Genomic DNA, 121,896 nt, shown 5'->3' with positions numbered 1-121,896 from the left:
AGCCCTAAGAGTGAACTACCCCAAATAGCCAAAAAAAGACTCAGCACTGGGGGTGTGCAGCAGCTAAGGGGTTAACAACATTTATGTAGCGCTCTATCCTGAGGGGAGTCCTGATGCTGCTTCCACCCACCCAGTGTGTGTTGCAGGTAACCACCTGTTATATCCCCCAACCGTCTCCAGCTCTCTCAGGATTCACCTGCAGCAAGAGGCAGGTGAGGTGCGGGGCAGAGGTTGATCCTCTCTCGACTCAAAGGCCCCGCGCCCCCACAACCCACCCCTCATATGTGTCCTAGACCCGTGGTCCGCTTGAAGGACTGTGATTCTGAGGCTGGGCCTGAAGATTCTCGGAGGTTCCCACACTGTCGCCCATTCATCCCATTCAGAGGGTACAATAGAAGCATGTCACAGCAGAGGCCTCTGGCTCCAGGAAATCCGACCCTCCCCTGGGTTAATCTGCAGCCGCCATCTGGGGAGCAGCCTGTGGCAGCGGTGAGGCCTCAATGCGCCGGTCCGGTCAGGAGCCGAGAACTGGGACAGGACCCCGCTCTTTACCCCACACCAGGCAAGATGGCGCCTTTCAGCACCGAGAGGAAATTAGAAGAGCGCGAGGAGAACGACATTAGAAAGGTAAGAGTCTGGACATTAATATTTAAAAAGCATAGTTAGTTTTTTCGTATATACAAAAAGTACACGTTTAAAATGAACTTCCAATATATTTTATCAACAGTGGCTCTATTTATTGATCTTTTAATATCACCCTAGTTCTAAATTAACATTATTTAATTGAGCTGTTTATCACACTGAAGTAACTATAAGTTTTGCTATGACCTTTTATCGACTTTAGACACCTTTATACGTTTGTTTCAATACAATAACAAATCCATATTTTGTCTTTGCAGCTGAGGAAGCCAGCGGTGGAGAAGCTGAGGAGAGATCGCATCAACAGCAGCATCGACCAGCTCAGGATGTTACTGCAGAGAGAGTTTGATGGACATGAACTTCCGCCCAAAGCAGAGAAAGCGGATATCCTGGAAATGGCCGTGACGTACCTGGCCCGGCGCGTGCAGACACCGGCACCAGGTGAGAGGCAGTACTTTGAAGGGCTAAAACTTCAGTGGGTGTTCTCTGCAGTTTTGTGTTTGTCTGGGTGTGGGGGTGGCTAGGGTTAGACAGTGCAGAGACGTAACTGGTAATAGTCGCATCGAGATGGTACTCGGGGCAAGCTTATTATGACTTTTAAATATGTCAATTTCCAGCGCCATTTAACTTAAACTCGTGGGTTTTTTTTTTATTTCAAAAGAATTTTATTATTTTAAAGGAGTAAATGAGGACATAAGATACAAGCAAAAGTGATACAATTGATAGCAGACAAGGATACACAATATAATAGAATGAAATTAAATAAAAAGAGATACACCATTAGCAAACATTATTCCGCAGATATCATATAAATAAAATAATTAAGGAAGAAAACATTGATAACCTGCAGAAGTAATTATCAATAGTATCACCATCAGATATCAAAATAGGGATAAGAGGAAGAAAGAAAGGAAGGAAGAAAAGACAGAGAAAGTAGGAAAGAGATGAAGAAAGAGAAAGAAAGACAGGGAGGAGTGAAAGAAGAGGAGAGGATTTCCAAAGAATTCATCCAACACACAAGACAACAGCAAACAGATAGCATTAACCAGACAAATCAAAAGGATATTGATCCACCAACCCCTCCGAGGCCAAGTCCATATACGTATCTAAGGCTTTCCAAACACCAGCAGATATAGAAGGGGAGAGATGAGCATGATCAACTGACGTATGAGCACTTCGTAAGAAGGAAACCCTAGCCCACCAAGTATGGTAGGAGACAGAAGAGAAGGATTTCCACTCCATGAGAATAACTTTGACTGCAACAGTCAATAACAGATCCAACAATTGTAATTCCATGGAGTCTAAAGGCAAAAGGACCTGGGCCGCCAGCGGACCTAATATAATTAATGGAAAAGAGAGTTGAAACTCAATGTTAAAGATAATCCTGAGGTGTTTGTGTATTAAATTCCAAAAGGGTTGGAGAAGGGAACAATCAAAGAACATATGCTGAAAATCACCAGGTAAAAGCCTACAACTCCAACATAGATTATCCTCTTTGAGCTTCAACGAATACAAACAAATGGGAATCCAATGAAGAAGATTAATAGAGAAAAACTTAGACTGCATTAACCCCTTCAGTGCCCATGACGAGCTGGACTCGTCATGGAGCACAGTCGCGCTGTGCCCATGACGAGTCCAGCTCGTCATGGGACCCACCCTTGGGGGAAGCGCTGGCGCTCCCCCCGTGATTCCGCGATCTTTATTTTTTTTGCTTGGGAGGCAGGGGAAGACCTTCCCCTGCCTCCCCCCGCCCCCCCCGTCCGCGTCATCAATGACGTCAGCGCGGGAGCCGCGCTGACGTCACCGGAGGCTTCCCCTTTGCTCTCCGAGGCGCTGGAAGCCATTTGCTTCCTGCGCGTCGGAGAGTAAAGGTCAGTTTTGGGGCTGGGGAGGGGGTATCAGTGGATGTGTGCGGTAGGTAGGGTGGGGGCACAATGTTGGGGGGGTGTAAGTGGGTTTTTGTAAACTCTGCTTTGTTTTTGCTCTTTGATCGTCAAAGCGCAGGCGATTTTATGAGAATTTCGAAAAAAAAAAAACCGCTCGTTTTCGTTTCTTTGTCTGTTTCACCTGGGGGGTGCTGCTAGCGTGGGATGGGGGTGGGGGGCGTAATAAAGTCAGTACTAGGGGTTCCAAAGTGGCCAGATTGATTTTATTTGCTTATAAAAACACCAGCATCCGAGTTTGCCAGTGCAGTGTGACTTTCGTTTTTTTGTCTTCCTTTGAACTGTATTGTTGTACCAAGGGGGGGCGAAAGAAAGTGAGACAGGGGTTGCAAAGTGGCCAGATTGATTTTATTTGCTTCCAAGTACACCAGCATCAGAGTTTGCCAGTGATGTGCTTTTTTCGTTTTTTTGTCTTCCTTTGAACTGTATTGTTGTTCCCAGGGGGCAAAGTAAAGTTAGACAGAGGGATTGCAAAGTGGCCAGATTGATTTCATTTGCATCCAAGCACACCAGCATCAGAGTTTGCCAGTGCAGTGCGACTTTCGTTTTCTCAGCCTAACTTTGAACAGTATTCTTGTTCCCTGGGTGGGCGAAATAAAGTAAGACAGAGGGGTTGCCAAGTGGCCAGATTATTTTTATTTGGATCCAAGTACACCAGCATCAGAGTTTGCCAGTGATGTGCTTCTTTCGTTTTTTTGTCTTCTTTTGAACAGTGTTGTTGTTTCCAGGGGGGGCGAAATAAAGTTAGACTGAGGGATTGCAAAGTGGCCAGATTGATTTTATTTGCATCCAAGTACACCAGCATCAGAGTTTGCCAGTGATGTGCTTCTTTCGTTTTTTTGTCTTCCTTTGAACAGTGTTGTTGTTCCCAGGGGGGGCGAAAGAAAGTTAGACTGAGGGATTGCAAAGTGGCCAGATTGATTTTATTTACATCCAAGCACACCAGCATCAGAGTTTGCCAGTGCAGTGCGTCTTTAGTTTTTTCGCCTAACTTTGACCAGTATTGTTGTTCCCAGGGGGGGCGAAATAAAGTTAGACAGAGGGATTGCAAAGTGGCCAGAATGATTTTATTTGCATCCATGCACACCAGCATCAGAGTTTGCCAGTGCAGTGCGTCTTTAGTTTTCTTGCCTAACTTTGAACAGTATTGTTGTTCCCAGGGGGGGTGAAATAAAGTTAGACAGAGGGATTGCAAAGTGGCCAGATTGATTTTATTTGCATCCAAGCACACCAGCATCAGAGTTTGCCAGTGCAGTGCGTCTTTAGTTTTCTCGCCTAACTTTGAACAGTATTGTTGTTCCCAGGGGGGGCGAAATAAAGTTAGACAGAGGGATTGCAAAGTGGCCAGATTGCTTTTATTTGCATCCAAGCACACCAGCATCAGAGTTTGCCAGTGCAGTGCGTCTTTAGTTTTCTCGCCTAACTTTGAACAGTATTGTTGTTCCCAGGGGGGGGCGAAATAAAGTTAGACAGAGGGATTGCAAAGTGGCCAGATTGATTTTATTTGCATCCAAGCACACCAGCATCAGAGTTTGCCAGTGCAGTGCGTCTTTAGTTTTCTCGCCCAGCTTTGAACAGTATTGTTGTTCCCAGGGGGGGCGAAATAAAGTTAGACAGAGGGATTGCAAAGTGGCCAGATTGATTTTATTTGCATCCAAGCACACCAGCATCAGAGTTTGCCAGTGCAGTGCGTCTTTAGTTTTCTCGCCTAACTTTGAACAGTATTGTTGTTCCCAGGGGGGGCGAAATAAAGTTAGACAGAGGGATTGCAAAGTGGCCAGATTGATTTTATTTGCATCCAAGCACACCAGCATCAGAGTTTGCCAGTGCAGTGCGTCTTTAGTTTTCTCGCCCGGCTTTGAACAGTATTGTTGTTCCCAGGGGGGGCGAAATAAAGTTAGACAGAGGGATTGCAAAGTGGCCAGATTGATTTTATTTGCATCCAAGCACACCAGCATCAGAGTTTGCCAGTGCAGTGCGTCTTTAGTTTTCTCGCCTAACTTTGAACAGTATTTTTGTTTCCAGGGGGGGTGAAATAAAGTTAGACAGAGGGATTGCAAAGTGCCCAGATTGATTTTATTTGCATCCAAGCACACCAGCATCTGAGTTTGCCAGTGCAGTGCGTCTTTAGTTTTTTCGCCTAACTTTGAACAGTATTGTTGTTCCCAGGGGGGGGCGAAATAAAGTTAGACAGAGGGATTGCAAAGTGGCCAGATTGATTTTATTTGCATCCAAGCACACCAGCATCAGATTTTGCCAGTGCAGTGCGTCTTTAGTTTTTTCGCCTAACTTTGAACAGTATTGTTGTTCCCAGGGGGGGCGAAATAAAGTTAGACAGAGGGATTGCAAAGTGGCCAGATTGATTTTATTTGCATCCAAGCACACCAGCATCAGAGTTTGCCAGTGCAGTGCGTCTTTAGTTTTCTCGCCTAACTTTGAACAGTATTGTTGTTCCCAGGGGGGGCGAAATAAAGTTAGACAGAGGGATTGCAAAGTGGCCAGATTGATTTTATTTGCATCCAAGCACACCAGCATCAGAGTTTGCCAGTGCAGTGCGTCTTTAGTTTTCTCGCCTAACTTTGAACAGTATTGTTGTTCCCAGGGGGGGCGAAATAAAGTTAGACAGAGGGATTGCAAAGTGGCCAGATTGATTTTATTTGCATCCAAGCACACCAGCATCTGAGTTTGCCAGTGCAGTGCGTCTTTAGTTTTTTCGCCTAACTTTGAACAGTATTGTTGTTCCCAGGGGGGGCGAAATAAAGTTAGACAGAGGGATTGCAAAGTGGCTAGATTGATTTTATTTGCATCCAAGCACACCAGCATCAGAGTTTGCCAGTGCAGTGCGTCTTTAGTTTTCTCGCCTAACTTTGAACAGTATTGTTGTTCCCAGGGGGGGCGAAATAAAGTTAGACAGAGGGATTGCAAAGTGGCCAGATTGATTTTATTTGCATCCAAGCACACCAGCATCAGAGTTTGCCAGTGCAGTGCGTCTTTAGTTTTTTTGCCTAACTTTGAACAGTATTGTTGTTCCCAGGGGGGGCGAAATAAAGTTAGACAGAGGGATTGCAAAGTGGCCAGATTGATTTTATTTGCATCCAAGCACACCAGCATCAGAGTTTGCCAGTGCAGTGCATCTTTAGTTTTCTCGCCTAACTTTGACCAGTATTGTTGTTCCCTGGGGGGGCGAAATAAAGTTAGACAGAGGGATTGCAAAGTGGCCAGATTGATTTTATTTGCACCAAAGCACACCAGCATCAGAGTTTGCCAGTGCAGTGCGTCTTTAGTTTTTTCGCCTAACTTTGAACAGTATTGTTGTTCCCAGGGGGGGGCGAAATAAAGTTAGACAGAGGGATTGCAAAGTGGCCAGATTGATTTTATTTGCATCCAAGCACACCAGCATCAGAGTTTGCCAGTGCAGTGCGTCTTTAGTTTTCTCGCCTAACTTTGAACAGTATTGTTGTTCCCGGGGGGGCGAAATAAAGTTAGACAGAGGGATTGCAAATTGGCCAGATTGATTTTATTTGCATCCAAGCACACCAGCATCAGAGTTTGCCAGTGCAGTGCGTCTTTAGTTTTCTCGCCTAACTTTGAACAGTATTGTTGTTCCCAGGGGGGGCGAAATAAAGTTAGACAGAGGGATTGCAAAGTGGCCAGATTGATTTTATTTGCACCCAAGCACACCAGCATCAGAGTTTGCCAGTGCAGTGCGTCTTTAGTTTTCTCGCCTAACTTTGAACAGTATTGTTGTTCCCAGGGGGGGCGAAATAAAGTTAGACAGAGGGATTGCAAAGTGGCCAGATTGATTTTATTTGCACCCAAGCACACCAGCATCAGAGTTTGCCAGTGCAGTGCGTCTTTAGTTTTCTCGCCCGGCTTTGAACAGTATTGTTGTTCCCAGGGGGGGCGAAATAAAGTTAGACAGAGGGATTGCAAAGTGGCCAGATTGATTTTATTTGCATCCAAGCACACCAGCATCAGAGTTTGCCAGTGCAGTGCGTCTTTAGTTTTCTCGCCTAACTTTGAACAGTATTTTTGTTTCCAGGGGGGGCGAAATAAAGTTAGACAGAGGGATTGCAAAGTGCCCAGATTGATTTTATTTGCATCCAAGCACACCAGCATCTGAGTTTGCCAGTGCAGTGCGTCTTTAGTTTTTTCGCCTAACTTTGAACAGTATTGTTGTTCCCAGGGGGGGGCGAAATAAAGTTAGACAGAGGGATTGCAAAGTGGCCAGATTGATTTTATTTGCATCCAAGCACACCAGCATCAGATTTTGCCAGTGCAGTGCGTCTTTAGTTTTTTCGCCTAACTTTGAACAGTATTGTTGTTCCCAGGGGGGGCGAAATAAAGTTAGACAGAGGGATTGCAAAGTGGCCAGATTGATTTTATTTGCATCCAAGCACACCAGCATCAGAGTTTGCCAGTGCAGTGCGTCTTTAGTTTTCTCGCCTAACTTTGAACAGTATTGTTGTTCCCAGGGGGGGCGAAATAAAGTTAGACAGAGGGATTGCAAAGTGGCCAGATTGATTTTATTTGCATCCAAGCACACCAGCATCAGAGTTTGCCAGTGCAGTGCGTCTTTAGTTTTCTCGCCTAACTTTGAACAGTATTGTTGTTCCCAGGGGGGGCGAAAAAAAGTTAGACAGAGGGATTGCAAAGTGGCCAGATTGATTTTATTTGCATCCAAGCACACCAGCATCTGAGTTTGCCAGTGCAGTGCGTCTTTAGTTTTTTCGCCTAACTTTGAACAGTATTGTTGTTCCCAGGGGGGGCGAAATAAAGTTAGACAGAGGGATTGCAAAGTGGCCAGATTGATTTTATTTGCATCCAAGCACACCAGCATCAGAGTTTGCCAGTGCAGTGTGTCTTTAGTTTTCTCGCCTAACTTTGAACAGTATTGTTGTTCCCAGGGGGGGCGAAATAAAGTTAGACAGAGGGATTGCAAAGTGGCCAGATTGATTTTATTTGCATCCAAGCACACCAGCATCAGAGTTTGCCAGTGCAGTGCGTCTTTAGTTTTTTTGCCTAACTTTGAACAGTATTGTTGTTCCCAGGGGGGGCGAAATAAAGTTAGACAGAGGGATTGCAAAGTGGCCAGATTGATTTTATTTGCATCCAAGCACACCAGCATCAGAGTTTGCCAGTGCAGTGCGTCTTTAGTTTTCTCGCCTAACTTTGACCAGTATTGTTGTTCCCTGGGGGGGCGAAATAAAGTTAGACAGAGGGATTGCAAAGTGGCCAGATTGATTTTATTTGCACCAAAGCACACCAGCATCAGAGTTTGCCAGTGCAGTGCGTCTTTAGTTTTTTCGCCTAACTTTGAACAGTATTGTTGTTCCCAGGGGGGGGCGAAATAAAGTTAGACAGAGGGATTGCAAAGTGGCCAGATTGATTTTATTTGCATCCAAGCACACCAGCATCAGAGTTTGCCAGTGCAGTGCGTCTTTAGTTTTCTCGCCTAACTTTGAACAGTATTGTTGTTCCCAGGGGGGGGCGAAATAAAGTTAGACAGAGGGATTGCAAAGTGGCCAGATTGATTTTATTTGCATCCAAGCACACCAGCATCAGAGTTTGCCAGTGCAGTGCGTCTTTAGTTTTCTCGCCTAACTTTGAACAGTATTGTTGTTCCCAGGGGGGGCGAAATAAAGTTAGACAGAGGGATTGCAAAGTGGCCAGATTGATTTTATTTGCATCCAAGCACACCAGCATCAGAGTTTGCCAGTGCAGTGCGTCTTTAGTTTTCTCGCCTAACTTTGACCAGTATTGTTGTTCCCTGGGGGGGCGAAATAAAGTTAGACAGAGGGATTGCAAAGTGGCCAGATTGATTTTATTTGCACCAAAGCACACCAGCATCAGAGTTTGCCAGTGCAGTGCGTCTTTAGTTTTCTCGCCTAACTTTGACCAGTATTGTTGTTTCCTGGGGGGGCGAAATAAAGTTAGACAGAGGGATTGCAAAGTGGCCAGATTGATTTTATTTGCACCAAAGCACACCAGCATCAGAGTTTGCCAGTGCAGTGCGTCTTTAGTTTTCTCGCCTAACTTTGACCAGTATTGTTGTTCCCTGGGGGGGCGAAATAAAGTTAGACAGAGGGATTGCAAAGTGGCCAGATTTATTTTATTTTTACCAAAGCACACCAGCATCAGAGTTTGCCAGTGCAGTGCGTCTTTAGTTTTTTCGCCTAACTTTGAACAGTATTGTTGTTCCCAGGGTGGGGCGAAATAAAGTTAGACAGAGGGATTGCAAAGTGGCCAGATTGATTTTATTTGCATCCAAGCACACCAGCATCAGAGTTTGCCAGTGCAGTGCGTCTTTAGTTTTCTCGCCTAACTTTGAACAGTATTGTTGTTCCCAGGGGGGGCGAAATAAAGTTAGACAGAGGGATTGCAAAGTGGCCAGATTGATTTTATTTGCATCCAAGCACACCAGCATCAGAGTTTGCCAGTGCAGTGCGTCTTTAGTTTTCTCGCCTAACTTTGAACAGTATTGTTGTTCCCAGGGGGGGCGAAATAAAGTTAGACAGAGGGATTGCAAAGTGGCCAGATTGATTTTATTTGCATCCAAGCACACCAGCACCAGTGCAGTGCGTCTTTAGTTTTCTCGCCTAACTTTGAACAGTATTGTTGTTCCCAGGGGGGGCGAAATAAAGTTAGACAGAGGGATTGCAAAGTGGCCAGATTGATTTTATTTGCATCCAAGCACACCAGCATCAGAGTTTGCCAGTGCAGTGCGTCTTCAGTTTTCTCGCCTAACTTTGAACAGTATTGTTGTTCCCAGGGGGGGCGAAATAAAGTTAGACAGAGGGATTGCAAAGTTGCCAGATTGATTTTATTTGCATCCAAGCACACCAGCATCAGAGTTTGCCAGTGCAGTGCGTCTTTAGTTTTCTCGCCTAACTTTGAACAGTATTGTTGTTCCCAGGGGGGGCGAAATAAAGTTAGACAGAGGGATTGCAAAGTGGCCAGATTGATTTTATTTGCATCCAAGCACACCAGCATCAGAGTTTGCCAGTGCAGTGCGTCTTTAGTTTTCTCGCCTAACTTTGAACAGTATTGTTGTTCCCAGGGGGGGCGAAGTAAAGTTAGACAGAGGGATTGCAAAGTGGCCAGATTGATTTTATTTGCATCCAAGCACACCAGCATCAGAGTTTGCCAGTGCAGTGCGTCTTTAGTTTTTTCGCCTAACTTTGAACAGTATTGTTGTTCCCGGGGGGGCGAAATAAAGTAAGACTGAGGGGTTGCCAAGTTGCCAGATTGTTTTTATTTGCATCCAAGTACACCAGCTTCAGAGTTTGCCAGTGTATTGCTACTTTCGTTTTCTCATCTAACTTTGAACAGCATTGTTGTTTTCAGGGGGGGGCGAAATAATGTAAGACAGAGGGGTTGCAAAGTGGCCAGATTGATTTCATTTGCATCCAAGTACACCAGCGTCAGAGTTTGCCAGTGTTTTGCTACTTTTGTTTTCTCGTCTTCCTTTGAACAGCATTGTTGTTTCTAGGGTGGGAGAGGTTACCATTTCTGTACGTACTGCAATACCTGGTTGATGGGTGAATTGGAAAACACAATGTGCACCATGGTTCTGTGTTTATGGATGTGGTCTACCATACTGCTTATGTTTTGTAAGGATGTAAGCAATGGACAGTGAAACGTTTCCCTTCAGGGCCCTCTAGTCATGTCCATAACTCTTCCGGTGCAACCACTCGCTGATTTCTGAATAGGTAGTGAGAGATCGTTTAGGTAACCATGTTGTTTCTGCTTACATTTCACATGCTTGGCATTCTCTAGGAGTTTTTTTTTTTGTCTGCGTATTACTCTTATCAAGTGCATAATTTGAATTGTGCCACATCCAAGTGTTTGGCACAATTAGGTTATAGCTGAAGGCAGTGCGAGTTTCTCTCAGTGGGCAAGTATGGCGTTCAGTGGGGATGTGGCACTATGGCCGGAGCTGTTGAATTTGGAAATGGGGAACCGGGTTCAGCATTCATGACCAGTCCACCACACCACTGTACTGAGGGAGCGCATTCCCATGCTACACCGTAGAAGGCCCCAATGGACCTTAGAAGGCTTGATGTCTTAGCACAAGCAGGTGTAATGTAGTGGTGTCAACTTACAAAGAGTATAAAGTACAAGTAGAGGTATAAAAGTGCAATAAATGGCAGACACGCAAAACACAGGAACACACTGGGTAGGCACTTCTACGGGCATGGAGAACAGAATTTCCTATAATGTAAAGACTTACTTCACACAATGGAGAGGGTGTGAATTAAGTTTGGAAGTGTCTTTGCAGGAGGAGAAATTTGAGGTTAGTTTTGAAGGACTGGGAAGAGGGAGGGGGTGGTCCGGAGCTGAGGCTCAGTTCCAGAATCTTGCCGCGTTGCTTGTAAAGGATTGGGCCATCAATCTTTCCTTTTTGAAAGTGGGAGGGTCAAGCAATACATTTTGCGCAGTACGTGATGGTCTAGAGCATTATATGCATATGTTACAATAAAGTTTTTTTTCCTCTTTTTTTTCTAGACTAAAGCTTTTCAACGGTGGCTGTTCTGCAGTTTTGTGTAGTTGCATTGTGTTGGTAAGAATTTTGTTGTTGTTGTATTTACACCAAATGAGTAATAATATAATGTCCGAATGAATTTTTTTGTAAGTGATGTCATAATGGCGGCATATTTAGTTAGTGGTTTGAGCATGAAAATCTTTGCGATGTGTTTTGCATAGTCTTATGTGTAATTGTTTTTCTCTTTCTTTTTTAGTGGGATATTGTTGATCCATACTGTGTCTGTACAGAGTAGGTGGTGGTGAGTAGTTTTGCTGCCTCTGGCAAGTGAGTGGTATTGTTTTGGAGTATATTTGAGTTTTTGATAAAGGTGCTTTTTGCTTATTACTTATTTTACAAAGAGTTTGTTGTTGTTGACAAGTTACATTTATTAGTAAGCAATATGGCTAGCCGTAGAATGACTGCTCAGCAGGTGGTTGGTATGCTTCTTGAATCTTCCTCTGATCATGATTATGAGACTGACAGTGCGTCTGAGGGAGAGGAGGGAGGGGAAGATTCTGGCAGTGAGTTTTCACTCAACATGGAATCATCGGATGATGAAGGTACTCTCAGTGCAGATGAAGGTACTCTTGGTGTGGATGAAGCAACTCTCAGTGCGGATGAAGTGCCTGTCTTAGAGGAGGAAACTGCTGTGCCGATGGTGCAAGAGGCATCTGGATTGCAGTCTGAGGCTGCTAGGCTTCCTACTGGAAGTGCTGGACTTTGGGTTTATCCAAACATGGTGCAGCCGGTGTTGCCTGCCTTTAGTGGTGTTGCAGGGTGTACAGTGAATTGTGAAAACTTTTTGCCTATTCAGTTTTTTCAGTTGTTTATGGATGATGTATTTTTGGGTGAGATTGTTGAGCAGACGAATTTGTATGCTGAACAGTTTTTGAGGATCAACAGCGACAAACTTAGGCCCCAGTCTAGAGCTACCCGGTGGACTCCCACATATCTGGAAGAGATTAAGAAGTTTTTGGGTTTGACTTTATTGATGGGTGTGGTAAGGAAGCCAACCTTGGCTTCATATTGGTCTACTAGCCCCTTGTTGGCAACTGCCATATTTCCTGCAGTTATGACTCGTAATCGGTATTTACTTTTGCTACGTATGCTGCATTTTGTTGATAATTCAATGGCGTTGCCACGAGATCACCCTGACTGTGACCGTCTTTTTAAGATTCGGCCCGTTCTTGATCACTTTGTGGATCGGTTTTCTTAGATCTATACTCCAGGGAAAGAAATATCTATTGATGAGTCTTTGGTCTTGTTCAAGGGCCGTTTGGTTTTTAGGCAGTACATCCCTAGCAAGAGGGCACGCTATGGAATTAAGCTGTATATGTTGTCTGAGAGTAGGACAGGATATGTATTTAATTTTCGTGTGTATACTGGTAGAGATTCTGCCATTGACCCCCCAGGATGTCCGTCCACTTTTGGAGTTGCAGAGAAAATTGTGTGGGATCTTGCTAGGAGACTGTTTAACAGAGGCCACCATTTGTACCTTGATAACTTCTATACTGCTGTGCAATTATTTAAGGAATTGTATAAAGTGGACACTTTTGCATGTGGCACAATCCGCTCTAACCGTAAAGCTTATCCGAAAGAGCTTGTTTGCAAAAAACTTCAGAGGGGGCAGTGCAGTTCCTTGCGTAGTGATGAACTACTAGCTGTGAAATTTGTGGACAGGAGGGATGTGTACATGCTGTCTACCATCCATGATGAGAGTACTTCACCTGTGGCTGTTTGGGGTCAGGTTGCTGAAGTGCGCAAACCTGTGTGCATTCTAGACTACAATAAGCACATGGGTGGTGTTGACAGAGTAGATCAGAGGTTGGAACCTTACTCTGCTATTCGTAAGGCTTATGTTTGGTATAAGAAGTTGGCCATCCATTTCTTCGAATTAGCAATGTTCAATGCTTTTATTGTGTTCAAGGAGTGTTCTCCTGCGTCAAAGTTGACATTTATTCAGTTTCAGCACTCTGTGATAGCTAGCCTTGTTGTTGTGGAACAGGCAAGTGTTCCTAGATTTGGAGTGGTGGAGGATGTGGTTCGATTGAAAGATCGCCACTTTCCTGATTTCATCCCTCCCACACCGGCAAAAGATTTTCCCACTAGGAGATGTAGAGTCTGTTGGCGAAGAGATAAGCGGAAGGAGACTCGTATGTACTGCTCCGACTGTCCATCTAAACCTGGGCTGTGTGTCCCTGCTTGTTTTAGAGCGTACCATACCCAAAAGAAGTTTTGGGAGCAATCATGAGTGGTAAAGTTAACTGATTGGTTTGTTTTCTTTGGAAAATGTGATTCTGTTTCAAGGTTGGCTTTAGTGCAATGTGTTAAGTTTCTGATTTTGTGTTTGTAGATTTTTATGTATTTGTGATTTGTTTGTGTTTTTATTTTTGGCTAAAAAAATCCTAAATGTGTTGGCAGTGTGTGTGGACTGGCACTTCTTTGGCGGTGTACGTGAAATGGTGCTTGGCTGTTGGCGTGCGTGGCCTGGTGCTTGGCTGGCGGTGTGTGTGGACTGGTGCTTGGCCGGCGGTGTGCGTGGACTGGTGCTTGGCTGGCGGTGTGCGTGGACTGGTGCTTGGCTGGCGGTGTGCGTGGACTGGTGCTTGGCTGGCGGTGTGCGTGGACTGGTGCTTGGCTGGCGGTGTGCGTGGACTGGTGCTTGGCTGGCGGTGTGCGTGGACTGGTGCTTGGCTGGCGGTGTGCGTGGACTGGTGTTTAGCTGGCGGTGTGCGTGAACTGGTGCTCGGCTAGCGGTGTGCGTGGACTGGCGCTCGGCTGGCTGTGTGAGTAGTGACTTGCTGCTGGTCACTACACACACTGCTAGCTGAGTGCCACTCCACGCAATCCATCTACTTGTGTAGTCTCTGTTTCAGGAATGTGGGCGTGTGAAAGTGATGGGCCCTTGAATGGCGCTGTGTGCTGGTGGGAGTTTTGTTATGTGATGGGCCCGCGGCTGGCGGTATGAATGGTTTTGTATGTCTCACGCGTATGAAAGGTGTATGAATGGCCTGTAAAGAGGTTGGTGCCTTGTTGTGGCTTTACAGCTCACGAGCTGTGAGTCAATGGTTCAGTTTCTCGCCCTTTCAATTATTAACAGTGCATTTCATTGTTGTGAAATCACTTGCTAATACAATTGTATATTCTAAACCATCACTCACTCTCGTGCCAAATCCAACCAGTATGTGTGTGTGCTTGAGGATTAGATGGCTGTGCAGTAATATTTGCCTTTCTGAAGCAGGGTGTACCTTGTCCCTTTTGTGAATTTTGTAATGTGTTTTTTTTGTACCTGGTGGTGTGAATGGTCTTGTGTGTATCACGTATGAAAGATGTGTGAATGGCCTGTAAAGCGGTTGGTGCCTTGCCGTGGCTTTACAGCTCACGAGCTGCGAGTCATTGGTTCAGTTTTTTCTCCATTGAATTATTGACAGTGCATTTCATTTTTGTGAAATCTCTTGTTAATAAAATTTAATATACTGAACCATCACTCGCCCTCGTGCCAAATCCAACCAGTATGTGTGTGTGTTTGAGGAATAGGTGGCTGTGCAGGATTCTTTGTCTTTTTAGTTTCTCTGCCAAAGTGTATGTTCCATGTAAAAATAACCCACCGACTGTAGATATTGTGGTAAACCCATGGGAGTTCATGGTGATGTCTCTCTTGTGAATTTCAAAAAGGTTTTTTATCCTCAATGTCCTGCAAACCTCAAAATATCGATCACATTGTCCATGCAATATTGTTCCAAAATTCTCACGTTGTAGAAACAATGTCGAAACTTTCTTGTTTTGCAAGGGGGTCAACTGTCTTTTTGGCCCGTGCTCGGCGGCCATCTAGGGAAACCTACCAAACCCACCATTTCTGAAAACTAGACACCCGGCGGCTTCCAGGGAGGTATGGCTTGCGTGGATCCCCCAACGTTTCCTTACCCAGAATCCCCTGCAAACCTCAATTTTTGCTGAAAAAATCACTTTTTTCACACATTTTGGGGTGGGAAAGTAGTGGCATCACCGGGCTCACACAAATTTACCACCACCCAGCGTTCCCCCAGGTCTCCCGGTAAAAATGGTGCCTCACTTGTGTAGGAGGCCCAAGTACCCGCCGCAGGCAAGGGCCCAAAACGCAGTGAGGCGACATCAAAATGGCCTGTCGCAAAACCACCTGGTTTTGCAAGGGGGGTCACTTGGGTTTTTGGCCCGGTGCTCGGCGGCCATCTAGGGAAACCAACCAAACCCACACATTTCTGAAAACTAGACACCCGGCGGCTTCCAGGGAGGTATGGCTTGCGTGGATCCCCCAACGTTTCCTTACCCAGAATCCCCTGCAAACCTCAATTTTTGCAGAAAAAATCACTTTTTTCACACATTTTGGGGTGGGAAAGTAGTGGCATCACCGGGCTCACACAAATTTACCACCACCCAGCGTTCCCCCAGGTCTCCCGGTAAAAATGGTGCCTCACTTGTGTGGGAGGCCCAAGTACCCGCCGCAGGCAAGGGCCCAAAACGCAGTGAGGCGACATCAAAAGGGCCTGTCGCAAAACCACCTGGTTTTGCAAGGGGGGTCACTTGGGTTTTTGGCCCGGTGCTCGGCGGCCATCTAGGGAAACCTACCACACCCACACATTTCTGAAAACTAGACACCCGGCGGCTTCCAGGGAGGTATGGCTTGCGTGGATCCCACAACGTTTCCTTACCCAGAATCCCCTGCAAACCTCAATTTTTGCAGAAAAAATCACTTTTTTCACACATTTTGGGGTGGGAAAGTAGTGGCATCACCGGGCTCACACAAATTTACCACCACCCAGCGTTCCCCCAGGTCTCCCGGTAAAAATGGTGCCTCACTTGTGTGGGAGGCCCAAGTACCCGCCGCAGGCAAGGGCCCAAAACGCAGTGAGGCGACATCAAAAGGGCCTGTCGCAAAACCACCTGGTTTTGCAAGGGGGGTCACTTGGGTTTTTGGCCCGGTGCTCGGCGGCCATCTAGGGAAACCTACCAAACCCACACATTTCTGAAAACTAGACACCCGGCGGCTTCCAGGGAGGTATGGCTTGCGTGGATCCCCCAACGTTTCCTTACCCAGAATCCCCTGCAAACCTCAATTTTTGCTGGAAAAATCACTTTTTTCACACATTTTGGGGTGGGAAAGTAGTGGCATCACCGGGCTCACACAAATTGACCACCACCCAGCGTTCCCCCAGGTCTCCCGGTAAAAATGGTGCCTCACTTGTGTGGGAGGCCCAAGTACCCGCCGCAGGCAAGGGCCCAAAACGCAGTGAGGCAACATCAAAATGGCCTGTCGCAAAACCACCTGGTTTTGCAAGGGGGGTCACTTGGGATTTTGGCCCGGTGCTCGGCGGCCATCTAGGGAAACCTACCAAACCCACGCATTTCTGAAAACTAGACACCCGGCGGCTTCCAGGGAGGTATGGCTTGCGTGGATCCCCCAACGTTTCCTTACCCAGAATCCCCTGCTAACCTCAATTTTTGCTGAAAAAATCACTTTTTTCACACATTTTGGGGTGGGAAAGTAGTGGCATCACCGAGCTCACACAAATTTACCACCACCCAGCGTTCCCCCAGGTCTCCCGGTAAAAATGGTGCCTCACTTGTGTGGGAGGCCCAAGTACCCGCCGCAGGCAAGGGCCCAAAACGCAGTGAGGCGACATCAAAATGGCCTGTCGCAAAACCACCTGGTTTTGCAAGGGGGGTCACTTGGGTTTTTGGCCCGGTGCTCGGCGGCCATCTAGGGAAACCTACCAAACCCACGCATTTCTGAAAACTAGACACCCGGCGGCTTCCAGGGAGGTATGGCTTGCATGGATCCCCCAACGTTTCCTTACCCAGAATCCCCTGCTAACCTCAATTTTTGCTGAAAAAATCACTTTTTTCACACATTTTGGGGTGGGAAAGTAGTGGCATCACCGGGCTCACACAAATTTACCACCACCCAACGTTCCCCCAGGTCTCCCGCTAAAAATGGTGCCTCACTTGTGTGGGAGGCCCAAGTACCCGCCGCAGGCAAGGGCCCAAAACGCAGTGAGGCGACATCAAAATGGCCTGTCGCAAAACCACCTGGTTTTGCAAGGGGGGTCACTTGGGTTTTTGGCCCGGTGCTCGGCGGCCATCTAGGGAAACCTACCAAACCCACGCATTTCTGAAAACTAGACACCCGGCGGCTTCCAGGGAGGTATGGCTTGCGTGGATCCCCCAACGTTTCCTTACCCAGAATCCCCTGCAAACCTCAATTTTTGCTCAAAAAATCCCTTTTTTCACACATTTTGGGGTGGGAAAGTAGTGGCATCACCGGGCTCACACAAATTTACCACCACCCAGCGTTCCCCCAGGTCTCCCGGTAAAAATGGTGCCTCACTTGTGTGGGAGGCCCAAGTACCCGCCGCAGGCAAGGGCCCAAAACGCAGTGAGGCGACATCAAAATGGCCTGTCGCAAAACCACCTGGTTTTGCAAGGGGGGTCACTTGGGTTTTTGGCCCGGTGCTCGGCGGCCATCTAGGGAAACCTACCAAACCCACGCATTTCTGAAAACTAGACACCCGGCGGCTTCCAGGGAGGTATGGCTTGCGTGGATCCCCCAATGTTTCCTTACCCAGAATCCCCTGCAAACCTCAATTTTTGCTGAAAAAATCACTTTTTTCACACATTTTGGGGTGGGAAAGTAGTGGCATCACCGGGCTCACACAAATTTACCACCACCCAGCATTCCCCCAGGTCTCCCGGTAAAAATGGTGCCTCACTTGTGTGGGAGGCCCAAGTACCCGCCGCAGGCAAGGGCCCAAAACGCAGTGAGGCGACATCAAAATGGCCTGTCGCAAAACCACCTGGTTTTGCAAGGGGGGTCACTTGGGTTTTTGGCCCGGTGCTCGGCCGCCATCTAGGGAAACCTACCAAACCCACACATTTCTGAAAACTAGACACCCGGCGGCTTCCAGGGAGGTATGGCTTGCGTGGATCCCCCAACGTTTCCTTACCCAGAATCCCCTGCAAACCTCAATTTTTGCTGAAAAAATCACTTTTTTCACACATTTTGGGGTGGGAAAGTAGTGGCATCACCGGGCTCACACAAATTTACCACCACCCAGCGTTCACCCAGGTCTCCCGGTAAAAATGGTGCCTCACTTGTGTGGGAGGCCCAAGTACCCACCGCAGGCAAGGGCCCAAAACGCAGTGAGGCAACATCAAAATGGTCTGTCGCAAAACCACCTGGTTTTGCAAGGGGGGTCACTTGGGTTTTTGGCCCGGTGCTCGGCGGCCATCTAGGGAAACCTACCAAACCCACGCATTTCTGAAAACTAGACACCCGGCGGCTTCCAGGGAGGTATGGCTTGCGTGGATCCCCCAACGTTTCCTTACCCAGAATTCCCTGCAAACCTCAATTTTTGCTGAAAAAATCACTTTTTTCACACATTTTGGGGTGGGAAAGTAGTGGCATCACCGGGCTCACACAAATTTACCACCACCCAGCGTTCCCCCAGGTCTCCCGGTAAAAATGGTGCCTCACTTGTGTGGGAGGCCCAAGTACCCGCCGCAGGCAAGGGCACAAAACATAGTGATGCGACATCAACATTGCCTATCCCAAATGTTGCATCACTACGTTTGTTGCCCTTGCCTGCCGCGGGTACTTGGGCCTCCCACACAAGTGAGGCACCATTTTTACCGGGAGACCTGGGGGAACGCTGGGTGGTGGTAAATTTGTGTGAGCCCGGTGTTGCCACTACTTTCCCACCCCAAAATGTGTGAAAAAAGTGCTTTTTTCAGCAAAAATTGAGGTTTGCAGGGGATTCTGGGTAAGGAACCGTTGGGGGATCCACGCAAGCCATACCTCCCTGGAAGCCGCCGGGTGTCTAGTTTTCAGAAATGCGTGGGTTTGGTAGGTTTCCCTAGATGGCCGCCGAGCACCGGGCCAAAAACCCAAGTGACCCCCCTTGCAAAACCAGGTGGTTTTGCGACTGGCCCTTTTGATGTCGCCTCACTGCGTTTTGGGCCCTTGCCTGCGGCGGGTACTTGGGCCTCCCACACAAGTGAGGCACCATTTTTACCGGGAGACCTGGGGGAACGCTGGGTGGTGGTAAATTTGTGTGAGCCCGGTGTTGCCACTACTTTCCCACCCCAAAATGTGTGAAAAAAGTGCTTTTTTCAGCAAAAATTGAGGTTTGCAGGGGATTCTGGGTAAGGAAACGTTGGGGGATCCACGCAAGCCATACCTCCCTGGAAGCCGCCGGGTGTCTAGTTTTCAGAAATGCGTGGGTTTGGTAGGTTTCCCTAGATGGCCGCCGAGCACCGGGCCAAAAACCCAAGTGACCCCCCTTGCAAAACCAGGTGGTTTTGCGACATGCCATTTTGATGTTGCCTCACTGCGTTTTGGGCCCTTGCCTGCGGCGGGTACTTGGGCCTCCCACACAAGTGAGGCACCATTTTTACCGGGAGACCTGGGGGAACGCTGGGTGGTGGTAAATTTGTGTGAGCCCGGTGATGCCACTACTTTCCCACCCCAAAATGTGTGAAAAAAGTGCTTTTTTCAGCAAAAATTGAGGTTTGCAGGGGATTCTGGGTAAGGAAACGTTGGGGGATCCACGCAAGCCATACCTCCCTGGAAGCCGCCGGGTGTCTAGTTTTCAGAAATGCGTGGGTTTGGAAGGTTTCCCTAGATGGCCGCCGAGCACCGGGCCAAAAACCCAAGTGACCCCCATTGCAAAACCAGGTGGTTTTGCGACTGGCCCTTTTGATGTCGCCTCACTGCGTTTTGGGCCCTTGCCTGCGGCGGGTACTTGGGCCTCCCACACAAGTGAGGCACCATTTTTACCAGGAGACCTGGGGGAACGCTGGGTGGTGGTAAATTTGTGTGAGCCCGGTGTTGCCACTACTTTCCCACCCCAAAATGTGTGAAAAAAGTGCTTTTTTCAGCAAAAATTGAGGTTTGCAGGGGATTCTGGGTAAGGAAACGTTGGGGGATCCACGCAAGCCATACCTCCCTGGAAGCCGCCGGGTGTCTAGTTTTCAGAAATGCATGGGTTTGGTAGGTTTCCCTAGATGGCCGCCGAGCACCGGGCCAAAAACCCAAGTGACCCCCCTTGCAAAACCAGGTGGTTTTGCGACAGGCCATTTTGATGTCGCCTCACTGCGTTTTGGGCCCTTGCCTGCGGCGGGTACTTGGGCCTCCCACACAAGTGAGGCACCATTTTTACCGGGAGACCTGGGGGAACGCTGGGTGGTGGTAAATTTGTGTGAGCCCGGTGATGCCACTACTTTCCCACCCCAAAATGTGTGAAAAAAGTGCTTTTTTCAGCAAAAATTGAGGTTTGCAGGGGATTCTGGGTAAGGAAACGTTGTGGGATCCACACAAGCCATACCACCCTGGAAGCCGCCGGGTGTCTAGTTTTCAGAAATGCGTGGGTTTGGTAGGTTTCCCTAGATGGCCGCCGAGCACCGGGCCAAAAACCCAAGTGACCCCCCTTGCAAAACCAGGTGGTTTTGCAACAGGCCCTTTTGATGTCGCCTCACTGCGTTTTGGGCCCTTGCCTGCGGCGGGTACTTGGGCCTCCCACACAAGTGAGGCACCATTTTTACCGGGAGACCTGGGGGAACGCTGGGTGGTGGTAAATTTGTGTGAGCCCGGTGTTGCCACTACTTTCCCACCCCAAAATGTGTGAAAAAAGTGCTTTTTTCAGCAAAAATTGAGGTTTGCAGGGGATTCTGGGTAAGGAAACGTTGGGGGATCCACGCAAGCCATACCTCCCTGGAAGCCGCCGGTTTTCTAGTTTTCAGAAATGCGTGGGTTTGGTAGGTTTCCCATGATGGCCGCCGAGCACCGGGCCAAAAACCCAAGTGACCCCCCTTGCAAAACCAGGTGGTTTTGCGACAGGCCATTTTGATGTTGCCTCACTGCTTTTTGGGCCCTTGCCTGCGGCGGTTACTTGGGCCTCCCACACAAGTGAGGCACCATTTTTACCGGGAGACCTGGGGGAACGCTGGGTGGTGGTAAATTTGTGTGAGCCCGGTGATGCCACTACTTTCCCACCCCAAAATGTGTGAAAAAAGTGCTTTTTTCAGCAAAAATTGAGGTTTGCAGGGGATTCTGGGTAAGGAAACGTTGGGGGATCCACGCAAGCCATACCTCCCTGGAAGCCGCCGGGTGTCTAGTTTTCAGAAATGTGTGGGTTTGGTAGGTTTCCCTAGATGGCCGCCGAGCACCGGGCCAAAAACCCAAGTGACCCCCCTTGCAAAACCAGGTGGTTTTGCGACAGGCCCTTTTGATGTCGCCTCACTGCGTTTTGGGCCCTTGCCTGCGGCGGGTACTTGGGCCTCCCACACAAGTGAGGCACCATTTTTACCGGGAGACCTGGGGGAACGCTGGGTGGTGGTAAATTTGTGTGAGCCCGGTGTTGCCACTACTTTCCCACCCCAAAATGTGTGAAAAAAGTGCTTTTTTCAGCAAAAATTGAGGTTTGCAGGGGATTCTGGGTAAGGAAACGTTGGGGGATCCACGCAAGCCATACCTCCCTGGAAGCCGCCGGTTGTCTAGTTTTCAGAAATGCGTGGGTTTGGTAGGTTTCCCTAGATGGCCGCCGAGCACCGGGCCAAAAACCCAAGTGACCCCCCTTGCAAAACCAGGTGGTTTTGCGACAGGCCATTTTGATGTTGCCTCACTGCGTTTTGGGCCCTTGCCTGCGGCGGGTACTTGGGCCTCCCACACAAGTGAGGCACCATTTTTACCGGGAGACCTGGGGGAACGCTGGGTGGTGGTAAATTTGTGTGAGCCCGGTGATGCCACTACTTTCCCACCCCAAAATGTGTGAAAAAAGTGCTTTTTTCAGCAAAAATTGAGGTTTGCAGGGGATTCTGGGTAAGGAAACGTTGGGGGATCCACGCAAGCCATACCTCCCTGGAAGCCGCCGGTTGTCTAGTTTTCAGAAATGCGTGGGTTTGGTAGGTTTCCCTAGATGGCCGCCGAGCGGTAAATGGACATAATATCGAAAAAATAATATCGAACAACAAGAATATCGAAGGTAAAATATCGAGATAACATTAATATCGAAGTGTAGAATATCGAGGTAAGTAATATCGTGTTTTAAGTGTTTAGTAAAATATCGAAGTATGAAATATCGAAGTAGTAATATCGTTTGAAGATAATATCGATTGAATAGTTTTGTGAGAAATATCGAAATATAATATATATATTGTTTAAAATGTGTATTTCATGTATATTGAATAAGTAAATTGTTTAATCATATTTGTATAAATACTTTATTATTGTTTAAAATATAATTAATAGTGTTAAGTAATTTATTGTATGATATGTTTTAGGAGCGGGATGTTGGGTTATTAGGGGATAAGGGTGGGGAGTGTTTTAAAAATATTAGTGTAAAATCAGATAATAATTTAAAATTATTAAATAATAAATAATTATGAATAGTAAATTGTAATGAAATTTCTAAATTGAATATTAGTAATTTAGAAAAAATAAAGAAATTATATAAATTTTTTAGGAGCGGGATGTTGGGTTATTAGGGGATAAGGGTGGGGAGTGTTTTAAAAATGTTATAGTAAAATCAGATAATAATGTAAAAATTAGGAATATTTTAGATTTCGAAATTTAACAATTTCTATACAAATTCGAAATAAAATATTTTAAAATTAAAATGGAATATTATTTTTTTTTTATGAGTGGGATGTATGGTTATTAGGGGATAATGGTGGGGAGTGTTTTAAAAATTTTAGTGTAAAATCAGATAATAATTTAAAATTATTAAATAATAAATAATTATGAATAGTAAATTGTAATGAAATTTCTAAATTAAATATTAGTAATTTAGAAAAAATCAAGAAATTATATAAATTTTTTAGGAGCGGGATGTTGGGTTATTAGGGGATAAGGGTGGGGAGTGTTTTAAAAATGTTATAGTAAAATCAGATAATAATGTAAAAATTAGGAATATTTTAGATTTCGAAATTTAACAATTTCTATATAAATTCGAAATAAAATATTTTAAAATTAAAATGAAATATAATTTTTTTTTTATGAGTGGGATGTATGGTTATTAGTGTATAAGGGTGGGGTGTGTATTAAAAAGATTAGTGTAAAATCAGATAATAATTTATAAATATTACATAAAAAATAATTATGAATAGTAAATTGTAAAGAAAATTCCAAATTAAATATTTATAATTTAGAAATTCAAAAAAAAATTATATATATTTTTTAGGAGCGGGATGTTGGGTTATTAGGGGATAAGGGTGAGGAGTGTTTTAAAAATTTTATAGTAAAAACAGATAAAAATGTAAAATTTAGTAATATTTAAGATTTCGAAATTTAAACATTTCTATAAAAATTATAAAGTAGATTTTGTAAAAATCTAATGAAATATTTTTTTTAATTTATGAGTGGGATGTATGGTTATTAGTGTATAAGGGTGGGGAGTGTATTACAAAGATTAGTGTAAAATCAGATAAAAATTTAAAATATTACATAATAAATAATTATGAATAGGAAATTGTAAAGAAAATTATAAATTAAATATTTATAATTTTGAAATTTAAAATTATATTATATATATTTTTTAGGAGCGGGATGTGGGGTTATTAGGGGATAAGGGTGGGGAGTGTTTTAAAAATGTTATAGTAAAATCAGATAATAATGTAAACATTTGTAAATTTTTAGATTTCGCAATTTAAAAATTTATATAAAATTACGAAATTGTATATTTTCAAATTCTAATGAAATATTAATTTTGTTTTAGGAGTGGGATGTAGGGTTATTAGTGTATAAGGGTGGGGAGTGTATTAAAAAGATTACTCTAAAATTGGATAATAAGTTATAAATATTATTACTAAAGAATTAGACATGTTAAAATTTTAATTTCATTTTGACAATGTTTAAAAAATATTTTCAAAATAATTTCGAGCTTATTTTTTTGTTTCATGGTAGGGAATTTGGGTTTTAAGGGTGTAAGGGTGTGGATTGTATTTTAATGATTGTTACAAAATTATAGAGTAATAAATAAATATTTAATTGGGAATAATTGTAATATGTGAACATTTTGGGACTAATGTAGGTAAATAAATTTAACCTGTTCTTAAATACCCAGCCATACCTAATCGGTACATTAGAATCTGTAAGTTATATGTAGGTAACAATTCGGTAACAGTTACCTATTCGGTAACATTAGGTAATCACGATTCGGAATTCACCTAATCCGTAAATACCCAGGTGGTATTTACTCAATCGGTAAATACCCAGGTGGTATTTACCCAATCGGTAAATACCGAGGTGGTATTTAGCTATTCGGAAAATACCAAGGTGGTATTTAGCGATTCCTAAAATACAAAGGAAAATACCACCTTCCCTTAACTAAGTAGCTAATATCATAATGATGTTATAATAGAAGGTCTCTTAGGCTTGAATAGGGGACCCCATACCTCAAAAATAAGCTCAGTGAAATCACATCTCAGGAGCATCAGGAGCCGTCTCGCAGGAAGGCTCGTCTTCAGTCTGAATAATAAACCTGATGTCTGTGACATGAAAAGCAACAACTTTCAGGTATTTGCAGCTGCGCGTGTGTCATGGCTAAAGAGTGGGTCAAACAACCTAGAGTAGAACACATGCATTGTGTAAAATTCCAGACTGTGTGTCACAGCATGTACAGACCAAGGTCGCTGCGCAGAGCTTGGGATGGAAACAACAGAATGCACTCGTCTGAAGGAAGTCTCGAGTAAGCAGTTTATTCAAGACAGAACATGTAAACCCAGTGTCGTGTGGAAAGACAAAAATATGGCTACATAACATTCAACGTGGTTATGCCAACTGAACAATGTATGCACGTATTCAGGGAGAACTCACTACACGCCCCCTTGAGCGAAGCAATATGTAATAGGCAAGAAAAGAGAGAACGCAGAGTTCAGTTTCGTCAGAGCAGAACAAGGCGTAACCAATGCAGCGCCAAAGTCCTAAAGTCCAATTAATTGCAGCATAAAATTCAAAAAAACACAATGCAAGTATAGTAAAAAACTCAAGCCGACCATCAGGAAGAGAAAAAAGAGAAATAAAAGAAATAAATGTTGCGCCAGGGTGCTGTCCAGTAGTACAGGCGCAATGGACGACAATCCAGTTAATCCATGAATGTATAGGCAGCATATGTGGCCACGGCTTCCAACAAAAATTCGTTTGCAGGGCCACTAAAAGTCTCAGCCATCCAATTAAGTAAAGAAAAGGAACATACGTGTTCTCCAACCAACGGAGCCTCTAGCACAATCAGAGGGCACCCGGAATGTTCCTCCAAATAGCTCATGGACAAGAAGTCGGAGGCTGCCGCTGAGATGTCCCAATTACCCAGGATACCATGCGCCGCCCCACACGCCATGATCCGGACACCAGAACAGGCCAACTCGTGAGACACTAAGGGCCTCATTAGTCGATCGAAATCCGGCACCGGAGACACTATGTTGGTCAAGCACAAATCCAGAGGCCATTCAAAGGGACAATCCAGGCAGTGTAATACAGGTTGTACGCAGGTGAAGTTGGAATACCTGAAGGATAATCCATAAGCCAGACTCAAAGTCGCCAATGGCAAAGTACCATAGAAGTCAAGCATCCGATCACGAAGAAGATGCAGACGGGACAGGTGCTCGTGTGGCATAGAAGGAGTAGCCATTCCGGAATATGGAAAGGAAAAGCAGCACACCTGCCACTAGCGCCAGGAGCAGCGGGACACCTCCAAAGATGATCGAGAACAGTGAATGAACAAATGCCGGTATTACACCAAAAATAGTTTGGGAAGAGGTCACGAGACCCGAGCCCACATGTTTAAAAAAATGAGCCAGGCCGGTGGTGGACAAGGCATTGATAATAGTTTGGATCAAAGAGCCCAAATGCAGGGGGAGGTTAATATTCAGAGGCACCTGTATCTCATTGCGCGTATGAGCAACGTGAAGGAGAAATGTTTTAGTAGAGGAAGTCAAAGGAACCTCTTTGTGGGACAATGGCTCTCTATTCGGCTCAACTTGTTGAACTCTGCTTTCAAGGTTGGAATCGAAGGCCAGATGGAAACATCCCGCCGCACATGCGGGGGTGGAAAAAGAACAGTATTGCAGCAGACAACTTAATGCGAGACAGTTATGTACTGGATTCCCACTCACATCCAGCAGCAAGCTTCATTATTCAACATTAAATGAATAGCGTTTGCAAGCAGAGTGAAAGAAGGTGTAATCACAGGCACTGGGATACCTCGTAGGACGCACGCCAGAATCTGGGCTTGTACATAGCATGCGCCGTGTACTTGCATGTGCCTATTGTCTGATGTATGGATCATAGAAGAGAGTGTGCTAAAGCTTTTATCTATAACGGCTAAGGCCTTCTCCATGTTTGCTTGGTCAATAGCTCTCAATCTGGAAGCCGCCTCACTGTGCGACAACTTGCAGACTTCGTTGTAAATAGCATACGCCCACCTTTTGGTTATGCCACCCAAAGGACCATTCACAAAATCACTCAATTCGGTATGCACCTTGATGGAGTGGGTGGACTTCCTGATCCTGTAGATGTGCTCTGTGTCAGCTGGTGGACAGATTGGGATGTGTGTACTATAAATGCAGCCAATGAAATGGGGGAACTGTGCCATGTGAGAAATGTCTGTTTTTGTTTACTGCAGTGCAGCCTGTGTGTTGTGGAAGCAGATGTAGTGGTGCATTCTCTGCATCATGGCATCCAGGAAATTCAAGAAGGAACGGGACAGCCAACTCTGGGATACACCACCCACCGCAGCTGTCACCACCTGATAAGCTCCGGATGCCAACACATGTGGGCTGCAGAGTACCTGCACATGTGGGGGTTTGGCGTGCGCCCTTCTTATTGGCTGGTCCAGGAGTGGGTGCAGGTCCCTGATTAAGTCAATGATGGTTTCGGGGTGTAGCTTGGACCTCTCATGTATCTCTGCATCAGTCAGCTGGAATAGTGTGATGCGCTGTCTGTAGATGCGTTCCTCCCGTCGCTAAACCCTCAGTCCTGCTGCCTGTACATGTAGGCGCCTTGCAATGACGTACATAGCGGGCATGTTGTCCACGCTGTTGCATTTTGGGATTGCTTATCTGCACTGTTGATTGTTACCACCTGCTTTCAATCCGTGTTAATTACCTACTCTTATTTACCCATTGTCTTGGATTTCTTAATTACCTAGTGCTCCTACATGTCATTTTCATTTTTACCACTTCATATTTACCACTTCATATTTACCTATTCGTTAATTATGTATTCGGTAACTCTTAATCCGTATTTAGGAATTCTGTGAATATGAATCGGTATTTACCCCCTCATATTTACCTAAAAGTGGTTTTTGGACTCCTACATCTCACTTGTTTGAATATCCGTCCGTAACCTCATATTTACCTAAAATCCGCCGTTACCCACCTGTATTTGGCTACCTACATGAGGCCCCTTATGTCGAAATTGAATTATGTAATTTTAATAGGAAAATCTAATTTCAATATTTATGTAGTGTTTATGGGTGGGATTTGGGTATATTAGGGGAGAAGGGTGGGGAGTAATTTTTAAAAATAATAGTGTAAATATAGATTATACAAAAAATCACATTATTTGTAAATATTGTGAAATCAAAAATTTACAAATATAAATCTAATAAAATAATTGTATAGTTGATGGAAAAGATATTGTACATATTTTTTTTTAAATTATGGTGATTATGGGATAGGGGTGGGTATTGCAACTATAGTTTTTTAATTTTTAATAGTTTATAAATTATATCTCATAGTTAATACATGTAGCTCATTAATATTTTAAGTGATCTTATAACCAGCACCTTCTCTCAGTTTGATATTTCTGGAGTGGGAATATTAAATTATATAGGGTTAATGTCCAGCACCTGTCCTGACTTAATGTTAGCTGGAGTGGGAATAGTAAATTATATACAGTTAGTGTCCAGCATCTTCCTTGAGTTTATGTTAACTGGAGTGGGAATAGTAAATTATATAGGGTTACTGTCCAGCACCTTTCTTGAGTTTATGTTAACTGGAGTGGGAATAGTAAATCATATAGGGTTAATGTCCAGCACCTTTCCTGACTTAATGTTAACTGGAGTGGGAATAGTAAATTATATAGGGTTACTGTCCAGCACCTTTCTTGAGTTTATGTTAACTGGAGTGGGAATAGTAAATTATATAGGGTTACTGTCCAGCATCTTTCTTGAGTTTATGTTAACTGGAGTGGGAATAGTAAATTATATAGGGTTAATGTCCAGCACCTGTCCTGACTTAATGTTAACTGGAGTGGGAATAGTAAATTATATACAGTTAGTGTCCAGCATCTTCCCTGAGTTTATGATATGTGGAGTGGGAATATTAAATTATTTAGGGTTAGTGTCCAGCACCTTTCCTGACTTTATGTTAACTGGAGTGGGAATAGTAAATTATATAGGGTTACTGTCCAGCACCTTTCTTGAGTTTATGTTAACTGGAGTGGGAATAGTAAATTATATAGGGTTACTGTCCAGCACCTTTCTTGAGTTTATGTTAACTGGAGTGGGAATAGTAAATTATATAGGGTTAATGTCCAGCACCTGTCCTGACTTAATGTTAACTGGAGTGGGAATAGTAAATTATATACAGTTAGGTGCCGATCACAATCCGGTAAAAACCGGGTACGAACCGTCGGACGGAGCATATTCTCCGTCCGACGCGTACCCGGTCGTCAAAATATACAAACATGGAATTACGATTCGCACGGGTACACCATTACCGTACGAATCGTAAAAAAGACCGACCGAACAAAAAACACCTACCAATGCGATCCGGGAAAGCGCCGACCTGACGTCGGGACGCACGCAGCCAGCCATTCACGACCCAGGAATCACGATTCGCACCGACGTCACCCCGCACGGTGAATATTTTGCGGCAGCCAAAAACTGCCGGGAAATCAGGACGACGCGAACAAGGACCACCAGTACGCGACGGACAGACGACGACGCGAACAAGGAGGACCAGTACGTGACGGACAGACATGGACCCGAACCTACGAGTCATCCCTGCCCTCATAGCAGTCCACCTCCTCTACAGGTTACGACGCAGACGCCGCAGAAGGTCAGAATAACTAAGGGAGGGGGGAAAGTGGGGTGGGGTGGGGGTGGCACTACCAGGGCAGGCCACAAAACAACCACATGAGTGACACACTACACATGGCCTGGACATACCTGACTCCCATGCCCTGGTCACCACGAGGGGGTGGGGGCGTGTCCTGATAATCCAGCGACCACCACAACGGAAGTCCGTCACCACGCGAACCGGCAACACAACCAGACAGGTACGTCCCGTACCCACGCCTGAAGAGCGTGGGTACGAGTCGGACCACGCCCACACACGTCACCCCAACAATGGCGGGACGGATCGCACCCACGTGGCAAAGGCCTGGGTACGGGCCGCACAAACATCACATAGCGTGGGGACGGATATGTACGGACCCTACCCCCACCCCGTATGCAAGGAGCGTACCCCCCACCCCAACAGTGAAAGTACGACCCGTACCCCCACCCGCGTATGCAAGGAGCGTACCCCCCTGCCCAACAGTGTAAGTACGACCCGTACCCCCACCCACGAATGCATGGAGCGTACCCCCCATGCCAACAGTGTAAGTACGACTCGAACCCCCACCCACGAATGCAAGGAGCGTACCCCCCAGCCCAACAGTGTAAGTACGACCCGTACCCCCACCCACGAATGCAAGGAGCGTACCCCCCACCCCAACAGTGTAAGTACGACCCGTACCCCCACCCGCGAATGCAAGGAGCGTACTCCCCTGCCCAACAGTGTAAGTACGACCCGTACCCACACCCGCGGACGTACGGAGCGTACCCCCAGCCCAACAGTGTAAGTACGACCCGTACCCCCACCCGCGGACGTACGGAGCGTACCCCCAGCCCAACAGTGTAAGTACGACCCGTACCCCCACCCGCGGACGTACGGAGCGTACCCCCAGCCCAACAGTGTAAGTACGACCCGTACCCCCACCCGCGAATGCAAGGAGCGTACCCCCCACCCCAACAGTGTAAGTACGACCCGTACCCCCACCCGCGAATGCAAGGAGCGTACCCCCCTGCCCAACAGTGTAAGTACGACCCGTACCCACACCCGCGGACGTACGGAGCGTACCCCCAGCCCAACAGTGTAAGTACGACCCGTACCCCCACCCGCGGACGTACGGAGCGTACCCCCAGCCCAACAGTGTAAGTACGACCCGTACCCCCACCCGCGGACGTACGGAGCATACCCCCAGCCCAACAGTGTAAGTACGACCCGTACCCCCACCCGCGAATGCAAGGAGCGTACCCCCCTGCCCAACAGTGTAAGTACGACCCGTACCCCCACCGGCGAATGCAAGGAGCGTACCCCCCTGCCCAACAGTGTAAGTACGACCCGTACCCACACCCGCGGACGTACGGAGCGTACCCCCACCACACCAGTGTCAGTAGACTCGTACCCTCACCTCTAATGCAGTGTGCGTAACCCCACCGTGTATGTGCCAAGCGCACATATCCAGAAATCGGAGGTGTGTGTGCAGAGTCCACCCAGCAGTGCCCTGAGACAGGAGTGGTGGGTGTGGAGTCCTCCCAGCAGTGCCCTGAGACAGGAGGGGTGGGTGCCCATCACTCCCAGCAGTGCCCAGAGACAGGAGGGGTGTGTGCAGAGTCCTCCCAGCAGTGCCCTGACACAGGAGGGGTGGGTGCAGAGTCCTCCCAGCAGTGCCCTGACACAGGAGGGGTGGGTGCAGAGTCCTCCCAGCAGTGCCCTGACACAGGAGGGGTGGGTGCAGAGTCCTCCCAGCAGTGCCCAGACACAGGAGGGGTGGGTGTGGAGTCCTCCCAGCAGTGCCCTGAGACAGGAGGGGTGGGTGTGGAGTCCTCCCAGCAGTGCCCTGACACAGGAGGGGTGGGTGCAGAGTCCTCCCAGCAGTGCCCTGACACAGGAGGGGTGGGTGTGGAGTCCTCCCAGCAGTGCCCTGAGACAGGAGGGGTGGGTGTGGAGTCCTCCCAGCAGTGCCCTGACACAGGAGGGGTGGGTGCAGAGTCCTCCCAGCAGTGCCCTGACACAGGAGGGGTGGGTGCAGAGTCCTCCCAGCAGTGCCCTGACACAGGAGGGGTGGGTGCAGAGTCCTCCCAGCAGTGCCCTGACACAGGAGGGGTGGGTGCAGAGTCCTCCCAGCAGTGCCCTGACACAGGAGGGGTGGGTGTGGAGTCCTCCCAGCAGTGCCCTGAGACAGGAGGGGTGGGTGCAGAGTCCTCCCAGCAGTGCCCTGAGACTGGAGGGGTGTAACACATGTGTGTGAGGCCAGAATTATCCACATGCATACTGGCTACAAGGGAACATGTCCCCATGAACTCATGTCAACAGACTCCACACACAAGTACAGTGATCACCAAGGATGCCACGATTGTCGCAGGTGGAGACATGGCCCTGCATGCATGGCCAAAGTAGAAGGGCTCCGTCACACACACAGCTCATGTAGACACAGCTCTGCGCTAAACATTGGGAACACCCTGCAGGGAAGAAAGCTGGGTACACAGAGGAAGGAATACACCCTTGGACAAGTGCACCATGCAGTAACTGCCTACATGAACAAAGAAAGTTAGCCAACACCTTGTGATGGCACACAGATCACAGGGTCCCACCAATGAGCAGTACACTACTACATATCCCACACACCCAAACCCTTACACACCACCCAAAACCATGTAGCAGCCCCACCAACACCAATACCAGCATAGCAGTAGTGTGATAATGAAAACAAAATTAAGCTTTATTCTGCAGGAGCACAATGTCCGTGGATCGCAGGCAGTTCAATCTTCACAAAGCCCATAGGGCAGTCAATGATTCTCAGCTGGATGGGGGACACAGTGGGATGCGTGTCCCCTACCTTGCCTGCACAGTCAAATGGCATCGTCTTCCACACTGGTGAGGGCATCAGGGGGGGGGGGAGCAACAGGCACCGCAGGGACATCAGGGCAAAGGGGCGGCGTTGTGGGTGCAGGGATGGAGGAGTCCACCACAGGGGGTGGGTCAGTGCCAAAGGCGGAGGCCAGGATGGCACTACACACCTTTGCAAGGTCATCCAGGGAGTCCCCTGCACCCGAAGGGACCTCAGGCCCCAAGGAGGGGGGGGGGTCAGAGGGATGGGTCGCAGCGCCACCGGGGGAGGGTGGAGACAGGGGGGGAGACTCAACCACCCTGACCGGGGACCTCCGTGACCGCTTGCGTGGTGGTGTAACTGTGGGGCTCAGGGACAGAGCGGCCATGAAGGAGTCCTTGGGGGAGATGTGGCCAGGAGAGCTGAGGGGAGGGGATTTGAAGGGAGTGGACTGGGTGGAATGCGGACTCCCACTATGGCTGCGTGTCACACGTTTGCCCCCCGACCCAGTGGGTGTGCCTACCTCACCCTGTGTGTGCGTGTCAGGAGGAGTGCGGTGGACCTTCCCTGCTGGTGTGGTGCCCGTGTCCGTTGATGTGGGTGCATGCCGACGTCTGGGTGTACGTGTGACAGGCATGGGAGTGGGAAGTGTGGATGGGGCAGGGGTAGGTGGGGGGAGGTCGCGCTGCAGGAGACCCACTGCTGCAGTCAGTGTGGAGTCGATGGACCTCAGCAAGTTGCGTTGGTCAGCCTGCGATGAATGAATGCCCTCCAAGAAAGCCTCGATGTTGGTGAGGGTTTTGCCGTGGGCATGGAGGACATTAAGGATCGCAGCCTGACCAACCTGCAGTTGCCGCTGGATGTCCACAGACTCTGCATTGGCGGCAGCAGTGGAGACAGGGGCAGGGGGCGCGGTGCCTGGCAGGAAGGAGACATGCTGTGACCGGGCACGCTGGGAAGGGACACGAGCAAGTGGGAGGCGGCTGGTGGAAACTGAGGGGGCGGTGCGAGGTGTTGTTCCGCTGTCAGCTGCTGGTGCAGCCTCCGCCCACTCGGAGACATCGTCCCCGGACCTGTCAGCTTCGTAGTCTGATGTGCCAGTCGACAGGTCCTCGGCCACACTCTCCTCCGCCTCTGTCCCACTCGATGTGCCAGCCCCGATGTCACGGCTGGCACTGGTGCTCGGTCCCTCCGCCTGGTCTGTGTCCATGTCTCCCTCTGTGTCCCCCGACGATGCTGTGGGCAGGGTGGAGAGACAGAAATTATTCAGACACCTGTACACATCTGTCACATGAGTCCAATCTACATAGGTAACATTGCATGGCCTGAAAAGGAAGATCCCTAACATCTACTGAACAGGGTACCGATGTAGGGCATGCAACACACAGTTGGTTGAGCCACCATGCCACTGAAATACCATGGAGAGCATGAGACAATAGCGAAACACAGGAAAAGGAGTCTGACATAGCACCCAGGTCCTGGGGACAATCCAGCACTGCATCTGCACCACACAGCGTTTGCGAAAATACCGATGACCAGGGACCATATCCATGAACTTGAGACACATGCTGCATAGGTAATGCTGAAAACATGCACAACATGACTCGGTCACTGCACATTGCGTGTGTGTCCAGGCACATCACACACTGCCCAGACCCAGCAAGTGGTAATCAGGATTTAACACATAGGCATTGCCCGCCCCAACAAGACCCTACACGAGGCAAATTGTGGAGACACAGGTGGCACCAACATCTCATGGTCTGGGTGATACACACAGGGGCAGGCAAAAAGCAAGATTGGACGCCAAACAGCCAAGGTGCGCCTGTACAAATAATGAGGTACCAGTGCCCATCCTCAGATGAGTATAACAAGACACACAGGCACTGGCAACTGTGAGTATGAAGAAGGACAATCAGGTCAGGCTGCACAGTGGACACCTGTACAAATTAGCACGTCTATATACATGGTGACAGGGGACAATGGCACAGAGCACAACTTACGCTGTAGACACTGACAGTGGCCACGTTCATGATGACACATACACCACTGAGGAAAAGGTGCCCCAGGGGACAGTAGTGGGCACGCAACTACATGCTACTGAATGGTAATGACAGCAACACACGTCACCATCCCTGCACTATGTGTATCGCACACTCATGCACATCATGTCACAGGCCACTACATAGGACATGCGCGCTGTAAGGCATGACACATGAGAGACCAACTCCCATGTCTGGAGTCAGCATCAGTGCCAACTGACATGGAACCCACATGCAGTGAACTTGACAGTGCACAGGCAAGGTCCCACAACCTGTTACACACCACCCCCACACATGATGCTACAGACATTGTTCCCGTGGACAAAGCGCCAGCCTACATTACCCTGGGAAGGAGTGACTACACACAGACCAGGGAACACATTGCAAGGAGGGGAAGGGTGGCAGGGGCACAGCGCTATACTGGGCCAAACAGGATCTGCACAGCACCTTTAAACCCTGCCAGTGGATTCATGCTACTGTGCCCTTACAAATGCCGGTGACACACAACAAACACACATGTACCTACCCCCTTCCGGCTGCTGCATCGCCTGTAAGCGCCTCTCCAGGTCTGGAAAGACCACCGGCAGCACACGCCTGTGGAGGTGGCTCAGACGGCGGCGGCCGCGGTTCTTGTGGCTCTCAGGTGAGTCCCCCAGCAGGAGCCGTGCAATCCTCCGCGTCCAGCACCGGATATCCTGCCAGCGTTTCCTCACCTGGGCCAGGCGCCGCCTCCGACCATCCACACCCCTCACGGCACTGACGGCGGTCAGCCAGATCTGCTCCTTGGCAGTGGCGCCTACCTGTGAGGAGGAACAAGTGACACCACATCAATACACCAGCCACATGTCACAGAGAGACATATGGGTACAAATTAGCTGGTAACAACAAGGCATGTCATGCAGCCAACGCATTGCACCTTTGTCATAGGGACATCATCCCCTGGTGAGGGAAAAAGCAGTACGTGCCACAGTGGGTACACAGGTGGAATGATGGCAATGTCACAATCAATGATCTAGGCTCACACTGTGCATCACACCCACCCCTCCTGGCTCAGGGCACTGCTGTGAGGACTCCACACCCACCCCTCCTGTCTCAGGGCACTGCTGGGAGGACTCTGCACCCACCCCTCCTGTCTCAGGGCACTGCTGGGAGGACTCTGCACACACCCCTCCTGTCTCAGGGCACTGCTGTGAGTGATAGGCCCCCACCCCTCCTGTCTCAGGGCACTGCTGTGAGGACTCCACACCCACCCCTCCTGTCTCAGGGCACTGCTGTGAGGACTCAACACCCACCCCTCCTGTCTCAGGGCACTGCTGGGAGGACTCTGCACCCACCCCTCCTGTCTCAGGGCACTGCTGGGAGGACTCTGCACACACCCCTCCTGTCTCAGGGCACTGCTGTGAGTGATAGGCCCCCACCCCTCCTGTCTCAGGGCACTGCTGGGAGACATCAGGCACCCCCCCCCTGGGACCCCCCCGACAGTACATGGCATGTGTGTTACACCTGGACGCAATGGCAGAAGTCACAGTCACCACATAGGGACAGTCTGTGGCAGTGGCCTATGCACTCACCTGATAACCTGGTCGCCCATACAGCATGGAGTACTGTGGGAGGATCACATCCAGCAGAGCCATGTTCTCCTCCAGGGTGAATGGCTGTGTCCTCTCCACAGCCCTTGACATGGTTCCAGGGAATCAGTAGCAGCAGCTGGGTCGACGAATGCAAAGATGTGCAGGCAAGTGCTCCCTCATGGGACCTGGCTGCCTTATATGTGCCCTTCTGCCCAGTCTCATGCACAGGAGTACAGAGAGATTGGTCACTCACATTTGCATCCTATGTTTCCACCAATCCCTTCAAACCTAGCAGTCTGTGGGTTCTCTATCGGTTTCATTCTCCTGCATGATGTCAGCCCCACAAACACATTGCAACAAAGTAGACAAATCCCAACTGACTTCTGCTGTGCACCTTCCAGAACAATTTCCAATTTTGAACTTGGTCTCCATGACAACCAGCATGCATGTAGGCCTTAATACTTGTCCCCCATGTAATTTGGAGCATCACACACAGGTACGGTGCGTGTGGGGGCCATAGGGCACCCCAAATGCATGGCAACGGCCCGTACATGCATGCCTACGCTCTCCATCACTTTTGGTCTGCACGCGTATGCGTACTCGTAGTGGTACGGACCGTACACTCGCATCTACGCTCACTTTCACTATGGGTCTGCACGCGTATGCGTACCCGTAGTGGTACGGACCGTACACTCGCATCTACGCTCACTATCACTATGGGTCTGCACGCGTATGCGTACCCGTAGTGGTACGGACCGTACACTCGCATCTACGCTCACTATCACTATGGGTCTGCACGCGTATGCGTACCCGTAGTGGTACGGACCGTACACTCGCATCTACGCTCGCCATCACGATGGGTACACATACGGCAGCACTCCCACAGTGATTTGGGAACATGCACAGGCCCTCTCAGCAGCAGTACGGCGGATTTTACACATCACTGTGGTGATAGGCGACACACATGTCGGAATAGGGCGGACATACTTGTCCATGGATGGACATACTTGTCCAGGAATGGACACCAAGGCATCGTCTGTGCATTACCACATGTGTTGGGCACAGGTGTCACAGGCTGTGATGTGGAACATGCCTCCTGAGTGGAGAAGGCACCAGATGTATGATGAGATGTGTACATGTGTACTGTGTGAGGGTGCAATGTGTGCCAGGCATGCCCTTGACTCCTTTGACATGTGTGCATGTGGGACTGCGCACTTGGGGTGAGCGTCACTGGCATGGCACGGACACCAACACACGGAAGTGTCCCATGATGCCCGGTACAGGGGTCATGACACATGACTCATCACTACCCACAGTGCACAATGTGACTATGCCATATATGTGTCCGGGATTTACATCGGGTTGATGTTGTTGCACCCTCAAAAGCTGCAGCCGTTGCAGCAACCAACATGTGGCTGTGTGTAGATTGTCATTGCACACTGTTCCCAACACCATGCCACATGTGTTACCGGATGTGAGGTGCACATGTATGCAAGGGACACGGAGTAGCGTGACAAGGCCATGTCAGCAAACTCACAAGGAATGTGTGGGGAGTCATGACATGTGCACCTTCATGGCAAGGTGTGTGGGCTGGACTAGTGTAATGTCATGTGACCTGTGGCTCAAGTGTTCCGCTGCCAGTCTCTGCAATCAGCATCACACTTCTGCTGATGTGTGGGTGTATGTCACTCCTGTCTTGCGTCGGGCAGTGCACTTGCACTGGGACACAGCTATTTCCATGGCGTGGCATGGGGAGGTTCTCAATCACCGTGTGTAGCTGGGTCTTGGAAGGAGTGTCACCTTGCATCCATACGTGTCCTGGGCATGTAGCACATGCCTGACTCCCTATGTGGCATGTGTGTATTGGCAGATTTACATGTGCTCAGTAGACATGAGTTGTTCTCGTAGTGCACTCACTCTTCCTTGTCACTTCCAAATTACTGCAGAGCGCCTCCTGTTGCCCGAAGAATTCCAGACTTGGCCACCATGCAGGAGAATGACAGGATCCGGCTCTACCGCTTCACCCAACCGTTGATTCTGGAGCTGACGGCGAGACTGGCACCACACCTGCAACCGCAGCACAGGTATCCTACGGCACTGACACCCCAGCTGAAGGTAATGGCTGCCCTACATTTCCTTGCCACGGGTACCTTCCAATATACCATAGCTCATGTTGGTGGCATGTCCCAGAGCATGTTCAGCGGTGTGCTGCATGATTTCTTGGAGGCCATGTTGATTCACCTGGATGACTTCATCAAGTTCCCAACCCCTGAACAGATGACTGAGGTCAAGCGTGGTTTCTATGCCCTGGGAGGGATGCCCCATGTCATTGGGTCCATAGATGGGACACATGTAGGTTTGGTACCACCACACGCACGGGAGGTGGCGTACCGCAATCGGAAGCACTACCACTCCATCAATGCCCTTGTGGTGTGTCTGTCCAACATGGTGATTTCACATGTCTGTGCTCGTTTTCCAGGATCAGCACACGATGCCTACATCATGAGGCGTAGCGGGATGCCTGATATGATGATGCAGCTGCGCAACGAACGTGCATGTGTTGTTGGTGGGTACAGTCTGTCTGTCCTGTATTCTGTTTGGCCGAGCAGCACTACCGCTTCGCCAGTTCTAACGATATCCATGTGCTTTCCATTTAGGGGACGCTGGCTATCCTAACATGCCTTGGCTGCTGACACCTCTCCGCAACCCCATCACGCCGGCCCAGCTCCGCTACAACACCGCCCATGGCCGGACAAGGCGAGTGATAGAGAGGACGTTTGGCATGCTGAAGAGCCGATTCCGGTGCCTCCACAAGACCGGCGGCGCACTCCCATATGCCCCGGCGAAGGTCTGCAAGATCTTCATGGTCTGCTGCATGCTGCACAACATGGCAGTTGAAAGAGCTGTGCCCCTCATCCTGGATCAAGATGACGAGGACCATCCACCCGTGGAGGACGAAGGGCTTGGCAATGGGGCTAGTGATGTGGAGGATGTGGAGCCGCAAGAGGACATCCGGACTCGGCTCATACGCGACTTCTTTGCTTAGTGGTGAGTACCAGGGTCTGAGTGTGCACGCATTGGTCCCCGTGTGGCATGCGTTGTGATGTGTGTCTCCACCTGCATGTATGGCACGTGGGTCAGAGGTGTGTGTGGGTGTGTCACTGGAGTGATGGTGGCAGTGATGGTAGTATTTCCCCAGGCATAATTGTGACCTAGCATGTTGTCATACATACATGTGTCGAGTAAATGCACATGCAAGTGGCTGTGCTTCTTGTGGCTGACTTCTTGTGTGTCTCTCTTCCCCAGGTACCTGCGCATGCCGTTTGCTGGTTGCATTGTTGTGGCACTGCTATTCCTCATGGACATGGCATCGTGGGCTGACTTAGCGTTACAGGCACGGACACGTTTGGAAGTCTCCATGGGGTAAGGGATGCATCTGGGGTGTATTGGGTGTGGCAGTTGTTCACGATGTGTGCACACTGCCCCGGTCGGGGTTTGGGTCCTCTGCAGACATGTGGCATCCCCATGGGACACGACATGCAGCTGGGTACACCTGAATAGATGGGCTGCCTGGTTGTCAGTCATCAGTGATGGGATGGTGGATTGTGATGAAGGCATCAATGTGTGTGACACTGCCCTCGGACACATACGGTTAACATTGTCTTGACATGGCGTGGGACTTCCACATCAGCGGATGTATGGTGTATGGCAGGCTCTCCGTGAGCAGCTGTGGGTATTTAGCTATTATCCGACACTTGTGTGCCAGTTCCATGGCTATCACGCATTTGTGCTGCAGAAGGGGGGTGCCAGTGTTGGAGCCACATGTTACTCCACATGATGTGTTCATGTGTACTTCAAGTTGCCTCTGCAATCCCAAACACATGACTATTAAAGGTGTCCCTATGCCTCCAAGGTGCCTCTTCTCAGTCAATGCTGGTGTGTTGGCACGGTGCATCCTGCATGTCTGGCATGGTATTCCCTGATTGTGGCTATGTGTCAATGTGTCGAGTGGCAAGATGCAAGCTGTGTGTGTGTGCTGAGACTGTGTAATGGGCATGATGTCCATGACTGTGTGGGTATTGTGACATGTGCCATCCCCATGCATCCAACGTTGTCCATGACCCCATTCTCTGCATCCACCGGACTCAAGCTTGCAGGACATGGTTCTGCCACCTGTCTACACGTACCTGGGTGCCCCCCAGGACACGGGCCAGGATCCCTGACCTCTGCGCATGAGTGTTGCTGTACTCAATGTGTCTGTCAGCACGGTTGTTCGGCCACCCCCTCAGCTGGTTCTGACCATCACGGGTGTGTATGGTGCTCCATGTCTGTCTTGCCTAGAAAACTGTGACCCATGTGTCCTGTGCCAGACTCAGGCCCCAGGGTGTGGATGGTTGAAGTGAACAGATGACTCAGGCATGTTTAGACTGTACAAGACACATGTTAGGTAATAATGCTACCAGCAGGCATCTACTCTTAATAGTGTGATTTATTATTGGGGGGGGGGGCCAAGTGAGGGCCTTTCCGGGATTAGGGAATCCAAAGTTCAGTAGGGGAGTTGGTGTCCTTGCCATTGGAAATCCTCAGAGTCCATGCCACAGTCTTTGTCAACATTGGTCAGCCAGTGACCAGCAGGGCCATGTGGCAGAGAATGTCTCTTGATGCTGTGATGCTGTTGCTCCAGTGGGCCAGGTGCCAGGCCAGGTGTCCTGGGAGATGGTGATGTAGCAGCCACCCTCACGGTCCTTTCCGTGGACGACCCGGCTTCCTGCGGGGAACCTCAGCAGCAGGCCGTGACGACGTCTGGGATGCTCCGTCGGATGTTTCCTCCTCCTCCTCATGATCCCTCCCTGTGGGTGGTGATGTTCTCCGCCTTCTGGCACAGGGAGGGTCGGCCATGGTGTCGGCCATCCGACGGAGTTCAGCGTGAATCCCCTGGGACGCCGTCACTTGCTGAGCCTGTCTGTCCTCCATCCTCCGTTGGTGTAGCTGTAGACAGGCTATTAGCTCCGCATGTTGCTGGGCCTGCTGGACCTTGATCCCCTCGAGGACGGACACAACCTGGGCCATGCCCGTGGTGTCCTGCCGGTATGAGTCCAGGATGTTACGGACATGGGAAAATACCGGATCCCCAGCCAACTGGTCAGGCTCGCGCCTCCGCCGCTCTCCACTCCCACCACCCCTGCCCACTTGCGTCTGGCCTGCACTTGTGGGCACATGGGGTCTCCGGGACCCCTGAGGGGTGGCATTGGCGTTGTCGCCTGCCTCCTCCTGGGTGCCCGGGACACCGTGTCCCTCCTGGCGAGCCTGGCTGCATTGTGGTGTTGGGGCAGGGATCCTGGGTGTCTCCTGGGATGTGGCAGGAGTGGGGGTGGTGGTTGGCACGGTTGTACCTGACGCAGGTGCTGCAGGTGGTTGGACACCAGAGGGGCCAGGTCGGTCGGGGTCGTCCGCAGAGTGGTGAGAGTGGTCGCTGCCGGTGGGATCGGTCTCCTGCAGATCCGGGTCCTGTGAGTGTTCCCCCCCAGTGTTGGGGGGTGCAGCATGACGTTGACCTGTGTGTGAGAGAGACAATGTTAATTTTGATCCATGCAACATCCATGTTTCATCCGTTACAAAGTTGGCACATTTCCTCTTGGAATTAGGATCTGTCTTGCATTCCACTCACAGTGCACTTGTGCATGTGTGTGTCCCTTGGGCACCAATTTGGCCCCTTTAACTATGTGTGGCACAGTCTTACTTGCTGCGTCAAGTGTGACTGCAGTCAGCAGTGGAGTGTGCATGTGTGCCGAGCTATGCGTTTGCGCCTTCCTTGTAGCACTGTACATGTGCACATGGAGTGGATCCACACACTCATATGATGCAGGTGGCTGTCCTTGTGCTCGTGTACAGGTTGTAACATGGCCCTGCGTTTTGCCATGATGAAGAGGGGGGGTTCTGGCACTGGGCACCCTTGTCTACATGCACGCAGTCCACCTGCTGACGAGCAGACATTCCCACACACCAAAGGACTGATTTGCTCTCCCTGTGTCTCCCTCCTTCTCTGTCCCCCTCTCCCTCCCTCTCTGTCCCCCTCTCCCTCCCTCCGTGTGTCAGCCTCCTCCCTCTGTCCGTCTCCCTCCCTCTCTGTCCCCCTCTCCCTCCCTCTCTGTCCCCCTCTCCCTCCCTCTCTGTCCCCCTCTCCCTCCCTCTGTGTCCCCCTCTCCCTCCCTCCGTGTGTCAGCCTCCTCCCTCTGTCCCCCTCTCCCTCCCTCTCAGTCCCCCTCTCCCACCCTCTGTGTCCCCCTCTCCCTCCCTCCGTGTGTCAGCCTCCTCCCTCTGTCCGTCTCCCTCCCTCTCAGTCCCCCTCTCCCTCCCTCTCTGTCCCCCTCTCCCTCCCTCTGTGTCCCCCTCTCCCTCCCTCCGTGTGTCACCCTCTGTCACCTTGGCCCAGCTTCCTGGGCACACACTGTTAGCAGATCTTTGAGTGGCCCTTGGCCTGTTGATGTGAGTTTGTTTCTGATCTCCAGGCACCCATTTTGTCTGCTGTATGTCTGTGCGCTGCTGCTGTGGTGGTGTGTGCTGCCACTCTTTCACACTGTTGGCTGTTCATTAGCTGCTGGCATGTGCAAAACAGTGCCTTCACCCCCATGTGTTGATGCAAGGCGTCCGCCATTTGCTGGCAAGTCATTCCTGTGTTGGGACACAGTGTTTGTCTGGCTGTGACCTAGGCCATATGGGCAGAGGGCATTGTTGTCTGCTTTGGAGTCGCACTATGTGATTCTTGGTGCCCAGCCTCCCGCCATCCGGGTTACCGTGTCATGTGTTGTTGTCTTCTGTGGCCTGTGACTTGACATTGTCCAGCTGGGTGCATGGGGCATGGTGGCAGCAGTGGCATGTGCCTGCTCATGGAGTGTGGTTGAGTAATGCGATGGCTTGTGGTGGTTGCGTGCCTGTTATTGATTTTGGTTGTGGTTGCAGTTCCCCCCATGTGAGGTGCGTTGTTTGTGTACTCACCCGGGTCTCGGAGTCCTTCTACTCCTTCAACTGCCTCCACCGGCAGTATGGCCATCACCCTCTCCTCCCAGGGATGGTACTGTACGGCTCTGCGGGAGGGCCCTCCTCCGGTGGCGTTGGCCTGGTCGTGTTCCTCCTGCCTCTTGGCTCTGACCCTCCTCCGCAGATCGTACCACCTGTTCTGGCAATCCTGCTTGGTCCTCCTGGTGTCCGCAACAGCATTCACAGCATCGACGATGGTCTGCCACATGGCTGTTTTGGCTGCCTGGCTGGTGCTTCTGACCAATGTTCCAAAGATCTGTGGCTCGACTCTGAGGATTTGATCAACAAGGACCTCCAACTCTCAGTGACTGAACTTTGGATTCTTGGTAGTGGGCATGGTGAGGGGTGTGGGTGGGGATGGTGTGGGTGTGGGGGGGGTGTGGATGTTGGGGGGGGGGTGTGGATGGTTGTGTGTGTGTGTGAATGTGATGAGAGGGTGTTTGTGAGGGTGGTCGTTTGAAGGTGTGCAAGTGTAAGGTGTGGTGTAGCTTGTAGTCTGGTTCTGTGGTGTCTGGCAGCAGTGAGTCTGTTGGAAAGGCTCATGGTTTGTGTGTGTGGGCCCTTTTTATTGGTCCATGGGTGGGTGTGGCAGTTTTTGAATTTTGGGTGGGTGTGTTATAAGGAGTGGTGGTGTATTGGGCCTCTGTTTGTTTTTGGCAGTTGCAGGTCAGTGATTGTGTTATTTAAGTGGTTGTTGGCCATGTTTAGTGGCTGTGTGCCTTTCGACTGGTGTATTCTTGTGTTGTTTTATTTTGTCCTGGTTGTGTACGTGCGTTTTGAGCGTGTGTACGGTGTGTACATGGGCCATTTGGTTGTACGATTTTGTCCTTGTGTGTGGCTTTGTAAGACTCGTACATGCGGTTGTGATGTTGGGGCATGGGGTGCGCTCCGTACTTAGGAGGTTGTGTTGGGGGTGCGCCAGGAACGTACTGGGGTGGGGGTACGACTGGAACGTACTTGGGTGTAGGTACACGGGGGGTACGACACGTACAGGGGTGGGGGGTGTACATTGACGGTGGTACGACACGTACTGGGGTGGGGGTACGACTGGAACGTACTGGGGTGTAGGTACACGGGGGGTACGACACGTGCAGGGGTGGGGGGTGTACATTGACGGTGGTACGACACGTACTGGGGTGGGGGTACGACTGGAACGTACTGGGGTGTAGGTACACGGGGGGTACGACACGTCCTGGGGTGGGGGTACGACTCGAACGTACTTGGGTGTAGGTACACGGGGGGTACGACACGTCCAGGGGTGGGGGTACGACTGGAACGTACTTGGGTGTAGGTACACGGGGGGGTACGACACGTCCTGGGGTGGGGGTACGACTCGAACGTACTCGGGTGTAGGTACACGGGGGGTACGACACGTACTGGGGTGGGGGGGTGTACATTGACGGTGGTACGACACGTACTGGGGTGGGGGTACGACTGGAACGTACTGGGGTGTAGGTACACGGGGGGTACGACACGTACTGGGGTGGGGGTACGACTGGAACGTACTGGGGTGTAGGTACACGGGGGGTATGACACGTCCTGGGGTGGGGGTACGACTGGAACGTACTTGGGTGTAGGTACACGGGGGGTACGACACGTCCAGGGGTGGGGGTACGACTGGAACGTACTTGGGTGTAGGTACACGGGGGGGTACGACACGTCCTGGGGTGGGGGTACGACTCGAACGTACTTGGGTGTAGGTACACGGGGGGTACGACACGTACTGGGGTGGGGGGGTGTACATTGACGGTGGTACGACACGTACTGGGGTGGGGGTACGACTGGAACGTACTGGGGTGTAGGTACACGGGGGGTACGACACGTACTGGGGTGGGGGTACGACTGGAACGTACTGGGGTGTAGGTACACGGGGGGTACGACACGTACTGGGGTGGGGGGGTGTACATTGACGGTGGTACGACACGTACTGGGGTGGGGGTACGACTGGAACGTACTGGGGTGTAGGTACACGGGGGGTACGACACGTACTGGGGTGGGGGTACGACTGGAACGTACTGGGGTGTAGGTACACGGGGGGTACGACACGTACTGGGGTGGGGGGTGTACATTGACGGTGGTACGACACGTCCTGGGGTGGGGGTACGACTGGAACGTACTTGGGTGTAGGTACACGGGGGGGTACGACACGTCCTGGGGTAGGGGTACGACTCGAACGTACTGGGGTGGGGGTACACGGGGGTACGACACGTACAGGGGTGGGGGGGTGTACATTGACGGTGGTACGACACGTACTGGGGTGGGGGTACGACTGGAACGTACTGGGGTGTAGGTACACGGGGGGTACGACACGTACAGGGGTGGGGGGTGTACATTGACGGTGGTACGACACGTACTGGGGTGGGGGTACGACTGGAACGTACTGGGGTGTAGGTACACGGGGGGTATGACACGTACTGGGGTGGGGGTACGACTGGAATGTACTGGGGTGTACATAGACGGTGGTACGACACGTACAGGGGTGGGGGGGTGTACATTGACGGTGGTACGACACGTCCTGGGGTGGGGGTACGACTGGAACGTACTTGGGTGTAGGTACACGGGGGGTACGACACGTCCAGGGGTGGGGGTACGACTGGAACGTACTGGGGTGGGGGTACACGGGGGTACGACACGTACAGGGGTGGGGGGGTGTACATTGACGGGGGTATGACACGTACTGGGGTGGGGGTTCGACTGGAACGTACTGGGGTGTACCTAGACGGGTGGGGGTATACATACACGGGGGGTACGTGTCGGACGTACGGGGGCTGGGGGGAGTGTTGGGCGCGTATGCGGGCACATGTCTCCATGGTTGCTATGGGTGTTCGGTGCGGACGGTGTTTTTTCCATACGGTTGTACGCTCGGACGCACGGGATGGATCGTGATTCCTCGGTCGGACTTGGCTTTTCACGTTTGTAAGGTAAATCGTCCGAGGACGTGTCGGACACATTTTCCGACCCGAGGACGTGTGGGGAATGATTCCCAGTGCGGTTCGTATGGACTTTTTACCATGCGAATCGTGATTGCCAGTTCGTACGGCACTTGTACGATTCGTACGGTAAAAAGACCCGATACGAGTCGCACGGGGGAATTTTTTACCGGATTGTGATCGGCACCTTAGTGTCCAGCATCTTCCCTGAGTTTATGATATCTGGAGTGGGAATATTAAATTATTTAGGGTTAGTGTCCAGCACCTTTCCTGACTTTATGTTAACTGGAGTGGGAATAGTAAATTATATAGGGTTACTGTCCAGCACCTTTCTTGAGTTTATGTTAACTGGAGTGGGAATAGTAAATTATATAGGGTTACTGTCCAGCACCTTTCTTGAGTTTATGTTAACTGGAGTGGGAATAGTAAATTATATAGGGTTAATGTCCAGTACCTGTCCTGACTTAATGTTAACTGGAGTGGGAATAGTAAATTATATACAGTTAGTGTCCAGCATCTTTCCTGAGTTTATGATATCTGGAGTGGGAATATTAAATTTTTTAGGGTTAGTGTCTAGCACCTTTCCGGACTTTATGTTAACTGGAGTGGGAATAGTAAATTATATAGGGTTACTGTCCAGCACCTTTCTTGAGTTTATGTTAACTGGAGTGGGAATAGTAAATTATATAGGGTTACTGTCCAGCACCTTTCTTGAGTTTATGTTAACTGGAGTGGGAATAGTAAATTATATAGGGTTAATGTCCAGTACCTGTCCTGACTTAATGTTAACTGGAGTGGGAATAGTAAATTATATACAGTTAGTGTCCAGCATCTTTCCTGAGTTTATGATATCTGGAGTGGGAATATTAAATTTTTTAGGGTTAGTGTCTAGCACCTTTCCGGACTTTATGTTAACTGGAGTGGGAATAGTAAATTATATAGGGTTACTGTCCAGCACCTTTCTTGAGTTTATGTTAACTGGAGTGGGAATAGTAAATTATATAGGGCTACTGTCCAGCACCTTTCTTCAGTTTATGTTAACTGGAGTGGGAATAGTAAATTATATAGGGTTACTGTCCAGCACCTTTCCTGACTTTATGTTAACTGGAGTGGGAATATTAAATTATATACGGTTACTGTCCAGCACCTTTCTTGAATTTATGTTAACTGGAGTGCGAATAGTAAATTATATAGGGTCACTGTCCAGCACATTTCCTGAATTTATGTTAACTGGAGTGGGAATAGTAAATTATATAGGGTTATTGTCCAGCACCTTTCTTGAGTTTATGTTAACTGGAGTGGGATTAGTAAATTATATAGGGCTACTGTCCAACACCTTTCATGAGTTTATGTTAACTGCAGTGGGAATAGTAAATTATATAGGGTTACTGTCCAGCACCTTTCCTGACTTAATGTTAACTGGAGTGGGAATAGTAAATTATATACAGTTAGTGTCCAGCATCTTCTCTGAGTTTATGATATCTGGAGTGGGAATATTAAATTATTTAGGGATAGTGTCCAGCACCTTTCCTGACTTTATGTTAACTGGAGTGGGAATAGTAAATTATATAGGGTTACTGTCCAGCACTTTTATTGATTTTATGTTAACTGGAGTGGGAATAGTAAATTATATAGGGTTAGTGTCCAGCAGTTTTCGTGACTTTAATGTAAGTGAAATGGGAATAGTAATTTGTATAGGGTTAGTGTGCTGAATGTATATGTATTGTGTTAATGAAGTATGCTTTTGGATGTAATTGAGGATAAAAAATGTGATTTTTACATTTAAAAAAAAAAAAATTAGCTACATTATATATGTGAGAGTTATAAATTAGGAAATCCAATGACACATGTTATCTTTTTATATAATCTTTATTTTTTTTAAAGAAACTAGTCAGATGATTTTTTTTTTTATTTACAGAATGGAGTATACATTAGTAGAGATACAGGAAATATGCTTTCATTTGTGTCTTTTTCAAATGTTTAAATTAAAAAAAAATGTATTCATATTATTACATTTCATAACAGAAGTATTGATAATAACAAAAAAACATACATAACATTTATTACTTTTTAACATTGTTAGCAAAAAAACATTCTTACAGTATTCATATAATAATGTTTTTGTTGGCTATATACATAAAAAATATCATTGCATATTTAATTTCTGAAGAATATTTTTTCATTTTGATTTTGTTGTTGTACATAATTAGTACATGATACAAATTATGTTTTTATGCAATGTATTTTTAATGATTATTAATAATATTATTGTAGGAAATGTTAATATTATTAATTTTTATATTTTATAATTATATGAAAACTAATTTTTGTAACTTGTACATTTTGTTAATAAATGTTAAATAATATAAACATTTTCTTAGTGTTTGTACAGTTGTGAAAATAAATTACTGTATTATAATCATAATAATAATGTTTTTATAATTATTATGAATATAATTTTTAAAGGTATTATTTTTTAGAAAATAATTTTCTACTAATTTTGATACATTTATGTGATATTTTTATATGATTATAATGTGTTCAATTTATTTACACTGATTTAAGCAGGGATTTTCATTTGAATGGGATTATTTTGTAACCTGTTCATGTTATTTTGGGTCATTTTGGAATGAGGAAGCTCGCGGTTGGAAGCTGCTTCGCCTTGAGCAAGGTAAGGGGTGTTTTAAGTATTAAGTGTTATAAAATACTTATGTTTAGGGTAGTTAGGATGTTTATAGTGTATTGATAGATCATTTAAAATGTTTTGGGTGTTTTTGACGTGTTACTAATGATTTAGTTACGTCTGTTTGTTTACTGGTAGTGACGTAGTTTTCGAAGTAAATATTGTGATTAAATATGTGTTGTTTTTAAATGATGTAATTGTATTTATTAAATGTATTTGGGTGTGATTGTGTGGGTGGGTATGTTTTCTTATGTTTTTCAGGTAAATGTTGATCGATGTGTTTTTCGAAGACCAACACGCGTTTTTTTTTTTTTAAAGCGTGTGTTACTTGATTTAATTAATATTGTTAACACACTTTTTAAGTTTTTACGGGATTTCATGGAGCGTTTATTTAGATTTTTAAATTGTTTTCGGGTTTTTGAGGGTTTGGATATTATGATGAAAAGAGAGACGTTTTTTTTTTTTTTTTAAAGTGTGTTTTAGTTAATGGAACAAATAAAGTTATCACACTGTTTTTTTTAACCCGGATTTCCTGGAGCGTTTGTTACAATTTTGACCTTTTTTTCGGATTTTTGAATGTTTCACGTTTTTGGATTGGCCGAGGATGGATTTACATTGGATGTGTTTATTTTTTCTTTTTACTTGGTGGAATTCATCTTGTATGGGTACATCAATGGTAAGTTATATTTTGTGAACATTTGGGTGGGAAATGTTATTATAGTTTATTGTTATATATATTACATTTACAGAATTAATATTTAATTGTACATATATATTTCTTCTAAGAAAATGAAATGTTTCTGACAATTATATATTATTTCTGAAAAAATAGTATTAATTTATGATTGCAATAGTTTATTGTATTGACCTATTTCATTTATTAGCTGTGTGTATGTTAATTATAAAATGCTTTTGGCTATTAGTGATAGGTAGTCTAGTCCACTTGTTGATGGGTATAGGTTTACTTGACTTTGTAGTAGATCAAACATTTGTTTGGTTTGTTTTGTTAATTTAGGACCTATTTGAGTCACAGATTGTTGCATCCGTAATTCTTGGTAGCTTTGTTCTTTTTGTAGAGATTCCACCAGTTTTTGTAGGGTAGGTTTCCCTCTGCTTGTAGTTGCTTGGAAGGCATTATGCCATCCTTCAACACTATTGTTTGTTTTGGATTGTTTATTTAAGGTACTCAGGTATACATTCCACCAAGGAATGTGGAACTTTGGTTGTCTTCTATGTCCTGATCTATGTAATCTTCCCACCCAGGTGTCCTCAAAGTAGTCTAGAAGTTGGCTTAATTTGTCTTCGTTCTTTTTGTAATAGGGACTTTCAATGAGAATATTATAGTGTTCTGCTACATCTGTTACAGGTACGTATGCTAGTGCTATTAGTTTTTTAACCTGGTAGGCAAAAGTACTATCTGTAGCATATTGTACACTTAGGGTGGACTTTTGCAGATGTCTCCATAGACTCTGGTTAAAATGATAATAGCAACCTTGGATTGCTGTGTGTGGATAATTTTTTAGTATTGAATTGATCATGGCTAATTCGAAATCAATAATTATTTGTTGTGGGAAAAAATTATTGGTTTCTTCTTGAATTTTGGTTAATATTTCTATGTATGTTGTTTGCTGTTTATTTGGTAAGAGGGCATAGATGAATGGAATGTTAGAATGGTGGTACAATCCATGCACTGTGTACAGCTGGTAAAATGGTTTTGGACAAACTTTAAAAGTTCCATCCATCATCCAAGTGTCACATTGTTGTAATTTCACTAAATTGTTTGCAGTAGCAAACATAATTATTCTTTTATCAGGAGATTTGTTGTCAAAAAAAATAAATGGTTCATTACTGTGAGTTATGCTTAATTCTGGGGGAATAATTACTGTCTCAAATGTTTTAGGGGTAGGTAAAGTTTTGGTAGTTAGTTTTTTTTGTCTAGCTATAGTTCTTTTTAAACAATCAATTGGGGGTAATTGTGCTGATGCATGGTGTGGTATTTTAATTAATTGTTCTTTGAGTATTTGGGTGGTGGGTTTATCAGTGCTAGTACTTGCTTCTTTAATGTTTTCAAGAGCATTTCTAACTTCTATCTCTGTAATATTGGGGGGGTGATTATGTTCTTTTACAGAAAGAACAGTGATTTCTTTTGTAATAGCTCTACCATAGCATTTGTTTGAGTAGTATTTGCTACATTTCCAAAACATTTTCAGACCACTTTGTTTTTCTTGTGTATATACATAACCCATATAACATAACAACATTTTATTTTTTTGCGATGTTATAAATTCTGCACCTTCAGTCATGTTGTTCTGTATTATGCTAGGGGAGATGAAAAAATATTTTGTAAATATAAACAATGTTATAGATATTTTAAATATATTTACATTTTAGTGAATATACTTACAATGTTTAATTTGATGTGTTGAAAGATGTTAATTAGCTGACTTCAAGCTTTCAGTTTAATCTTGGAGATAGATTATCTGTTGATAAGAAAAAAAAATCTTGTTAATAGTTGGATACATTATTTTGAATGTGCTACTGTTTTAAGGGGGAAAGTAACATTCTGGATGCGTATTTTAGGCTGTTTAATGATTGAGGTTTATATACTTACTTATGTGTTTGGTCCAGTAGGTGATTGCGTAGAAGGTAGTTTTGGATGGTTCAGTGGTTTTCTGTAGAGGCGAGAAATAAGGAAAAAATATTTTTTAGAATAATTTTTTGTAATTAATAGTTGTAGGTCGGTAGGAAAAAGTAAAACAATACTTACATTGATTAATATTAGAGTTGTGGGGGTGTCCAAAATATTTCGGTAATTTTAGGAGGTATCTATAGAGGAGAAATGAATGTAATTAAATCAAGTGTAGTATATTCATTTATAGAAATAGTTTCAGCTGTAGAATTGTAGATTCGTTGCTTTATAAATAGAGTAAAACTTACTTTCTGTAGTTGTTAAATTTTCTTTAGGATTGTAATTCTTCTTTCAGGAAATAGTTGAGTAGAGTTTCGTCTTCTTTCTTCTTTTCAGTTTGTAGTGTGAAAGAGATGTTGAAATGTAGTGGTTTTATAGTGTGCAATTAATTAGTTGCTTCATTTCATTGGTTTAATTTGAAATGTGAGCATCTCATTGGTCCACCTGAATTTTTTTTTTATCTACTGGCTGTTTGTTTCCTTGTAAGGAAAACGCTAATTAGCAACTTATTAGTAGTAAGTAATTGTTTATTTGTATTATTACATGCTTTAAATATATTTTTAAATTTGGTTTAATGGATGTATAATAATTATAACATTATTTATGTTATGAAATGTATTCATATAGTTTATGGAATGTTTATTTTTAAATGTATATGTTAGAAGGAAAATTTTAATGTTATTTAGGTGTTTTATTATGTATTACAATGTTAATGTATGTGTTGGGCTTAAAGTATATTATCTAAATATTTTTTTAGATAGTCGATATAGCGAAATTAACTATATTTTGGTTGTCTATATTTTTGTTTTCGATAATTTTAACATTTACATAGTAATTTAAGAGTAGTCGATAATGTTGTTAACTATATTTTTAACTTCGATATAATCATATACGATAATTTGTAAAGACGATATTGTGTACTCGATATTTTAGTATTTTCTTAAATAAGTATGGTGAGTCGATAATATTGTAGTCGATAATTTGGCAACGATATTTTAAGTACTCGATATTTTGGTAATCGATATTATGTCAGTGATCCCGCCGAGCACCGGGCCAAAAACCCAAGTGACCCCCCTTGCAAAACCAGGTGGTTTTGCGACAGGCCATTTTGATGTTGCCTCACTGCGTTTTGGGCCCTTGCCTGCGGCGGGTACTTGGGCCTCCCACACAAGTGAGGCACCATTTTTACCGGGAGACCTGGGGGAACGCTGGGTGGTGGTAAATTTGTGTGAGCCCGGTGATGCCACTACTTTCCCACCCCAAAATGTGTGAAAAAAGTGATTTTTCCAGCAAAAATTGAGGTTTGCAGGGGATTCTGGGTAAGGAAACGTTGGGGGATCCACGCAAGCCATACCTCCCTGGAAGCCGCCGGGTGTCTAGTTTTCAGAAATGTGTGGGTTTGGTAGGTTTCCCTAGATGGCCGCCGAGCACCGGGCCAAAAACCCAAGTGACCCCCCTTGCAAAACCAGGTGGTTTTGCGACAGGCCATTTTGATGTTGCCTCACTGCGTTTTGGGCCCTTGCCTGCGGCGGGTACTTGGGCCTCCCACACAAGTGAGGCACCATTTTTACTGGGAGACCTGGGGGAACGCTGGGTGGTGGTAAATTTGTGTGAGCCCGGTGATGCCACTACTTTCCCACCCCAAAATGTGTGAAAAAAGTGCTTTTTTCAGCAAAAATTGAGGTTTGCAGGGGATTCTGGGTAAGGAAACGTTGGGGGATCCACGCAAGCCATACCTCCCTGGAAGCCGCCGGGTGTCTAGTTTTCAGAAATGCGTGGGTTTGGTAGGTTTCCCTAGATAGCCGCCGAGCACCGGGCCAAAAACCCAAGTGACCCCCCTTGCAAAACCAGGTGGTTTTGCGACTGGCCCTTTTGATGTCGCCTCACTGCGTTTTGGGCCCTTGCCTGCGGCGGGTACTTGGGCCTCCCACACAAGTGAGGCACCATTTTTACCGGGAGACCTGGGGGAACGCTGGGTGGTGGTAAATTTGTGTGAGCCCGGTGTTGCCACTACTTTCCCACCCCAAAATGTGTGAAAAAAGTGCTTTTTTCAGCAAAAATTGAGGTTTGCAGGGGATTCTGGGTAAGGAAACGTTGGGGGATCCACGCAAGCCATACCTCCCTGGAAGCCGCCGGTTGTCTAGTTTTCAGAAATGCGTGGGTTTGGTAGGTTTCCCTAGATGGCCGCCGAGCACCGGGCCAAAAACCCAAGTGACCCCCCTTGCAAAACCAGGTGGTTTTGCGACAGGCCATTTTGATGTTGCCTCACTGCGTTTTGGGCCCTTGCCTGCGGCGGGTACTTGGGCCTCCCACACAAGTGAGGCACCATTTTTACCGGGAGACCTGGGGGAACGCTGGGTGGTGGTAAATTTGTGTGAGCCCGGTGATGCCACTACTTTCCCACCCCAAAATGTGTGAAAAAAGTGCTTTTTTCAGCAAAAATTGAGGTTTGCAGGGGATTCTGGGTAAGGAAACGTTGTGGGATCCACGCAAGCCATACCTCCCTGGAAGCCGCCGGGTGTCTAGTTTTCAGAAATGCGTGGGTTTGGTAGGTTTCCCTAGATGGCCGCCGAGCACCGGGCCAAAAACCCAAGTGACCCCCCTTGCAAAACCAGGTGGTTTTGCGACAGGCCATTTTGATGTTGCCTCACTGCGTTTTGGGCCCTTGCCTGCGGCAGGTACTTGGGCCTCCCACACAAGTGAGGCACCATTTTTACCGGGAGACCTGGGGGAACGCTGGGTGGTGGTAAATTTGTGTGAGCCCGGTGATGCCACTACTTTCCCACCCCAAAATGTGTGAAAAAAGTGATTTTTCCAGCAAAAATTGAGGTTTGCAGGGGATTCTGGGTAAGGAAACGTTGGGAGATCCACGCAAGCCATACCTCCCTGGAAGCCGCCGGGTGTCTAGTTTTCAGAAATGTGTGGGTTTGGTAGGTTTCCCTAGATGGCCGCCGAGCACCGGGCCAAAAACCCAAGTGACCCCCCTTGCAAAACCAGGTTGTTTTGCGACAGGCCATTTTGATGTCGCCTCACTGCGTTTTGGGCCCTTGCCTGCGGCGGGTACTTAGGCCTCCCACACAAGTGAGGCACCATTTTTACCGGGAGACCTGGGGGAACGCTGGGTGGTGGTAAATTTGTGTGAGCCCGGTGATGCCACTACTTTCCCACCCCAAAATGTGTGAAAAAAGTGATTTTTCCAGCAAAAATTGAGGTTTGCAGGGGATTCTGGGTAAGGAAACGTTGGGGGATCCACGCAAGCCATACCTCCCTGGAAGCCGCCGGGTATCTAGTTTTCAGAAATGTGTGGGTTTGGTAGGTTTCCCTAGATGGCCGCCGAGCACCGGGCCAAAAACCCAAGTGACCCCCCTTGCAAAACCAGGTCGTTTTGCGACAGGTCATTTTGATGTCGCCTCACTGTGTTTTGGGCCCTTGCCTGCGGCGGGTACTTGGGCCTCCCACACAAGTGAGGCACCATTTTTACCGGGAGACCTTGCGGAACGCTGGGTGGTGGTAACTTTGTGTGAGCCCGGTGATGCCACTACTTTCCCACCCCAAAAAGTGTGAAAAAAGTGATTTTTTCTGCAAAAATTGAGGTTTGCAGGGGATTCTGGGTAAGGAAACGTTGGGGGATCCACGCAAGCCATACCTCCCTGGAAGCCGCCGGGTGTCTAGTTTTCAGAAATGCGTGGGTTTGGTAGGTTTCCCTAGATGGCCGCCGTGCCCCGGGCCAAAAAGCCAAGAGACCCCCCTTGCAAAACCAGGCGGTTTTGAGATAGGCAATTTTGATGTCACCTCACTATGTTTTGCGCCGTTTCCTGTCGCGGCCACTAGGCCGACCCACACAAGTGAGGTACCGTTTTTCTCGAAAGACTTTGGGGAACGCGGGGTGGGTGGAAATTTGTGGATCCACGCAGATTCCGGAACTTTCCACGACAGAATTGTGGGGAAAATGTGTTTTTTTTTGCCAATTTTTTAAGTTTGCAAGGGATTCTGGGTAACAGACCCTGGTGGGAGGCAGTCAAGTCACCCCATCCTGGATTCCCCTGGGTGTCTAGTTTTCAAAAATGTATAGGTTTGCTAGGTTTCCCCAGGTACCCGCAGAGCTAGGGTTCAAAAACTACAGCTAGTCATTTTTCCAAAAAAGGGTCATTTTTCACTGCGAAATTGAGGTGTGACCAGGTTGCGTTTTGCGCCGTTTCCTGTCGTGGGCACTAGGCCGATGCACACAAGTGAGGTACCGTTTTTCTCGTAAGACTTTGGGGAACGCGGGGTGGGTGGAAATTTGTGGATCCACGCAGATTCCGGAACTTTCCACGACAGAAATGTGTGGAAAATGTGTTTTTTTGCCAATTTTTTAGGTTTGCAAGGGATTCTGGGTAACAGACCCTGGTGGGAGGCAGTCAAGTCACCCCATCCTGGATTCCCCTGGGTGTCTAGTTTTCAAAAATGTATAGGTTTGCTAGGTTTCCCCAGGTGCCCGCAGAGCTAGGGTTCAAAAACTACAGCTAGTCATTTTTCCAAAAAAGGGTCATTTTTCACTGCGAAATTGAGTTGTGACCAGGTTGCGTTTTGCGCCGTTTCATGACGCGGGCACTAGGCCTATCCACACAAGTGAGGTACCGTTTTTCTCGTAAGACTTTGGGGAACGCGGGGTGGGTGGAAATTTGTGGATCCACGCAGATTCCGGAACTTTCCACGACAGAAATGTGTGGAAAATGTGTTTTTTTTGCCAATTTTTTAGGTTTGCAAGGGATTCTGGGTAACAGACCCTGGTGGGAGGCAGTCAAGTCACCCCATCCTGGATTCCCCTGGGTGTCTAGTTTTCAAACATGTATAGGTTTGCTAGGTTTCCCCAGGTGCCCGCAGAGCTAGGGTTCAAAAACTACAGCTAGTCATTTTTCCAAAAAAGGGTCATTTTTCACTGCGAAATTGAGTTGTGACCAGGTTGCGTTTTGCGCCGTTTCATGACGCGGGCACTAGGCCTATCCACACAAGTGAGGTACCGTTTTTCTCGTAAGACTTTGGGGAACGCGGGGTGGGTGGAAATTTGTGGATCCACACAGATTCCCGAACTTTCCACAACCGAAATGTGGGGAAAATGTGTTTTTTTTGCCAATTTTTTAGGTTTGCAAGGGATTCTGGGTAACAGACCCTGGTGGGAGGCAGTCAAGTCACCCCATCCTGGATTCCCCTGGGTGTCTAGTTTTCAAAAATGTATAGGTTTGCTAGGTTTCCCCAGGTGCCCGCAGAGCTAGGGTTCAAAAACTACAGCTAGTCATTTTTCCAAAAAAGGGTCATTTTTCACTGCGAAATTGAGGTGTGACCAGGTTGCGTTTTGCGCCGTTTCCTGTCGCGGGCACTAGGCCGACCCACACAAGTGAGGTACCGTTTTTCTCGTAAGACTTTGGGGAACGCGGGGTGGGTGGAAATTTGTGGATCCACGCAGATTCCGGAACTTTCCACGACAGAATTGTGGGGAAAATGTGTTTTTTTTGCCAATTTTTTAGGTTTGCAAGGGATTCTGGGTAACAGACCCTGGTGGGAGGCAGTCAAGTCACCCCATCCTGGATTCCCCTGGGTGTCTAGTTTTCAAAAATGTATAGGTTTGCTAGGTTTCCCCAGGTGCCCGCAGAGCTAGGGTTCAAAAACTACAGCTAGTCATTTTTCCAAAAAAGGGTCATTTTTCACTGCGAAATTGAGGTGTGACCAGGTTGCGTTTTGCGCCGTTTCCTGTCGCGGGCACTAGGCCAATCCACACAAGTGAGGTACCGTTTTTCTCGTAAGACTTAGGGGAACGCGGGGTGGGTGGAAATTTGTGGATCCACGCAGATTCCGGAACTTTCCACGACAGAAATGTGTGGAAAATGTGTTTTGTTTGCCAATTTTTTAGGTTTGCAAGGGATTCTGGGTAACAGACCCTGGTGGGAGGCAGTCAAGTCACCCCATCCTGGATTCCCCTGGGTGTCTAGTTTTCAAACATGTATAGGTTTGCTAGGTTTCCCCAGGTGCCCGCAGAGCTAGGGTTCAAAAACTACAGCTAGTCATTTTTCCCAAAAAGGGTCATTTTTCACTGCGAAATTGAGTTGTGACCAGGTTGCGTTTTGCGCCGTTTCCTGTCGCGGGCACTAGGCCGATCCACACAAGTGAGGTACCGTTTTTCTCGTAAGACTTTGGGGAACGCGGGGTGGGTGGAAATTTGTGGATCCACGCAGATTCCGGAACTTTCCACGATAGAAATGTGTGGAAAATGTGTTTTTTTTGCCAATTTTTTAGGTTTGCAAGGGATTCTGGGTAACAGACCCTGGTGGGAGGCAGTCAAGTCACCCCATCCTGGATTCCCCTGGGTGTCTAGTTTTCAAAAATGTATAGGTTTGCTAGGTTTCCCCAGGTGCCCGCAGAGCTAGGGTTCAAAAACTACAGCTAGTCATTTTTCCAAAAAAGGGTCATTTTTCACTGCGAAATTGAGGTGTGACCAGGTTGCGTTTTGCGCCGTTTCCTGTCGCTGGCACTAGGCCGATCCACACAAGTGAGGTACCATTTTTCTCATAAGACTTTGGGGAACGCGGGGTGGGTGGAAATTTGTGGATCCACGCAGATTCCGGAACTTTCCACGACCGAAATGTGGGGAAAATGTGTTTTTTTTGCCAATTTTTTAGGTTTGCAAGGGATTCTGGGTAGCAGACCCTGGTGGGAGGCAGTCAAGTCACCCCATCCTGGATTCCCCTGGGTGTCTAGTTTTCAAAAATGTATAGGTTTGCTAGGTTTCCCCAGGTGCCCGCAGAGCTAGGGTTCAAAAACTACAGCTAGTCATTTTTCCAAAAAAGGGTCATTTTTCTCTGCGAAATTGAGGTGTGACCAGGTTGCGTTTTGCGCCGTTTCCTGTCGCGGGGACTAGGCCGACCCACACAAGTGAGGTACCGTTTTTCTCGTAAGACTTTGGGGAACGCGGGGTGGGTGGAAATTTGTGGATCCACGCAGATTCCGGAACTTTCCACGACCGAAATGTGGGGAAAATGTGTTTTTTTTGCCAATTTTTTAGGTTTGCAAGGGATTCTGGGTAACAGACCCTGGTGGGAGGCAGTCAAGTCACCCCATCCTGGATTCCCCTGGGTGTCTAGTTTTCAAAAATGTATAGGTTTGCTAGGTTTCCCCAGGTGCCCGCAGAGCTAGGGTTCAAAAACTACAGCTAGTCATTTTTCCAAAAAAGGGTCATTTTTCACTGCGAAATTGAGGTGTGACCAGGTTGCGTTTTGCGCCGTTTCCTGTCGCGGGCACTAGGCCGACCCACACAAGTGAGGTACCGTTTTTCTCGTAAGACTCTGGGGAACGCGGGGTGGGTGGAAATTTGTGGATCCACGCAGATTCCGGAACTTTCCACGACAGAAATGTGGGGAAAATGTGGTTTTTTTGCCAATTTTTTAGGTTTGCAAGGGATTCTGGGTAACAGACCCTGGTGGGAGGCAGTCAAGTCACCCCATCCTGGATTCCCCTGGGTGTCTAGTTTTCAAAAATGTATAGGTTTGCTAGGTTTCCCCAGGTGCCCGCAGAGCTAGGGTTCAAAAACTACAGCTAGTCATTTTTCCAAAAAAGGGTCATTTTTCACTGCGAAATTGAGGTGTGACCAGGTTGCGTTTTGCGCCGTTTCCTGTCGCGGGCACTAGGCCGATCCACACAAGTGAGGTACCGTTTTTCTCGTAAGACTTTGGGGAACGCGGGGTGGGTAGAAATTTGTGGATCCACGCAGATTCCGGAACTTTCCACGACAGAAATGTGTGGAAAATGTGTTTTTTTTGCCAATGTTTTAGGTTTGCAAGGGATTCTGGGTAACAGACCCTGGTGGGAGGCAGTCAAGTCACCCCATCCTGGATTCCCCTGGGTGTCTAGTTTTCAAAAATGTATAGGTTTGCTAGGTTTCCCCAGGTGCCCGCAGAGCTAGGGTTCAAAAACTACAGCTAGTCATTTTTCCAAAAAAGGGTCATTTTTCACTGCGAAATTGAGGTGTGACCAGGTTGCGTTTTGCGCCGTTTCCTGTCGCGGGCACTAGGCCGATCCACACAAGTGAGGTACCGTTTTTCTCGTAAGACTTTGGGGAACGCGGGGTGGGTGGAAATTTGTGGATCCACGCAGATTCCGGAACTTTCCACGACAGAAATGTGTGGAAAATGTGTTTTTTTTGCCAATTTTTTAGGTTTGCAAGGGATTCTGGGTAACAGACCCTGGTGGGAGGCAGTCAAGTCACCCCATCCTGGATTCCCCTGGGTGTCTAGTTTTCAAACATGTATAGGTTTGCTAGGTTTCCCCAGGTGCCCGCAGAGCTAGGGTTCAAAAACTACAGCTAGTCATTTTTCCAAAAAAGGGTCATTTTTCACTGCGAAATTGAGTTGTGACCAGGTTGCGTTTTGCGCCGTTTCCTGTCGCGGGCACTAGGCCGATCCACACAAGTGAGGTACCGTTTTTCTCGTAAGACTTTGGGGAACGCGGGGTGGGTGGAAATTTGTGGATCCACGCAGATTCCGGAACTTTCCACGACCGAAATGTGGGGAAAATGTGTTTTTTTTGCCAATTTTTTAGGTTTGCAAGGGATTCTGGGTAACAGACCCTGGTGGGAGGCAGTCAAGTCACCCCATCCTGGATTCCCCTGGGTGTCTAGTTTTCAAAAATGTATAGGTTTGCTAGGTTTCCCCAGGTGCCCGCAGAGCTAGGGTTCAAAAACTACAGCTAGTCATTTTTCCAAAAAAGGGTCATTTTTCACTGCGAAATTGAGGTGTGACCAGGTTGCGTTTTGCGCCGTTTCCTGTCGCGGGCACTAGGCCGACCCACACAAGTGAGGTACCGTTTTTCTCGTAAGACTCTGGGGAACGCGGGGTGGGTGGAAATTTGTGGATCCACGCAGATTCCGGAACTTTCCACGACAGAAATGTGGGGAAAATGTGGTTTTTTTGCCAATTTTTTAGGTTTGCAAGGGATTCTGGGTAACAGACCCTGGTGGGAGGCAGTCAAGTCACCCCATCCTGGATTCCCCTGGGTGTCTAGTTTTCAAAAATGTATAGGTTTGCTAGGTTTCCCCAGGTGCCCGCAGAGCTAGGGTTCAAAAACTACAGCTAGTCATTTTTCCAAAAAAGGGTCATTTTTCACTGCGAAATTGAGGTGTGACCAGGTTGCGTTTTGCGCCGTTTCCTGTCGCGGGCACTAGGCCGATCCACACAAGTGAGGTACCGTTTTTCTCGTAAGACTTTGGGGAACGCGGGGTGGGTGGAAATTTGTGGATCCACGCAGATTCCGGAACTTTCCACGACAGAAATGTGTGGAAAATGTGTTTTTTTTGCCAATGTTTTAGGTTTGCAAGGGATTCTGGGTAACAGACCCTGGTGGGAGGCAGTCAAGTCACCCCATCCTGGATTCCCCTGGGTGTCTAGTTTTCAAAAATGTATAGGTTTGCTAGGTTTCCCCAGGTGCCCGCAGAGCTAGGGTTCAAAAACTACAGCTAGTCATTTTTCCAAAAAAGGGTCATTTTTCACTGCGAAATTGAGGTGTGACCAGGTTGCGTTTTGCGCCGTTTCCTGTCGCGGGCACTAGGCCGATCCACACAAGTGAGGTACCGTTTTTCTCGTAAGACTTTGGGGAACGCGGGGTGGGTGGAAATTTGTGGATCCACGCAGATTCCGGAACTTTCCACGACAGAAATGTGTGGAAAATGTGTTTTTTTTGCCAATTTTTTAGGTTTGCAAGGGATTCTGGGTAACAGACCCTGGTGGGAGGCAGTCAAGTCACCCCATCCTGGATTCCCCTGGGTGTCTAGTTTTCAAACATGTATAGGTTTGCTAGGTTTCCCCAGGTGCCCGCAGAGCTAGGGTTCAAAAACTACAGCTAGTCATTTTTCCAAAAAAGGGTCATTTTTCACTGCGAAATTGAGTTGTGACCAGGTTGCGTTTTGCGCCGTTTCCTGTCGCGGGCACTAGGCCGATCCACACAAGTGAGGTACCGTTTTTCTCGTAAGACTTTGGGGAACGCGGGGTGGGTGGAAATTTGTGGATCCACGCAGATTCCGGAACTTTCCACGACAGAAATGTGTGGAAAATGTGTTTTTTTTGCCAATTTTTTAGGTTTGCAAGGGATTCTGGGTAACAGACCCTGGTGGGAGGCAGTCAAGTCACCCCATCCTGGATTCCCCTGGGTGTCTAGTTTTCAAAAATGTATAGGTTTGCTAGGTTTCCCCAGGTGCCCGCAGAGCTAGGGTTCAAAAACTACAGCTAGTCATTTTTCCAAAAAAGGGTTATTTTTCACTGCGAAATTGAGGTGTGACCAGGTTGCGTTTTGCGCCGTTTCCTGTCGCGGGCACTAGGCCGATCCACACAAGTGAGGTACCGTTTTTCTCGTAAGACTTTGGGGAACGTGGGGTGGGTGGAAATTTGTGGAACCACGCAGATTCCGGAACTTTCCACGACAGAAATGTGGGGAAAATGTGGTTTTTTTGCCACTTTTTTAGGTTTGCAAGGGATTCTGGGTAACACACCCTGGTGGGAGGCAGTCAAGTCACCCCATCCTGGATTCCCCTGGGTGTCTAGTTTTCAAAAATGTATAGGTTTGCTAGGTTTCCTCAGGTGCCCGCAGAGCTAGGGTTCAAAAACTACAGCTAGTCAATTTTCCAAAAAAGGGTCATTTTTCACTGCAAAATTGAGGTGTGACCAGGTTGCGTTTTGCGCCGTTTTCTGTCGCGGGCACTAGGCCGATCCACACAAGTGAGGTACCGTTTTTCTCGTAAGACTTTGGGGAACGCGGGGTGGGTGGAAATTTGTGGATTCACGCAGATTCCGGAACTTTCCACGACAGAAATATGTGGAAAATGTGGTTTTTTTCACAATTTTTTAGGTTTGCAAGGGATTCTGGGTAACAGACCCTGGTGGGAGCCATTCAAGTCACCCCATCCTGGATTCCCCTGGGTGTCTAGTTTTCAAAAATGTATAGGTTTGCTAGGTTTCCCCAGGTGCCCGCAGAGCTAGGGTTCAAAAACTACAGCTAGTCATTTTTCCTAAAAAGGGTCATTTTTCACTGCGAAATTGAGGTGTGACCAGGTTGCGTTTTGCGCCGTTTCCTGTCGCGGCTACTAGGCCGATCCACACAAGTGAGGTACCGTTTTTCTCGTAAGACTTTGGGGAACGCGGGGTGGGTGGAAATTTGTGGATCCACGCAGATTCCAGAACTTTCCACGACAAAAATATGGGGAAAATGTGTTTTTTTTGCCAATTTTTTAGGTTTGCAAGGGATTCTGGGTAACAGACCCTGGTGGGAGGCAGTCAAGTCACCCCATCCTGAATTCCCCTGGGTGTCTAGTTTTCAAAAATGTATAGGTTTGCTAGGTTTCCCCAGGTGCCCGCAGAGCTAGGGTTCAAAAACTACAGCTAATCATTTTTCCAAAAAAGGGTCTTTTTTCACTGCGAAATAGTGGTGTGACCAGGTTGCGTTTTGCGCCGTTTCCTGTCGCGGGGACTAGGCCGACCCACACAAGTGAGGTACCGTTTTTCTCGTAAGACTTTGGGGAACGCGGGGTGGGTGGAAATTTGTGGATCCACACAGATTCCGGAACTTTCCACGACAGAAATGTGGGGAAAATGTGTTTTTTTTGCCAATTTTTTAGGTTTGCAAGGGATTCTGGGTAACAGACCCTGGTGGGAGGCAGTCAAGTCACCCCATCCTGGATTCCCCTGGTTGTCTACTTTTCAAAAATGTATAGGTTTGCTAGGTTTCCCAAGGTGCCCGCAGAGCTAGGGTTCAAAAACTAGAGCTAGGCACTTTGCAAAAAAAGGGTAATTTTGCATTGTGAAAATGTGGTGTGACCACGTTGCGTTTTGCGCCGTTTCCTGTCGTGGGCACTATGCCTACCCACACAAGTGAGGTACCATTTTTATCGGGAGACTTAGGGTAATTCAGATTTGTAAAGGAACTGTTATTATCTATTGACTTTCCATGCATTTCTGCTTTCCAAATGAAAGATATTGTGTAAAAAAGAAGTCATTCTAAAAAATGACTGATAATTCTCATGCTAGTATGAGTATTCCCAATTTCAGAAATGTGCAAATATCTACTGTTTCTAAACTCTATATGTTGTTCCCAAATCAGAAATACATAGGTGTCTTTCATACCGTTTTTTCCATGTACACTTTTTTACAGAATAATTACTATATACCCGATACATAATAAAAAACCATTGCAAGTTACTACTCAGTTTTTGGCTCTGGGTTCGTCGGGTTCTTGGTGAACCTACAAGTCCTATATATCCCCACAACCAGTAATGTCCAGCGGATGCAACGGTAAATTGCTTTCAAAGAGCTGTCATAATTAGAAGAAGTTACAGGTGAAAACGTTGACACAAAAGGCTGTTTTTTTCAACTGAATTTCAATTTATCCTACATTTAACTGTTTGTTTCTATAAAAAAACCTTGATGGATCTACACAAATGACCCCTTGCTGAATTCAAAATGTTGTCTTCTTTTCAAAAATGTATAGCTTTCCAGGATCCACTATTGCTTTTGTACCCATTTCAGCCACTAACTGGAAGGAGGTCAAAAGCACAAAAAATTGCAAAAATAGGCTATGTCCCAGAAAAATGCCAAAACTGTGTAAAAAATGTTGGATTTCCATCAAAAGTCAAGTATCCCCGAAAAGCTGGGAAAATGGTGATTTCAACCCCACAAACCCTTTTTTGATAACATTTGCAGGGAAAAACCCAGATGCTTTCATTTGCAGCCCGTTTTTCAAATTTTCCAAAAAAACCCAAAATTTTGCTGTATTTTGGCTCTTTTCTGTGACCCCTCCAGGGGAATCCACAAACGCTGGGTACCTTTAGAATCCCCATGATGTTGGAAGAAAAGGACGCAAATTTGGCGTGGCTACCTAATGCGGTCAAAAAGTTACAGGGGCCTAAGCGCGCACTACCCCAAATAGCCAAAAAAAGGCCTGGCACAGGAGGGGGAAAAGGCCTGGCAGCGAAGGGGTTAATGAGGGAGAAGTTTTGTTATGAAGAGAAAGTTTACCAATGTCTTGCCATGTTTCTGAAGAAATATGATCGGTAACACTATGATCAAAATGATGTAGCCATTTTTGCTGTGCGACGGTATGGGAGAGAAGTGTAGAGGACGATAAAAATTTTATAAATCCTAGACGCCACATGACCAGTCCTGATCCATAATTGAAAAAGCGTAATCGTAGGAGACGAGGGGTGAAGGTGCATTTTAGCAAGTGCTACCTCAATCTTAAGAAAGGTATAAAAGTCTAAGTTAGATAAAGCAAATTGTTGAGCTAAGGAAGAGAAAGGGAAAGGATCATTATTGGTATCATAGAGATGTTTAACAAGTGAGATACCTTTCCCAGCCCAATAAGACATCAACTCTGGCTCAATATTAATTTTGATTCTAGAATTACGCCATATAGACGGCCATCTAGTTTTATGCAGTGGAGTTGCCACTTTCTTATCAACCTTGCGAACCGCAGCAATAGTGTCTAAGATAATAGATCGAGAGAATGAACTAGAAAGGGTATTCGTGGTTAAAAAAGAAGCCGTCGGCAGAGGGGAGGCCAATTCTTGTTCTATTAGCAACCACGATGGAACATGAGTAGAGGGAGAAGAAAACCAAAGAGCACCCTGAGACGCCAGGAAAGCAGTTTGATATTTCCCCCAATCAGGAAGATTGCAACCTCCCATATCAAAAGATTTCCGTAAGAATTTATAAGCAATTCTAGCTCTTTTATCATAACATAAAAATTTGGAAGTAAGTATGTCAAGCTCGTGAAAAAAGGAATCAGAAAGCTTTACCGGAAGCATAGAGGAAACAAAATTAATAATAGGGGTTATCATCATTTTAAGAGTCTGCAGTCGACCCCACCATGAAATATGTTTCGGAGACCAAGTTTCTAAAAGACGTCGCACCTTAAGAATAGTTTGACATTCATTATAAGTAGCCGTAGCATAAAGGCTGGAACAAAAATAAATACCCAGATATTTTAATTGCTTAGATTGCCACTTAAAACCCGCCGAACCCATATGAGAAGAGAAACAATAAACATTTAAGGGGAACATCTCTGTCTTATCTTTGTTCAGGGTATATCCTGAAACCTTCGAGAAAAGAGAGATCGTATCAGAGATAGTAGGGATGGCCAGTGCAATATCATCAGAGAAAATAAGAACATCATCCGCATACGCAGCTGTTTTTATCTGATGAGACCCAAAAGAGAACCCCTTAATGTCTGGATGTAACTCAATCAAGGTTGGATCTCTTGGCTGAACCGAGAATGTGACAGAAAGTACGGATATTATCACGTGTGAGACGACCCTTTACAAACCCTGTTTGGGAAGGATGAACCAATTGCGGAATAAAGGATTCTAAGCGTTTAGCTAAGATTTTAGGAAAAATCTTAGCTTCCATGTTAAGAAGGGAAATAGGGCGAAAATTTTTGGGGTCCGAATGATCTTTTCCTTCTTTGGGGATTACTACAATAGTAGCATCAGCAGCAGAACCAGACACAGAACCATCTTTAATAAAAGCATCAAAGACGGATTGAAGGTGCGGCACAATCACAGATAAAAAGGTTTTATAAAACAAAATAGGATATCCATCAGGACCTGGAGCTTTACCGGAGCGAGTAGCTTTAATTGCAGAAATAATTTCGTCAGAGGTAATCGGGCCATTCAAAGAGTTATTATCTTCCTCCGACATGGTTTTCACAGGAACTGTCTTTAAGAACTCTTGGCATTGTTCAAAAGAAGATTGATTAGAGGGAGTATATAAGTTATTATAAAAATCTCGAAAGACCTCAAGAATTTCTTCATTCTGAAATTTTTTCTTGCCAAGATGGTCATTAATAGAAGATATTTGGGAAGATTTATAAGAAGATTCCTGAAACTTTAATGTAGCTGCAAGCATCTTGCCAGCACGATTTTTTAACAACAACTTCTTAGATTTCTGAGCCTGAAGACCTATATGAGCTCTCTTAGTAACTATAGTGTTGTATTTATATTTTAAATTCTTAATAGATTGAAGGCAAGATTTATCTTTAGATTGTCGAAAAAAAGATTCCTGACTTTTTATCTCAGCTGCTAAGTCAGTGAGTTCCTTTCTAATGGCCGCGTTTCTTCTGGACATACATTTGATGATCTGACCACGGTAAGTGCATTTAAAAGAGTCCCAGAGAACAACAGGGGAATCGACTGAACCAACATACTCAAGGAAAAACGTCTCAATATCATTGGAAAACTCTTGAACCTGGGAGACATCATGTAGGATTTCTGTATTGAGTCTCCAAGATCGAGATCGCGCTCTAGGGGCAAAAGACAAAAGTGTGAAAGTCACCGCGGCATGGTCTGAAATCAAAATAGGGGGAATAAGCGGAGAAGGAGAAGATTGAACAAGAGATGAATGAACCAAAAGATAATCAATGCGCGAAAAAGACGAATGGGGGGAAGAAAAAAAGGAGAAATCACTGCCAGTGGGATTATGAAGACGCCAGACATCCTGCAGATGGATAATAGAACACATATTAATCATTTGTTTATGTGATTTAGGGGGACGAAAATGAAAAGCAGAATTCCTATCTAGAATGGGGTCCATTGGTAGATTAAAGTCCCCACCTACAATCAGATTACCAGAATGTGGAGTGTCATTTAGCTTTTTGGTGATTGCTTTCCAAAAAAACGGATCATCGTTATTAGGGGCATAAATATTCATGACAAAGAGAACAGCATTACCATCAGACAACTTAGATAATAACCAACGGCCCTCCGTATCCTGTTCAGAGGAAACAATAGACAAACCAGAATGTTTAGAAACTAAAGTAATTACCCCATTTCTCTTGCCACAAGCATCTGAACAAGCGACATCAGCAACCCAATCTTTCTTCAAAAAAAGCGCCTCTCTGGCAGAGACCTTCGTCTCTTGAAAAAGGACTAGATCCGAAGAAAGAGATTTGCAGTAGTCCAATATCTTTGACCTTTTAACTGGGTGATTCAATCCTTTCACATTAAGGGAAAGTATATTCAATCCAGTCATAGAACCAATAATAGGGAAAGAAGAAGCACCAAAAATGATAGAGGATATACAACAACCATAGAAATACACCCCCACACACTAGCCCACAACACGAAACAGGAAGAATCCAAAAAGGAAATCCAAAGAGAAAAAGAGAAAGAAGAGGAAAACGAAAGAAGGAAAGTAGAAAAAAGAAGAAAGAGACCAAATTCATACTAGGGGGAACATGGGAAGATGAGCAAGGAGACCATCACGAGGAATTAATGCAAACAGCATAAAAGGCCCCAATACAATACATAACTGATTATACTTATTTAAGAAAAAGAAATGTCTGAAATATGAGCTAACATTAATTATAGTATTCTAAAAATAATTCATCATATAAAACTATAAAGGCGACATGTATATGTCAATGATAGAAAGGTAACATAAAAAGAATATCATAAAAGAATAGAGAAAGCAGGAGAGAAAAAGTTAGCAAATTCTACAAATGAAGAAATAATAAAAAATAAACTCATAACTATCTCTAATAGTAGGTAAAATGAAATCGAAGCAGACAGCATGAAAAGCCGTAGAGAATAAAGAGAAAGAAATATATTCAAAAGAAGACTATAAGGAAAGAAAAATGAAGAGAATAAATGAGACATAATAAAGAAAGGCATGAAATAACTGAACTGTTAGAACAATCAAGGAAACCCTTTGGCAGGAAAATAGAAGAAACAAATATATATTTAAATATATAAAATCTAGAGATAAACATCTAGTTGACTGTCCGTAAATATATCAAACCTGTTATACTAATGTAATTCAAGAGGAAGAATATCATAGGTATAGAGCCATAGAAGTAGAAACCTGAGACTATAAAGAGCAATATACCAATATTAATTAGAACTAATAAAGAGAGGCAGTTAATAATAAAAAATACAGAAACCAATCAATTATATAGCAATAGAATAAATATAAGAAATAACTATACAGAAATTAGAATGAATTCTATATACTGCAATTCATAAGTATCTATAAGGCCATTTAGGTAAGTAATCCATAAAAAAAAATAAACAATGAAGCTCTATGAAAGATGAATATAAGAAACAAATAAATATTTAAATATGTAAAATATAAGGAAAGACAACTAGTTGACCATACACAAATATATAAAACATGTTATACTAGTTTAACTTGAAGAGATAAGAATATCGTTAACCTATAGCCATAGAAGTAAAAAACATGAGATTATAAAATGCAGTATACATATAATAATTTAGAACTAGTAAAGAGAGGCAATTAATAATAATAAATAAACAAACCAATCGATGATACTACAATAAAATAGATATAAAATTCCTGTACAAAAAGTAAGATGAACACTATATATAGCAATTAATAAGTATCTATGAGCAATTTATATAACCAAACCAGAAAATATTACATTTAACAATCACTGGCGTACTCCATGGAAACAAAACAACAAGAGAAAAACAGCACGCGAACAGACCAAATAAAAATATGACAATGGAAGTAACATTAATTGGAGTCAGAGAGAAAGGAAGACCAAGTCTACACAAAAATTCAAGGAAACAAAAGAAGTCATAAAGTGAGGTAAAAAGATCCGAGACCTAACATGGACAAAAAACAGCGAGCAGGAGTGAGGAAATCCTATGAAGCAATAATACTACCAAAGAATAGAAAATACAAAAGGAAGAGATATCGGAGATAATGGTCCACTACAACATAAAGATATGAAGGTAGAACAGATAAGGAAAAGGAGAAAAGAACACAGCCCATTACATAACTTACAAAGCTTACAAAGCCACGCACGAAACACAGCAAAAGCACACCAACAGCAGTGGACAGTAAAACCACCATGCAGATCTAAAAAGACAGACTTAATAGATCTGGAAAAGAGAAAACTCATTGCAGTTATATGAAACCACATCAGGTGCCAGAAGGACCGGGGTCACGCGAGGCTTCCATTTGAAGATCCATCTGCAGTTCCATCTGATTATCCAAAAACGAGGCCAAATCAGCAGGTTCATCGAAAATTCTGGACCGACCTTTGAAAGTAATGCGGAATTTTGAAGGACCAGAAAAAGAGAAGGGGATATTCATCTCAGAGAGACGCTTCCGGAGATTAAGAAAGCCTTTCCTCCTTATTACCGTGTCTCTGGCAAAGTCCTGAGAAATTGAAATGCGATGGCCATTCCATGAGACAACTTTAACCTTCCGCATATGAGCCAGAATTTGTTCCGTATGTTGATGGCGCAGTGGCTTAAAAATTATCGCTCTTGGTTGCGTGGCTGATTTAGATCGAAAGGTGGGAACCCGGTGTGCTCGTTCCAACTCGAAGTCTCTTTGGAACGATATTTGCAACGCAGAAGGAATCCATTTATATAAGAAATCAATCATAGAGGGTGCATCTTTCTCAACTTCCTCTGGAAGACCAAAAATGCGCAGATTGTATCTGCGATTAAGATCTTCTTGTTCAGTGAGATCCCTTCGCAATGCCGCCATTGAGCGTTCAAACTGGCAAAGAGACCTAGATTGCTTTTGCATAGTGTCCTCTGCACCACTAATACGTGTTTCTGTGGCTGAAACACGAAGGGACAAAGCTTTGAAATCATTCCTGATGGCTGACATCTCCACCTGCAACAAATCTGTGTTAGTCTTAGTAGATTGCGCAATTGCATAGACATCATTAAGGCGTGTCAGAATAGTCTCAAGAGTGGAATTGGTGTCTTTTTGAGCAGCCTCAGGTGTAGGAGACACTTGCTTGGACCTTTTAATAGAAGCTTTAGAATCTTTGGCGTCTTTAGCATTTGGTGACAAGCCCATATTTGCAGCCATAGAGCCTAGAGCCACAACGGGAGCAAAATACCCCACTTCAGAAAAATGAAGGGAAGGAAAAAGCCAGTAGAAACTAGAAGCACAATATGCAAAACAGAGATGCGCAAAAAGTGGAAAGTGCACTGACAGCAATCAATCCAGGATAATAATAATGGCGGGCTTACATGACAAAGGAGAGAATGTCCATCACAAAAATACCATACCCTGCATATATCAAAAAGACGTCATCCGGAACCAAAAGTAAAAACCAAGAAGCAGGGTATCATAAATCATAGAGGCACCATATAAAGGCAATGAAGGCGCACTGAGGAGAGGAATGGAAGAATAAAATCCAAACTGCTCACACCGCAGGCAGCAATGTAAATGAGGAAAAAAAAAAAAAGAAATCCAAAATACACTTTATAAATCAAGAAATAGTCACCAGCGCCTGTTAATCCTTATTCCTGGCCAGGATATATGAAGAAAACGCCGTCGTGTTGTGGAGAACAGCCAGCTCCTTCAGTGAGGAAAAAAAGAAAAACAAAATGGCGGCCGCTCGTGAAAACACCGAGCGCTATCATAAAATGACATAAAGATAGTCACCGGTAGTGACAAAGAGCAGAAAAGACCCTCAGACAGTACACTCCATCTTCAAATGCATGAGGCCAGCTTTCAACAGGTATGGGGCACTTCGAAGCAGCATAAAAGCCTCCAACGGCCCTCGCTCGTCCCGGAGCTCAAGCGCAAACCGCCATCTCATAGCGGCGCGCAAGCCACGCCTCCACTTAAACTCGTGTTTTGAGAGTATCAGAACTACCTGTAAACCAATTGCAGCAACCAGAGGAAAGCAATCTAGAGAGCTTGAATTGAATTTTTTAATGTGTGTTCTCTTCCTGGTGTGAGACTGTACAATCATTATCCCCTCATCTCTCCCTGCAGCCGCGGCCTCCAGTGAGGGTTACTCCAGGTGCCTCCAGGACTCTCGGCACTTCCTCTCCCTCCCTGGAGCCCCCACAGAGACCCGGATGAAGCTGCTGCGGGCCCTCCATAGACCTCCAGTAGAGGCGGTGTGTCCTTCTCAGCCTCCGTCCGGTACCAGCAGCACCAAAGAGCCCGCACGGGACAGCCCCAGTGCCCCGTGGGGACCCTGGTAATGCGGGGAGCGCGGCCTGGACTTTTCTTCGGACTGAGGGAGAATATTCATTCTTGTGTCTGGAGCGCGCCCTGCTGTGCAGGGGGGGGGTTACTGCACTTCAAGGAGCGGAGTGAAGAGTGACAATATATCCTCACAGGATGGACAAAGTGAATATTATATGCTCACAGGATCGACAGTGAGTGAACATGTATCCCCATAGAAGGGACAGTGTGAATATTACATCCTCATAGGATAGACAGTCTATATATTATACCCTTGCAGGAGGGACAGTGTGTGAATGTGATATCTTCATGTTATGGCCAATGTGTGACTATTATATCCTCATAGGATGAAGAGGGTGACAATGCTATTTGCGCATAAAAAAGTGTGTGAATATTATATCCACACAGCAGGGTGAGCAGTGGATCGATTACATCCTTACAGGATGGACAATGAGTAAAATTATATCCATGTAGGATGGACAGTGTATGAATGTTTAATCCAAACACACGATGGACAGTGTGAATATTATATCCCTGTAGGATGGGCAGTGTATGAATGTTATATCCCAACAGGATGGGCAGTGCAGCTATTACATCCTTAGAGGATGGACATTGTGAATTTTATATCCGTTTAGGGTAAACGCTGGACGAATACTGTGTTGATTTCACAGTATATATTGTATGAACATAGATTCGTTGAGCAATGGATCTAGGTGTAATCATCTATAATGTAATACATTAATGAAGAGAATTAACTGAAGCAATTAATAGGATGTGCCTTCAGTTTCAGAATGTTTTAAACTGTTTATTTACAAGAAATTCATACGTCATGTAGAGTTCTTGCCTACAATAGGACCTAATTTTGTGAATTTTGATGCATATTTTAGAATACGTTATTCTCATTCCTGAGTTCTAGCGACGCTCTGGGATTTAACAATTTCACTTCATTTTAAGAAGTTGATTGACGTACAAATATGTTAATATCCTGAAAGGATGGATATCAGGCACCTGTGATTGTATAGATGAATGTGCCTGTGAGAATAATAGATGTGCTGTAATATGAGGGGTTCAGATTAGAGCCTTGTGCGCGCTCAGTGTGTGTTTACCTTCTGTGTTTCTATGAAGTTACAAATTACGTAATTATCATTCATTGGCTGAAGTGAGTGATGAGGGGCTCCGGGCCTCCCTTGTATCAATTTTGATATGTAGTATTTTCTATTGAAAATGAATCATAAAGTACTGTGTAGACAAAGTGTTTCTGTACTTTCAGAAATTCTGGATTGTCTCTGAAAATTGAATGTGATGTATTTTATACATTCCCCAAGAGGCACATTAATTGCCTTTTTACTATTAGTGAGAATATATCTGTATTTTCAATTGGACATTCATGAGTTAAAAGCCCTGCCTTCTGTGAAGGTAAAGTGTGTTTCTCTTCTTTGAGAGGTTTGTGTATTAACCCTGCAAAGTGTATGTGACGATGTGCACACATATTGTGTATTCTCCAAAGTGTAACATTTATTGTTGTTGATTGGAAGGGAGTAACAGTTATCGTTAGTGCCAAGTCTTCATTTTAGAAGCAGCCTTGGCTCTATTTGTGTGAGTTACACAATGCAGTGTTTCTCTTTTATAAAGAGATTCAATGTAGTGAACTCCCTGCCATGGATTTGTATATCAGTGACTGAGGTTTTTAATAACTCGTTTAAGATTAAATCTGATAGACCAAATCCTGGGATCTCCAGGGGGTTTTATGAGAAATGTAGAAGAGAGAGGGCCCTGTGGCTGCGACGACCTGTCTCCACAGGATACCTCTCATTTTCTTTTTATCTGCTCATATTATACTTATCCAAGGAGAAGGTTTTTAAAGACTTTACTCAGGAATACTGGCATTAAGCAGATCTGTGTTGCCTTGCTATTTCTAAAAATGTCCAAAGATGTTCTTACCCTCCATTGTGTTGTACATTTTTTAAGGATTGCATTTAAATTAAGAACCTCAAGAGGGATTTATAATAATTAGAATTGAGTGTGTTGTAACTTCTGATCATTGATAATTTTTACGGTGTTTTTAGAGTTTTTAGAGCTTTTAATATAGGAGGTGGAGTATAATGTTAGTGGAGATATCAATATAGGGAAGAAATTTTGATATGTTCAATTCTGTTTTAACATTGTGAATGCTTTTATGATTTATCTCAAAACGAATAAAGAAAAAAAAAAAGACTGAGTATGTACTACTTCCGGGTCTTCTACAATATTTGTAGGGCTGTGATTATCAGTGGGAACTCACTCAGTTACAGAATGAAACCCAGGATTTAGGTCCTGTGATGAAGACATTCACTTTGTTGGATGCAAGAATGTCTTGTGTTATCCTCTAGTCTCAGCTGTGACATTTCGGTGACATTGTGTATCTGTCACGTGATTCTTCACTGTTGCAACCTATTGACCTGTGAACATGATTAAATAAAGATGCAGATCTGAATAAAATGAAATGTTCTCTGTTTTCGATGTCTGAATTTTGCACTGAATAAATATGTTTCCCTTGCGGACTGCAAGGGGTGGGGACACTGTCAGCCATTTCTCTTAACCACAATTCGAACTGAAACAGTGACTTTGCAGCTGGCACAGGAACTGTCGAAAGGTGTGCCAATTGTGTTATTTCTGTCGGAATTATAAACAAGAATAATAAACTAAAGTTTTAGAAAGTAATCACTGGCGTCCAGATTACCATGGGGTCTAAACAGAGCACTCTGTAGTCAATATTTAAAACCTGTCCTTCTGTGAGGGCAGAGCTGCCCGGGACATTACACCTGAAGGCATGTGCAGGTGTGCTTCTAGGCACTAGAATGAAAGAGGGAGCCATGTCACGTAAATAGATCTCTATGACAAAATGTGAAATATGGCTTCACTCACTCTGTAGAGAGGGCGGGCTTAGACTTGTAGGTGTATAATGTGATAGAGAGAAAGTGTGTTTCACAAACTCTGGGCGGTCTCACACATACCTGCTCCTTTCCGTGCTACTCTGAACCCAGCTTTAAACACCATTAAGTTCTGGCACCAGAGGAGGAGGGGCAGTGAGGATGAACAGAGCTGCCAGAAGTGTGGGAGGCACAAGACATACAGAGGAGTTTGTCATAGGCAGTGGGCCCAGCGATATAGTGACGCAGCCATCTAGGAATAGGGACACAAAAACGACATTTTACAACAACAAATTCAGAGGAGTTTATTGCAGGTAATACTCACGTTAAAATATAAAGCAGAACCACCATCAATGAAAACATTATTAGGATCAGTTAACAAAAGTATTTATTACATAGTACAATCGAAAAGGTAACCATTTCCTCATTACGGTGTCCCATTGTCATGTGTCATTAACTAACCACTCAACCTACATGCGTTCTAATAAAAAATGAGTTTATTTCTGTGACAATTGATCACACTGCCCATAAGTATCAATTCCCTTGGGAGATGGTCGCCTTGGCTTACGCCTGCCCATCACTCATTTTCATCACCAGAACTGCATGAACAGAAACTGCCGGCAGCCCCATGCCCGAGATGCATTACCAGAGCTGTGTGAGTACAAAGTGCAGGCAGCCCAAGGGGTGAGGTGCATCATCAGAGCTGTGTGAATACAAAGTGCCGGCAACCCATGGGTGAGGTGCATCATCAGAGCTGAGTGAAAGGAAACTGCCGACAGCCACATGGGGGAGGAGCATCGTCAGAGCTGCGTGAATAGAAAGTGCCAGCAGCCCTGTGCCTGAGGTGCATCATCAGAGCTGTGTGAATACAAAGTGCCGGCAACCCATGGGTGAGGTGCATCATCAGAGCTGAGTGAAAGGAAACTGCCGACAGCCACATGGGGGAGGAGCATCGTCAGAGCTGCGTGAATAGAAAGTGCCGGCAGCCCTGTGCCTGAGGTGCATCGTCAGAGCTGTGTGAATACAAAGTGCCGACAGCCCCATGCCTGAGGTGCATCACCGGCGCTGTGTGAATACAAAGTGCTGGCATCCCTGTGCCCTAGGTGCATCATCAGAGATGTGTAAATACAAAGTGCCAGTAGCACCGTGGGTGAGGTGCATCGTCAGAGCTGTGTGAATACAAAGTGTCAGCAGACCAGTAGCTGAGGTGCATCACCAGCGCTGTGTGAATAATAAGTGCCGGCAGCCCCGTGCCTGAGGTGCATCATCAGAGCTGTGTGAATACAAAGTACCGGCAGCCCCGTGCCTGAGGTGCATCACCAGCGCTGTGTGAATACAAAGTGCAGGCAGCCCTGTGCCCAAGGTGCATCATCAGAGCTGTGTGAATACAAAGTGCCAGCAGCCCCATGCCCGAGGTGCATCATCAGAGCTGTGTGAATACGAAGCGCCGGCAGCCTGGGCCTGAGGTGCATCATCAGACCTGTGAGAATACAAAGTGCTGGCAGCCCCATGCCTGAGGTGCATCATAAGAGCTATGTGAATACAAAGTGCTGGCAGAACCATGCCCGAGGTGCATTATCACAGCTGAGTGAATACAAAGTGCCGGCAGCCCCATGCCTGAAGTGCATTACCAGTGCTGTGTGAATACACAGTGCCAGCAGCCCCGTGCCCGAGCTGCATCATCAGAGCTGTGTGAATACAAAGTGCTGGCAGCCCCGTGGGTGAGGTGCATCATCAGAGGTGTGTGAATACAAAGTGCTGGCAGCCCCGTGGGTGAGGTGAATCATCAGAGCTGTGTGAATACAAAGTGCTGGCACCCCCATTGGTGAGGTGCTGTAGGAAGGTGGAATCTGACTAATGGTTGCCCCCAACTTTTTGCCTGGTATTTGAGTGGTTTTTGACTAGTCTGGCTGGGATCTTGCTATCCAGGACCCCAGCCTATCTGCTTTCTCCCTAAAACTAATGTGAAGTACCCTAGGTACAAACTAATTGGATGCTGAGGATGCCCTGACAGTCCCTTGTAGATGGTACCCTAGGTACCCAGGGCATGGGTCCCTCAGTAGGCCTACCAGGGCTGCAGCACTTATTGTGCCACCCTGGGAGAGCCATACAAACTGACACCACCAGACCACTACTGTAGTCTGGGTACGGTGGTGCTAGCACCCCTTACAGGGATATAGGTACCCTATATCCCACCCCATTACAACACATATACTCTCATAGGTCACCCCTATAGCAGGCCTTGGTAATCCTACAAGGCAGGGTGCTGAGGTATGTGTGAGGGGGGACCCCTACATGAGTAGGGCCTCTCTGCAACCTTCGTAAAATCATTGCTGGGTTGTTTGTAGTGTAGCCATACCATACACTCTTAGCCGCATTATAAGTCTATCGCGGTAGCGTGATAACTTGAGAATGGCTACACAGAACCATATCGTGTTTGGTGTTTTTTTTGCTCATCCGCTGTCCTGTGCCAGACCTGATACTACTTTTGGTGGGTGTGCAAAGATGCCAACTTCTTAAAGCTTTAATGCTCTATTTAAAATACAGCCGTATTGTTTTTTGTGTGCAACATTATACATAATTGCCATTTTATAGGGTCACAAGGAAAAGGTTAACATTTTATGAAAATAAATAGGAAAACAAGTCCAAAATGAAGATTGAGCAGCTAATATTTCAGTTTTAGCTCCTGTGGGAGCTGCCAATGGGATGACTGTGGTAGAGTTGCTCTCTATGCCATCTTTGGACTTTACTGGCTTGACGATGGCTTCAGTTGGGCCCCAGTTGTCGATGCACGAGCACCACAAGCCGTTTATTTATTTTTTACAAGCATCTCACTACTCAGGGCCCACCATGCACAAACTAAAATGTGGGCTACAGCTGAGAAGGAGTTGGGATGCTATGGCTCTAAGAACCTACACCCGCAAGTTCACGCAGCACGAGCACGACAGCTCCCATTCTGAACGTGCAAGGAGATTCCCGAACTAAGTTGTGAATAAGTAAGACACAGGGAGAAGAAGATGGGGTTCAACAAGTCCATTTCACACACCTCATAAAACCGGGTTCAAGCAGTTGTCCGGGCTATTATCTTTTTGAAATCCTGCTCCATGGTTCCCGGAGGCTGTGGGCCGGTGTAGGTGGAGACAGAGGGCTTTCAGAGTGTTTTTCTTACTTAGATAGCCAATCAGATCATTCCCGGAGGTGAGCTGAAGGGCCGAGTGCAACCAGCCTCGCACTACTGCTTCTGTCACATGTAGAGCGTGCAGCCTGCAACAATGTGCGGACGTGGCCGGGAGGGAGAGACTGGTACCATTGGCTTAGTGCAGACTGTCCCCGTGGGCTTCTGATTTTGATACTTGGGGCCGGTTTTGCTGCAAAAAATTGCTCCCAAGCAACAAAACCAGCCTCCTGTGGAAGAAAAGGTCCCCAACCTTCCATCTTCCTGCAGAATCACCCGGTATCACCAGTCTGGCCCTTGCTAAAACCCTGGGTGCTGGTGACAAGCAGGCAGGCTTAACTTAGGAGACAGTTGTGTAAAGCATTTAAAAACATCATTACATTAGTAAATATGACACAACACAAAATAAAAATCCAACACTAATTTATAAACATAGGAAATATTTGTATATTTAAAATGACACCAAACCGGCAAAAAGCCAATGCAGGGAACCAGAGATATGATTTTTTAAAGAATAAACACTTTACAGTACTTAAGAACCAATATCCCCAAATTGGGACATCTGGTCGCGCTTGACCGGGACAAAGTCCTAGGTTGAGGCTGACTGTGATGGAGCATTGGCTGGATAAACTAAGTAGGAGGACTCTGTTAAAAGGTTACTTTCGCACTTAGAAACTTTTCTGGAGGATTTTCTCTCGAAGTCAATCGAGTCTTTCTAGGCTGGATTCGCAGCATCTTTGCCGGCTTAATTCTACGGGAGCCCCCAGTCAACTCCTTGACGTTTTGAGCTATGGAGCTTTCAGCAGGATGAACCTTAAATTCAGGCCAAGTCGCGGTGCGAGCTAGTCGGCTAACTCTCGCCATAAGGTTGGTCACTTATGGAGTTTTTTCCAAAAGTTGCTCCAAAATTTCAGGAACTTCTTCCTGAAATTCCTCTTGTGTGTTCAACGTGTCAAAAACACTAATCCAAGGTTCCAGAGTCTCTGGGTGGCTCCTTGGATGTTGAGACTACAGTTTCCAACATGCACCTGGCCAAATCCTTTAAATCCAGCTGAAGTTGCTCAGTTGTCTTCCTCTTGCCTTGCTAAAGATGATGCAGGTGAAGCTCTTTTAACCTGCTGCTTACAGTGAGTCCACTCCTTCTCTTTTTGAAGCAAGGCAAGGGTTCCAACAGGGCAGTCCTTCTTCTTCTTGTAGTTTCAGACAGTAGCTCTGAGTTACTAGGCAGCTTTCACATATTTATCCAGTGTTTTGGGGGCAACAAGTAGGGGGCACCCCTGTCAAATGGGGTGCAGGGCAGCACCCAAAAGCATGACCTCTTCCTCTAAAGTGTGGTATACTGTTGTCCCACTAAGCACTGCACTTTCAAATTCAAAATGGAGAGTTTGTCACCATGGAGTGAAGACATGGCTAAGCCAACCTACTGGTGTTGCTCATTTATCTTAACACTCCCCCTTCCAGACATTCTGCCAATTCTATTCCTGAGGGCCCCATCTGGCTGGGGGGTACAGGGTGAGGGGGTAGGCCTGGATTGCATTCTTGCCACCAACTTCCTGGCCTGTTCTGTGCACCTGCAGACCTCCCCCACCAGATAACCTCTGCAGGTCGCTTATGACCTCGTCAAAGCAGTTTGGCTAAGCCTGTTATGGGTTGGCCAATCAGGAGAGGCTACTATAAGGCTGGATTTTGGCTTAGAGAAAATAAAGTTTCATAACCTTTTTTCTGTACTAGTTATGATAAATTAAACCATGGTAAGTTGTTCGATTTATCCTTACCAAAATGTTATATCCTTGAAATAAGGCTTTACCTCCCTTCTATCAGTTACACTTTATTAAAGTATTCCCATGTTAGCCTATGGAGCTAAAAGGCTACATTGGGAAAAATGAAATTGGTTGTTTATTTCTTCACCAGGGCATATAAAACATCTTTTAAAATGTCCCTGATTGTTTTTACAAGGCACGCTACCCTGGGGACACCTAGGGTAGACCTCAGGGGTGACTTACATGTCAAAATAATGTTGTTTTATACTTTCGTAGTACCTTTAAATCCAAAGTTGAATTTTCATATAATTTCAGCTTAAAGCAGCTTGCAAAGAAGGGCTGACATTAAAATAAAAAGCAAAAAGAACAGATGATGGACAGAATGCTGAACAATGCAAACATTCACTCTCAGTCAACAGATCTTTGCTTAATCCATCATTGTTTTGCCCCAGTTTGGACCCAGCCTTATGCAAATCAGTCTTGAACCTGCTCCTCATGGGAACAGTCCAGCCCGAACTGCCAAGCCAGGTCCTCTCTGGAGAAGAAACAAGCATCCTGACACTGGTTTCAGGGTATCACCAATCATCAGCTAGGCTAGCTTGAATCAAGTGGAGAAGTTAGCACTGGACCCATGTCTGGGCATACCCTTACCACTTAGGTTGACAAAAGCAAAAAGAACAGGTAATGGACGGAATGCTGAACAATGCAAACATTCACCCCAGTCAAATGGTCTGGGTTTAATCCGGCGTGACTTTTAAAAATGACAGCAGGCTACACAGCAGTGCACACTTGAGTGCTGGAGATCTGCTGGGCCTCTAAATATACATGCCCTATCATACACTAGAGACTCACAGGTAGGTAGTAAGTGCCAATTGCAATTATACCTAATTACCATATACCTTTTTAATCCGAGCACTGGGCCAAGTTAGCAGAGCCCAAGGCGCAGTCAGAGTCAGTTACCACCAGTAGCAGTCAAAAATGGGGGTAATCATGGCAAAAAGGGTGACTTTCTCACATTTCCTTAGGTGCCTGCTGAGATGGGGCTGAAAAGCCACAGCTAGCCACCTTATAAAAAAAACATGCATTCTGCTGGATGAAACAGGACGTCGCCTAGATCACATTTTGGGGTGTTTAGTGTTGCAGGCACAAGGCCCAGTCACACAAGTGTGCTACCATTTTTATGAGGAGACATGTGGCAATACTGCATAGTAGAACATTTTCTATTACCAATTGAATATATCTGCGCTTGTGCCTTTCAAAAGTAGACAAGTGTGTATCACAGAAGACATTTTACAAATGCCCTCTAAAACACATGCCAGTATAGGTGTCAATAAACTCAGAGATGTGTAAACAAACACTCCTCCCAAACTCAGCATCTGGTGTACATTTGAGAAATATTGAGTTTTTCTTCAGAACCTTTTTCTATGTGTTACAATTTTGCCATATGAATTGCTGTATAGTCGATCCACAATGTAAAACCATTGTACGGTGCAGCTCGGCTGTTGCCTCTGAGTACCCCAGGTTCTTGGAGAACCTACAAGTCCTATATGTCGCCAAGACTAGAAGGGTCGAGCGGTCACAATGGTATATTGCTTTGGAAAATGTGCCATAGTAAGAAGAAGTTACAAATGAAAACATAGGCACAAATTTCTGTTTTTTTAACTCAATTTCAATATTTTTTAATTTTAGCTGTTAGTTTTTATAGGAAAACCATGTAGGATCCACACAAATGACCACTTGTTGAATTAACAATTTTGATTAGTTTTCAGAAATATATGGCTTTCCAGGATCCACCATGGGTTTCACACTCATTTCCACCACAAACCGGAAGGAGGTGGAAAGCACAAAAATAGGAAAAATGGGCCCAGTAAAATGCTGAAACTGCGTTAAAAAATGTGGTTTTCTAAATCAAGTCTGCCAGTTCCTGAAAGCTGGGAGGGTGGTGAGTTTTGCACCATAAACCTTTTGCTGATGCCATTTCCAGGAAAATAAACAAACTCTTTCCTCTGCAGCACACCCCCACCCTCCAAGAAACAACATTTTGCCATATTTTGACAAATTTCTCAGTCCCCTCCATGGAAATCCCCAAAGCCTGAGTACCTTTAGAATCCCCAGGATGATGGAAAAATGGGGCAAATTTGGTGTGCATGCCTTATGTGGAAAAAAAAGTTATGGAGCCCTAAGAGTGAACTACCCCAAATAGCCAAAAAAAGACTCAGCACTGGGGGTGTCCAGCAGCTAAGGGGTTAACACCATTTATGTAGAGCTCTATCCTGAGGGGAGTCTTGGCTCTACTCCCACCCACCCTCCGTGTGTGTTGCAGGTAACCACCTCTCTATCCCCCACCCTCTCGAGCTCTGTCAGCAGTCACCTGCAGCAAGAGGCAGGTGAGGTGCGGGGCAGAGGTTGATCCTCTCTCGGCTCCAAGCCCCTGCGCCCCCACCAGCCGCCCCTCACATGTATCCTGGACCCGTGGTCTGCTTGAAGGACTGTGCTTCTGAGGCTGGGCCTGAAGATTCTCGGAGGTTCCCACACTGTCGTCCATTCATCCCTTTCAGAGGGTACAATAGAAGCGTGTCACAGCAGAGGCCTCCGGCTCCAGGGAATCCGACCCTCCCCTGGGTTAATCTGCAGCCGCCATCTGGGTAGCGGCCTGTGGCAGCGGTGAGGCCTCAATGGCTGGTCCTGTCCGGACCCGAGAACTGGGACAGGATATTACTACCGGAGGGGCTGGCACTGGGGCTATTTAATGTCACACTGGGGTATAAGCAACCACAAAAACCCCCAGGGCTCCAAAATATTAAAAACGGGAATTTAAAAAACACAGTTCCATGGTTCAGTCTTCAGATACTTTAGCAAAGTGACGACGGGTGCGGAAAATCTCTAAATCCCAAATTAGAAATGGAGACATTACACAAAAAGGTGTTTGTTTACACGTTCGGATCACACCTGGGGGTGCACGTGAGGCTTTGTAGCAAAAGAACCAAGGCACGTGGGGAGGGGAACCCAGTCGGAAGGCCAACAAAATATGATTCTCATTATTTCACAAACAATGTAAGAGGTGATTGCCATGGACCAGACAAGGAGCTGCTACACTACATCCCCGAAAAATACACCACATCAATGCAGTGCTTTACCTACCTGTCTGAATCTAGTGCTGCGGCAAGTGCGGGCGCTTTCAGCACTGGACAGCTCCAAGCAGGTGCCGGTGCAATGCGGGTGTTACCCACGTCATTGACTGACGCATGGTTTACTTTACCTCACGCTCAGACTACGCTGAACATTGAACTTTCCTTTCCAGCCACGGGGGGAGTCAAATTCAAGTTTTGAAAGCGGGGTTTCGTTTCCTTTGACTAAACCTGAATGATTGTTGGTAAATATTTTACAAAACAGAAAAGCATTCCCCCTGCTTGCTATAGCGCACATCGATAACAATGAATAGAAATAAACTTTCACTAAACTAAAAAAAAAAATGATGGGCATTAATGAGTTCCCTTATGGGACCGCTCATTCATGCTTTTTCAGCGCTGCGGACACACCCGCCCGTATTTAATGCTATTGACACTGTTTAGCTCCTGGCAGATGTCAGGGCTCATATCACTTTAGTCACTAGTGGGCAGCTCTTTCCCACACGCTGATCCTTTGTGTCCGGGTCCCAGATGCCCCCCCCCCCCCCATCTTCTAATGTGCCACACTTCTATTGTACTTACTCCCTGCTGCTCTCTGATTGGCTGCTGAGTGTGGGAACCTCTCTCCAGCCCCAGACCCACACATTACCCTGCAGGCGGAGGGGGATAAATAGGGCAGGAGGGAGCGAGCTCTTCAGACACCGATCACTGAGGGTTCACTGCAGAGACCCCGCTCTTCACCCCACACCGGGCAAGATGGCGCCTTTCAGCACCGAGAGGAAATATGAAGAGGAGCGCGAGGACAGAGCCATTAGAAAGGTAAGGGTCTGGACATCAATATTTAAAAAGCATATTTAGGTTTTTCGTATATACAAAAAGTACACGTTTAAAATGAACTTCCAATATATTTTATCAACAGTGGCTGTATTTATTGATCTTTTAATATCACCCTAGTTCTAAATTAACATTATTTAATTGAGCTGTTTATCACACTGAAGTAACTATAAGTTTTGCTATTACCTTTTATCGACTTTAGACACCTTTATACGTTTGTTTCAATACAATAACAAATCCATATTTTGTTTCTGCAGCTGAGGAAGCCAGCGGTGGAGAAGCCGAGGTGAGATCGCATCAACAGCAGCATCGAGCAGCTGAGGATGTTACTGCAGAGAGAGTTTGAGGAACATGAACTTCCGCCCAAAGCAGAGAAAGCGGATATCCTGGAAATGGCCGTGACGTACCTGGCCCAGCGCGTGCAGACACCGGCACCAGGTGAGAGGCAGTACTTTGAAGGGTTAAAACTTCATTGGGTGTTCTCTGCAGTTGTGTGTTTGTCTGCGTGTGGGGTTGACAGGAGGTTAGATAGTGCAGAGACGTAACTGGTAATAGTCGCATCGAGATGGTACTCGGGACAAGCCTATTATGACTTAAATATGTCAATTTCCAGCGACATTTAACTTAAACCCGTGTTTTAAGAGTATCAGAACTACCCGTAAACTAATTGTCGCAACCAGAGGAAAGCATTCTAGAGAGCTGTAACTGGATTTTTTTATGTGTGTTTACTCCCTGGTGTGTAAATGTACAGATATTAACCCCTCGTCTCTCCCTGCAGCCGCGGCCTCCAGTGAAGGTTACTCCAGGTGCCTCCAGGACTCGCTGCACTTCCTCTCCCTCCACGGAGCCCCCACAGAGACCCGGATGAAGCTGCTGCGGGCCCTCCATAGACCTGCGGCTGCAGCAGAGGCGGTGTGTCCTTCTCGGCCTCCGTCCGGTCCCAGCAGCACTAAAGAGCCCGCACAGGACAGCCCCAGAGCCCCGTGGAGACCCTGGTAATGCGGGGGCCGCGGCCTGGACTTTTCTTCGGACTTCTTTCGAGGCCTCGGTCCCCTCTGAGGAGAATATTCATTCTCGTGTCTGGAGCGCCCCCTGCTGTGCAGGGAGGAGTTTAATTCACTTCAAGGAGCGGAGTGAAGAGTGACTGTATATCCTCATAGGATGAACAGTATGTGAATATTATATCCTGCTGAGGAGGACAGTACGTGACTGTATATCCTCACATGATGGGCAAAGCGAATATTATATGCTCACAGGATCGACATTGAGTGAACATTCATCCCCACAGAAGGGACAGTGTGAATATTACATCCTCATAGGATAGACAGTCTGTATATTATACCCTTGCATGAGGGACAGTGTGTGAATGTGATATCTTCATGTTATGGCCAATGTGTGACTATTGTATCCTCATAGGATGAGTGTGAGAATGCTATTTCCTCATAAAACAGCGTGTGAGTATTATATCCACACAGCAGGGTGGGCAGTGGATTGATTACATCCTTACAGGATGGACAATTAGTAAAATTATATCCATTCAGGATGGACAGTGCTTGAATGTTTAATCCACACACACGATGGACAGTGTGAATATTATATCCATGTAGGATGGACAGTGTATGAATGTTTAATTCACACACACGATGGACAGTGTGAATATTATATCCATGTAGGATGGACAGTATATGAATGTTTAATTCACACACACGATGGACAGTGTGAATATTATATCCCTGTAGGATGGGCAGTGTATGAATTTTATATCCCCACAGGATGGGCAGTGCAGCTGTTACATCCTTAGAGGATGGACAGTGTGAATTTTATATCCGTTTAGGGTAAGCGCTGGACGAATACTGTGTTGATTTCACAGTATATATTGTATGAACATAGATTTGTTGAGCACTGGATCTAGGTGTAAGCATCTATAATATAATACATTAAGGAAGAGAATGAACTAAAGCAATTAATAGGATGTGCCTTTAGTTTCAGAATGTTTTAAACTGTTTGTTTACAAGAAATTCATACGTCATGTAGAGTTCTTGCCTCCAATAGGACCTACTTTTGTGAATTTTGATGCATATTTTGGAATACGTTATTTTCATTCCTGAGTTCTAGCGGCGCTCTGGAAATTTCCAATTTTACTTCATTTCAAGAAGTTGATTGACGTACAAATATGTTAATATCCTGAAAGGATGGATATAGTGCACTGTGTGATTCTGCAGATGAATGAGTCTGTGAGAATAATAGATGTGCTGTAATATGAGGGGTTCAGATTAGAGCCTTGTGCACGTGCAGTGTGTGTTTACCTTCTGTGTTTCTATGAAGTTACAAATTACGTAATTATCACTCATTGGCTGAAGTGAGTGATGAGGGGCTCCGGGCCTCCCTTGTATCAATTTTGATATTTAGTGTTTTCTATTGAAAATGTATCATAAAGTGCTGTGTAGACAAAGTGTTTCTGTACTTTCAGAAATTCCGAATTGTCTCTGAAAATTGAATGTGATGTATTTTATACATTCTCAAAGAGGCACATCAAATGCCTTTTAACTATTAGTGAGGATATATCTGTATTTTCAAATGGAAATTCATGATTTAAAAGCCCTGCCTTCTGTGAAGGTAAAGTGTATTTCTCTTCTTTGAGAGGTTTGTGTATTATCCCTGCAAAGTGTATGTGACGATGGGCACACATATTGTGTATTCTCCAAAGTGTAACATTCATTGTTGTTGATTGGAAGGGAGTAACAGTTTTCACTAGTGCCAAGTCTTCATTTTAGAAGCAGTCTTGGCGCTATTTGTGTGAGTTACACAATGCAGTGTTTCTCTTTTATAAAGAGATTCAATGTAGTGAATTCCCTGCCATGGATTTGTATCTCAGTGACTGAGTATGTACTACTTCTGGGTCTTCTACAATGTATGTAGGGCTGTGATTATCAGTAGGAACTCATTCAGCTACAGAATGAAACCCAGGATTTAGGTCTTGTGATGAAGATATTCACACTATTAGATGTAAGAATGTCTTGTGTTATCCTCTAGTCTCAGCTGTGACATTTCGGTGACATTGTGTATCTGTCACGTGATTCTTCACTGTTGCAACCTATTGACCTGTGAACATGATTAAATAAAGATGCAGATCTGAATAAAATGAAATGTTCTTTGTTTTCCTTTCGATGGCTGAATTTTGCTCTGAATAAATATGTTTCCCTTGTGGACTGCAAGGGGTGGGGACACTGTCAGCCATTTCTCTTAACCACAATTCGAACTGAAACAGTGACTTTGAAGCTGGCACAGGAACTGTCGAAAGGTGTGCCAATTGTGTTATTTCTGTCGGAATTATAAACAAGAATAATAAACTCAAGTTTTAGAAAGTAATCACTGGCGTCCAGATTACCATGGGGACTAAACAGAGCACTCTGTAGTCAATATTTAAAATCTGTACTACTGTGAGGGGCAGAGCTGCCTGGGACATTACACCTGACGGCATGTGCAGGCATGCTTCTAAGCACTAGAATGAAAGAGGGAGCTATGTCACGCAAATAGATCTCTATGACAAAATGTGAAATATGGCTTCACTCACTCGGTAGAGAGGGCGGGCTTAGACTTGTAGGTGTATAATGTGATAGAGAGAAAGTGTGTTTGACACAATCTGGGCGGTCTCACACATACCTGCTCCTTTCCGTGCTACTCTGAACCCAGCTTTCAAACACCATTACATTCTGGCACCAGAGGAGATGGGGCAGTGAAGATGATCAGAGCTGCCAGAAGAGTGGGTGGCACATTATATACTGACCATGAAGAGTTTGTCATAGGCAGTGGGCCCAGCAATATAGTGAGTCAGCCATCTAGGAATAGGGACACAAAAACAACATTTTACAACAACAACAAAATCTGAGGTGTTTATTTCAGGGAATACTCACGTTAAAATATAAAGCAGAACCACCATCAATGAAAACATACTTAGGATCAGTTAACAAAAGTATTTATTACATAGTACAACCGAAGAGATAACCATTTCCCCAATACGGTGTCCCATTGTCATGTGTCATTAACTAACCGCTCAACCTACATGCGTTCAAATAAAACATGAGTTTATTTCTGTGACAATTGATCACACTGCCCTTAAGTATCAATTCCCTTGGGAGATGGTCGCCTTGGCTTACGCCTGCCCGTCACTCATTTTATCACCAGAACTGCATGAACAGAAACTGCCGGCAGCCCCATGCCTGAGATGCATTACCAGAGCTGTGTGAGTACAAAGTGCAGGCAGCCCCAGGGGTGAGGTGCATCATCAGAGCTGAGTGAAAGGAAACTGCCGACAGCCACATGGGTGAGGAGCATCGTCAGAGCTGTGTGAATAGAAAGTGCCGGCAGCCCCATGCCTGAGGTGCATCACCGGCGCTGTGTGAATACAAAGTGCTGGCAGCCCTGTGCCCTAGGTGCATCATCAGAGATGTGTAAATACAAAGTGCCGGTAGCCCCGTGGGTGAGGTGCATCGTCAGAGCTGTGAGAACACTTAGTGCCTGCAGCCCCGTGGGTGAGGTGCATCATCAGAGCTGTGTGAATACAAAGTGCCAGCAGCCCAGAGGGTGAGGTGCATCATCAGAGCTGTGTGAATACAAAGTGTCAGCAGACCAGTGGCTGAGGTGCATCACCAGCGCTGTGTGAATAAAAAGTGCCGGCAGCCCCGTGCCCGAGGTGCATCATCAGAGCTGTGTGAATACAAAGTGCCGGCAACCCCGTGGGTGAGGTGCATCATCAGAGCTGTGTGAATACAAAGTGCCGGCAGCCCCATGGGTGAGATGCATCACCAGAGCTGTGTGAATACAAAGTGCTGGTAGCCCCGTGTCCGAGGTGCATCATCAGAGCTGTGTGAATACAAAGTACCGGCAGCCCCGTGCCTGAGGTGCATCACCAGCGCTGTGTGAATACAAAGTGCAGGCAGCCCTGTGCCCAAGGTGCATCATCAGAGCTGTGTGAATATAAAGTGCCGGCAGCCCAATGGGTGAGGTCTATCACCAGCACTGTGTGCATACAAAGTGCAGGTAGCCCTGTGCGCGAGGTGCATCATCACAGCTGTGTGAATACAAAGTGCTGGCACCCCCATTGGTGAGGTGCTGTAGGAAGGTGGAATCTGACTAATGGTTGCCCCCAACTTTTTGCCTGGTATTTGAGTGGTTTTTGACTAGTCTGGCTGGGATCCTGCTATCCAGGACCCCAGCCTATCTGCTTTCTCCATAAAACTAATGTTAAGTACCCTAGGTACAAACTAATTGGATGCTGAGGATGCCCTGACAGTCCCTTGTAGATGGTACCCTAGGTACCCAGGCCATGGGTCCCTCAGTAGGCCTACCAGGGCTGCAGCACTTATTGTGCCACCCTGGGACAGCCATACAAACTTGACACCACCGGACCACTACTGTAGTCTGGGTACGGTGGTGCTAGCACCCCTTACAGGGATTTAGGTACCCTATATCCCACCCCATTACAACACATATACTCTCATAGGTCACCCATAGAGCAGGCCTTGGTAATCCTACAAGGCAGGGTGCTGAGGAATGTGTGAGGGTGGACCCCTACATGAGTAGGGCCTCTCTGCAACCTTCGTAAAATCATTGCTAGGTTGTTTGTAGTGTAGCCATACCATATACTCTTAGCCGCATTATAAGTCTATCGCGATAGCGTGATAACTTGAGAATGGCTACACAGAACCATATCGTGTTTGGTGTCAAACATGTAGGAATCATACCCCCAGTCCAGCCATGGGCATGAGGGTACGATTCCCCCCTGCTAGAGGGACGATATGGGAAAAGCGGCAGAATTTAGACACCAATTTAAAAGTGCACAAGCAGTACAAAATGGCTACTACCCACCACCTACACGACCCTGGCTGGCTGTTGCTGGGAAAAACCCCAGCCTCGCCAGCTGGACAATAGGGCTCCTGTGGCAGGGAGGTGCTAGCATCTCCCCAGACAGGATAATGTGGATTGGAACATGGTGGGTGCACCAAAAGTCCTTTCAGAGTTGCACGTAGGCAGCTGCAGAAGCCTCATTCTGCATACACTGCTTGGAACCGGTTCAGGGGCATCCTGCCCCTCGCCCAGGCGGGAAACACACAAAGGGGAGAGGGTGTAGCCACCCTTTCCCGCCTCACCTACCATTGGTGGACGCTACTCTGGACACTCCCCTAATCTTGGGGATAAAGGTGAATAACGTGGCCCCAGAGCCTCAGATTAATCTTGAACTTTACAGTCTTGACCTTCGACTTGCTGCTGCCCAGCTGACAGAAGAAATCTCCCTTGGGATTAAGGAGTTATCCCCCTGCTTGGCAGGCACCTGAAACACTGCAAGTGACCTGGTTGGAACTTCACTGCTCTCACGAACTTCGACGACTTCCAGTAACTTTGAGGTGGGTTTCCAGTGTATCCCAGAGGCTAGTGAGTGTGCGCAATGAGTTTGGGCACCGTGGACCGCGTGGGTGCCGAGATCCCCAATACCCCAGGACACCGGCCACCTCTTGCGTAGCACACAACCCTGACCAGTGGGGAAGTTGTGCTTTGGCCCGTTTACGAGCCAACCACTCTACAGCAATTGTGCCAAATACCAGTGCCCTAGCCCCCTCCGGTGGCCCGTGGGTGCCCTTTTACGCACTCCATATTGCCGCCTCCCACGGTCCCTTGTCTCTCAACTTGTGGGCCCTAGCGGAGGTCTATCTTTACAATCAAGAGTTCCACTGGTTGCTCCAGGCCTGCTCTACAGTCTCCTTGAAGGAGACCTTTCCCAGACCTCGTGGGTCTGCACTGTAGAAGATTTGTTTATTCTTCATGGGTTGCGGTTGCCAAGGCTTAGTGGATCCAATCCGGACACTAACACCGCAGCGACCCTCATCTGACGTGGGACAGTCGCCCTCCTGAAGCTGGCCTTCCTTGAAGCCTCCCGGAGCCCGTGGCTGCAGATCCAAGCTACACCACTTTTCACCTGAAGCACCCGACATCGAAGGGCTCTTTGCTTTGAGCCTCCTGGTCACTTTGCTGTGACCCAGACTCTGTCCCCTCTGCTTTCAGGTTCTTCTCTACAATCTTCACATCTTTGATCTTCACGGCATCATCGACGCTTTTGGCTAGCAGAACTTTTGACTATTTTCCCGTTGAAAATCAGACCGCGACCCAACAGCAGAAACGACCTATGCACCCGGCTTCCCTGGGGCAGGTAACAGTGGTACCTCAGTACTCTCGTGGTAGTGGGCTCTTCAAAAGCTTAAGTCTGAAGTTTTAACTTTGTACTCCGGCTAGAAGTATTTTTAAACTGTTTATTTCCAACCGCGACATTCTCCATAGGCTGTAATAGAGAGCCCGATAGCAGCTACTTGCACTGCACGCGCCTCCCGTGGGTCCCCTTCCTCATAACCTGGGGTGGATTCTTAAGGGGCCAGCGATCCTGAATGCCCTAGGCATTGCCTGTAGAATTGTCGTGGTTCTTATACCACTTATTTAGTATATGGTTTGGTCCCCCCCTGGGGCCCAATGTTAATAGTGCTATTTATTGTGTCTATCAATGCTTGTTTGATATTGTAACTTTGCCACAGCTTCATAAAGAGACTGTGGGATTCTGTCTAGAATAAATACATATATTTTATATATATACCTGTGTGGGCTACTCTTTCATTTGGTTATTCAAGAGGTTATTATGGTAAAATAATAAGCTTAACACTCCTTCAAGACTTAGCCCGAAGGCTGCTCTCCACAGCTACCACTAGGATAGCTTTCTTTAAAGGATGTTTTAAACCTATCATCAATAAGAGTCGAATTGGACTGGTGCAAGGTGTCCCTATAACTAGGAGACAGCATATGCCAGGCCAACTTCTCACATTGGTGTGCAGCGGTTGGATTCAAGCTTGCCATTGTTTACCAGATAACAAATTGAATTTCTAAAGTGAAAGCCACTAGGTACCAAAGGTACATATAAATTCAAGCTTAGAATACAATAAGTTCTACTGAACTTAGGAGTTGTGTGTAGAGGGTTTAGCACACCTTGACTACAACTCAAGAAAGGGTTCAGTAGGCCACACGTAGTGTAGGTAGATACACCACTATCACTACACTAGAAATGTCTTTAGGTTCAGGTGCCCATAAGGCTCTGGAAGGACCCCAAAGGGTCCCAGTCGACAAGTATGATCATCTCTCATTTGCTGAGCTTAGGGAGATGTGCACCCTTAGGAAACTTAAGACAAACAAAGGTGCCAATACCCAACGTATCAGGGAAATCCTGCTCATAGCAGACTTTATGCAGACTTTAGGGTCTGGTGGGGTAGACAGGTTGGGTGGGCACCCTTCAGAAGAGGACCCTCCTAGAGAGGACTCTGATGAGGACCAGGAAGAGGATGAAGATCCTGACCTGGAAGAACCAGACCACTCACAACATGGAGGTGATGGCCCAAGAGGCACTCCCTCCATCCCTAGTGGGAGAGTGGTGGGTCCCAGAAGGAACAGACTCCCCTCAGTGGGGTCCAGCCATTCTAGGAGATCCAAAAGGACCTCTGCCTCTCCTCAGAGGAGAGAATCCTCCCAAGAGAGGAAATGCAGACTGATCCAGTTTGAGCAGGCAAAGCTACAGCTCAGGAGAGAACAGTTAGCATTAGACAGGGATTCCCTGGAGCTTCAGAAAGCTTCAAAAAAGTGGGGTCTAGAGACCCCTGGTGGCAGTAATGAAACCCCTAGAGTTAGAGAGAAAGTCCCTGACAATAGGAACCTCCACAAGATTGTGCCCCCCTATAAGACAGGGGATGATATCCACAAATGGATCTCTGCTCTTGAGAGGGCCTGTAAAGTACAAAGGGTCCCAGTAGAGCAGTGGGCAGCAATCCTGTGGCTCTCCTTTGCAGAAAAAGGTAGAGACAAGCTCCCCTCTGTAAGAGAAGAGGATGCAGATGATTACTATATCTTGAGAGATGCTTTAATAGATGGGTTTGGCTTAACCACTGATCAATACAGACTTAAGTTCAGAGACACCCAAAAAGCACAGGATCAAGGTTGGGTAGACTTTGTTGATTGTGCTACCAAGGCATTGGAAGGTTGGTTAAATGGCAGTAAAGTAAATAATTATCAAGGATTGTATAATCTCATAATGAGGGAGCAGATTCTTAATAATTGTCAAAACCAACTCTTACACCAGCACCTGGGGGACTCTGATCTGACCTCTCCCCAAGAATTGGGAAATAAGGCAGACAAATGGGACAGAACCAGGATCAGGCCCAAGAACCAAGGTGGTGACCAGAAGAAAGATTCTACCAAGCCCAAAGAGAAAGGTGGGGATAATAAAACAGAAAAGTCCCTGAAGGTCCCCAAAAACCCAGTGCTGGGGGTGGCTCCCAAAATCCTTCCTCTTCTAACAAGAAACCATATTGCCATGTGTGTCAGAAACCTGGCCACTGGAAAACTGACACCAGTTGTCCAAAGAATGGCAATAAAGAAAATGTTCCTCCAGTTGCAGCTCCAACCCCTCCTGTTACTACTAGTAGTAATCCCCCAGGTGGTGGGAGTGCACCCAACAACTTATTTGGGTTTTCTTGGGGAACTCAGGTGGACTCTGGCCTAACCAGGTCCACTGCACAAGCAACTCTAGTCTGTGATGGTGGCATGGGGTTTGCCAACTTTACCAGGAGTCCCAGTATCCTGGGCAGGTACAGACAAGAGCCCATGATCAATGGTCAGAAGGCAGTGGCCTACAAGGACACAGGGGCTAGTGTCACCATGGTGACCAAGAGACTAGTGCCCCTAGAACAGCTTTTACCTGGGTTTAGCTACCAGGTGGCCAACATTGATGGAGTTAGGACAGACCATCCCATGTCAGTAGTAAATCTCAGCTGGGGAGGGGTCACTGGCCCAAAGAGAGTGACAGTGTCCCCCACCCTGCCTGTAGATTGTCTACTGGGGAAAGATCTGCAAATCTCAGCCTGGGCTGAGGTTGACCACAAGGCCCATTTGAAAATGGTAGGAATCCCTGAGAGAATGGATGAGACCCTGAGGGCCTCACCTCCACCCCAGGAGAAAATAAAGGGAGTGAAGCCTGAAACTATGGATCACTCCACCCAAACATAGAGCATAGGGGGCGAGGAGCAGCCACCCCCCCCCCCACCAGACTAAAGGTAAGGGTCAAGTTTCTCAGAGACCTGATCCTGCCCCTTGTGAAGTAACTGCCCCAGAATTGGACAGGCCTGGCCTGCCCACCTCTCTGATGGCAGGGGATCCTTCCAAGGTGGTACCCAGTCTGGAGCAGGTATCCTGCCCCTCTCTACCCTGCCTCAGTCAGCCCAGGGCTGCAGAGGTCAGGGAGGTCAGTGGACCCTTAAGGGGCCCCTCTCCAGAGGAACCCCCTCATCAGCAGATTAGGGACACCCAGCAGAGTAGTTTCAGCCAGGTGAATATTCCTCTACAAACTGAGGGATCCCCCTTACCCCTAGGTCTAGGTACCCCTCCAATGGATGTTGTTGAGCACAGGGAAACCTGGGGCATAGTTGCCCCAAACCTTCCAGTGCCCTCCACTATTCCAACCAAAGGGATCCAACCCCCAGCTGTAGGCAGCCAGAGGTTGACCCTTAGGGCCAGATATGACACAGTCATGGGCAGAAAGGCTTCCATAGTGGCCAGTGATCTGAGGAGGTTGAGACCAACCCAAATAGGGCCTCACTTCCAGACTCAGACACCCCACCAGCCCACCTCTGTCCCAAAAACCAATGCAGGTAATTTCCCTAGACTTTGGAGAAACTCTAGAACCCCTTGGGGTAGGATTTCCCAAGTGGACCATGAGACAGGGAGCAACCATGCTACTGCAGGTTCTTCCTTATATGGCCACTCAGGAAATAAAGGCTTATCTGGACAAGGTTAGCCTTATCACCTTTCGTTGGGGGGGGGGGGGGGGGGTTATGTAGGAAGGTGGAATCTGACTAATGGTTGCCCCCAACTTTTTGCCTGGTATTTGAGTGGTTTTTGACTAGTCTGGCTGGGATCCTGCTATCCAGGACCCCAGCCTATCTGCTTTCTCCCTAAAACTAATGTGAAGTACCCTAGGTACAAACTAATTGGATGCTGAGGATGGCCTGACAGTCCCTTGTAGATGGTACCCTAGGTACCCAGGGCAAGGGTCCCTCAGTAGGCCTACCAGGGCTGCAGCACTTATTGTACCACCCTGGGACAGCCATACAAACTGACACCACCATACCACTACTGTAGTCTGGGTAAGGTGGTGCTAGCACCCTTCACAGGGATATAGGTACCCTATATCCCACCCCATTACAACACATATACTCTCATAGGTCACCCCTATAGCAGGCCTTGGTAATCCTACAAGGCAGGGTGCTGTGGTATGTGTGAGGGGGGACCCCTACATGAGTAGGGCCTCTCTGCAACCTTCGTAAAATCATTGCTGGGTTGTTTGTAGTGTAGCCATACCATATACTCTTAGCCGCATTATAAGTCTATCGCGATAGCGTGATAACTTGAGAATGGCTACACAGAACCATATCGTGTTTGGTGTCAAACATGTAGGAATCATACCCCCAGTCCAGCCATGGGCATGAGGGTACGATTCCCCCCTGCTAGAGGGGCGATATGGGAAAAGCAGCAGAATTTAGACACCAATTTAAAAGTGCACAAGCAGTACAAAATGGCTACTACCCGCCACCTACACGACCCTGGCTGGCTGTTGCTGGGGAAAACCCCAGCCTCGCCAGCTGGACAATAGGGCTCCTGTGGCAGGGAGGTGCTAGCATCTCCCCAGACAGGATAATGTGGATTGGAACAGGGTGGGTGCACCAAAAGTCCTTTCAGAGTTGCACGTAGGCAGCTGCAGAAGCCTCATTCTGCATACACCGCTTGGAACCGGTTCAGAGGCATCCTGCCCCTCGCCCATGCGGGAAACACACAAAGGGGAGAGGGTGTAGCCACCCTTTCCCGCCTCACCTACCATTGGTGGACGCTACTCTGGACACTCCCCTAATCTTGGGGATAAAGGTGAATAACGTGGCTCCAGAGCCTCAGATTAATCTTGAACTTTACAGTCTTGACCTTCGGCTTGCTGCTGCCCAGCTGACAGAAGAAATCTCCCTTGGGATAAAGGAGTTATCTCCCTGCTTGGCAGGCACCTGAAACACTGCAAGTGACCCGGTTGGAACTTCGCTGCTCTTATGAACTTTGACGACTTCCAGAAACCTTGAGGTGGGTTTCCAGCGCATCCTAGAGGCCAGTGAGTGTGCTCAACGAGTTTGGACACCGTGGACCACGTGGGTGCCGAGATCCCCAATACCCCAGGACACCAGCCACCTCTTGCATAGCACACGACCCTGACCAGTGGGGAAGTTGTGCTTTGGCCCATTTACGAGTCAACCACTCTACAGCAATTGTGCCAAAGACCAGTGCCCTAGCCTCCTCCGGTGGCCCGTGGGTGCCCTTTTACGCACTCCATATTGCCACCTCCCGCGGTCCCTTGTCTCTCGACTTGTGGGCCCTAGCGGAGGTCTATATTTATAATCAAGAGTTCCACTGGTTGCTCCAGGCCTGCTCTACAGCCTCCTTGAAGGAGACCTTTCCCAGACCTCGTGGGTCTGCACTGTAGCAGATTTGTTTATTCTTTGTGGGTTGCGGATGCCAAGGCTTAGTGGATCCAATCGGGACACTAACACCGCAGTGACCCTCATCCAACGTGGGACAGTCGCCCTCCTGAAGCTGGCCTTCCTTGAAGCCTCTCGGAGCCCGTGGCTGCAGATCCAAGCTACACCACTTTCCACCTGAAGCACCTGACATCGAAGGGCTCTTTGCTTTGAGCCTCCTGGTCACTTTGCCGTGACCCAGACTCTGTCCCCTCTGCTTTCAGGTTCTTCTCTACAATCTTCACATCTTTGATCTTCTCGGCATCATCGACGCTTTTGGCTAGCAGAACTTTTGACTATTTTCCCATTGAAAATCAGCCCGCGACCCGACAGCAGAAACGACCTATGCACCCGGCTTCCCTGGGGCAGGTAACAGTGGTACCTCGGTACTCTCGTGGTAGTGGGCTCTTCAAAAGCTTAAGTCTGAAGTTTTAGCTTTGTACTCCGGCTAGAAGTATTTTTAAACTGTTTATTTCCAACCGCGACATTCTCCATAGGCTGTAATAGAGATCCCGATAGCAGCTACTTGCACTGCACGCGCCTCCCGTGGGTCCCCTTCCTCATAACCTGGGGTGGATTCCTAAGGGGCCAGCGATCCTGAATGCCCTAGGCATTGCCTGTAGAATTGTCGTGGTTCTTATACTACTTATTTAGTATATGGTTTGGTCCCCCCCTGGGGCCCAATGTTAATAGTGCTATTTATTGTGTCTATCAATGCTTGTTTGATATTGTAACTTTGCAACAGCTTCATAAAGAGACTGTGGGATTCTGTCTAGAATAAATACATATATTATATATATATACCTGTGTGGGCTACTCTTTCATTTGGTTATTCAAGAGGTTATTATGGTAAAACAATAAGCTTAACACTCCTTCAACACTTAGCCTGAAGGCTGCTCTCCACAGCTACCACTAGGAAAGCTTTCTTTAAAGGTTGTTTTAAACCTATCATCAATAAGAGTCGAATTGGACCGGTGCAAGGTGTCCCTATAACTAGGAGACAGCATATGCCAGGCCAACTTCTCACAGGTGCATTGTCAGAGCTGTGTGAATACAAAGTGCTGGCAGCCCGTGGGTGAGGTGCATCATCAAGGCTGTGTGAATACAAAGTGCTGGCAGCCCAGTGGGTGCGGTGCATCGTCAGAGCTGTGTGAATACAAAGTGCTGACAACCCCATGGCTGAGGTGCATCACCAGCACTGTCTGAATACAAAGAGCTTGCAGCCCCGTGCCTGAGGTGCATCATCATAGCTGTGTGAATACAAAGTGCTGGCAGCCCCGTTGGTGAGGTGCATCACCAGAGCTGTGTGAATTCAAAGTGCCGGTAGCCACGTGCCTGAGGTGCATCATCAGAGCTGTGTGAATACAAAGTACCGGCAGCCACATGACTAAGGTGCATCACCACCGCTGTGTGAATACAAAGTGCCGGCAGCCCCGTGCCTGAGGTGCATCATCAGAGCTGTGTGAATACAAAGTACCGGCAGCCACATGACTAAGGTGCATCACCAGAGCTGTGTGAATACAAAGTGCAGGTAGCCCTGTGCCCGAGGTGCATCACCAGAGCTGTGTGAATACAAAGTGCCGGCAGCCCCGAGCCTGAGGTGCATCATCAGAGCTGTGTGACTACAAAGTGCCGGTAGCCCCGTGCCCGAGGTGCATCATCAGAGCTGTGTGACTACAAAGTGCCGGTAGCCCCGTGCCCGAGGTGCATCATCAGAGCTGTGTGAATACAAAGTACCGGCTGCCCTGTGCCTGAGGTGCATCACAAGAGCTTTGTCAAGGTAGATGGCTGGCGGCCCTGGGCTGCAGATACTTCATCAGAGCTGTGCAAATGTAGAGTGCTCGCAGCGCTATAATGAGGTTTAAAAGTAGACTGAGGAGATGGTGTGAATCTACAATTCTGTCAGCCCAGTGACTGAGGAGAATCATCAGCTGGTGTGAATCTGCAGTTCTGTCAGCCCAGTGACTGAGGAGTATCATCAGAGCTGGTGTAATTGTGTACACTGCTGCAGCATACTAACCAGGACAACCACAGGGCTGCTGTGGAGATAGATGGGTGGCAGAGGTGGGACTCAGGAGCCTCATCAGAAGAGCTAATGGTGAGTGGGCTTCAGGGACACAATTAGACCCAACATTTTGGGGGGGAGGCGTAACACGTCAACTCTTAGGGGCCAGGCTAACACTTCACAATGGGGCGGAGCTATCCTAAGAACCAATTAAAGAAAATAAAGTGCTAAAATGCACATTTTAAACAAATTGGTCAAATCTGATAGGATAACAATAAACATATTGTAGAGGATTTGAAAATGTGTATATTCTTCTAACCAAGATCTTTAAAAAGGGCAATGAGTGATTTGACCACTAAAAAGCAGTTTCCATAGAATTCAATACAAAACACTTAGAATCAGTTTTCGCCAGGTTATTTGAAGGCATTGACTCTTTCTATGCAAGATTTTCTGAAAACTCCTTCTGCGAAATGACAGTGAGTCCATGAAATATTTTTCATTCAATCCTCAGAAAGACCCCCCTGTTGGACAGTTACACGAAGGAATATTTTCAGTAATGTTGCAAGATATGCTCATCTTAGGCCCACACATATACAAGTATCAGAAAATTGAGTTTAGTGGGTTGAGGCACCTGATTTTAGGATCTGTGAGTGGCCAGTCTAAGGTTTTATTCCTAATGGATTTTCCCTTTGCCTGGGATTGAATAAGTGAGTGACAATCAGATGGCAATATTAACCCCGGAAACTGCACTATTCTAAATCACGAGAAAATAGTAGTTGTAGCACTCCACATTGAGCTGGTCTCATATGAGATGAAGGAGCTACAGCCACCAGGACTAAAGAAAAGGCAAAAGAGGTTGTGCGTTGAAATAACTTTGCAACAAATGGTGTTCTTGCATGAAAAGGATGCAAATATTCCTTCAAGATTCAAACACATATAATGTGTAACTGATGGGCAATGCCCTTAAAAAAAAAGTCCCTCCACCAAAAATGATGCTTCTTAATAGAATATGTTATAATAAAAACAACCATGCTTTTCATTTAGTTCTGAATCCAGCAGCACATTATGGGCCTCGTTAGATGTCCAGCGGACTCAGGACCAATCTACCTGCGGTCAGCAGTCCAGACACTGCTATAACAACGCGACCACACATGGTGTGGTTGCCTACTCCTATTTCTCTATGGGAGCTTGTACTGCGGCCGTAAACCATCCGCAGCACAAGCTCCCAATATGAAATGGGAGTTTCTGTTAATCCCTGCATCACATGGCAGGCTCCTCAAGGGGTCTGCCATGCAGTGCAGGGATTAACAGGGGGATAACATAGGTGCCCCCTTGGACCCCATCCGGAGGCTGCAGGGAGAAGGGCGCCTCGCTAGGGGTCCCCAAAGTCACTTTCTGACAGGCTTTCCATTTAGAAAGCTTGACATGGAAAGCCTGTGGGAAACAAACATCATAAACCCGAATGCAGAAATACCGTCTTGAAGGGATTACAGGCCGGTTACGAAAGGCCGACGGGCTCCTTGAGCCTGTCGGAAGCCAGCCGGAATGACCGTCTGCATTTGCTTCAGACCGCCGTCATTGTAATACAGCAGTCAAAAGTGAAACCAATGATGTTGGTGCCTTTCTGACCGACATCATAATAGGGCCCTATGTGTCAAATCCACTAACGCATCAATATTGTTTTTAAATCTTGCAGCTGCAAGATGCCCTTTCTGTCCTCAGTCATTAAAATTCCCCTATATTTCCGAGCATGCATTTGTGAACAGAGTTAGTTACTACCACTGGGGCACACATGTTGAGGTATTCTGCCAGGCCAATGTGAACTGTCCTGGGATAGCTGAGAGATTCATTGCCTCCATCTGGAGATCACTGAAGCTGGTTACTGGTGATATCCTCTAGCTCCTGCAGATGTCTCCTTCAAAATGCAGATGACTCACACGCAATGATTTGAGACTTCGGTGCTTCTTCAAGGGTATACTTTCATGTTTGCAGTTTTCATGCATGCTTTCAAGTATGTAAAAACAGAGTTGGCTTGGTATGAGAATTGAAAAGCCAGAATATTGACGGGTCACAATATTGTGATCAGAATATCGAGGGACAAAATATTGAAAGGTAAGTTTGTATAGATTATTTATATGTAACTCCACTTAAAAGTACCTTGGTGATATATGTATAGATATGTCTTTAGAGTACATAGATGTGAAGTTACGTTTAGTAAATCAATACCTTTCTCTGTACACTTACTCTTCAACATTTTGCTTCAAGCAGGCATAAGGAGTGAAGCATTGTAGTGGGAATCGGCCTCAAAATACATTGCTGGAGTTGTGTTGTGCTTGCGACATGACTCCAGCAATGTGTGACTTTTGCCCCAACAGATGCATCAGAATTTGTGACGCATCTGTCAATCCTTGCGCCATGGTACTCCGCATTGTAAATATAGCGCATCCATGGTGGCACAAGGGTTTCCCAGGGTGGCGCGGGGAAAGTGACGCATCTCTACAGATGCGTCACTTTCTTCTAAATCTGCCCCCCATTTGTAGTCTACGCTTGTCTGAGGTAAGAAATGCTTCATCAAACTTCCCTTCAACTTGGAATATGTCTCGGAATCTGTGCCATAGAGTTCAGAAACAATAACTTGAGTGCCTACTCCCATGCAATGCACCAGAAGGCCTTCCATTCTAGGCCTGGGTGGTGAGCTTTGTTCCGTTTGCGGAGTTTTCTGCACTCCGCGGAGCTCGTGGAGTGCAGAAAACTCAACTTCGCGATGTGCAGCAGAGTTCTTTCCTTTCTCGCGATTGCGAATGGTAAGTTCGTGTACAGTAAGTTCGTGAGCACGAGCTGCTGCTGGGGTATAATTTCTACCCGAGCTGCAGCAATACCACCACAAACTGCAGTTCGCACTACACTCCGCCACTCGCAGAACTTCGTGGAGTTTTTTTTGTAACTTTGCAAAATTCTGCTTAGTAAAACTCCGCAAACTGCGCCTTCTCCTCAATGGCATTTATGAAAATCTCAAATCATGAATTCCCCCCAGCCCACATGGGTCCCAGGTTTATGGAGGCAACAATGATGATTTCTAGCAGCATTGACAAGGAATATGCGCCTACTATCCCACACCCACAAAACAGCCACTCTGTGATTCAATTTTTAAGGGACTGCTAATCAATGACCCACCATGAGGGACATTTGATGTCTCCACAATACGTTTTGGGCCCTTCCCTTTTAGGGGTTCTTGGCCCACCGACACAATTTAGGTAGCATTTTTATAGGAAGACCTGGGGGGAACGCTAGGTGGTAGGAACAGTGTGATCCCACAACTTTACCACACAGACATGTGAGGACATTGTGACTTTTTAGATACATTTGAGGTTTGCAGGAGATTCTGGGTAAGACAAAGTTGGCCGATCCACCCAAGCCACACCTCCCTGGACTCCCATGGGTGTCTAGTTTTCAGAAATGTCTGGGTTTTGTATGTTTTCATTGATGGCTGCCGAGCCCCTGGACCAAAAACACAGGAGCACCCCTTGCAAAAGCAAGTTGTTTTGTGATAGATAATTTTGATGTTGCCACAATACATTTTGGGCCCTTCCTTGTCGTGGCCACTTGGCCCACTCACACAAGTGAGGCACCATTTTTCTATGGCGACTTAGAGGAACGCTAGGTGGTAGGAATATTTTAGCCCTCTATATATTCCAAGACTTTTACTCACAGAAATGGAAGGAAAATATGATTTTTTAGGCAAAGTTTGAGCTTTACAGGGTATTCTGGGTAAAATACCTGGTGAGAGCCACTTAAGTCACCTCACCCCAGACTCCCCCGGGTGTCTAGTTTTCAAAAATGTGCTGGTTTGGTAGGTTTCCCTAGGTGCCGGCAGAGCTGAGGTCCAAAATCCACAGCTACCCACATTGAAAAAAGCACATAATTTTTCAGTGGAAAATGTGATGTGTCTACGTTGCATTGGCACCCTTTTATGTCGCGGGCACTTAGCCTACCCAAACACATGAGGCATCATTTTTTTAAGAGACTTGTGAAAAACGTGGGTGGTAGTACATTTGTGGCTGCTTGCAGATTCCAGGACTTTTCCTCACAGATTTAAATAGAAGGAAAATTTGTTTTTTTAGACAAAGTGTGAGCTTTTCAAGGGATTCTGGGTTAAAAAAAACTGTTGAGAGCCACGCAAGTCACCTCACCCTGAAATCCCCTGGATGTTTAGTTTTAAAAAATTTGCTAGTTTTTGTGGGTTTCCCTAGGTGTCGGTTGAGCTGGGACCCAAAATCTACAGTTACCCACATTGCAAAAAAACACTTTGTTTTCAGGGGGAAAATGTGATGTCTCTACGATGCATTTGGCGCCCTTTCGTGTCACGGGGACTTGGCCTACCCAAACACATGAGGAACCGTTTTTCTCTGGAGACTTCAGGGAATGCTGGGTGGTAGGAAATGTGTGGCTGCCTGCTGATTCCAGGACTTTTCCTCATAGAAATGCAAGGAATGTGTTTTTTGTGGGCAAAGTTTGAGCTTTGCACAGGATTCTGTGTAACAAAACCTGGTGAGAGCCACGCAAGTCACCGCACCCTGGACTCCCCCAGGTGTCTAGTTTTCAAAGATGTGCTGGTGTGGTAGGATTCTTGTTGGAAGCTTGATTATTAGTAGTGGTAAGAATGCACCTACCACTAGCAATAAGGCCACCAACTCAATATAAGCAGGGCTGGACTGAGAACCCAAAGCAGCCCTGACAAATTCTGTCAGTCGAGGTCCCATACAGTGCATAACAAGCGAGCACAGCAAAGTGAGCCTGAGCACTGCTAGGGGCGTTTAGGGGAGTTCTCCCCCCAAGAAACGTTTGGAGAAAGACAGACCAAAACAGTGCATTTTACAACACATTTGTTCATTACATATATAATTATAGTAACTTTTAAGGCATAGTAAAATGATTACCTTAACAAGCACCAGGATACCCTGTCATATGTACTTATAAACATTCACAGAAAACACCAAAAATAGACATGAGGAACACCCAGGCCTGTAATTGTGGAAATGTCACATATAAGCACCCAAGTCAGAAAGCATGGAAATGTCACACATAAGCACGCAGGCCAGAAAGCATGGAAATGACACATACAAGCATGCAAGTCAGAAAGTATGGAAATGTCACACATAAGCACCCAGGCCAGAAAGCATGGAAATGACACATACAAGCATGCAAGTCAGAAAGTATGGAAATGTAACACATAAGCACCCAAGTCGGAAAGCATGAAAATGTCACAGATAAGCACACAGGCCTGAAAGCATTGAAATTCCACATACAAGCACTCAAGTCAGAAAGTATGGAAATGTCACTCATAAGCACCCATGCCAGTAATCAAGGAAATGTCACACATAAAGACCCAGGCCCGAAACGGTGGAAATGTCACACATAAGCACCAGGCCATAAGCGTGGGAATGTCACACATCAGCGCCCAGGCAGAAATCATGGAAATGTCAAATGTCAAACATTGAGGTCGGACAATGCAAACTCAGAAGCTATAACCATACCCATCAGCAGTCTACTCTGCCAGTGACGCTCTCTATCCTTGTGGCTCGACACTGTAGAAAGACCATCAGTCTCCCTCCCATCTGTCTGTTACTGCACAGGTGCCTGAAGAAAGGTGAAGCCTATATCAAAGCATACTGTCAGTCAGAAACTCGACCTCACTCTGCCTCCAGGAGCCCTGAGCATGTCTGCAAGGCAAGGGGCAGCCAGCAAGGGTTTACATACCCCCTTCTCTTCCTCTGACTTTGCAGAGGTGTGACTAGTAGCGCGAGTCTCGGCAAATGGCCTTTGAAGTGGACGATGGACAGAGTTTAGTCCCCCACCCCCAGGCACGGGAAGGATCACCACCATAAGGCCTCATACAGCACTGCTCTGCTCTGGCTGATGTCATGTCCATGGGGAAGCCCTTTTCACCCCTGTGTTACAGGAAGATTATAGGACCTGGGCTGGTCTCCCCCAGGGCGTTGTACCCCCTTGCTATAACACACCGGAGGCCAGGCCTTTGAGATCCACAAGGATGGTTCCGGGGCATCTGCATATTTCTGATTACCTAATGCTTTGCCCTGGCCGATCCTGGCAGTCCCCCGGCTCCAGCATTCAAAAGCTACACGTCTAGTCGCATGAAAGTTGTTGTAAGAGGCAGTAAAACTGATTGCCTGCTACTTATGAACCTACAGCCTCAAGCAACTCGAGAAGCAGAAGCCAGCAGTTCCCACATGATGTCACGTGAGATGAGGACTGAGGGGGAGGTTTAGGGAGGTGACAGCAAGGGCAGGGAGCATGGTGGCATAGCAGTCCAACCACAACTAGGGCCTTCTTTGTAGCGCTCTCTCGCACTACTAGATCGAAGGACTTCCCAATGTGAGAAGGGGTAGTGTTAATATTGCTTTTTAAAGCAGTGCAGGCTTCAGCACGTGTAATGGCAATTGTAATTGAATTTATATAGCGCTTACTAGCCCTGATGAGGCATTGAACCATTTTCTGGAGAGTAACACGCTATTCAAGAACCCAAGGTTATGGTTAATCTAGTGGTTATTGTGATTAGCCATGTGCATGCATTTACATGTGTAGGCATTTATTCCAGGTAGTTTGTGATATATATATATGTGTGATCATTAGTGAGGCCTATGTGGTTTCAGGTGAATAGTTGGTGAGATAGGTTGGAGGAGATTAGCTAATGTTAGATTACAGGGATAGGGTTTTAAAGAGGAGACGTTATGATATTTGAAAAGAGGTATCAGCCAATTGCAGAATTACAATAATAAGGATTCAGGCAGGCAGGCGTGAGAGTGAGAGTAGGCTATACTCGGAAATAGAAGGTATGCAGAGGATGGAAGGTAAGAAAAGGGTCACTCGAAAAAAAAAGAATGTCAAAGTCAATTTCCCATGCAGAGTTTTAGGAGTATAGTGGAAAGAGGCTTTCGCAGGTGTAGAGAGGTACATGAAAAGGAAGTCACACCAAACCAACTTTACTGCCTGCAGAATTATGAAAAAAATAGTACTTCCTAGACTTCAGAGGTTTGACGGAAATCAGAGAGAGTTATGTTTTTATACAGTTCAACGAAGACACTTTAGTCAATCCTGGTTTTTCAGAAAATGACATTTTTCAGGCAACAACTTTTAATCTCCTACTTACATTGCTTAAATATAGAATTTCCAGTCCAAATCAGCTTATGAAGTTATAACGTCACAAATTGTCTTGGCCCCTGGCAGCTATGATCAGTAATGGAAGGGGTCACAGCTGAGTGTGAATGAGAGCAGACCAACACATGCACAACAGGAAGCAAAAGGCACAGGCTAGTGTAAATAACTGAAGTGGAGGGCTCACTTGTAGGAGGATACTGCCTATTACAAAGATGGCACAAGAGAAGTATTCATTTTGACGTGTAGCCGGGGTCTGCACCAGCTCATATACACAGCAAGTCTCGGGTATGCGTTGAATTGAATGCACAGGGATTTTCTCTGCTTCCCCTCGCCTACCTATGCACACACATAAATACAGGCTTAACAAAAATATTAGGCAAAATCCTACAATGCCCCAGAGATAACAACTTTTTGTACTCACCCGCTGCCCTGTGCCAGACCTGATACTACTTTTGGTGTGTGTGCCAAGATGCCAACTTTTTAAAGCTTTAATGTTCTATTTAAAATACAGCCGTATTGTTTTTTGTTTGAAACATTATACATAATTGCCATTTTATAGGGTCACAAGGAAAAGGTTAACATTTTATGAAAATAAATAGGAAACTAAGACCAAACTGAAGGTTGAGCGCCTAATATTTCAGTTTTAGCTCCTTTGGGAGCTGCCAATGGGATGACTGTGGTAGAGTTGCTCTCTATGCCACCTGTGGACTCTACTGGCTTGACGATGGCTTCAGTTGTGGACCCAGTTGTCGATGCACGAGCACCACAAGCCGTTTATTTATTTTTTACAAGCATCTCACTACTCAGGGCCCATCATGCACAAACTAAAATGTGGGCTACAGCTGAGAAGGAGTTGGGATGCTATGGCTCTAAGAACCTACACCAGCAAGTTCACGCAGCACGTGCACGACAGCTCCCATTCTGAACGTGCAAGGAGATTCCCAAACTAAGTTGTGAATAAGTAAGACACAGGGAGAAGAAGATGGGGTTCAACAAGTCCATTTCACACACCTCATAAACCGGGTTCAAGCAGTTGTTCGGGCCATTGTCTTTTTGAAATCCTGCTCCATGTTTCCCGGAAGCTGTGGGCCAGTGTAGGAGGAGACAGAGGGCTTTCAGAGTGTTTTTCTTGCTTAGATAGCCAATCAGATCATTCCCGGAGGTGAGCTGAAGGGCCAAGTGCAACCAGCCTCGCACTACTGCTTCTGTCACATGTAAAGCGTGCAGCCTGCAACAATGTGCGGGCGTGGCCGGGAGGGAAAGGCTGGTACCATTGGCTTAGTGCAGACTGTCACCGTGGGCTTCTGATTTTGATACTTGGGGCCGGTTTTGCTCCAAAAAATTGATCCCAAGCAACAAAACCAGCATCCTGTGTAAGAAAAGGTCCCCAACCTTCCAGCTTTCTGCGGAATCACCCGGTATCAAAAGTCTGGCCCTTGCTAAAACCCTGGGTGCTGGTGACAAGCAGGCAGGCTTAACTTAGAAGACAGTTGTGTAAAGCATTTAAAAACATCATTACATTAGTAAATATGACACAACACAAAATAAAAATCCAACACTAATTTATAAACATAGGAAATATTTGTATATTTAAAATGACACCAACCCGACAAAAAGCCAATGCAGGGAACCAGAGATATGATTTTTTAAAGAATAAACACTTTACAGTGCTTAAGAACCATTAGCCCCTAATTGGGACATCTGGTCGCGCTTGACCGGGACAAAGTCCAAATTTGAAGGCTGACTGTGATGGAGCATTGGCTGGATAAACTAAGTCGGAGGACTCTTTTAAAAGGTTACTTTCGCACTTAGAAACTTTTCAGGAGGATTTTCCCTCGACGTCGATCGGGCCTCTCTAGGCTGGACTCGCAGCATCTTTGCCGGCTTACTTCTGCAGGAGCCCCCGGTCAACTCCTTGACGTTTTGAGCTACGGAGGTTTCAGCAGGATGAACCTTAAATTCAGTCCAAGTCGCGGTGCGAGGTAGTCGGCTAACTCTCGCCATAGGGTCGGTCACTTATGGAGCTTTTTCCAAAAGTTGCTCCAAAATTTCAGGAACTTCTTCCTGAAATTCCTCTTGTGGGTCCAACGTGTCAAAAACACTTATCCAAGGTTCCAGACTCTCTGGGTGGCTCCTTGGAAGTTGAAACTACAGTTTCCAACATGCACCTGGCCAAATCCTTTAAATCCAGCTGAAGTTGCTCAGTTGGCTTCCTCTTGCCTCGCTAAAGATGATGCAGGCGAAGCTCTTTTAACCTGTTGCTTACAGTAAGTCCACTCCTTCTCCTTTTGAATCAAGGCAAAGTCCTTAGGGCTGTAGTTCCTTGGTGTGCAGCAGGTATAGTCATTTGGAGTGCAGTCCTCTTAGTGCAGGCCAGGGTTCCAACAGGGCAGTCCTTCTTCTTCTTGTAGTTGCAGACAGTAGCTCTGAGTTACTAGGCAGCTTTCACATATTTATCCAGTGTTTTTGGGGCAACAAGTAGGGGGCACCCCTGTCAAATGGGGTGCAGGGCACCACCCAAAAGCATGACCTCTTCCTCTAAAGTGTGGTATACTGTTGTCCCACTAAGCACTGCACTTTCAAATTCAAAATGGAGAGTTTGTCACCATGGAGTGAAGACACGGCTAAGCCAACCTACTGGTGTGGCTCATTTATCTTAACACTCCCCCTTCCAGACCTTCTGCCAATTCTATTCCTGAGGGCCCCATCTGGCTGGGGGGTACAGGACGAGGGGGTAGGCCTGGCTTGCATTCTTAATGCCCTACACTCTTTGAAGATCAGTTTCACAAGCCATCCCACTTCCTGGCCTGTTCTGTGCACTTGCAGAGCTCCCCCACCAGATAACCTCTGTCTTTATGCAGGTCGCTTATGACCTCGTCAAAGCAGTTTGGCTAAGCCTGTTATGGGTTGGCCAATCAGGAGAGGCTACTATAAAGCTGGATTTTGGCTTAGAGAAAATAAAGTTTCATAACCTCTTTTCTGTACTAGTTATGATAAATTAAATCATGGTAAGTTGTTGGATTTATCATTACTAAAAATGTATGTCCTTGAAATATGGCTTTACCTCCCTTCTATCAGTTACACTTTATTAAAGTATTCCCATGTTAGCCTATGGAGCTAAAAGGCTACATTGGGAAAAATGAAATTGGTTGTTTATTTCTTCACCAGGGCATATAAAACATCTTTTAAAATGTCCCTGATTGTTTTTACAAGGCACGCTACTCTGGGGACACCTAGGGTAGACCTCAGAGGTGACTTACATGTCAATATAATGTTGTTTTATACTTTGGTAGTACCTTTAAATCCAAAGTTTAATTTTCATATAATTTCAGCTTAAAGCAGCTTGCAAAGAAGGGCTGACATTAAAATAAAAAGCAAAAAGAACAGATGATGGACAGAATGCTGAACAATGCAAACATTCACTCTCAGTCAACAGATCTTGGCTTAATCCTTCATTGTTTTGCCCCAGTTTGGACCCAGCCTTATGCAAATCAGTCTTGAACCTGCTCCTCATGGGAACAGTCCAGCCCGAACTGCCAAGCCCGGTCCTCTCTGGAGAAGAAACAAGCATCCTGACACCGGTTTCAGGGTATCACCAATCATCAGCTAGACTAGCTTGAATCAAGTGGAGAAGTTAGCACTGGACCCATGTCTGGGCATACCCTTACCACTTAGGTCGACAAAAGCAAAAAGAACAGATAATGGACGGAATGCTGAACAATGCAAACATTCACCCCCAGTCAAATGGTCTGGGTTTAATCCGGCGTGACTTTTAAAAATGACAGCAGGCTACACAGCAGTGCAGGAGATCTGCTGGGCCTCTAAATATACATGCCCTATCATACACTAGAGACTCACAGGTAGGTAGTAAGTGCTAATTGTAATTATACCTAATTACCATATACCTTTTAAATCCGAGAACTGGGCCAGGTTAGCAGAGGCCAAGGCGCAGTCAGAGTCAGTTACCACCAGTAGCAGTCAAAAATGGGGGTAATCATGGCAAAAAGGGTGACTTTCTCACATTTCCTTAGGTGCCTGCTGAGATGGGGCTGAAAAGCCACAGCTAGCCACCTTATAAAAAAAACATGCATTCTGCTGGATGAAACAGGACGTCGCCTAGATCACATTTTGGGGTGTTTAGTGTTGCAGGCACAAGGCCCAGTCACACAAGTGTGCTACCATTTTTATGAGGAGACATGTGGCAATACTGCATAGTAGAACATTTTCTATTACCAATTGAATATATCTGCGCTTGTGCCTTTCAAAAGTAGACAAGTGTGTATCACAGAAGACATTTTACAAATGCCCTCTAAAACACATGCCAGTATAGGTGTCAATAAACTCAGAGATGTGCAAATAAACACTCCTCCCAAACTCAGCATCTGGTGTACATTTGAGAAATATTGAGTTTTTCTTCAGAACCTTTTTCTATGTGTTACAATTTTGCCATATGAATTGCTGTATAGTCGATCCACAATGTAAAACCATTGTACGGTGCAGCTCGGCTGTTGCCTCTGAGTACCCCGGGTTCTTGGAGAACCTACAAGTTCTATATGTCGCCAAGACTAGAAGGGTCTAGCGGTCACAATGGTATATTGCTTTGGAAAATGTGCCATAGTAAGAAGAAGTTACAAATGAAAACATAGGCACACATTTCTTTTTTTTTTAACTCAATTTCAATATTTTTTTATTTTAGCTGTTACTTTGTATAGGAAAACCATGAAGGATTCACACAAATGACCATTTGTTGAATTAACAATTTTGACTAGTTTTCAGAAATATATGGCTTTCCAGGATCCACCATGGGTTTCACGCTCATTTCCACCACAAACCGGAAGCACAAAAATAGGAAAAATGGGCTATCGCCCAGTAAAATGCTTAAACTGTGTTAAAAAATGTGTTTTTCTAAATCAAGTCTGCCTGTTCCTGAAAGCTGGGAGGATGGTGAGTTTTGCACCATAAACCTTTTGCTGATGCCATTTGCAGGAAAATAAACAAACTCTTTCCTCTGCAGCACTCCCCCACCCTCCAAGAAACAACATTTCGCCATATTTTGACAAATTTCTCAGTCCCCTCCATGGAAATCCCCAAAGCCTGAGTACCTTTAGAATCCCCAGGATGATGTAAAAAAATGGGGCAAATTTGGTGTGCATGCCTTATGTGGAAAAAAAAAGTAATCGAGCCCTAAGAGTGAACTAACCCAAATAGCCAAAAAAAGACTCAGCACTGGGGGTGTCCAGCAGCTAAGGGGTTAACAACATTTATGTAGAGCTCTATCCTGAGGGGAGTCTTGTTGCTGCTTCCACCCACCCCGTGTGTGTTGCAGGTAACCACCTCTCTATCCCCCCATCCTCTCGAGCTCTCTCAGGATTCACCTGCAGCACGAGGCAGGTGAGGTGTGGGGCAGAGGTTGATCCTCTCTCGGCTCCAAGCCCCCGCGCCCCCACCACCCGCCCCTCACATGTATCCTAGACCCGTGGTCTGCTAGAAGGGCTGTGATTCTGATTCTGGGGCCGGAGACTCTCGGAGGTTCCCACACTGACGCCATTCATCCCATTCAGAGGGTACAATAGAAGCGTGTCACAGCAGAGGCCTCCGGCTCCAGGGAATCCGACCCTCCCCTGGGTTAATCTGCAGCCGCCATCTGGGTAGCGGCCTGTGGCAGCGGTGAGGCCTCAATGGCTGGTCCTGTCCGGACCCGAGAACTGGGACAGGATATTACTACCGGAGGGGCTGGCACTGGGGCTATTTAATGTCACACTGGGGAATAAGCAACCACAAAAAACCCCAGGGCTCCAAAATATTAAAAACGGGAATTTAATAAACACAGTTCCATGGTTCAGTCTTCAGATACTTTAGCAAAGTGACGACTGGTGCGGAAAATCTCTAAATCCCAAATTAGAAATGGAAACATTACACAAAAAGGTGTTTGTTTACACGTTTGGATCACACCTGGGGTGCACGTGAGGCTTTATAGCAAAATAACCAAGGCACGTGGGGAGGGGAACCCAGTCGGAAGACCAACAAAATATGAATCTCATTATTTCACAAACAATGTAAGAGGTGTCTGCCATGGACCAGACAAGGAGCTGCTACACTACATCCCTGAAAAATACACCACATCAATGCAGTGCTTTACCTACCTGTCTGTATCTGGTGCTGCGGCAAGTGCGGGCGCTTTCAGCACTGGACAGCTCCAAGCAGGTGCCGCTACGGACACACCCGCCCGAATTTAATGCTATTGACACTGCTTAGCTCCTGGCAGATGTCAGGACTCATATAACTTTAGTCACTAGTGGGCAGCTCTTTCCCACACGCTGATCCTTTGTGTCCGGGTCCCAGATGTCCCCCCCCCCCCTCCCATCTTGTAATGTGCCACACTTCTATTGTACCTACTCCCTGCTGCTCTCTGATTGGCTACTGAGTGTGGGAACCTATCTCCAGCCCCAGACCCACACATTTCCCTGCAGGTGGAGGGGGATAAATAGGGCAGGAGGGAGAGAGCTCATCAGATACAGCTCACTGTGGGTTCACTGCAGAGACCCCGCTCTTCACCCCACACCGGGCAAGATGGCGCCTTTCAGCACCGAGAGGAAATATGAAGAGGAGCGCGAGGAGAGACACATTAGAAAGGTAAGAGCCTGGACATTAATATTTAAAAAGCATATTTAGGTTTTTCGTATATACAAAAAGTACACGTTTAAAATGAACTTCCAATATATTTTATCAACAGTGGCTGTATTTATTGATCTTTTAATATCACCCTAGTTCTAAATTAACATTATTTAATTGAGCTGTTTATCACACTGAAGTAACTATAAGTTTTGCTATTACCTTTTATCGACTTTAGACACCTTTATACGTTTGTTTCAATACAATAACAAATCCATATTTTATCTCTGCAGCTGAGGAAGCCAGCGGTGGAGAAGCTGAGGAGAGATCGCATCAACAGCAGCATCGAGCAGCTGAAGATGTTACTGCAGAGAGAGTTTGAGGAACATGAACTTCCGCCCAAAGCAGAGAAAGCGGATATCCTGGAAATGGCCGTGACGTACCTGGCCCGGCGCGTGCAGACACCGGCACCAGGTGAGAGGCAGTACTTTGAAGGGTTAAAACTTCATTGGGTGTTCTCTGCAGTTTTGTGTTTGTCTGCGTGTGGCTGGGGTTAGATAGTGCAGAGACGTAACTGGTAATAGTCGCATCGAGATGGTACTCGGGGCAAGCTTATTATGACTTAAATATGTAAATTTCCAGCGCCATTTAACTTAAACCCGTGTTTTAAGAGTATCCGAACTACCTGTAAACCAATTGCAGCAACCAGAGGAAAGCCTTCTAGAGAGCTGTAACTGGATTTTTTTTATGTGTGTTTACTCCCTGGTGTGTAAATGTACAGATATTAACCCCTCGTCTCTCCCTGCAGCCGCGGCCTCCAGTGAAGGTTACTCCAGGTGCCTCCAGGACTCTCTGCACTTCCTCTCCCTCCACGGAGCCCCCACAGAGACCCGGACGAAGCTGCTGCGGGCCCTCCATAGACCTGCGGCTGCAGCAGAGGCGGTGTGTCCTTCTCGGCCTCCGTCCGGTCCCAGCAGCACTAAAGAGCCTGCCCAGGACAGCCCCGGAGCCCTGTGGAGACCCTGGTAATGCGGGGAGCGCGGCCTGGACTTTTCTTCGGACTTCTTTCGAGGCCTCGGTCCCCTCTGAGGGAGAATATTCATGCTCGTGCCTGGAGCGCGCCCTACTGTGCAGGGGGGAGTTTACTGCACTTCAAGGAGCGGAGTGAAGAGTGACTGGATATCCTCATAGGATGAACAGTATGTGAATATTATATCCTGCTGAGGAGAACAGTACGTGACTGTATATCCTCACATGATGGACAAAGCGAATATTATATGCTCACAGGATCGACAGTGAGTGAACATTCATCCCCACAGAAGGGACAGTGTGAATATTACATCCTCATAGGATAGACAGTCTGTATATTATACCCTTGCAGGAGGGACAGTGTGTGAATGTGATATCTTCATGTTATGGCCAATGTGTGACTATTGTATCCTCATAGGATGAAGAGTGTGAGAATGCTATTTCCTCATAAAACAGCGTGTGAGTATTATATCCACACAGCAGGGTGGGCAGTGGATCGATTACATCCTTACAGGATGGACAATTAGTAAAATGATATCCATTTACGATGGACAGTGCTTGAATGTTTAATCCACACACACGATGGACAGTGTGAATATTATATCCATGTAGGATTGACAGTGTATGAATGTTTAATCCACACACACGATGGACAGTGTGAATATTATATCCATGTAGGATGAACAGTGTATTAATGTTTAATCCACACACACGATGGACAGTGTGAATATTATATCCCTGTAGGATGGGCAGTGTATGAATTTTATATCCCCACAGGATGGGCAGTGCAGCTATTACATCCTTAGAGGATGGACAGTGTGAATCTTATATCCATTTAGGGTAAGCGCTGGACGAATACTGTGTTGATTTCACAGTATATATTGTATGAACATAGATTTGTTGAGCACTGGATCTAGGTGTAAGCATCTATAATATAATACATTAATGAAGAGAATTAACTGAAGCAATTAATAGGATGTGCCTTCAGTTTCAGAATGTTTTAAACTGTTTCTTTACAAGAAATTCATACGTCATGTAGAGTTCTTGCCTCCAATAGGACCTACTTTTGTGAATTTTGATGCATATTTTGGAATACGTTATTTTCATTCCTGAGTTCTAGCGGCGCTCTGGAATTTTCCAATTTTACTTCATTTCAAGAAGTTGATTGACGTACAAATATGTTAATATCCTGAAAGGATGGATATAGTGCACTGTGTGATTCTGCAGATGAATGAGTCTGTGAGAATAATAGATGTGCTGTAATATGAGGGGTTCAGATTAGAGCCTTGTGCACGTGCAGTGTGTGTTTACCTTCTGTGTTTCTATGAAGTTACAAATTACGTAATTATCACTCATTGGCTGAAGTGAGTGATGAGGGGCTCCGGGCCTCCCTTGTATCAATTTTGATATTTAGTATTTTCTATTGAAAATTAATCATAAAGTGCTGTGTAGACAAAGTGTTTCTGTACCTTCAGAAATTCCGAATTGTCTCTGAAAATTGAATGTGATGTATTTTATACATTCTCCAAGAGGCACATTAAATGCCTTTTAACAATTAGTGATGATATATCTGTATTTTCAAATGGAAATTCATGATTTAAAAGCCCTGCCTTCTGTGAAGGTAAAGTGTGTTCCTCTTCTTTGAGAGGTTTGTGTATTATCCCTGCAAAGTGTATGTGACGATGTGCACACATATTGTGTATTCTCCAAAGTTTAACATTCATTGTTGTTGATTGGAAGGGAGTAACAGTTTTCACTAGTGCCAAGTCTTCATTTTAGAAGCAGTCTTGGCGCTATTTGTGTGAGTTACACAATGCAGTGTTTCTCTTTTATAAAGAGATTCAATGTAGTGAACTCCCTGCCATGGATTTGTATCTCAGTGACTGAGTATGTACTACTTCCGGGTCTTCTACAATGTTTGTAGGGCTGTGATTATCAGTGGGAACTCATTCAGCTACAGAATGAAACCCAGGATTTAGGTCTTGTGACGAAGACATTCCCTCTATTAGATGTAAGACTGTCTTGTGTTATCCTCTAGTCTCAGCTGTGACATTTCGGTGACATTGTGTATCTGTCACGTGATTCTTCACTGTTGCAAGCTATTGACCTGTGAACATGATTAAATAAAGATGCAGATCTGAATAAAATGAAATGTTCTCTGTTTTCCTTTCGATGGCTGAATTTTGCTCTGAATAAATATGTTCCCCTCGTGGACTGCAAGGGGTGGGGACACTGTCAACCATTTCTGTTAACCGCAATTCGATCTGAAACAGTGACTTTGCAGCTGGCACAGGAACTGTCGAAAGGTGTGCCAATTGTGTTATTTCTGTCGGAATTATAAACAAGAATAATAAACTAAAGTTTTAGAAAGTAATCACTGGCGTCCAGATTACCATGGGGACTAAACAGAGCACTCTGTAGTCAATATTTAAAATCTGTCCTTCTGTGAGGGGCAGAGCTGCCCGGGACATTACACCTGACGGCATGTGCAGGCGTGCTTCTAGGCACTAGAATGAAAGAGGGAGCTATGTCACGCAAATAGATCTCTATGACAAAATGTGAAATATGGCTTCACTCACTCGGTAGAGAGGGCGGGCTTAGACTTGTAGGTGTATAATGTGATAGAGAGAAAGTGTGTTTGACACAATCTGGGCGGTCTCACACATACCTGCTCCTTTCCGTGCTACTCTGAACCCAGCTTTCAAACACCATTACATTCTGGCACCAGAGGAGGAGGGGCAGCGCGGATGATCAGAGCTGCCAGAAGAGTGAGAGGCACAAGACATACAGAGGAGTTTGTCATAGGCAGTGGGCCCAGCGATATAGTGACCCAGCCATATAGGAATAGGGACACAAAAACGACATTTTACAACAACAAAATCAGAGGAGGGAATACTCACGTTAAAATATAAAGCAGAACCACCATCAATGAAAACATTATTATTAGGATCAGTTAACAAAAGTATTTATTACATAGTACAATCGAAGAGGTAACCATTTCCCCAATACGGTGTCCCATTGTCATGTGTCATTAACTAACCGCTCAACCTACATGCGTTCAAATAAAAAATGAGTTTATTTCTGTGACAATTGATCACACTGCCCATAAGTATCAATTCCCTTGGGAGATGGTCGCCTTGGCTTACGCCTGCCCGTCACTCATTTTCATCACCAGAACTGCGTGAACAGAAACTGCCGGCAGCCCCATGCCCGAGCTGCATTACCAGAGCTGTGTGAGTACAAAGTGCGGGCAGCCCCGGGGGTGAGGTGCATCATCAGAGCTGTGTGAATACAAAGTGCCGGCAACCCAGGGGTGAGGTGCATCATCAGAGCTGAGTGAAAGGAAACTGCCGAAAGCCACATGGGGGAGGAGCATCGTCAGAGCTGCGTGAATAGAAAGTGCCGGCAGCCCTGTGCCTGAGGTGCATCGTCAGAGCTGTGTGAATACAAAGTGCCGGCAGCGCCATGCCTGAGGTGGATCACCGGCGCTGTGTGAATACAAAGTACCGGCAGCCCTGTGCCAGAGGTGCATCACAAGAGCTTTGTCAAGGTAGATGACTGGCGGCCCTGGGCTGCAGGTACTTCATCAGAGCTGTGCAAATGTAGAGTGCTGACTGCACTATAGTGAGGTTTAAAAGTAGACTGAGGAGCATCATCAGCTGGTGTGAATCTACAGTTCTGTCAGCCCAGTGACTGAGGAGCATCATCAGCTGGTGTGAATCTACAGTTCTGTCAGCCCAGTGACTGAGGAGCATCATCAGAGCTGGTGTAATTGTGTACACTGCCGCAGCATACTGACCAGGGCAACCGCAGGGCTGCTGTGGAGATAGATGGGTGGCAGAGGTGGGACTCAGGAGCCTCATCAGAAGAGCTAATAGTGAGTGGGCTTTAGGGACACAATTAGACCCAAAATTTGGGGGGAGGCGTAACACATCAACTCTTAGGGGCCAGGCTAACACTTCACAATGGGGCGGAGCTATCCTAAGAACCAATTCAAGAAAATAGGATAACAATAAACATATTGTAGTGGATTTGAAAATGTTTATATTCTTCTAACAAAGATCTTTAAAAAGGGCAATGAGTGATTTGACCACTAAAAAGCAGTTTACATAGATTTTAATAATTTGAAGGCATTGGCTCTTTCTATGCAAGATTTTCTGAAAAGTCCTGCGAAATGACAGTGAGTCCATGAAATATTTTTCATTCAATCCTCAGAAAGACCCCCCTGTTGGACTGTTACACAAAGGAATATTTTCAGTAATGTTGCAAGATATGCTCATCTTAGGCCCACACATATACAAGTCTCAGAAAATTGAGTTTAGTGGGTTGAGGCACCTGATTTTAGGATCTGTGAGTGGCCAGTCTCAGGTTTTATTCCTAAAGAATTTTCCATTTGCCTGGGATTGAATAAGTGAGTGACAATCAGATGGCAATATTAACCCCGGAAACTTCACTATTCTAAATCACAAGAAAATAGTAGTTGTAGCACTCCACGTTGAGCTGGTCTCATATGAGATGAAGGAGATACAGCCACCAGGACTAAAGAAAAGGCAAAAGAGGTTGTGCCTTGAAATAACTTTGCAAAAAATGGTGTTCTTGCATGAAAAGGATACAAATATTACTATAATGTGTGACTGACGGTCAATGCCCTTAAAAAGAAAGTCCATCCACCAAAAATCATGCTTCTTAATAGGATATGTTATAATAAAAACAACCATGCTTTTAATTTAGTTCTGAATCCTGTAGCACATTATGGGCCTCGTTAGATGTCCGGCAGACTCACGTCAGCCCAACACCGTTGCGGTCTCGGGACCAATCTACCTCCGGTCAGCGGTCCAGACACTGCTATGACAATGCGACCACACATGGTGCGGTCGCGTACTCCTATTTCTCTATGGGAGCTTGTACTGCGGCCATAAACCATCCGCAGCACAAGCTCCCATACAGAAATGGGAGTTTCTGTTAATCCCTGCACCACTTGGCAGGCTCTTCAAGGGGCCTGCCACACAGTGCAGGGATTAACAGGGGGATAACATGGGTGCCGCCTCGGACCCCATCCAGAGTCTGCAGGGAGAAGGGAGCCTCGCTAGGGGACCCCAAAGTCACTTTCTGACAGGCTTTCCATGTTGGAAAGTTCAACATGGAAAGCCTGTGGAAAGCCAACATCATAAACCCGACTGCGGAAACACCGTCTTGAAGGGATTACAGGCCAGTTACAAGAAGCCGACGGGCTCCTTGAGCCTGTCGGAAGCCAGCCGGAATGACCGGCCACATTCACTTCAGACCACCATCATTGTAAAACAGCAGTCGAAAGTGAAACCTATGATGTCGGAGCCTTTACGACCGACATCATAATAGGACCCTAAGTGTCAAATCCACTAAAGCATCAATGTTGTTTTTAAATCCTGCAGCTGCAATGTACCCTTTTTTTCCTTAGTCATTACAATTCCTCGCTACTGCAGAGCATGCATTTGTGAACAGAGTTAGTTACCACGCCTGGGGCACACATGTTGTGGTATTTTGCCAGGCCAACGTGCACTGTCCTGGGATAGCTTTAGAGATTCATTGCCTCCATCTGGAGATCACTGAAGCTGGTTACGGGTGATATCCTCTACTTCCTGCAGATGTCGCCTTCAAAATGCAGATGACTCGCACGCAGCAAAGATTTGAGACTTCGGTGCTTCTTCACAGGTATACTTTCATGTTTGCGGTTTTCATGCATGCTATCAAGTATGTAAAAACAGAGTTAGCTTGGTATGAGAATATTGACGGGTCACAATATTGTGATCAGAATATCGAGGGACAAAATATTGAAAGATACCTTTGTATAGATTTTTTATATGTAACTCTACATAAATGTACCTTGGTGATATAGGTATAGATATGTTTCTAGAGTACATAGATGTGAAGTTACGTTTTGTAAATCGATACCTTTCTCTGCACACTTACCTCTTCAACATTTTGCCCCTCTATATTATTGTCATGATAGTGTGACCCATTGATATTTTGGCTTTGATATTCCCTACCATAATCAAAGAGCCAACATTTTCCCTTGAGAATATGACATAGAGTGAAAAAACTGTGGGGCAGATTTACAAGCCCCTTGCAACACTTTTGCACAGTCATTGCATCACGTGTGTGACACAGCGGCGGCGTAAAAAATGTGGCCAATTTACAACGTGACGCATCTAGGGAGATGCATCATGTTGTAAAGCCCTGCATCACATTATACCTGCGTCAGGTATAATGTATGCAGGGTGGGCGTTCCCACGCAGGAAACCCTCGTAAAAGTGACGGAGTGAAATCTACAAGATTTCACTGCGTCATTTATAGGACGCCACTGTATCAAAACCTTACGCCTGCTTCAAGCAGGTGTAAGAAGTGAAGCAGTGTAGTGGGAATAGGCCTCAAAATGCATTGCTGGAGTTGCATCGTGCTTGCGACATGATTCCAGCAATGTGTGACTTTTGCCCCAACAGATGCATCAGTATTTTTGATTCATCTGACAATCCTTGCGCCATGGTACGCCGTATTGTAAATACAGCGCATCCATGGCGGCGCAAGGGTTTCCCAGGGTGGCGCAGGGAAAGCGACGCATCTCTACAGATGCGTCACTTTCTCGTAAATCTGCCCCCCATTTGTAGTCCACGCTTTTCTGTGGTAAGAAATGCTTCATCAAACTTTCCTTCAACTTGGAAAATGTCTCAGAATCTGTGCCATAGAGTTCAGAAACAATAACGTGAGTGCCTGCTCCCAGGCAGTGCACCAGAAGGCCCTCCATTCTAGGCTTCGCTTCGTTTGTGGAGTTTGTGGAGTTTGCAGAGTTTTCTGCATTCCGCGGAGTTCAGAAAACTCTGCTTCGCGATATGCCGCAGAGTTTTTACCCCGCTCGCGATCGCGAATAGTAAGTTCGCGAACGGTAAGTTCGCGAGCGCGAGCTGCCGCTTGGGTGTAATTTCTACCCTTGCTGCAGCAATACCAGCACAAACTGCAGTTCGCACTGCACTCCGTCACTCGCGGATCTTCGTGGAGATTTGTTGTAACTTTGCAAAGTTCCGCGTAGCAAAACTCCACGAACTACGCCTTCTCCTCAATGGCATTTATGAAAATCTCAAATCATGATATCCCCCCAGCCCACATGGGTCCCAGGTTTATGGAGTACAGAATGTTAAATTCTAGCAGCATTGCCAAGGAATATGCATCTGCTGTCACACCCACAAAACAGCCACTCTGTGATTCAATTTTTAAGGGACTGACAATCAATGACCCACCATGAGAGACATTTGATGTCTCCACAATACGTTTTGGGCCCTTTCCTTTTGGGAGTGCTTGACCCACCCGCACAAGTTAGGTAGCATTTTTATCAGAAGACCTAGGGGGAACACTAGGTGGTAGGAACAGTGTGATCCCACAACTTTACCACACAGACATGTGAGGACATTGTAACTTTTTAGATACATTTGAGGTTTGCAGGAGATTCTGGGTAAGACAAAGTTGGGCAATCCACACAAGCCACACCTCCCTGGACTCCCATGGGTGTCTAGTTTTCAGAAATGTGTGGGTTTTGTATGTTTCCCTTGATGGCTGCCAAGCCTGGGACCAAAAACACAGGAGCACCCCATGCAAAAGAAGGTTGTTTTGTGATAGATAATTGTGATGTCTCCACAATACGTTTTGGGCCCTTCCCTGTCGTGGCCACTTGGCCCACAAGTGAGGCACCAGTTTTCTATGGAGAATTGGAGGAATGCTGGGTGGTAGGAATGTTTTGGTCCCCTGTAGATTCCAGGACTTTTACTTACAGAAATGAAAGGAAAATATGTTTTTTAGGCAAAGTTTGAGCTTTGCAGGGTATTCTGGGTAAAATACCTGGTGAGAGCCACTTAAGTCACCCCACCCAGGAATCCCCCGGGTGCCTAGTTTTCAAACATGGGCTGGTTTGGTAGGTTTCCCTAGGTGCCGGCAGAGCTGAGGTCCAAAATCTACAGCTACCCACATTGCTAAAAGCACATCATTTTTCAGTGAAAAAATGTGATGTGTCTACGTTGCATTGGCACCCTTTTATGTTGCGGGCCCTTGGCCTACCCAAACACGTGAGGCATCATTTTTTTAAGAGACTTGGGAAAAACCTGGGTGGTAGTAAATGTGTGGCTGCTTGCAGATTCCAGGACTTTTCCTCACAGATTTAAATAGAAGGAAAATTTGTTTTTTAGACAAGGTGTGAGCTTTGCAGGGGATTCTGGGTTAAAAAAAAACAGATGAGAGCCATGCAAGTCACCTCACCCTGGAATCCCCTGGATGTCTAGTTTCAAACATGTGATAGTTTTTGTGGGTTTCTCTAGGTGTCGGTTGAGCTGGGTCCCAAAATCCACAGCTAGAAAATGTGATGTCTCTACGTTGCATTTGGTGCCCTTTCGTGTCACGGGGACTTGGCCTACCCACACACATGAGGAACAGTTTTTCTCTGGAGACTTCAGGGAATGTTGGGTGGTAGGAAATGTGTGGCTGCCTGCTGAGTCCAGGACTTTTCCTCACAGAAATGCAAGGAAATGTGTTTTTTGTGGGCAAAGTTTGAGCTTTGCACTGGATTCTGTGTAACAAAACCTGGTGAGAGCCACGCAAGTCACCCCACCCTGGACTTCCCCAGATGTCTAGCTTTCAAAGATGCTGCTGTTTTGGTTTGATTCTTGTTGGAAGTTTGATTATTAGTAGTGGTAAGAATGCACCTACCACTAGCAATAAGGCCACTAACTCAATAAAAGCATGGCCCGACTTGGAACGCAAAGCAGCCCTGGCAAATTCTGTCCAACGAGCTCCCATACAGTGCATAGCAAGCGAGCACAGCAAGTAAGCCTGACCACTGCTAGGGGCGTTTGGGGGAGTTCTCCCCCCAAGAAACGTTTGGAGAAAGACAGACCAAAACAGTGCATTTTACAACACATTTTTCATTACATATATAATTGTAGTAACTTTTAAGGCATAGTAAATGATTACATTTAAAAAGCACCAGGATACCCTCTCATACGTACTCATAAACATTCACAGAAAACACGAAAAATAGACACTAGAAACACCCAGGCCAGTAATTGTGGAAATGTCACATACAAGCATGCAAGTCAGAAAGCATGGACATGTCACACAAAAGCACCCAGGCCAGAAAGCATGGAAATGACACATACAAGCATGCAAGTCAGAAAGTATGGAAATGTCACACATAAGCACCCAAGTCGGAAAGCATGAAAATGCCACAGATAAGCACACAGGTCTGAAAGCATTGAAATTCCACATACAAGCACTCAAGTCAGAAAGTATGGAAATGTCACTCATAAGCACCCATTCCAGTAATCAAGGAAATGTCACACATAAAGACCCAGGCCCAAAACCGTGGAAATGTCACACATAAGCACCAGGCCATAAGCGTGGGAATGTCACACATCAGCGCCCAGGCAGAAATCATGGAAATGTCAAACATTGAGGTCGGACAATGCAAACTCAGTAGCTATAGCCATACCCATCCGCAGTCCGCTCTGCCAGTGTCGCTCTCTATCCTTGTGGATTGACACTTGAGAAAGACCCTCAGTCTCCCTCCCATCTGTCTGTTACTGCACAGGTGCCTGAAGAAAGGTGAAGCCTATATCAAAGCACAGTGTCAGTCAAAAACTCGAGCTCACTCTGCCTCCAGGGAGC

At 46.3% G+C, this 121,896-nt stretch overlaps 3 protein-coding genes across 3 annotated transcripts; all 3 read left to right on the top strand.

Annotated features, from left to right (window-relative positions):
• Window positions 1-567: 567 nt before the first annotated feature.
• LOC146867321 (transcription factor HES-5-like) lies at window positions 568-70,963 on the top strand. The gene is made up of 3 exons (XM_085620936.1): window positions 568-627; window positions 900-1,080; window positions 70,749-70,963. The coding sequence occupies exons 1-3, from the start codon at window positions 568-570 to the stop codon at window positions 70,961-70,963; spliced, it is 456 nt and encodes a 151-aa protein (XP_085477062.1).
• Window positions 70,964-82,627: 11,664 nt separating this feature from the next.
• On the top strand, window positions 82,628-85,876 carry LOC146867320 (transcription factor HES-5-like). Its single transcript, XM_085614919.1, has 3 exons — window positions 82,628-82,737; window positions 83,010-83,190; window positions 83,531-85,876. The coding sequence occupies exons 2-3, from the start codon at window positions 83,076-83,078 to the stop codon at window positions 83,749-83,751; spliced, it is 336 nt and encodes a 111-aa protein (XP_085471045.1). The 5' UTR covers window positions 82,628-82,737; window positions 83,010-83,075; the 3' UTR covers window positions 83,752-85,876.
• A 25,227-nt stretch (window positions 85,877-111,103) lies between these two features.
• LOC146867319 (transcription factor HES-5-like) lies at window positions 111,104-114,264 on the top strand. The gene is made up of 3 exons (XM_085614915.1): window positions 111,104-111,204; window positions 111,477-111,657; window positions 111,992-114,264. The coding sequence occupies exons 1-3, from the start codon at window positions 111,142-111,144 to the stop codon at window positions 112,210-112,212; spliced, it is 465 nt and encodes a 154-aa protein (XP_085471041.1). The 5' UTR covers window positions 111,104-111,141; the 3' UTR covers window positions 112,213-114,264.
• The last annotated feature ends 7,632 nt before the right edge of the window (window positions 114,265-121,896 follow it).

The sequence above is a fragment of the Triturus cristatus genome, chromosome 1_2 (assembly GCF_964204655.1).
Source record: "Triturus cristatus chromosome 1_2, aTriCri1.1, whole genome shotgun sequence".
NCBI classification, from domain to species: domain Eukaryota; kingdom Metazoa; phylum Chordata; class Amphibia; order Caudata; family Salamandridae; genus Triturus; species Triturus cristatus.
This window is presented reverse-complemented; position numbering and strand designations above follow the sequence as displayed.

Excerpts from the sequence above, each read along its gene's own strand:
- LOC146867319 (XM_085614915.1), top strand. The coding sequence starts at position 111,142 with ATGGCGCCTTTCAGCACCGAGAGGAAATATGAAGAGGAGCGCGAGGAG. Across the intron at positions 111,205-111,476 it reads AGGAGAGACACATTAGAAAG|CTGAGGAAGCCAGCGGTGGA; the intron begins GTAAGAGCCTGG and ends TTATCTCTGCAG. Across the intron at positions 111,658-111,991 it reads CGTGCAGACACCGGCACCAG|CCGCGGCCTCCAGTGAAGGT; the intron begins GTGAGAGGCAGT and ends CTCTCCCTGCAG.
- LOC146867321 (XM_085620936.1), top strand. The coding sequence starts at position 568 with ATGGCGCCTTTCAGCACCGAGAGGAAATTAGAAGAGCGCGAGGAGAAC. Across the intron at positions 628-899 it reads AGGAGAACGACATTAGAAAG|CTGAGGAAGCCAGCGGTGGA; the intron begins GTAAGAGTCTGG and ends TTGTCTTTGCAG. Across the intron at positions 1,081-70,748 it reads CGTGCAGACACCGGCACCAG|CCGCGGCCTCCAGTGAGGGT; the intron begins GTGAGAGGCAGT and ends CTCTCCCTGCAG.
- LOC146867320 (XM_085614919.1), top strand. The coding sequence starts at position 83,076 with ATGTTACTGCAGAGAGAGTTTGAGGAACATGAACTTCCGCCCAAAGCA. Across the intron at positions 83,191-83,530 it reads CGTGCAGACACCGGCACCAG|CCGCGGCCTCCAGTGAAGGT; the intron begins GTGAGAGGCAGT and ends CTCTCCCTGCAG.